Here is a 126,372-nt window from a genome sequence, read left to right on the forward strand (position 1 = left end):
TTTCAGTCAAAGTTGCTCTTCTATCAGCTTGAATCAGTCGGCCCATTCTCCTCTGACCTCTTGCACCAACAAGGCATTTTCGCCCACAGGACTGCCGCATACTGGATGTTTTTCCCTTTGCACACCATTCTTTGTAAACCCTAGAAATGGTTGTGCGTGAAAATCCCAGTAACTGAGCAGATTGTGAAATACTCAGACCGGCCCATCTGGCACCAACAACCATGCCACGCTCAAAATTGCTTAAATCACCTTTCTTTCCCATTCTGACATTCAGTTTGGAGTTCAGGAGATTGTCTTGACCAGGACCACACCCCTAAATGCATTGAAGCAACTGCCATGTGATTGGTTGATTAGATAATTGCATTAACGAGAAATTGAACAGGCGTTCCTAATAATCCCTTAGGTGAGTGTGTATGTGTGTGTGTGTATATATATATATATATATACACTCACCTAAAGGATTATTAGGAACACCTGTTCAATTTCTCATTAATGCAATTATCTAATCCACCAATCACATGGCAGTTGCTTCAATGCATTTAGGGGTGTGGTCATGGTCAAGACAATCTCCTGAACTCCAAACTGAATGTCAGAATGGGAAAGAAAGGTGATTTAAGCAATTTTGAGCGTGGCATGGTTGTTGGTGCCAGACGGGCCAGTCTGAGTATTTCACAATCTGCTAAGTTACTGGGATTTTCACGCACAACCATTTCTAGGGTTTACAAAGAATGGTGTGCAAAGGGAAAAACATCCAGTATGCGGCAGTCCTGTGGGCGAAAATGCCTTGTTGATGCTAGAGGTCAGAGGAGAATGGGCCGACTGATTCAAGCTGATAGAAGAGCAACTTTGACTGAAATAACCACTCGTTACAACCGAGGTATGCAGCAAAGCATTTGTGAAGCCACAACACGCACAACCTTGAGGCGGATGGGCTACAACAGCAGAAGACCCCACCGGGTACCACTCATCTCCACTACAAATAGGAAAAAGAGGCTACAATTTGCACGGGCTCACCAAAATTGGACAGTTGAAGACTGGAAAAATGTTGCCTGGTCTGATGAGTCTCGATTTCTGTTGAGACATTCAAATGGTAGAGTCAGAATTTGGCGTAAACAGAATGAGAACATGGATCCATCATGCCTTGTTACCACTGTGCAGGCTGGTGGTGGTGGTGTAATGGTGTGGGGGATGTTTTCTTGGCACACTTTAGGCCCCTTAGTGCCAATTGGGCATCGTTTAAATGCCACGGCCTACCTGAGCATTGTTTCTGACCATGTCCATCCCTTTATGACCACCATGTACCCATCCTCTGATGGCTACTTCCAGCAGGATAATGCACCATGTCACAAAGCTCGAATAATTTCAAACTGGTTTCTTGAACATGACAATGAGTTCACTGTACTAAAATGGCCCCCACAGTCACCAGATCTCAACCCAATAGAGCATCTTTGGGATGTGGTGGAGTGGGAGCTTCGTGCCCTGGATGTGCATCCCACAAATCTCCATCAACTGCAAGATGCTATCCTATCAATATGGGCCAACATTTCTAAAGAATGCTTTCAGCACCTTGTTGAATCAATGCCACGTAGAATTAAGGCAGTTCTGAAGGCGAAAGGGGGTCGAACACCATATTAGTCTGGTGTTCCTAATAATCCTTTAGGTGAGTGTATATATATATATATATATATATATATATATATATATATATATATATATATATATATATAACGTGAAAAAAATTGGTATTAATTATATTGAATGTTCTTGAGTAATCGATAAAATCAGTTTCCGTGTATGTACAAACATCAATCTGTAATAGTGCAAAATATGTCCAGTTGATATGTCTAGTATGATCATCTGGCAATAGCCTGTAGGTCTGTGTGGTCAGACATAATAAACAGAATTTTTAGGAACATGGCAAATGTTCACATTGCAGCATGGAAGCAGGCTCACTGTTACAACGCTGACCGGGGAAGCAGAGGCGAGGAGACCTAGGATCGGGGGAATGCGGGGTTTAATGAGCAAAAGGAACACAGACGAGCGGTAAAGCAGAATTACAATATAATGACCGGACTGGACAAAGAAACGGAAACGCGGACTAAATACAATTGAGTAATGACAAATTTGACAACAATCAGGAACAGCTGGTAAACACGGGGAATCCACACAGGGTTAACGAGGGGGCGTGGCACACGGAAAGAGCGGACGATCGAGGCATGACACTCACTGGAGTGCTTTGTCACAGATAACTCAATTTCCATTGAATAAGTTGTGATGAATAGTTCTTGTGTTAGTGATAAGCTTCCTTATGGGGTTTTGGTATGCGCATGCGCGGCGGGGGGAGTTCAATAAAGAAAGGCTTGCAGTTCAGAAGCATGGTTGTCCCGCGTGCTTTATGACATGGTGTCAGAAGGGGATTTTGCTTAGTGGATATCGTTAAAATTATCGCTGGACGCCTTTCGTGTGAGGATGCACAAATTCTCGCCGCCAGAAAGTTTCCCGTTTGAACGGCCGAGCGAATGGCCGGAGTGGAGGCAGAGATTCAAGCGCTATAGAGTGGCCACAAAGCTGTCGTTGGAGGATGGCGATGTGCAGGTCAGTGCGCTCATTTACTCCATGGGGAAGGAGGCAGAGAATGTATTCAAGTCATTTGCGTTCGACGATGACGAAGACCAAGATAATTATGAGATCGTGATGCGGAAGTTTAATGAGCACTTCATTCCCCGAAGAAACGTGATATACGAACGTGCGCGATTTCATCAGCGTTGTCAGAGGGAAGGAGAGACAGTGGAGGCGTTCGTGAGGGGACTATACGAGCTCTCTGAACACTGTAATTTTGGTGAACTGAAAGACGAATATATCAGGGACAGAATAGTGATCGGATTGAGAGACAAATCTCTGTCAGAAAAGCTGCAGTTACAGGGAACACTAACACTGGCTAGAGCAATCGAGATGGCACGTAGCCACGAGCTCATTAAGACTCAAAACGCCGAGCAAAAAGAAACTAGATTGGAGGAGGTCAAATTCCCCCACCGAAACCGTGGCAGAGGAAAGAAAAACAATGCGGATGGTCTAAGAAAAGTACAAGGTAATAAAAATGGATGGAGTGAGAGAAGGAAATGCACAAGATGCAACACTTCTCACGGTACTAAAGAATACTGTCCCGCCAAAAAAGCTGAGTGCCGGAAGTGCAAAAAGATTGGCCATTTTGCTGTAGTTTGCCACACTAAAGTAGTTCAGGAAGTAACATCTTATGAAGATGCTGGGTCAGTGATGTTCTTGGGCTCAGTCCAGTGTCAAAGTGCACCTGTTCCACCATGGATGGCTGATGTCATAATTGATGGACAAGTTATCAGTTTTAAAATTGATTCAGGGGCAGATGCTACTGTTATGTCTGAAAAAAGCTACGATAGCCTGAAAAAGAAAATACCACTGAGCAAAACAAACGTCATACTAAACAGTCCAGGAGGAAAGTTGAAGTGCATAGGCCAACTGAAGACAAAAGTAAGTGTGAATAAAAGGCCTTATGTGATTGATGCTTATGTAGTGAGAGGAGCCCACATTGGAAACCTACTCGGACGTAGCACTGCAACCCAAATGGGGCTAATTAAAAGAATAGAGGAAGTAAGGGAGAGCGTGTTTGGCTCATTGGGACTAATGGCATGTGAACCAGTCAAAATAATGCTCAAGAGTACGGCCGAGCCATACAGCATCCATGTAGCTCGCAGAGTACCAATCCCAATGCTTACTAAGGTCAAACAGGAACTGGACAGGATGGAGCGGTTGGGTGTGATCGAAGAGGTCACAGAGCCCACTCCGTGGTGCGCACCAATGGTACTCGTTACCAAAAAAAAATGGAGATATTAGAATATGTGTAGACCTCAAGCGACTTAATGAGGGTGTTATACGTGAAAAGTACGTTCTGCCAACCTTGGATGATATTATCTCTAAGCTGTCAGGGGCTACAGTCTTTTCCAGCTTGGATGCTGCTAGCGGATTCTGGCAGATCCCGTTAGAGGACGATAGTAAAAGGCTGACCACCTTTATAACTCCCTTTAAGAGGTACTGTTTCCGTCGGTTACCTTTTGGGATCACAAGTGCTCCTGAGATTTTTCAAAAACGAATGACTGAGCTGCTTCAGGACGTTCGGGGAGTGTGCTGCTTTATGGACGATGTCCTAGTATATGGCCGTACGCGTGAAGAACATGACCGCAGACTTGCAGAGGTACTCCAGACCATCCAGGCCTCTGGGCTAAAATTAAAGCGGGAAAAATGCATCTTCGGCCAGAAAGAGTTACGCTTTGTAGGACATCGGCTAAGCGAAGAGGGCATCAGCCCAGATCCTGACAAGGTCCGCGCCATTCGGGATCTCAGTAAGCCTCAAAATCAGACTGAATTAAAACGGATACTGGGCATGATCAATTATCTTTGCCGCTACTTACCACACAGTGCTACCGTGCTTCAGCCATTGAATGAGTTGCTAAGAGCTGATGCAGTTTGGAGATGGGACAAGAGTCAGGAGATGGCTTTCGCAGAAGTGAAGGAAATGCTGGCTGCAGCTCCAGCACTGGCGTATTATGATGTGAATAGGCCAACTGTCGTCTCGGCGGATGCAAGTAGTTATGGCATAGGTGGCGCTTTGCTTCAGGAGCATAGTGGCAGGATGCTCCCAGTGGCCTTCTGCTCCCGTACTCTTACAGCAGCAGAGAGGCGCTACGCACAAATAGAAAAGGAGTGTTTAGCGTCCGTGTGGACGTGCGAAAAGTTCTCACGATATCTCTGTGGCCTGGAGACCTTCAAGGTGCTTACTGACCACAAACCTTTGGTCCCTTTGATAAACCAGAAAAATCTTGATGAAGTTCCCCTCCGCTGTCAGCGGCTGCTAATCAGGATGATGCGCTTCAACCCAGTGGCGGTGTATACGCCAGGGAAGTCTTTACTTATAGCTGATACGCTGTCCAGACACCCCTTGACAGAGACTGAGCAGTCAGACCTCGAAGAGGAAGTCGAGGCCTACATAGCTGCCATGGAGGAACATTTGCCGGCTTCACCACAAAAGTTACAGCAGATAGCTCATGCTACAGTCACTGATGAGGAGATGCAAGGCGTGCTCAAATATGTCCAGCAGGGGTGGCCTAAGCATTTCAAAAGGGTGCCCGTCCATTTGCGGGCCTACTTTAGCCAGCAGGGACTTTTGAGTGAGTCCAAAGGTCTTCTCCTACATGGACCTAGAATCGTGATTCCTGCTAAGATGAGAAATGAGGTACTGGATTGTATCCATGAAGGCCACCAAGGGCTTAGTAAGTGTCGTGAGCGGGCACATCTATCTGTGTGGTGGCCAGGCATCAGTGCTGATCTAAAACGCAAAGTGAGTCAATGTCAGACATGTCAGGTTAATAGGCCAACACAATGCAGGGAGCCACTGTTAACGACTGAATTACCACCAGGTCCATGGAGACATCTTGGAGCCGACATCTGTGAAACAAGTGGCTATCACTACCTGGTAGTCGTGGATTATTATTCAAGATTTATAGAAATAGCACATTTGGCAGACATGACAAGTAGGAGAGTGATTTGCCAATTAAAGAGCATGTTCGCACGGTTTGGCATCCCCGAAAAGCTGTGCTCCGACAACGCACGGCAGTTTACATCTGCCGAGTTTAAAACATTTGCTGAACAGTATGGCTTTGTCCATGTGACATCGAGCCCTTATTATCCACAATCAAATGGTGAAGCGGAACGGGCTGTTCAGACAGCTAAAAAGATATTGAAGCTGGATGACCCTTTCCTGGCTCTCCTGGCATACAGAGCAACTCCAGTAGCAACCACAGGCTGCAGTCCATCACAGCTGCTTATGGGTAGGCACCTCAGGACCACTATCCCAACTTTAGCGAGCAACTTGGTCCCTGATTGGCCTAATCTGAAAAATGTGGAAGACAAGGATCGCAAAGCAAAAGAGTCCTACCAGTACTATTTCAATTGACGCCATGGTGCTAAGTCCTTGCCATCATTATGTCCGGGTGACCCAGTGCGAATAAAGCTTGATGGTGAAAAAGAGTGGATCACGGAAGGAATCATCAGTCGTCCGGCTGAACAGCCAAGGTCTTATTACATCACGACTGACCAAGGAGAGATCCGGAGGAACCGTAAACACCTACAAGCCATTCCGAGGCAGATTCAACATGAATGGGATTCACCTGACTGCACGAAGGATGACGGGGAAGAGGATCCGACTGTGGTTCTAAGCGAACCATCTTCTGAGAAGAATAATGGAACTACCTCTCCCAGCGCAGAGGCAACTGCGCCAATTCCCCACACCCCACATGTTTCACCCAAGACCTCACGTAGTGGACGGGTGATTAAGAGACCGTTATGCTACCAGTTATGAATCAATGTGATAGACAATGCCTTTATTGAGCAGTTTCGGTTGCAGTTCTGTTTGTTAGCATACAGCAAGGACTCTTTGGGGTAATGTTTGCACAAGAATGTTTGCACAAGAATGTTTGCATGAGGTTTATGTTTGTGATATTTGCTGTAGGGCAATTTAGTCATTTGTTTTGCATATTTTGTTTGTGGAAGGATTGATAATGAATCTCCGAAAGGGGGAAGATGTGATGAATAGTTCTTGTGTTAGTGATAAGCTTCCTTATGGGGTTTTGGTATGCGCATGCGCGGCGGGGGGAGTTCAATAAAGAAAGGCTTGCAGTTCAGAAGCATGGTTGTCCCGCGTGCTTTATGACATAAGTGTTTATAAAAATGTTTAGGCTAGAATCTGAACTTATTCTATGCTGACTGACAGGGCTAATGTGTGTGTTCATGTGCATTGGGCTTTTTGGGACTAGTGTTATTGTTAGCTATAACAAACAAAGAGATATGAAATAGAAAATAATTTGTGAATTGAAATAAAAATGAAAACTATATTTACCAAAAAACAAGTGATGGAATTTAATCTCGAAAAAGCATCACCACACCACCATTTTTTTTACTTTGTTTAACCACTGCGCCTCCTCTTTTAAAAGTCGTTAAGGCTGCTGAGCTGTCTGTTTCTTCATCGTGACTTCAGTGCTTATCGCTTCCATGATTTACCAAAACAGTAGCATGTGGGGCGCTCTGCTAACCAAATGTAATAAGTATAAGGATACGCAAATTTATACAGATTGCTAATTTTTGGGCATCACAATACGCATCTCATTACTATTTTAGGCAGACAATCTGCTTATTGAATTGTGGGTGAAAATAATGTCCGTATAGTGCCAAAAACCCATCATCCATTATCTAAAGCCCTGCAATGACATACAGTTTCTTGATACCAAAATAAAATTAACAAACGAAATGGTCAAGTTGATTTTTAACTGTCCAATAGGTAGATTAATCCATTGAAAAATAGCTTAACTTAATTTTCTTTAACAAAGTGCCTAACCGCACATTAAACAAAGGCGCACAACAGTGTTCAGATGTTGTGCTATCGGTTGGCTGAAATTTAAACATTTTCTTCAGAGACAGGGTGGTAACGCCGAAAACACGAGCTAAACGCAGCAAACGAAAGGCTACCGGAAATTACTTAGCTGGCTGAACTTTTACCGGAACTACGTCACACCGCTCTGTGCATATAGCCTATTCTTTTTTTTTTTTTATTAACTCAATGCCACAGGAATGTATTACACAATCATGTCAAGTTAACATTAGCTGCTAGAGAAAAAGAAGAAATAAAATAGAAAAAAAAGAAAAGAAAATACATTACATGAATTTCAATAATTTTAGAGCATTACATGTTTTCAGTGCTTTTTTGTTTTTTGTTTGTTCCAGGAGATTTACATACAATTTAAAGTCGTTAAGAAAATGAGAAAAATTTGGTTTACACCGAGCCCACTTTTTCTTATGTATATGGAATTTTCCTAATAAAATAAACAAATGTACAATATGTTATTCTTTACAATTCAATCTTTCATTTTCTGTATAAAAAAGCACATCAAATATACAAATTTCTATCATACATTCCATTTTCCTGTTAATATAGAATTCCATATCTTTCTAAAATACTCGAGTAAATACAATGAAAAAAAATATGCAAAATGGTTTCTTTTTCTTGACCACAAAACTCACAGGTATATGAAATATTAAGCTTAAATCTTTCCAAAATATGCTTGGCAGGATAAATTCTATGAAGTATTTTGTAAGACACTTCCTTAATTTTGTTATTGATACAAAACTTATTTGACAGATTCCATGCTTTAACCCACGAGATATTATCAAATAAAGAAGACCAGAAAAATCTTGCTGCAGGTAAAGACACAGAACGAAGAGCATTCCTTATAATATTATTACTACACTTTTGTTTTAACACGTCAACATTTCCAATGAAAATGTTTCCACAAGGATTAACTATGCTGATTCCTTCTGAAATATAATTTTTTAAAAGTATTGTCACACTTTTTGGAATTGCGTCAATAACAATAGCAAAATCCCTTGGTCTAATTGGTAATTGAAATTTTTGAAGAAATTCAGTATATGACAACAAGTATCCATGAGAATTAAATAACTGTCTTACTAAAAGAATACATTCATTGAACCAAGCATGATAGAATAAAGATTTGTTTTTAAATAATATATCTTTGTTATTCCATATGAAATAGCTGTGGGGTGAAAAATTGTGCTTATACACCAATTGCCATGCTAGCAGGGCTTGTCTGTGAAAACCAGCCAATTTAACAGGAATTTTGTCAACAGAAAAATGACATTTTAACAAAAAATCTATGCCTCCCAGCGTGTTAAATATATAATTAGGAAATACATTCCAAGGACTTTCTCTATTCTTCAAAAACTCTATTAACCATTTAATTTTAAAAGTGTCATTAAGAGTATTATAATCCAAGACCTTCATATAGCCTATTCTTTCGCGCGAAAGGGAAACACACTGACGTCACATATGGGGCACGAGGCTACATTGCGCATGTCATGAACCGTCGAACCGTGTGACGCATGCATGCTCCGAACCGAGACAAGCGAACCGAACAGTTCGGTTTTTTTTCATGAACCGTGCCATCCATAGTTAATATGCCTGCAGTTCTCACTCTGCCAACTGGCAACTCCCTATTCAAGCCCTTTCATATAGTTGGTCATGGACACTATTGGACTTATGAGGAAAGGAGGTAACCACTAGAATTTGTGAATGTATGGTGGTTTCCATGGAGATGTGGTTAGCCACGGATATATCCAGACAACTGATCTATCCATTTGCCTCTCCTCATTCCCTAAACCAAATTCTTCATCCACACACACGCACACACAGGCACACAGGGGAGTAGGAATTGGGGGGTTTCATTCATCCCCCCCCGCCCCCCCAATAAACAGACCTTTGTATTTAAATTATTGTTAAGTGTTTTTATTTTCAGAAGCTTTTTCAGAGACAGCTTCTATCTAAAAATGAAATGAAAAAACAGGTTTTCATCATACATCAAATGGTTTAAACTAGTTTATACAGTACCATATCTATGAGTCAGATATGCATCTTGTTTTTATCGTCTATTTTTAAGGCTTCTACTTCAAACCACAGGCTAAGCCTTCATCTCCACCCACATCATGTAGACATCTCTATTTTTCTCCCCATACCACAGCACAGTCTGTGTGCTTGCGTGTGCTCAGGCCACCACAGCTTACTTCCTTCGCTGCTGGGAACTCAGGCCAGCTGTGAGGGGAAGTCGAGACCCTTCTCCTGTGCGTGCTTCTGCCAGCGCACCCCGTCGTCCTGATGTGTGAGATAGCGGAGGCCCATACGCCTTTCGAACTCTCTCAAGTCACACCACAGCTGGAAGTCCTACAGGAGATATTACAGATTTCAGGATGGAGCCTCTCAGGGTTTGTCAACTGGAAATGCTGGAGAGCAGATTGAGATGATTGCTAATTAATTGAGGCTCAACTCTCGTATAGGTTTACAGGGCAAAGAAGCTCACCTGTAACCAGGAGTGACCTAGGGCTTTTCCCACAGTGAACCTGCGCTTGACGGACACCTGTAGCAGGTTGGTGATGAGGCTGACCGCTGATAAGGGGGAGAGTGGTGTCAGAGGGTGACTACAGTGCTTACCTCCCCTGACCTGGCTGCCAACACCACAACATTGGTGAAAATGGAAACGACAGTCATTGACTTTCAAGTAACAAGTAAGTTTTAAGTATTACCTTTCAAGTTCCGAGTTAAGTCCCAAGTCAAAACAGGCAAATCTCATGTCAAGATAGTCACCAAGTCAAAAAACAAGTCCTAAGCTACAAGTCCTAAACAGTAATACTTTTTTCTAACTTAATGCCACATCAAAGTTATATGCTATATATTATTATAATTATTGTCATTATTATTACAACTATATACTGAATAACTTTGTTGTGGCATGCAGATGCACCAGTCTGACGATGGCCAGCAGTCAGGTCAATTCAAGAAGTTTATTTGTCATATGCACAGTTATACACGTACAACATGCAGTGAAATGTAACCTTGAATCACTCCTGAAACTGTGTGTTGGTTTAAAGAAAAACAGATAACTAAAAACTAAAAATATAATAGCTTATGTTTTTCTTTAAACCAACACACAGTTTAAGTCTAACAAATAGATAAATAACAAATAAGCAATATGTACTTCAGATTAACAATATGTAGTACACATTGTTTATTTGAAGTACATAATGCATATTTGTGATATAACACTAAGACTAGTCACCCACGGGACTTGGCGCAAGCCCTCACCCTCCAGGGAGATGTTTGCCCAGGGTTGTCGGGGAAACATGAAGGAAGCATTGGTAATCTGTTGGCCGATGTCCTCATACTCATTGAAGGGGAAGGTACCACTCAAGCTGACGTACAGCACGACGCCCACCGCCCACATGTCCAACGAGCGGTTGTACCCAAGGCTGCTGATGACCTCAGGGGCCAAGTAGGCTGGTGTACCCACTACTGAGCGGCGGAAAGACTTCTCACCGATGATGCGGGAAAAACCGAAATCACAGAGCTTCACCTGCAAAGGGCCAATGGGAGAGATGCAGGACAAGAGGTGAAGAAAGGAAGAAGCATATCAACTGTGCCCATTGTATTCCAACATATTGGGTGCACAGTGTGTACAGTATCTGTGGTGATTAGCACACACCTGAGGAAAGGGGTCTGCACAAGCCAAAAGGACATTCTCTGGCTTTAGGTCACAGTGAGCAATGTGTTTAAAGTGCAGGTATCGAAGGGCCTCCAGGATCTATTGGGAAGAGGACAGTTAATCATGTAAAATGCTTTCATTAAACAGAGGAGGTTTCAAGAATGTCTTCAATGAATTTGTCTTTTAAAATTTAACAGCAAACACAAGAAGAGATATGTTTATAGTGAAGCATACAGCCGCGGAAAAAATTAAGAGACCATAGCACAATTTTTTGTTTCACTCATTTCTGAATTTATGAGTATGTGGTGTAAACTATACATCTCTGACATTACAAATTCACTTCTGCCCCCTAACTGACTGGTTTCTGGTCGCTCCCAGTGTCTCCTGCTTCACCTTATTCACGTGTACTGCTGAATTAGAAATATTGAACCTGAAAGCAACCTGCTGCTCAGCGTAGCCTGCCAGCTGAACCATGATTAAAGCAGGATTTAAAAATCCAGATTTGTTTAAAAATATAGAGTGGTCTCTTCATTTTTTCCATGGCCGTAAGTTTGTTTTCAGTGTTTGTGGTATGCAAGGGTATAGATTTAAGTATGGACGCTAGGGACACATCCCTATTAGGGAGTACTATATGTGTTTAGGGGTCGGGGTGTTCGGGGCTGATTTTGGCACTACCAGTGTTGCCTCCCTTGCTGGTACTTGTGGTATAGAGCCTCACCTGTGTGACCAGGAAGCGGGTATTGCGTTCTGGGAGTCGGCCATTCTCATTGGACATAATCATTTCCAGCATGTCACCATGCAGCTTCTCCATGACTACAAATACATGCTCTGAGGTTTCAAACATTCCTTCCAGGTGAACCACCCCTGGGTGAGCGAGATTCTAAGCAGACAAACAGGCATGACATGAACACTTTCAAATATCCATCTACCATGTCATCTTTTAACTTACATATATATGTGTAGAAACAAATCCTACTGCCAGACCTGTAGTATAGCCACCTCGTTCCTCAGCTGACTCTCCTGATTTGTTGGAAAGCGGGTCTTGTCGATGACTTTGACAGCCACCGTTCGCCCAGACTGCCTGTGCGCACCTGCACAAAATTTGCACACACATTCACACAGGTTAGGACCAAAGTTACCCAGCAAGGTCGCTGCTCCTTTATGATTCCATTTTAAGTAACTGCCCAGCATACTTATTGCAGAAACAAGCCACACATTGTGCTACAGTGGTGCCTGTGGTTCATGAACGCTTTGGCCTATGAACAATTTGGTTTGCAACCAAAAATTTAGTGAAAAAAATGCATTGGTTCACATACAAAATTTGGTTGACAAACAAATTCCTCGACCAGATTCCTTTTTTTTATACTAGTGTAGTACTGGCGGGGCACATTTCCCAGCATGCCCCACGTGCAATTGTAAATAGAATGACCACAACAGGCAACCAACGAGCACCGAACCCAAATATAGAGACGAGAAACACAAGGTTGTCAGACACCGAACTGCAAGATGCACACACAGTGGAAGATTTACACACGCGAGGATTGGACCAGGTACACACACGACACGGGCAAACTCATACGTGACAATAGAGAAATTAAACCATTAACAACAACAACAATACATGGGCTTTAAGGACTGTATTTCCCTGGCAAGCAAGTCTCCATGTCTCTCTCTGCTCCCGCGATGCATCAGTCCGCCCGTCGGCACACTATATTGTGTTTTTCTTTAAAGTTTTTACTATAAAAACCAGAAAATTTATTTTAAATTATCATTTGGTAGGCTTGTGAATGAATTAATCAAATTTCAATGCTTTCTTATGGGACAAATTGCCTTGGTTTGCATACAGATTGGTTCGGGACCACTTTCCTGGAACGGATTGTGTTCGTGAACCGCAGGCACCACTGTATAAGACTTTATGGCTGGCCTTTGGCCAGGAAAAGTATGTCTCAGGGTCAAGAAGATTGAAGCCCACTATCACTCACCTCCATATACAATACCAAACTGCCCTGAACCCAGCATATCATCTGTGAAGATCTGGTAGTATGCACTGATGTCCTGAAAAGACAAGCACACGTTGTTGTTAACTGTTTTACATCTGATAGACAGTGTATGTTGTTTCTCAGTTCAATTATAACCCACAACACCACCAGCAATTCAATTTTTATAGTCAATTTTAACCACTTACCTCTCTTTGTTCACTCTGACTTCCCAAATCTGTTAGAAGAATAAAGACCAAATCTTAGATATTTTCACAACAGCACAACAGAAACTGGGTACTTTCATGGTGTCGGGATGTTTAGATTAGTCTCTGTGATATGGGAATGCAGGGTTTTCATTGGGGACCTTTCTATGGTTTAGTATTGTGAAGGAATACATGGTTAGTGCCAGACAGAAATGAAAGTCTTTGATTTTGCATCCATTTAGTAATTTGTTGAAGTTATCTAATAGAGAGCAATGCATGCTTTTATATATATTTTTTTTGCTTTATAACATCTGAAAGAAACTGAAATAGAAAAGCATTGTTTAGTTTATGATCCACTGAAGTGTAGAAATATTGAATGACTGACCTATATCCTCCTGAGATCCCACCCATTCATTTATGTCCATTGTAGTGGACATTTTATTTTTGCATCTATCTTTTCACTGATGTTAGGAAACATATTTATTCCTGTTGTACACTAAAGAGGACATGCTGTGGAATTAAAAATAAAAATAAATTTGAAAAAATCTAAATTGTAAGATGTCTTATTTCCTCCAAAGACAAATAATCTAAAATTGAAAGACACTTTTTTCCTTGGGTCTCAGGAGGATATAATGTTTTTTTGATCACTCTGACAAAGCACTACTTTACCCAATAACCCTTGCATGCCTGTGTAACCCAAGCATACATGAATGCACTATGCACACACATACAGTAACAATGCCAGGTCAGGAGTAATTCCCACCTCTAGCAGGATGGCAGACAAAGACACACACAGGTTTGCAAGTATATTTTTGGGGGGACTCTCAATTCATTTCTATGGGGATAACTGTGATCACAACATGATTACCTTAACCCATACCTAACATTAACCATAAATAATCAAGCAAAATACGAGACTTTTGGCATTTTTATTTTTTTGATCGCATTCACAGATCTTTGTGGGGACCAGAAAAATCTGGTTTTTATTACAATATGGGAGACATTTGAACCCCACAAAGTAATCCTAATCCACACGTGCACACACACGCACATTCCCTGTCCCCCACACACATTCCCACCCCCAAACATACACACAACCCCACAAACACACAAAGACAAACAACGATGCTCCTAATAAAGTTGAAAATAAATACTTTTAGGAGTAACATATATTAGTTTTATATATATTTATTGTTATTATTATTATTATTATTATTATTTATTATTATTATTATTATTATTTATTATTATTATTTTTTATTTTATTATTATTGGTCTGATGATAGTTGTTAGTGCATGGGTCATTGCGGAAGTGAATAGAGCTACAAAACATTTATGCCTCTAGAAGTACTTGCGTCCTTTGCATTGCTAGCACAGAACAGCTATGTGATGTTTGCACCCCTAGAAGTACTCACACCCTCTGCAGTGCTGGCACAGGGCAATTAAGGGAACTTCTGAGAGGGCACCGATTTGCCCGCCAATTTCACTGTGGTTGTGGTCTTTCACATTTTGAGTTGCATAATTGGAAAAAATAATAAAGAAAAAAAATGTTTAGCAAAAAGTTTGTATACAACTAAACATAAAGCAATATGTAATTTGCAGTATCAAGCACTCCAAAAAGTTACTGCAAAGATCAGTAAAAAAAAATCTAAATGAAAGACAGTACAATAAAATGTATAACCGTCAATATTCATTCAGCCTCATCATCGTACATGTCTCAGTGCTGGGTCAGGACAGAGAACTTTGTCTGTATCAAAGGACATTTTTCTCTTGATAAGCAATGAGGAAAGAATTCCCTGTTGTGACCCATCTGTACCATGATATCGAAATCCGACTCACCTAGGCACTTGCACTCTCAAACAGCATGTATTCTTTGTTATAGTCAGCCATTGGCTACTTCACACATTTAGAAACACATGTTGTGTGTGGGCTGTGTTTAACTTCTGCAGCCCGTATTTTGTTTTTTACATCAAAGTACACCATGGTGCAAAATGTGATTTGATGAATGAGATTATGTTCAGAGTTTTGTTTAGAGATAAGAAGAATGAGTGGTTGATTAGATAAAAGAATTTTGTTCCGAGAATGGGGTTTAGTGTTTTAGCAATTAAACAACTACTACTAATTAAACAGTTTTTATTAAATTATTAAACAGTTTAATTAGTAGTAGTTGTTTATTTTTAATTATGATATATGATTGTTTTGTTTATTATTATGTCATCCATTGCCGTATAGTATTAAGCAATGAGCAATCTTTATTTCTTCATTATTATGGTTTGCAGATTTCGGCATTGGTGGTAGCAGCTGGCAGGGGATGGCAGTGAGGCTTGCCAAGGGCACCACAGCGGCGTCGCACAGCCCTGGCTGCCTGCCTGCATTTATGCTAAGATGCATATTTGATAAACTGCTCCAGGTAACCAAACCCTCAACATTACTGACCTCCAATGAGGAACCTTATATGATTCACACATATTTAATCTCACCCTCTGGGTCATCTTCATTGAACCATAGTCATAACCATAACTGAACTGCATGTCACATTCCGCTAAATCATCTACATTTCATTTAACAACATCTCACTCACCCATGCAGTCTTGCCCCCTGTGGCCACTTTTATGCACTGGCATCAGTGCTTGTCGAATGACTGCCTCCCAAGCTGGGCTGGCCTTTCCCGCCAGGACACAGTACACCACTGTCCCCGTCACCAGCTCGAAGGAATGGCCACTGTCACATGACGATGGTGGGACGGACAGATGCCCCTCCCCTTGAACCTGCAGCACCTCAGACAGAGGCAGCTCCTAGAAGGTCATTTGAATGTAAGACTATTTTTTAAACATAAAAAAAATCAAGATTCCCAATCAAATCAAAGAACTTTATAAATCACTGAATAAAAATAATTTAAAAAAACAAATCAAAATAAAATAAAATCTGTTTTGAAATGCCTATATTGCACTTTGCTCACATCAAGGCCCCAGACTTCTAAAAAGCTTAACTTATGTTACAGGAAGCCACTTGTCTCCAGACAATAACACACTGGAGATCAAATCTGAGGACATGATCGTTGTGCTGCACCGACGTAAAACTGCATGTGATGTACAAACAACTGTAAATGATCTGCGGACATTGTAGAAGAAGAACAAAATAGGGGAGATTATTCAGATTCCTGTGAGCCAGATATATAATCCATCCATCCCTAAATTCTTTTACAGAAATGATGGAAAAGCTTCTTAAGAGGGCTTTCAAATTAGTTTGACTAGCAGAATGCTGTGACAGTAGAACACGTTTCTTATTTTAGAGCAGGGATCCCAAACGCCACTGAAAAGGCCATGTTAAAAACCGCCAACGAATTTGTGGACTTTATTTATTTAGTCAATAACAGTATGACCCAAATTTTGCAGTTATTTGGTTGAAATCCGTATTATTTGTAAATAATATTTACAAATGTGAATTCTGCAGTATGCATTATTCCTGAAAATTCCCTTTTTAAATAAAACTGAACAGTAATATACAAAAACCTCTCTGAAGTTCACATACGCTTCTATTAGACATTAACCATTGGATCCTTGCTATGAATGAGCAATAGGCTGAGTTTAGTCCTAGGAAACCAAAACAACCAAATCACAACTAGCATGTTATGCAGAATTTTATGCTAACTCACTTGTGGGGGAGGGGCAGGAAGGGGAAATGTGTAGTGCAGGTTCACACAGGACCGACCATCCCTGCTTCCCGAGTAGGGCTGTAACCGTACACGTATTCAGCCTGTGCTATTCAGTTACATCATTCTCGGTTCAAAATGCACAACGAAACATTTCTTGACATGGGTAGAACCTAAATTCACAAGCAGTTTTCCTTATTTCTTTGACTTAAACAGTAATACTTTATTAACCCCTCTGGGCAAATTCTCTTTTTGCCTACCCCAGGTTGCTCTCCATGAGACACAAATACAGGTGAGAGTAAGCTTGGGGGTCACAGCACAGGGTCAGTAGGTAAGGGCCACGGACATGTGACTATTCTGCTGAGGCCAGGACTGGAATGAGCAGCTTTCTGATCACAGGCACAGAGACTTAGCCCACTGAGTCACACACCACCCTGAGCTGGTCACGGCTGGCTACAGTCATGATCAACAGTTTGGTAACATTTTGGCTTCCAAATAAATTAAACCAGCACTGGAGAGAGAGTGTAGTTAATATGACCAAGAAGTCTGTCGGCTTCATTATATCAAAGGCTGATATGTCAACTGGAAGCACATCTGACATGCCATGAGATGACATCACCCAAGTGTCTGTACTACTGCAGTAAGGCAGAAACAGCAAATTATGTGCAAATTAGCATCCCTTAGGTTTTCTGCCTAGAGTAGAAAGAACTACGGCAGGCTGCAGAGCATCCCTGGGCGCTGCTACGGGTGGCTGCCCTTCGCGGACAGCTTGCTCTACAAAGAGCAAGTTGAGGGAGGCGTAAAAACAATTTCCCCACGGGGATCAATAAAGTATCAATTATTAATTATTAATTATTATTATTCCCTCACAGAGCTCCGCACCTATGGAATGGCCTTCCAGCAGATGTGCGAGATTCAGGCTCACTCTCAATATTCTAAGTCTAGACTAAAAATACACTTGTTTAGTTTAGCTTATAGGGACTCTAGTTCTACCTCTAGCTAACTGCTCGCCCCCAGTTAGGCCTACAGTGTGAGGTGCAGAGCTGGGTGGAGATCGATGCCATTGGCTTTGGATGAACTGAAGTGTCAGTGCTGCCACTCTAGCTTCACACTCCCTTGTAGACTTGGTGACATTTCAGGGACTCCCCATGCCTGCCTCTCCCTCCTACTTATCTATCACCTATACCACAGCCTTATCTGCCAGAGCTTACATACTGCACTCACCTATCTGTTTGCACTGCCTCTAGTCTCCCCTACTTTTTCTAATGACACATTTTATTTCCCCTACTCCTCCTGGGCTGTGCTGCCTGGAGACCCCAAATTAGATATCCTGCCTACCCTCCTGACAGTGACGCTTCTACTACCTATAACGTCCTTCCGGCCTGAATCAGACACATCAACGTCAGACACATCGCCTTTGGTTTCCAGCTGTACCTAACTGTGTTTGTTTTTTCAGTTTTAGTAAAAAATAATTTCAAAACAACTTCTGTTTTCCCTTCTGCACCAAAATTGAACCCAAAACCAAGGTTTATACTGAATTGCAATTTTTGTGTACCATTACACCACTGTTCCTGGGCCATTTTTAGCAGGATATCAGAATTATTTCATGCTGCAAACCAGATGTGACCCACAGGGTTTGAGTTTGACATTGTATTTTAGCGGTTTTCAGCAAATTACAAATTAAAATAGCAAATTTGACTGAACCACTTTCAATTTGTATTACAAAATATAAATTAAATCTTACAGTATAGGCAGTACAAGCAAGTACACAACAACAAACCTTGTAGTACTTGGTGCTGTTCTCATTCTGGTATAGAGTGATATTCTTTGTGTCTAGAATCCAGTAATGCCGTTTTCTCTGAAGAAGAATGAGAATTTAAGTCCTTATCATTTTTCATTGTATCGAAGTACATCTACGAAAATGTACTTATATACAATAGTCATTAGCAGTGTATTTCTCAGTGTTATTCTGTTTCAATACCACCAATCAATGTATAGATTTTCTGCTATCATAAATGTGTCAGTGAATTACTGGATTACTGAGCTAGTAAACCATACTATGGTGCCAGTTGGCCATTTAAACCATATTAAAGTATAAATAGAGCAGTAAACTTACACTATGTCAGTAATTCAGTAAAACCCATACTATGGTGTAAGTCAATGAAAACATAACTGTACATCAGTGAAGAAGAATCGGTTTGTCAGTGATCCAGTCAGTCCATATCAATATGTAAGTCAGTGAACTCCCACTAGTGAGGCAGTAAGTCATACCATTGTATCAGTGCTTGTGTAGTGCAACAACCAGCCTTCTCTTAGCACACCGCTGTCTCTGCGCTTTACATGGCGGACAGACTGAACCACTCGCATCAGGGGTATGTTACTGCCGAAGCAGGGGCTGCAAGGAAAGAGGACATGAAGAACAACATGATGCCAGTTTATTTATTGCGTGACTGATCTGGTGCTACCGCATACCCATGTGATATCATCTTCTGTTGATGAAGTACAGTTTCAATAGTCAAGAACTGAACTATGGAGGATGGTGAAAATCCTCTCTTGTCCCACCCAATATATATTTTTTTGTAACTTCAACCACCTTCCCCCTCTTTGGAGAACAATTTTATTTTTAATTTACAGTTAATTTAATACGTTAGGTGAAGTCACTCCAACCCAGCCCTCCCTTGCCAACCCACCATTATAACATATCAAGGATACATCATCCCATGATTCATTGTGTCCCAAGTTCATCCTTGGGAGGCAAGTTATGAGAGCACTCTTGCCAAAACCACAAGTATGTTGTCCTTAGTACTGGGAAACACCCACAGTGTTTGGATGCCTCCCCACATCTACAGGTTCCCTGTCACCCCCCCACCCCCGTTACCTAATTTTGGGCTGGTCCTCCACAGAATCATCAGTCAGATCCGGATTCAGAGAGACCTCAGCATTCTTTACATCCAGAGGTAAACATTTGGATGGATCCACATATATGTCCGTGTCAAACATGTCAAATTTCTCCATGGAATTTGCTTCAGAATCTATATCAAAAAAATTAAACACACAAAACCTGACACAAACCATTGCCAGTTTTCACTTCTGCCCTGCCTGGTAACACTGTATTTATTGTGTTGTAATGCTGTTTATTTTGCATATTGTTAAGATAAAATGAGACAAATATATGGGATTAAAAGTATTGGCACCTTTGCACAACTCACAAATTACCCTTAAAGGTTGAAGATGATAAAACTTGGTTTCCACAATTCTTATTTAACCATTAAAATTACAGGACTTTGCAATTACACTTAACATATCCTTTCATGATGGAAGAAAAATGACACTGGTGAAATTATTGACTTGATTATTAACTCAATACTTGGCATTGCAACCTTTGGAAAAAGTTTTTCCTTTTGCAATGCATGCAATGTCCTTCCTACATCATTTCACTGACAGTTTGAACCACTGTTTTTTTCACACTGTTCCACCTCCCAGATTTGATAGCAGTGGCACCTAATCGAGGTGGGAATCAGAGCCAGTTATATTTTTAGGGGCGGGCGTGCTGCTAGGGGCAGCCAACGATTTTCAGCAGGTGACAAATACCAAGAAATATTATGATTATTATTATCATCATCATCTAACCAGCTCTGTTTGTTCCTTTCCAATGTGTTTGAAGTGGAACATTGCTAACTAATTAAAAATATAGGTAATTAATTTAAAAATCAACAACCTTTTCATTCAGCAGCGCGGCAGTGGAAATGACTTAGCCACACAATCTGAGGGTAGGGGTCTGTATCATGAAGCAAAATTTCTTGCTTATCTTTGAGGCTAAGTAGAGGTAACTCTGACTTATAATGAGATGACATTGGATTATTTAGGCTCACGGATCTGAAATGTGCTTTGACTAATCAAAGTATCTCAAAAATATTGATTATCTTGGATTGCATTCCTACATAGAAATTATATTTCTACAATCAAATCTGGAGATAGCAGCGGAGGCGGCGGAATTTCAGTTTTCAGACGTTTCCACAAGTGTGCAATGGGATTTAGATCTAGCTCAGTGGTCACCAACTGGTGGACTCTGGTCCTCATCCAGACCAAAATACAATTGATTCCAGACCTTGTAATGTACCCCATGGTTGGCACTTTTCTATCGGTGGACCTCGGCTTTATGATTGGCCCTCTGGGAAATTTAGTTGGGGACCTCTGATGTAGATTCATCGCTGGTCATTTCTAAACAGAATTTCCTCTGTAAGCACCATTTCTGGGTACTTTTTGAAGTGCATTTCAAGCCTTTGTCCTACTGGAAGACTCATTATCTTAGAAGGTCTCTGATTGTCAGGATATATTGTTCTCACCACTACAGTCCAGGTTCAATTCTCAGTCAGAACATCCTCACATTACCAAACCTCATCCATGTGTAACTGTAGGAATCGTGTTTGTTTCTTTGATAATATAAGTAGGGTCAGATGTAACAACCCATCCCCACCCACCTCCCTTTAATGTCTCACCTTCCCCATTGGTTGTCCTCCTCTCTCCAGGACAGTCACTGGGGACCTGCGGCTCACATTGGCGATGGCAGTTAAACTTGCAATCTGTGCCAGGGGAATAGGGTTTACCCCAGGAAACAAACACTAAGCATAAACAGTAGAACTGTGCCAAAGTTTTAGGCCATAGAAACTTGCTTAAAACTATTTATCTGGGTTGTAAGTGGATATTAATTCCAAAAACATTCAACATTAGAATATATATAAATATAAAGATGCAGCTGGAACGACAGCATTGTATTCCCAAAACAACCCCATCACCCCTCCCCCCCATCCAATCCTTATTCCTCCCACACCCTTAACCTCTACAATCTCTACAGTCACTGAATGGATCAACTAGAAAATGTAGTATTACCTTTTCATTTTCACTATGACCAACATTTTCCATGACATAACAGTACAAAGATCCATGAAAAACTTTTTGAGTTACTGCCCTAATGGAATCAAATGTCTGATAATGCACTTTTCTATGCTATCACTATGTGGTGCTCCTTCAGTTTTGCTGTGATCTGTCTCACAGTTTAATCAGTTCCAGTCCATTACCCAGACAATGTGTCTGCAAAGTTTGAAAAAGGCCTATCAAATGGTTCAGAAGTAAGTGTGTGCAGCAGCGGACCAGTCCCCAAAATCATATGTATTCCCTATACGGGTAATAAACAGTAATACAATAAAAAGTAACTTCCACAAAAGGTCATTAATATCTAGTTGGATGGATAGATGAACACCGCTTTGGTTCCCATTGCATGTATTCATATAATTTCACCAGCAGCTCCCTTAATATCATAAGGCATTGATTAGACAAAACATGGAATGCTAGTAGTTATGATTAAGAAATACAGCATTATACTGGACGGTGGAGGTTTTGACATGGTAAGCGAATACACTTTGAAAAAAACATAAAATTACAGTTTTACACTGACGTCAGCATAATGTAAATGTAAGGCTTTTGCCCAGTACTGCATAAACAGTTACTAGCAGGCAATAAATTCTGATTTATTCATTAATAATTTTCTTCTGGCATGACTATTCAGGTCATTGCTTTTTATGCACTACTTAGCTGAAGTGTCTAGAATTTATCACTAATCCATACATGGGCCTAACTTGCTTTCGTTGTAGATAAGACAGCAGTAGGATAATACCACTGAGCCTGTGTACACAGGGTTGCTAACTCTCAGGGACCTTTACGCTCATGCAAGAAATCTTACAGCAAATCTGTATTATTCCACTATTAACCTAAAATTAGCTACATCAAATGCATTAGCGTAGGTATCATACCAACTAATTACAAAGTAATAAAACCATGACCATGTTACATACATGTAAAGATTATACAATTCCTTGGTGAGACCTCACCTACAATATTGTGTACAGGTTTGGTCACCATATCTTAAAAAGGACATAGCGCCCTTAGAAAAGGTGCAGCGTAGGGCCACAAGAATGATTCCTGGTCTTAGAGGAATGTCATACGAGGAAAGGTTATTTGAGCTAAATCTGTTCAGCCTCAAGCAAAGGAGATTGAGGGGGGACATGATCCAGGTCTATAAGATTCTAACAGGTTTGGATGCTGTTCAACCGAATAGTTACTTCAGCATTAGTTCAAATACAAGAACTCGTGGCCATACACTGTAGGTGGAAATTAGCGGGAGAACATTTCAAACTGGATTTAAGGAAGCACTTCTTTACACAGTGTGTAGTCAGAGTATGGAATAGTCTTCCTGATAACGTAGTGCAAGCTGAATCCTTGGGTTCCTTTAAATCAGAGCTAGATAAGATTTTAACAACTCTGAGCTATTAGTTAAGTTCTCCCCAAGCGAGCTCGATGGGCCGAATGGCCTCCTCTCGTTTGTATAGTTCTTATGTTCTTATGTTCTTATGTTGTTCTTATCTAATAATAATAATAATAATTTAACCTTTATTGTCCCTCATGGGGAAATTCTTTTTACGCCTCCATCAACTTGCTCTTTGTAGAACAAGCTGTCTGCGAAGGGCAGCCACCAGTTGGGGCGCCCAGCCCAATAATAATCTGTGTGCAGACTTAAGTTTCGGACTAAAAATCTTACTCCAGCCAGCTGGCCAAAGTTGGCAACCATGTGTACATTACATTTATTTAGCAGATGCCTTTATCCAAAGCAACGTACAGTTGCTAATGTGGGGTCAGCCAGTATCCCTGGACCAATTAGGGTTAAGGGCCTTACTCAAGGGCCAAACAGTGAAATCACCACTGAGGGGATTTTAGCTAGTGAGCTTCCCATCACGGCCACATAGTCCTAACACAGTACCAGCACTACTGCTGGCTCACATTATTATCAATATGATGTTCATACATCGATATTAAATGCTGTACCAGAGCACTGTAGGCCCTGACGGAAGAGGCCCTTGAGCATGCGATGGCAGAGCTGGCAGGTGGTGGTCTTGGTGTAGGTGTGAATGTGAAAGGTGTGTGGCACCGGCACACGGCCCTGCTCAGCCTGGCCCCTGCCCAACCACAGAGGCCGCTCCACCCATGAGATGGGCCGCGTCCGGGACTCCGGCTTCGACATGCTGATCTGCAGAGAGAGGGAGAATGGATTGGAGTGCAGAAAAGGCGGCAGTGTGGCCAAAGTGAGGATAGTAAAGGGCTTCCTCCACACCTCCTCCAGGCTCCCCCCAGCCTGTGTGGACAGGGAGGATGTTCTGGGCCGTCTGGGCTGGAAGAGGGACAGGCTGGACCCACAGCGCCGCCTCTCACGGTTGCAGTCTTTGGACAACTTAAGGACACAACGTTTGTGGAAGTCTAGCCCACAAGCTACGAAACATGTAAGGAGAGGGTATATTTAAACAATTAATAATAACAAATAAATAAATTATTCTAAATAAAGAAAGTGATTTCCTACACATTACTACAAAGTTGTAATAAGGATAAGGACGGCTGCGGGGCACACCTTCACACTTGAGGCCTTGTCGTACAAGACCCCACAGCATTTCACCACAGTGGTTACAGAACGTTGGGGTGCGATATGATTGTACAACCAAGATGTGTGAGCTGCGCCTCGTCTCAGACCTGGAAGTGGAGCCTGACAACATAATTGTCTGTCAGTAAAACTTACTGATGCATTTTGCTGGTATGTTGAGACCACAGCACATGTTTAAGTAACATAATAAACCACCAGACACTAAGCTCATACTGTATGACCAGGTAGCAAGAATTCTATATAAAACCCAGGGACAGTGTTTAACATAGGCATGGAGAAATAGATGCTGCGTTTGTGATTTGATGGTGCATCTGCAGATCTGCCATACTGAAGTCAAGATAAGTAAACAAATACAATGTGTATTGAGAGATGCAGACTTCTCTACAAAATCGACTGTAACTCATTTAATTCTGAACTGATTTTTATGGAATTTGGATTGCTATAAATGTGTAGTATTGTATGTATTATATATGTACATGATACTAGTTACTTACTGGAATTAAATTCAGTTACAGGGGGCAGATCTAATCAGCCCTATACCAAAATTTGAACTATTTGAATAGTCATAGCTTCCAATGGGACATGCAAACTCTGGTCTATGATGAATAGGCAACATGAAGTGTAAATGATTTAGAATTTCAGCTTTTGTGAGTTTCTTCAAATATAAAGATTCCTATATCTATTTTGTTGTTAAAAAGGCAGCTGGTTGCTTGTTACTGTATCCATAACTAAATCAATTCATTAATAAAATAAGACTATTTTTGTTCCCCAGATTCCAGTTGGGAGAAGCTTCTGCCATTATGCAATGTCACAAGTATCTGAAATATTTTATTCTCCTCTTCTTTACTTCACTTCAGACACTGACACATATAGTACTACAATACAATATAATATAACACAATACTGCATATTATTATACAGTGGTACCTCGACCCACGAACATTCCTGTTCATGAACAAATCGGGTTACGAACCAGATGTTCAGAAATTTTTTGTACCGGTTCACTAACCGTGTTTCACGCTGCGAACACAAACATCCCCCAAAAGGGTCCATTGAAAGCGCCCCAAAGGACCACCAGAAACACGAAGAAGTGTACATTATGCCCAAGAATGGTTGTGGAATGTATAAAAAAACTTGTTGCTGGTTGTAAGAAGATAGGATAAGAAGATGTCTTAACTAGGGCTGTCAAAATTAATGGGTTAACACGGATTAATCCATCATCATGATTAATCTGATTAAAATTTTTAACGCAATTAACCCATCTGCAGCGCAGAATGACTCAAAATCCCTGAAATGTCTCTGCCAACCCATTTCGGGCAGTTTTGGTGCATTCCATTTGCCCTGGGAACTCGTATTCCGAGTCGGATTCCGAGTATTGAAGCCGGAAGTGATGACATGCGTGCTCCCGTTTCTTGGAGATCCGAGAAATATCTCGGAGCAGCACAGAGAATCCCGAGTTCAGAATCCAAGACGGCTGCACATTTTATTAACAGAAGGGAAAGTTGTAGTTTTATACTGTTTAAGCACTACTTCTCATTTGTGGCTCATTAAATCAATCACACACACTATACCGTCCAACTTATCTGTGGACGTGTTGCTACGGAGTTTTATACATAAAGCACTGATATTACTAACAATGGCAATTAACCGGGCTAGAATTGGAGTTCATGAGCAGGCAGATTATTTGTCGGATTAACGATAGTTTGGGCTAATTGTAAGTAAACGAAAATAAAGACCATTTTAACAGAGGTACCTTAAATACGACAAGTTGTCCGGCTAAGCAAAAAATCTTGCTTTTTGATATGGGTCCTTTGGTATTACACTTCTGTAGCAGATGGAATGCATCCGACTTGTGTTCAAGATGTTCAATAAACATGCATGTTAAGTGCATATATATTCCCTTTTTACTTGAGTCTGCTTGCTCATGCAAAATGAAATGTGATTAATATAGATTAAAAATGAATTATATTTAATCGTGATTAATCTAAATTAATCTACAGCAACCCTGTGATTAATCTGATTAAAAAATTTTATCGTTTGACAGCACTATAGTCTTTACTATATCTCTTCAGAAGTCAAATATCTGAAAATAGAAAAATAGAGAGAGACAGAATGTTCTGTTACACCGGTTCCTTTCAGTGATTGATAAACATGTTTGTGATGGTTTTTCTCAGTCACATATCTATACATAAAATTACAGTACTTCATTAATAACATAAATTATTAAATAACTCCTATTTAAGTGTTATATTCTCCATTCACACATAGTGGCAACTGCGTATTGTTTGTTTACAGTACAAACAAAGAAGTTCATCGCCATACAACGCGTGGCATCACGAAATGTAAATAAAAATTTTAGGCATATGAAAATAATGTACAGTATAATAAAAAAAAAATCACATTTTTGAAATTACTGTATTGTTTTTGACTGTTAGTCTTTTAATGTTAATTGTTTTTTTGGGAGGATGTTTTGTGGTTCTTTTCTGTGTTTTGGCGTTTTTCGAGCGACCAGCCTGCCAACAAGTGTATGCTCAATTGTACTATTTTACTTAATATAGCATTATTTGTGTATAATCAAGGTTATTTTAATTTAAGTCTATATTCTTGATCACAGAAAAACATTTAAAAATTGAAAAAAAATCAGTGTTTCTGAGATTTGAATGAATTATTTGTATTTACATTATTTTAAATGGGAAAAATTGATTCAGGTCGCGAACTTTTCGGGTAATCGAACAAATTAAGTTTGTGAGCCATCCATTCATCCATTATCTCCCGCTTGATTTGAGGTCGGGTCGCTGGGGCAGCAGTCTCAGCAGGGAAACCTAGACTTCCTTCTCCCTGACCACTTCATCCAGCTCCTCCGGGAGAATCCCGAGGCTTTCCCAGGCTAACCAAGAGAAATAGTCTCTCCAGCGTGTCCTGGGTCTTCACCGTGGCCTCCTTCCAGTGGGACATGCCCGGAACACCTCACCAGGGAGGCGTCCAGGAGGCATCCTAATCAGATGCCCGAGCCACCTCATCTGGCTCCTCTCAATGCGGAGGAGCAGCGACTCTACTCAGTCCCTCCTGAATGACCGAGCTCCTCACCCTATCTCTAAGGGAGAGCCCAGCCACCCTGCGGAGGAAACTCATTTCGGCCGCTTGCACTCACAATCTCATTCTTTCGGTCACTATCCACAGCTCGTGGCCATAGGTGAGGGTAGGAACGTAGATCGACTGGTAAATCGAGAGCTTTGCCTTTTGGCTCAGCTCCTTCTTCACCATGACAGACCGATGCAGCGCCCACATCACAAGTGATGCTGCACCAATCCGCCTGTTGATCTCCCGTTCCATCGTTCCCTCACTCGTGAACAAGGCCCCGAGATACTTAAACTCCTCCACTTGGGGGAGGACCCCATCCCCGACCCGGAGAGAGCATTCTACCCTTTTCCGGCTGAGGACCATGGTCTCGGATTTAGAGGTGCTGATTCTCATCCCAGCCGCTTCGCATTCGGTTGCGAACTGTCCCAGTGAGAGCCGAAGGTCCCGGTCCAATGAAGCCAACAGAACCACATCATCTGCAAAAAGCAGAGACCTAATCCTGAGGTCACCAAACCGGACACCCTCACCACCCTGGCTGCACCTAGATAAAAACTATGAACAGAATCGTGACAAAGGGCACCAGTCATACAGGGACCGAACAATCCTTAAAAAGAGGCCCGGCACCCCATACTCCCGGAGCACCCCCCACAGGACTCCCCGAGGGACGGTCGAATGCCTTCTCCAAGTCCACAAAACACATGTAGACTGGTTGGGCAAACTACCCATGAACCCTCCAAAACCCTGCGGAGAGTATAGAGCTGGTCCACTGTTCCATGGCCAGGGTGAAAACCACACTGCTCCTCCTGAATCCGAGGTTCGACAATCCAGTGGACCCTCCTCTCCAGAACCCCCGAATAGACCTTACCAGAGAGGCTGAGGAGTGTGATCCCCCTATAGTTGGAGCACACCCTCCGGTCCCCCTTCTAAGAGGGGGACCACCACCCCGGTCTGCTAGTCCAGAGGCATTGCCCCCGATGTCCACGCGATGCTGCAGATGCCTGTCAACCCGGACAGCCCCACAGCATCCAGCGCCATAAGGATCTCCGAGCGGATCTCATCCACCCCCGGGACCTAGCCACTGAGGAGCTTTTTAACCACCTCAGCGATAGGGGAGTCCACACCCAAGTCCCCAGACTCAGGTTCCTCGTTGGATGGTGTGTCAGTGGGATTGAGGAGGTCTTCGAAGTACTCCCTCCACCGACCCAAAACATCCCGAGTTGAGGTCAGCAGCACCCCATCCCCACCATAATGTTGCACCACTTTCCTGCCCTGAGCTGCCGGATGGTGGACTAGAATCTCCTCGAAGCCGTCTAGAAGTCGTTTTCCATGGCCTCACCAAACTTCTCCCACACCCGAGTTTTTGCCTCAGCGACCACCGAAGCCACATCCCGCTTGGCCTGCCAGTAGCTGTCAGCTGCCTCTGGAGTCCCACAGGCCAAAAAGGCTTCTTGAGCTTGATGGCATCCCTCACCACCAGTGTCCACCAGCGGGTTCGGGGATTGCCGCCGCGACAGGCACCGACCACCTTACGGCCACAGCTCCGGTCAGCCACCTCTACAATGGAGGCGCGGAACATGGCCCATTCGGACTCAATGTCCCCCGCCTCCCCTGGGACATGGGAGAAGTTCTGCCGGAGGTAGGAGTTGAAACTCCTCCTGACAGGGGATTCTGCTAGACGCTCCCAGCAGACCCTCACTATATGCTTGGGCCTGCCAGGCCTGGCCGGCTTCCTCCGCCACCAGCAGAGCCAACCCACCACCAGGTAGTGATCAGTTGACAGCTCCGCCCCTCACTTCACCCGAGTGTCCAAGACATGCGGCCGCAAGTCCGACGGCACGACTACAAAGTCGATCATCGAACTGCGGCCTATGGTGTCCTGGTGCCAAGTGTACATATGGAAACCCTTATGCCTGAACATGTTGTTCATTATGGACAATCCGTGACGAGCACAGAAGTCCAATAACAAAGCACCGCTCGGGTTCAGATCGGGAGGGCTGTTCCTCCCAATCACGCCACTGCAGGTCTCACTGTCATTGCCCACGTGAGCATTGAAGTCCCCCAGCAGAACAAGAGAGTCCCCAGGAGGAGTGCTCTCCAACACCCCTTCCAAGGACTCTAGAAAGGGTGGATATTCTGAACTGCTGCTTGGCGCATAAGCGCAAACAACAGTCAGGATCTGTCCCCCCACCCAAAGGCGAAGGGAGGCTACCCTCTCGTCCACTGCGGTAAACTCCAATGTACAGGCGCCCAGCCAGGGGGCAATAAGTATGCCCTGCTCAGCACCTCTCCCCGCGAGCAACTCCAGAGTGGAAGAGGATCCAACCCCCCTCAAGGAAATTGGTTCCAGAGCCCAAGCCGTGCATTGAGGTGAGCCCGACTTTATCTAGTCGGAACTTCACAACCTCGCGCACCGGCTCAGGCTCTTTCCCCATCAGAGAGGTGACATTCCATGTCCCTAGAGCTAGCTTCTGCAGCCGAGGATCGGACCGCCAAGGTCCCCGCCTTTGTCCACTGCCCAGCTCACATTGCACCCGACCCTTATGGCCCCTCCTATAGGTGGTGAGCCCATTGGAGAAGTTGGTGAGGCAAGATACAATATTACATGTCTATAATCCAGACTTCATGAAAATCAGTTCAGAAGTGAGTTGCAGTTTATTTTGTTGAGAAGTCTGCATCTCTCAATGCACATTGAATTTGACATGGATAAATCAGTTATTTGCCCTTTACACAAGTAAAACATGGGTACATTGGAATGCTTCTCTTTGCCTACCCCATATTGCTCTCTGCCTGGGGGTCAGAGTGCAGGGTCAGCCAATATGCAGCACCCCTGGAGCAGGGTTAAGGGCCTTACCCAAGGGCCCACAGACAAGGCGGCAGGGTTTGAAGCAGCAATCTTCTGATCACAGGCATTGAAACTTAGCCCACTGTGCCATTAAGTCACTACATCTGTCCATTAGTGGATCTTGACTGCTCTGATATGGTGGACCCACAGACGTATAGCGGCGACATACAACAATGGCCAATGCAATATTTACGTTTTCATATCTGTGGTGTTAACCACCACTCGAACCATGCATTTGCATAGGGCCTATAAGGCTTGGGGGCCCCCTGCTGGTAACAAACAGTCACTTCACTGGGGCCCCCTGAAAAGACCACATGACAAACCTGCAGCAGCTTACCAGACAACACAACCTCGATTAGATCTCCATCCTGTATTGTGTCATATTCCCTCAGCCTCTTAAGAAGGTTTTCAGAACTGGGCGCATGCCGGAACAACAGGATATTCTCCCTCTGTTCTATTACTGGACACTTTGGATCCTGTCAGAACACAGAATCAGTTCCTCAGTTTATTATTAAATGGTTCATACGGGGTCCTGTTTATAAAACATACTGCAGAGTGATTTAATTTTAAAGAGTCTTCCTCTGATCTGTTGTTAATTTACGAGGTTACTTTGATTTGAAATGTCTCAAATGAGCTTTATAGTTAGTCTAATAATTGGGTCATTCTCAGTTTACTTTTTTTTCTTCATTTCTTTGAAAGTTTATAAGAACATAAGAACATAAGAACTATACAAACGAGAGGAGGCCATTCGGCCCATCGAGCTCGCTTGGGGAGAACTTAACTAATAGCTCAGAGTTGTTAAAATCTTATCTAGTTCTGATTTAAAGGAACCCAAGGATTCAGCTTGCACTACGTTATCAGGAAGACTATTCCATACTCTGACTACACGCTGTGTAAAGAAGTGCTTCCTTAAATCCAGTTTGAAATGTTCTCCCGCTAATTTCCACCTATGGCCACGAGTTCTTGTATTTGAACTAATGCTGAAGTAACTATTCGGTTGAACAGCATCCAAACCTATTAGAATCTTATAGACCTGGATCATGTCCCCCCTCAGTCTCCTTTGCTTGAGGCTGAACAGATTTAGCTCAAATAACCTTTCCTCGTATGACATTCCTCTAAGACCAGGAATCATTCTTGTGGCCCTACGCTGTACCTTTTCTAAGGCTGCTATGTCCTTTTTAAGATATGGTGACCAAACCTGTACACAATATTCTAGGTGAGGTCTCACCAAGGAATTGTATAATCTTAGCATTACCTCCCTTGACTTAAACTCCACACACCTGGAGATATACCCCAACATCCTATTGGCCTTTTTTATTGCTTCCCCGCACTGGCGAGAATGAGACATGGAAGCATCAACATACACACCAAGGTCTTTCTCATAATCATTATTATATTATTCAGAAAACATCTGTGTCAAGCTTAACTATGTGTAAGCAGACAATTTGTAATTCAACCACAAATTGTGTCCATCCTGCCATAGACAAAAACAACAAAGGTTTTTCAGTTGCATTGTGTTACCAGAAATGCCATTCTCATACAGATATTGCATCCCTTTCTCAACAATAATTCTTTTTTTTTACTCAAAAACCTAAATTTTTTTATTATATTTGTTTCGTTCACGAAATCCACAACAGATGTGCTCTCTGTTCCACACAACAGTGAACAGAAAACATATGCAAATAAAAAAAATCAAAGTATGCTATTTGTCCACATTGTTAATTTAAAAAAAATCTATGATAATGTTTTATTAGGCAAAAGACATTCTTTTTTTATTTTGATAATACATGAGAATAACAGGCTGGACAACAGTATTACAGTGTAAACAAAGCTTGGACTCAGTAACATACTGAATAACAGTAATAACAGACCCCCTGTACTCACATAAAAGAACATAAGAAATTTACAAACGAGAGGAGGCCATTCGGCCCATCAAGCTCATTTGGGGAGAACTTAACTAATTGCTCAGAGTTGTTAAAATCTTATTTAGCTCTGATTTAAAGGAACCCAGGGTTGCACTACACCAGTAGGAAGGCTATTCCATACTCTAAGTACGGCCTTTTTGTGATCAATTTCTCTTGTAGCTGCCACAAAGAATTCACGTAAATTCGTTAAACAGGATCTACCTCTCCTAAATCCATGTTGACTATCCCTCAGAATGTTATTTGAATCCAGGTAATCTACCATTTTCACTTGGATTATAGCTTCCATTATTTTTCCAGGAATGCTAGTTAAACTGATTGGCCAATAGTTTGCTGGATTACTTCTATCCCCTTTTTTGAATATGGGTGTTATATTAGCACGCTTCCAATCAGAAGGTACCACACCCGCAGATAACGATTTCCGGAATATTAAAGTTAAAGATTGGCTAATAATATCCCTCATCTCTTTTAAAACTATAGGTAAGATGCCATCAGGGCCCTGCGATTTATTTATTTTGAGCTTAGCTAGGCTTAGTACCACATTAGCCTCAGTTATACATATATTGATCAAAGAAGACGCTGTATTCGTACTAAATGGTGGTAAGTTACTCATGTTCTCTACTGTGAACACCCGGGTAAAATAGTCATTAAACTCATTTACTATATCAATTTCATTTTCAATTATAAGGTCCTTACTATCCTGCAAATTAGTGATTTCAGCTTTTACAGTTCTTTTAGAGTTAAAATATTGGAAGACACTTTTATTATCATCCTTAGCCTCCAATGCAATTTTTCTTCCTCCCTCTTAGAGAGTCTCATGTTGTTTTTTTAACTCAACCTGTAGACTTAGATACTCCTGCTTAGTTTTGAAATCATTAGTTAATTTCCATTTGTGGAACAGAGCCCTTTTCCTCCTGACTTTTTTCTTAATTTCCTTAGTTGTACCTTGGTTGTAGTTTCCTAGATTTCGTTTTGCTGGAAACAGGTATTAAGTCCTCTTTAACTTGCAACAACAGGAGTAATACAAACATAAATACAGAAATTTAAGTGATAGTGTGAGATCAGTGTGCTGTTAGTGTATTACACTGTCCTTAATAGTGCAGTTACATGGGAAAAGGGCACTGCAATATTGTCACGATGGTTGAGCGGGCGAGCAGGAAATCAAGCTAGATGAGCGGGGTTTATTAAGGGATCCGGGCAAACAGCAAACATCCAACACGACACTACACAATGACCGATCTGGGAGACAGTGGGAGATGCGGACTAATATACACAGGACAAGTCAAAAGGAACAGGAAACAGGTGATGACAATCAGGGATTAACACGAGGTAACGAGGTGGGCGTGGCACACGCGAGGATCGGACGGAGCTGTGTGTTGTTTTTACATGAATTATTTGGTAATTATATGGACATTTTCTTTTAACTTAAAAAAATGCAAGAAAAGGCATGTCCACCCTGTCAGGTAAAGAAGCATGAGAGAGGACAAAGACAAGGTGGACAATGACCAAGGGGACTATAACAGGGTGGAAAATGACAGAGGGAACTATGACAGGGTGGACAATGACAGAGGGGACTCTTACAGGGTGGACAATGAGAGGGGACTCTTACACGGTGGAAGTTGATAGAGGGGACTATAACAGGGTGGACAATGACAGAGGGGACTATGACAGGGTGGACAATGACAGAGGGGACTCTTACAGGGTGGACAATGACAGAGGGGACTATGACAGGGTGGACAATGACAGAGGGGACTCTTACATGGTGGAAATTGATAGAGGGGACTATAACAGGGTGGACAATGACAGAGGGGACAATGACAAGATGGATGTTTTCTTGTGTTTGTTTTTTATAAAGTGAGCATTTCATGAGAATATGATTGACCTACAGTTAGAACGTTAATGATTAGGTGACGTGGTGTTTCAGAAACACATTTTAATATTTATATTACAGTATAACACTCAACTGTATATTTCATAACAACAGCGTGGACATGTTAAGCTTAACCACAGCCAATTATAAGCACAATATAACGAGAATTATGGGGGTGAAAGCATAAATACACAGTGAGCATGCAGGAGTTGCGCTCACTCCATTGAGAGAAGTACACAATGAAGGCTGTGATGTGACTGATGTCAAAGGACAGTCTCATAAAGGACCGGCTACCCCAATACCGTAGGGTGGACAGCAAGAACACACTCAGAATGATTAATATTACAATTAAAAATGGAACTTGGGAAGCAATAAAAAAAAAAGGCCAATAGGATGTTGGGTTACATCTCTAGGTGTGTAGAGTTTAACTCAAGGGAGGTGATGCTAAGATTATACAATTCCTTGGTAAGACCCCACCTAGAATATTGTGTGCAAGTTTGGTCACCATACCTTAAAAAGTATATTGTGTGCTGCCTTGGAAAAGGTTCAATATAGGGCTACAAGAATGATTCCTGGTCTTAGAGGAATGTCTTATGAGGAGAGGTTAGCTGAGCTGAATCTGTTTAGCCTTGAGCAAAGGAGACTAAGGGGGGACATGATCCAGGTATATAAGATTCTAACGGGTCTGGATGCTGTTCAGCCAAATGGCTATTTCAATATTAGTTTAAATATTAGAACTCGTGGCCATAGGTGGAAATTAGCAGGAGTACATTTTAAAATGAGAAAGCACTTCTTTACACAGCGTGTAGTTAGAGTATGGAATAGTCTTCCTGTTAGTGTAATGCAAGCTGAACCCCTGGGTTCCTTTAAATCAGAGCTAGGTAAGATTTTAATAACTCTGAGCTATTAGTTAAGTTCTCCTCAAATGAGCTTGATGGACCGAATGGCCTCCTCTCATTTGTAAATTTAAAGTTAAACTAACATACCAAAAGATTCAAATTTTTGATACTTTGTTCATAATTTAAAGAAAACCTGTGGATATGTGAAAATCCATGACACAAAATGGTATAAGATGTATAAAATGCATATTGCAACAAATATAATCATACCGATATATTCATAACTGTTTAGGAATAATAAATATATATGAATAATAAATATACATAATTATAAAAAAAATTGAAAAAAACAGTGTTTTGCAATATTTGCAGTACATTTGAATCTTATACTGAGAATGACCCAATAATAATTTGAAAAAGTGCAGGCTGCTCTAACGCTGTAAGTTTGAGAATTTCTCCCTAATTGTGATAGTCAATGGCACATAATTAAGATTAAAAGTTTTAAAAGATTAAAATTTGAAACACAAATGCAAAAAGCTCAAATTAGAGTGAGATGCCTGTTGCCTTTAAACTGAAATGGGTGCAGAAAAGAAAAGGAAGAGCATACGATAAGATGAGCAGAAGGCTGAGGGTGAGAATTGTGGTTGGAAATTTAAGAACGGATGTGCAAAACCACCGTTGAGCCAGTACAGCTACACGATGACTAAACAAAGGTCATCTGTTAGAGAAGATGAGAGAAAGCAGAGAGAGAAGCCTGGGGCCCAGGCATGTTTTCATTATGGTTCAGCAGCAAAGCTCAGGTGGAGCAGCTGTTACAAGGATCTGTTCTTTTCTCTTTTAAGCTTCTTTAAAGTACTGCTGTTAAAGTTAAAGGAACCATATATGTTCCATGTATTTAAAAGCACAATTTCACCCTCTTTCCAATTCCAGTTTCATTAATGGTTCTTATAGGGGTAGAAAAATGGATGGCAAACAGAACCTGGCAAACAGAACCTCTATTAGTGAAATTAATATGGTAAATAACATAACATAACAACATAACATAACATAACATAACATAACATAACATAACATTATACAGTAGATGTTCTAAAGTCACTCAAAGAGAAACCTGCATCTTGTGTATTTATCTGAAGGTTTTGCACAGACAGGCATGTGAAAGCAGTTTACACTGGGATTACTTACTCTCTTGGCAATTATCTGGATTGCTAGTTTCCTCATGTCATGAAAGTTGAGCTGAGTTCTGGAAACCCACACTGACTCCCTGAGGAGCCCAATCTGCAGTTGGATCAGTGCTAGGCCCTGGGAAAGCTGAGGGGCAAGAGGAAGCTTGCCCGGTGTGACAGGGGGGTTCACTGACATCACTGACAGAGCGGCTGGAGATACAGGAACACAGAGAGACTGTCAGTGAGCTGGAGAAACGGCATCAGTCACTGTGCAGAGCAATCATTACACAGAAACACAGAGAGACACGCCAGTGAGCTGGAGACACGGCATCAGTCACTGTGCAGAGCCATCATTACACAGGAACGCAGAGAGACATGCCAGTGAGCTGGAGAAACGGCATCAGTCACTGTGCATAGCCGTCATTACACAGGAACACAGAGAGATACGGCATCAGTGACTGTGCAGAGCCGTCATTACACAGGAACGCAGAGAGACACGCCAGTGAGCTGGAGAAACGGCATCAGTCACTGTGCAGAGCAATCATTACACAGAAACACAGAGAGACACGCCAGTGAGCTGGAGACACGGCATCAGTCACTGTGCAGAGCCGTCATTACACAGGAACGCAGAGAGACACGCCAGTGAGCTGGAGACATGGCATCAGTCACTGTGCAGAGCCGTCATTATACAGGAACGCAGAGAGACACGCCAGTGAACTGGAGACACGGCATCAGTCACTGTGCAGAATCGTCATTACAGAGGAACACAGAGAGATACGGCATCAGTCACTGTGCAGAGCCGTCATTGCACAGGAACGCAGAGAGACACGCCAGTGAGCTGGAGACACGGCATCAGTCACTGTGCAGAGCCGTCATTGCACAGGAACGCAGAGAGACACGCCAGTGAGCTGGAGACACGGCATCAGTCACTGTGCAGAATCGTCATTACAGAGGAACGCAGAGAGATACGGCATCAGTGACTGTGCAGAGCCGTCATTACAGAGGAACACAGAGAGACACGCCAGTGAGCTGGAGACACGGCATCAGTCACTGTGCAGAGCTGTCATTACACAGGAACAGGGAGAGACATTTCAGTGAGCTGGAGAAACGGCATCACTAACTGGGCAGAGCTATTGTCTCTCTCTGTTCCTGTGTAACATGTCAGTGAGTTGGAGACATGGCATCTGTCACTGCAGAGGCGTTATTACACAGGAACACAGAGAGACATATCAGTGCACTGGAGACATGACATCAATCACTGGGCAGAGCCGTCGTTACACAGGAACAGAAAGAGACATGTCAGTGAGCTGGAGACAAAGCATCACTCACTGGGCAGAGCCGTCATTACACAAGAAGACAGAGAGACATGTCAGGAGATGGAGACACCACATGTCATTGCTTTATTTATCCATGTGAAGTATGAATGCAAGAGGATAACTTTGGTTTAAGCATTTGGGGGCTTGAGGTCTCCACCTATTTAAGGGTTCGAGGGGGTTGTACTGTCCGGTTTTGATTATCGGGTGGGTTACAACCCCCATAATTTACACCTATGCATAAGCACATCATTTTAAATAATTGCAAGCAAATATATACAAACATGTGTACCCAACAACATTCTAACCAGTTACCGTGGTCAGAATAACTGGGACAAACATTTATATAAAGAAAAGGGTGGTGGTGGGGGGGAGGGGGCCTTCTGCCGCATAAACTAAGTTTCTACAAGCATTGCAAGTGACAGAGTACCAACCACACTAGAACCAAAATAGATAAGGAAGAAAGATTCACAGGCTCACAGCCTAAATAATAAAAATGCAGCATTTTTGCTCATTCAAACAGCAGAACTTCGCAAGTGGTAGTAATTTGTCTGAATAAAATGCCTACCTGTTAGCTCAGAGCCCTCTTGCTCCATTATACATGTGTCTGGTTCAAAACTGTCTTCCATATTTCTTCTGCCCTGCGACTGCTACCAGCACTTGCTGTCGTTTTTGTCTGATGACTACACTCTAGTGCCTGAGAGGAAGCAGCCCTAAAACTCACCACTGAAGTTCTGCTTGGGTTACTGCCCACAGAGTGAAGGCGGATGTGCCTCAGCAAGATCCAGTGCTAGCACTGCAATGCCCATGCTATATTATTTTTATTTTAATTCTTATTATTGTGCTGATGCTGAAGTATTTTACCTGTTTATCAGTAATATGTAGAATACAGACAAAAATTTACGACACACAAGACATTTGAAATCAGTCCCCCAGTTTAGATTTGCAGCACACACACCAAAGCAGACACAGACTACAGTAGAGTTTGAAAAGTATAATTTTATTTAATGAACCTTTATTAAAAGCTCCCCAGGCTGGAACCCTCACTGTAAGATGCAATACAAACACACCCAAGCCAGCCGTCCACTCCCAGGTACCTGGGTCACTGTATCCCAGCCTGAGGGGCTGACAGGTTTGCATGGTCCACAGTGGACAGACACACACACAAATGAGACAGGCTTGCTGAAGGGATCCCACATGGCTGCTCACGCCTGGTCACAGCGTCACATGGACCTCACATGAAAGCAGCAACACAGAGGGTTTGTCGGAATGAGGCATGTGAGGATGAGTGACCAAAGCCATAGACCATGCATCACTCATCTCCTTACAGCAGGGGAAAGCTTCCCCAGCCAAGGCAGACGAAACATCCATCAATGTCTGTCATCCCCTCAACGTCACACTGCTCTGCCCACCACTTCTACCATCCCCCTCCTCTCATGAGTACTGAGCCCCACCTCCGTCAGGCAGACATTCAAACCCATCAAGTGCTTTCCTCAGAGACAATCAGCCCCCCCCCCCCCCCCCCCTTTACAGTAGGTTAGTCCCCCAGCACGTCTTTGTACGCACTATATGGACTAGACAGCAACTGAATCGCACACTACTGAGAAACCACTGACACTCTGTGGAGACAATTAGATAAGAAAAAAAAAGAGACTAAATTTCTTCACAGTTCACCTGAAGGGTTTATACGTGTTCGTAATTACAGAAGTCCAGAAGAACATGACAACCTTCCTATATTTGGCAACTGCAATCCAAGCACTAGCAGCGCAACACCTTAATATCACTGAGGTGCTTACTGGGCTCATGTGGCAATGCCTATGAAAGCAGTTACATGGCACAGCTGCCATGCTGATTGGTCAGCTACTGTTCTGCCTGGAGCTGCCATGCTGATTGGTCAGCTACTGTTCTGCCTGGAGCTGCCATGCTGATTGGCCAGCTACCGTACTGCCTGGAAAGCCTTTACGCTGGTTTCATAACACTCAACGCACTATAATGTATGAGCACTCTAATCCAATGAGAGTACGGTGGATTTCCTCTAAATTATAAATGACAAAAGGAGATGAACATGTAAGCCTTTGTTAGCTAAACTTACAAGGATGGGGTTAATGATGTGAAACATGAAAGACAAGTCCACCCCCCCTCGCAAATTAAAATAAATACATCCCCAGGTTGCTATAGGAGGGCTACAACAAGAAAGCACTACAAATGGCAGCGAGCAGAGCAGGATCTCTCGTCATTTCCCTGACACGCCCACCTATACTGAACCACATCATCTTAGGAACTGGGTTTTGGGTTAAGTGGGTTGGTTTCCAGCAAGCATCAAAGTGAAACTATATTACAGAGAGTTATATGACATGACATGCCTAACATCTATGATGTAAACAAATTCCCTATGCCCTATGTACAAAGGAAAATAATTTATAACGATATATACACACACAGAAATAAGAAGGCAAAAAGTGAAATTCAGCTGTACCATGTTGCTGATTTTGCAATACACACAAATTAAGTGTTTTTCCCTTTAAACTCTTTGATTCTCAAAACAAGCAAATCTTACTTGTAGACATACTTTTTACATACAGTTCTAACGATGATAGTTGCGGAGCTGAGCATGTAGGGAGCATTCTCCATTCATGCCACTACTTAAATACGTTAAGATACATAATGTAACATGTTCCTAGCTAGTGGTATGCTTCTAATATTTGAGGAGTGTCTGCAAAGAATAAAACTGATTTTTTTCTTCCCCCCCCTTTTTTTTTTTTTTTTTTTTTTTACATCAGTTCATACCCCTTGAACCTTGCATCAATTTTCTGGCCAAAGAGCCAGAACTCAAGCCTAAAAGCGGCATGCAGGTTTATACAGCTGCTCTTCAAGGTCATGGTCGTTCTTATATATCTTTGATCATTTCCAGTGTAGTTTACAGAAAGCAGACATCTCCCTGTACTGATCGCACTGTCAAAGCCATGGTCATTTTTTTGTTATATATAAATAAATGAATGTTTTCCTTCAGCAATTTCTTCTTCTTAAATGAGCAGGATTAAGCCACACCTCCATCAAGGGCATTCGTTTTCCTGCCCTGCCCCAACTTTTGTTTTCAACCAATGAGAGAGTTGCGCCTTGACAGGTCCACGTTGCTGGCACTCAGTCCTCTAGATTCTGACAGGCCATTGCTGGGCTGCTGAAGATTAAGAAAGAAAAGACATGTTAGACTGAATCACAGTGTTAACAGCAGGTATGATGGTTTGCTTAAGCACAGCGATTACATAGACAGCAATACATGTCCTTATCCGCACAACCCATCTAAGTCAAAAGCCTAGTTTTGAACCCTTGTTTTAAAAAAGAAACTGTTACATGATGATCCTACAGGAAGGAGGACAGTAGCAAATAGAACAGAGCCAAACAGACAGGGAAAACAAAAGAGTGACCAGATAAATGGAATTTATGACGGACTTATCAGTTAATATCAGTGTTTAAAAACATAAGTAATTATAATTACTTGAGAATTACTTGAGAATATAGTAAAATATGTAACTGATGTAAATTAAATTCAATATTATGAGTTTGAGGATGCACAGTCAAAAGTGTCTTCTGAAAAGCACTTGAAAGAGGTCTAAGATGATCACATGCAGAACTGCACCAACTGGGCTGGGGCTTTGAGATTACACCAGTACCTGGGAGGGGTCCTCTGCGCTCTTATTCAGGAAGTTAAGGGAGCAAGCTCTCTTCATGCTGCGGAAGACACAGATCACCATCTTAGAGTGTACAATAACCGCATTACACACCAGAAGTCAGATTTTTCCAAAAATAAAAAACGCTACCATGTTTCCTGTAAAATAAGCACCCTGCTTTTCTGAATTTTTTTTCTCTTAATTCCAGAAGACAGATTTTTTTTTAATTTGCACAAAAAAACTACACAGAATAAACATTTATGCAATCTACAGAAAACTGCAGAGCTTACATTATATTACAGAGTGCACTTTTTCTGCTCTGGAAACAGAAGAACAGGAGCAGGCACTATGCAGGCTGACTATGCCACCTGCTGGAGACAGGCTGTCATCTCACCCAGGATTGCGTGGCTCCTGGGGGCCGCTGCCCTGCAGCTTCTTCACCAGCATCTCGCTGCTTCTGCGCAGGGCATCCCGGATCTTGCCAAATGAGCCGCTACGGCGCAGGGAGCCGCTTCCATCCTGCAGGACGGTGGCAAATTTTAGCCGAACTTCAGCGGGGATTCAGCAGTATGAACTGGTGAATCACTTGTGAATAAGGCACTCGAGTGTCACAGATCAACTGTGAGATAGTTGGGTTTATTCAAGAAAGCCCAGATAGACTGACCCCGTTCCACTCAGCGTTGTCTTCACCCTCCCCCTCACCACGCAGCCCCCCGGGAGTGTTCAGGCCGTCCCGGCTCTGCCGCCGCTCATCAGCGCCCAGCATGCCATCCTTCAGCAGCTCCACCACTTTGCTCTGGTTAATGGCATCGATGCCCTGAAAATCGTAAAACAAAATCAGAAGCACGACTTGAAACTGAAGGTCCACAAATAGCCGTCTGGTCACCCGACACACAAAATGAATGCTGGCTGAGGCTTATTTCATTTGCATCAAACAACTAAAAGGATTTTCTAATTCAATAAGTGGTGAGTAACAGGTTCCCCTGAAATAACCCAAGCTGGGTGGGCCAATGAGAGATGGAAACGATTAGGCTAGTGATGAAAGAAACAACAAAACAATGGGACAGAAGGAGGCATTTCCAGGACTGGAGAGTGATATATGGGTTTTAGAGGAAGTACAAGACACATTGCTGAATGTATTTTGTGTTTTAGCAATGAAATAACTCGGTACATCATCAGCATGAAGCATTTCCAAGCAAAACCAAACAGCCACACTGCTATCTTTATCCAAAGGGGGGGGGGCTGTGTCAACGCCAATGGATCAGCAAAATGGTACAGTTCTCTGAATTGCTAAAACACATCTCCTAAAATCTCTCCTTTTCTCAAAACACTAATAGAATAGAATAACCACTTTTATTGTCATTCAGAACATACACCGGTTAGTGCACAACAGAATGAAATTTCGTTGCATTGTATGCTCACCATCGGCCTGGCAGTGTGTGTAAAATATATGTATATATGTGTGTGTATATTAGGGATGGCACGGTTCATGAAAAAAAACTGAACCGTTCGGTTTGCTTGTCTCGGTTCGGGGCATGCATGCGTCGCACGGTTCGACGGTTCATGACATGCGCAATGTAGCCTCGTGCCCCGTATGTGACGTCAGTGTGTTTCCCTTTCGCGCGAAAGAATAGGCTATATGCACAGAGCGGTGTGACGTAGTTCCAGTAAAAGTTCAGCCAGCCAAGTAATTTCCGGTAGCCTTTCGTTTGCTGCGTTTAGCTCATGTTTTCGGCGTTACCACCCTGTCTCTGAAGAAAACGTTTAAATTTCAGCCAACCGATAGCACAACATCTGAACACTGCTGTGCGCCTTTGTTGTGTGACTTTATTTAATGTGCGGTTAGGCACTTTGTTAAAGAAAATTAAGTTATCTGTGACAAAGCACTCCAGTGAGTGTCATGCCTCGATCGTTCACTCTTTCCGTGACCCTAAAACCGTGATACAAACCGAACCGTGGGTTTTGTGAACCGTGCCACCCTTAGTGTATATATATATAGAAAATAAGTGAATATTCAATTCAATTCAATTTTATTTATATAGCGCATTATCACAACATTACATTGTCTCAATGCGCTTTACATTTCTGCCTCGTACGTACCCCCCAATGAGTAAGCCAAAGGCTATACATAACAGATATATTAACCGCAGTATAGCAGCAAACCCTGCACTTACCCTGAAATTCAAGCTACACTCACAAAACTATATTATCTTTGCTCAAAAGCAAACACTGCTTTCAGATCGCGCATCAAGCCAGTTGGTACATAAACACTGAGCAGTCATTACACACTACAGCAAAAAACTGAAAACACTCCCAGTCAAAACCGAGAAGTCCGGAGAATCTGTCGGGACCTCCTGCAAACACTTACGGTGCCGTAACACTGGCATATAGAGAAACATTTACTGTGGATGTGGTCTTTTGCATATTGAGCTGCAAAACTGGAAACCACAAGAGTATAGTGAAAACAAACAAAAAAAATGTTATCTACCAAAAATGTTTGCATACATTGCATTATACTAAACTGACATGTAATGTTTGCAGTATTCAGTACTCCAAAAAGGTTACTGTAAAAGACAAAGTAAAAAATCCAAATGAGAGGCATATTACAGTACAATGTTGTGCAACTGCCAAGCCAAAGTCAAGGAAGAATATTCACGCTGCCTCATCATCATGTCAGGACAAAGAACTTTGGCTACATCACAGGAAATGCTCTCCCTTGCTGGGTGATGCGGGAAGAATCATCTGTGTGACCCATTTGTACCTTGACGTCGAAATTTATCTCACCTATGGCACTTGCACTCTCATCTGGCACGTTTTCTATGTTCTAGCCACTCTTTGGCTTCTGCTCATGTTTAGAAACGTGTGAACAGTTTTGAGTCATTGTGTTTAAATGATGACTAATGTGTGCTGGCTTTGCTTAAATTTTGTGACCCGTGTTGTCTATTTCGCATCAAAGTTCACCGTGGTGCAAAATGTGTTTTGATGAATGAGAATGAGTTTTGCAAGAAGGGTGACTCAGATCTGCAAATTGTGTCTAACTAGGTGAGCACTGTTTACAGTTTCGTCAAATGAGTGACTGATTCAATAAATGAGTTTTGGCAATTGGCAGTTTTGTTCAAAGAATGAGGTTTATTGTTTTAGCAATTCAGAAGAACTGTATTATATTTGTACCCCAAAAATGTCACATAAATTGGTGGTACATTGCATTTTAGTTTGGGGTCTTTTTTGTCTTGGAATAAAATTCAAAATTTGCCTGGCTCCAGTTGGTATAGACTATATACAGGCTTAGGCCAGTAACAAATATAATGTAGTTATAATATTAAAACAAAACGTATACAAATATATCTACATTTTAATAAGAACATAAGAACATAAGAACTATACAAACGAGAGGAGGCCATTTGGCCCATCGAGCTCGCTTGGGGAGAACTTAACTAATAGCTCAGAGTAGTGCATGTAGTCTTGATTATATCTTGCGAAGTTTTACACGCACATACACGCACACACACATATACACACACACTTACACTTGAGTATATATAAGAAATGATATAATGCATAAGGTGCATTACAAGATTTGCTAATGCTTGCTTGAAAAATTAGACCATGCAACAATTTATTCTCTGGCAGCTTTTACATGACACCATTTACTAGAGTGCAGGACCAAGAACAAATCATTCAGGTGCCCGACTCGAATAAGCAGTTGTGCTTCTATTGTGAACTCAGAGAATGCAAAAGTAAAACCCATCAAGCTCGAGGTATTTTCTTTTTTTAAATTTTTATATTTTCCATTTTAAATTCTGGTGCCACCAGGTCAGTGAATGCTACTGGTGACTTCAATAACTGCTTCAGGTCAGAGTTCTCTTTTTTCCTCTCTCTCTTTTTTTTTTTTTTTAAAAGAACTGCATATCTGATTGTACTGGAGCAGTATACACATGGAAGCATTGTGTTTAAGCTTTTCCTCCCACAGGTTGGAAACTAGGAAGAAAACCCCTATCCCCGTTTGACAGGGGAACAGGGTCAGTCTCTGCTAGCTGCCAGTCCAGTACGTACCAGCAGCTCAAGGAGAGAAACCACAGCATCACAGCACATCTGACCATTTTAACATTCTATGACAAGTGCAATAAATATTTCACTTATTGCTATTTAGAAAAAATGTCTACTGCACATTTTAGTGTCGAGTTTTTTTTCCACATGTCATTTATGCTCAGTGTTTATTTGGTTAAATCCTATATTTGCATATATCCTCCTGAGACCCAAGGGGAAAAAAAAAAGAGTTCTTCAATTTTAGGTTTTTTGTCTTTGGAGGAAATAAGACATCTTACAATTTAGATTTTTTCAAATATATTTTTATTTCTAATTTCACAGCATGTCCTCTTTAGTGTACAACAGGAACAAATATGTTTCTTTACATCAGTGAAAAGGTAGATGCAAAAACAAAATGTCCACTACAATGGACATAAATGAATGGGTGGGGTCTCAGGAGGATATAATGGAGCTTTAGCTGGGGGGGGAAAGTGGCTCTGAATATAGCTCTGGTACCTGCTTGCGGGACTTGGTTGCACATTCCTCCAGGGTCTTAGCAGCCTCCAGCTTGCCCTGCCGACGATAGAGCGTGCCCAGGCTCTTCAGGGTGTTATTCACTGTGGGACTAACACAGCGAGCAGAAGGCATTCACACAAAGTACACAGCGAGCAGAAGGCATTCACACAAAGTACACAGCGAGCAGAAGGCATTCACACAAAATACACAGGGAGCAGAAGGCATTCACACAAAGTACACAGCGAGCAGAAGGCATTCACACAAAGTACACAGCGAGCAGAAGGCATTCACACAAAATACACAGGGAGCAGAAGGCATTCACACAAAATACACAGGGAGCAGAAGGCATTCACACAAAATACACAGGGAGCAGAAGGCATTCACACAAAATACACAGGGAGCAGAAGGCATTCACACAAAATACACAGCGAGCAGAAGGCATTCACACAAAATACACAGCGAGCAGAAGGCATTCACACAAAATACACAGCGAGCAGAAGGCATTCACACAAAATACACAGGGAGCAGAAGGCATTCACACAAAGTACACAGCGAGCAGAAGGCATTCACACAAAATACACAGCGAGCAGAAGGCATTCACACAAAATACACAGCGAGCAGAAGGCATTCACACAAAATACACAGCGAGCAGAAGGCATTCACACAAAGTACACAGTGAGCAGAAGGCATTCACACAAAATACACAGCGAACAGAAGGCATTCACACAAAATACACAGCGAGCAGAAGGCATTCACACAAAATACACAGCGAGCAGAAGGCATTCACACAAAATACACACTACTGGATTACATCTGGGCAAGATCAGTTTCCACTGGCAATGGCTGTTAAGATTCACAAACAGGCAAACGGCAAGAATCGTTTTCTGCATAGTAAAGAAGATCATTTGTTGTACTTGAAATAAGCAGGAGAGTAACTGGCCTCCTGTGTGAGTTTCAGAGCTCAGCGTCACGCTCACCTGTCCACTTTGCAAGCCTTGTACCAGCCACCATATTCCACATAAATACCAGAGTCCTTGCGTTTGTCCTTCATGAGGGAAAAAAATATAATAAGCAAGAAACGTGAGCAGGAAATATAACTGAGGCAGTATCAGCACTCAGAGAGAATGAGGACTCTGGGTCGGTCACTAAGATGAGACCTAACTGCACATACAGAATCCCAGATCTATTATTAAGACAAATGATACCTTGCTCTGTTCCCTCTCTTCTGCATGCATCCAAATGGGCTTATTGTCATCTGAAAGAAAGTCAACGTGCATTACTGTTTTGTAAACAGACAGCACAACAGAGACAGCACAACAGTCTATAGAACCTTACAGTCCCCCTAGTAACAAGCATCAGCCACATCACTTACTATTGACAGATCCAAACTCCTTCTCATGAGCTCGGGTCAGAATCTCTTTGTAGAGACACTCTGCCTCATTGAACTTCCCCTGCTTAAGGTAGCATGTAGCCTAAAAGGGGAAAAAACAGATGTGATGATACAGGAAATGCAGGAATCCAGTTTCACAGCATATAGCCCCAACAAATGAAATTCACTTAGCTCAACAGAAAAAAAATTAGGATTGATTTTAAAGAAGGAATCTTGCAGATAAATGGGTATTGTCCCTGACAGCAACCATCTGGCCAATTACAACACAAACATGATTAATAACTCCACTGCCCAAGGCTTATTTGGTGTTCATCAATGAGCTTAACCCAGTTATTTGTAATTAAATCATGCCTAACAGGCTGCCCTGGACAGACTGGGACACTGTGCAGGGTACACAGTGCACCCATCTGACCCCTCACCAGGTTGTTCTTTGTCTTGGCCACGTTAGGGTCGTCGGCGCCCAGCTTGGATTCATAGATCTCCAGTGCCCGGCGGTAATAGTACTCCACCTCACCATATTTGCCCTGGTTCTGGCACAACAGAGCCAAGTTGTTCAGCTGCTTTGCCACATCGGGGTGGTACTTCCCGAGAACCTGAAGACACACACACGCAGAAATGAACAATGCTGACTGGGTCTCTTGTCCATTGCTGTCTATTGTTTTATCTCGACAGTAACCCTCAGCCCTACCTTCTCCCGGATCTCCAGAGCCCTTTTGCACAAAGGCTCCGCCTCCTTGTATTTGCCCCTTTTGCCATAGAGCACGGCCAGGTTGTTGAGCGTGGCTGCCACAGCCGGATGGTCCTTGCCCAGCGTCTTCTCCCTGATGGCCAAGGCGTCGTTTAGCAGGTGTGCAGCCTCTTTGTACTTGTTCTGATCCCTGGAACATAAAAAAGATCACAGTTCACTTTTAATACCCCCATATCATTAATTCATGTACAGACTTGGTGACTGAGCTGTTTGTGCTGCTGCTTCACAACCCTAGGGTTACAGGATTCCAACTCCAGCACTGTGTTTACAGCGTATCTGTTCCAAGTAACCTGGTTACCCTGCACAGCCAGGAGACTTGCAATTCAGGTCAATTTTTTTTTAACACGGAGCGCGTCCCATGCATGACCTGCATTGTCATATGCCTTAGGCCACCAGCCAGATTCTCCAAATCACAGTAGTCCCGACAACTTAAGAACAGTATTACAGTACTGACCTATACACCAGGGCCAGGATGTTGAGCATGGTGGCTACATCAGGATGGTCATGGCCAGAGGTCTTCTCTAGGTCCTCCAGCGCCTGCTTGCACAGGGGCACGGCCACCTCGTAGCGCCCCTGGGAGGCGTACTGGATCACCAGGTTGTGGAGGGTACGCAATCGAGCTGGGATTTCATAGCCACCCTGCTGGGCTGCCGCCTCTCCGCTGCGTTGGGCTGCGGATGTGACGGAAAGAGAATATCCTCAAATATTTACAACAGTGCAATAAAAAGATACATCTGTATAAGGTAGGGATGGGGAATTGTTCAACCACACAGCCTTAGAAGGTGGCTGTTAATGGATTCAACAGAGGACAAAGCTCTTTGTCTAAGGGGTCAGGGGAGTATATTTCTACTGAGATGATTCCTGTTCCGAATGAGGTTTAATCAATTGCATTCTTGTCTGTTGGCAAACATTTGGACGTTGGCATTTTTGGACCTTAAAACCCCAACTCATTATTCACCCATTATTCTTGGACCATGTACCATGAAGTAAAATGAAGACTGAACAAGCTACCTGGTCCGTGGTCATCATCATTGGGGAACAGGTCGTCCAGGCTGTCTTTGGAGGTCTCATTGTTCTTCTCATCTGAGGGTGACACATCATCATCGAACTTCTTTATCTGGTTCATGAACTCTAGGTGTTTCTTCTCCTCCTCCAGCTGGGCCACACTCTGCTCGCTCTTCTGCAGTTTGTGCTGGGTTCCTGCCAGCTCATCCCGCAGCCACTGGTTCTCCTGGCACAGCCGACGCACCTGTGCCCGCAGCTTCTGCTTCTCCGACTCCACTGCACTCAAGTGGCTGGACAGAGCAATAATCACCTGCAGAACAGTACAGAAGTGGTGGAGATTAGGCCCACTGGACCAATGACACGCTTCCCATTTCACATCCGTCAGCCCGTCCTTGCAATACCTGCGCCTCACCCAGGCCAAGCTCAATGGCCTCCAGGCTTTTGCGAAGCAGAGTGGACTTCTCCTGGGCTGCTGGTGGATGTCCACAGTCCAGCAGGGAGGTGAGCAGCTGAGCATGCTCCCCACGTAGAGTTTCTAGGCCCTGTATCACAGCCTTGGTGTTAAGGACAATCTCATCCTGCGTGAGACGCTCCAAGGCCTCCTCATGTGGACACACCATAGTGGACATCTCCTAGGTATGACCTCACCTGCTGGGGAAGAGTGAATTATGGATGCGGGTACAGTACAAGCTCTTGGAGTAGATATCACACATCTATTTGATATCCATGTCATACAACTCACACTCGCAATGTCAAAAATATTTTGATGCAGGGATGGGCTGGCCAAAGTGTCATATCACAAGAATTTTGGTTGGAATTATGATTCACCATGTTTTTTTTGTTTACAAACCAACCAAAGTGGAATGTATGTAGTAATGTTAATTAACTATTTAACCACTTAACCAGCAATTCTATCCTTAAACTGCTTGCAGCATAATAATAAACAATAATTTATTAAGGCATGTAAATTATTGTACAAATAAAACTGACTACTTATAGCAAAAGTGCGTTTTAATTTTTAATACTAGTTTCAAAAGGTTTGAGTGCAAATGAAGATTTATTACTTCAGTCAATAACAATAACTGTGCACCACAGTTAAATATAAACAACAGATTAATTTGGTTGGTGCCAACTGTTATATAAACAGTATATTACAGTAGATTGGTCTTTGTTGCATTTCACAAATCTATTTCCACACAAAGCAGAAACAATTCTTCATCATCAGCCATGTTGCACATTGGTAATTCAACAGTGTAGCGAAATTGGTTCATGCATTTATTACCTCCAGGCTCGATTACTGTAATGTCTTATTCTCCAGTTGTCCAAATAGGTCATTAAATAAAATCCAGCTAGTCCAGAATGCAGCAGCCAGAGTCCTCATCAAAACTAAAACATATGATCATATTACCCCAACTTTATCTTCACTACACTGGCTGCCAGTTAGATTTCATGTTGACTACAAAATACTACTCTTAACCTATAAAGCTGTAAATGGTCTTGCACCGCAGTATGTGAGTGACCTCATTTGCAACTACATTCCGAATCGTATGCTTAGATCGCAAGATGCAGGTCTTCTATCCATACCCATAATAAAGAACGTTACTTTCGGAGGAAGAGCATTTGCTCATAAAGCCCCAGAGTTATGGAATAAACTTCCTATTAGTGTTCGGAACTCAGACACAATCTCTGCTTTTAAGTCAAGGCTTAAGACGTACCTCTTTAGCCAGTTTTTTGGATAGTATAATCCCCTTTTCTAAGGTGAATGGGAAATATGGAGGTTCATAGTCATTTGAGATTAAAGGTGAATGGGGGGGATAGGTGCTGTCACCCTGCCACTCTCGCCGATCACTTAAGCTGTTGACGGTAGTTTGGCTTGATACCAAAACCCCTGGAAACCCTCATGTCTGTGTTTCCTTCCAGGTCTCTCTTTTAGCCAGGCTGCCATAGTTACTTCAGTACTGCCGGAGGTTAGGTTAGGTGTAGGGCAATAACTCTTCTCCATCTTCTCTTTTCCGAGCTGATCCCGAGCCGACACTACACCGCTTGAACCCTCACCTGGACTCTTTGGAGATAATTACACGAAACCAACTGGGACTTTAAAACTATATGGACTGAAATGAATGTCAATGTAAATGCAGTTTCATGCCCCCTGGTCACCCAGAGGAGGATGGGGTCCCCTTCCGAGTCTAGGTTCCTCTCAAGGTTTCTTCCTGCTGGAGGGAGTTTTTCCTTGCCACTGTCGCCTCAGGCTTGCTTGGTGGGGTTCTGGCCGGTTAAATGTAAAGTGCTTTGTGACAATGACTGTTGTTAAAAATGCTATATAAATAAAATTGAATTGAATAGCGAACCCATCCATGAACGTGTTTACCACATAATTGATCATATATGCTTTTTTATGTCATTTTCACCTAGTTAGCTAACTGGTTAAAGCAATTAAGTTTTAACTGAAGATCTATACACCAAGTTGAGATCCATTGAGACAGATAATTGACAAATAAGTGAGATATACAGAAGGATGTCATCCACTGGGATGTTATACAGGATACAATTGCTTTGTTTCACATCGGTCTGTTTTTTTTATTGTAGTACTGTTACAGCGTCCAAACATGCAGGCCTCACATGATAGGCTCATGCCGCTTTGTTCTGTCATTATGATAACAGTGCTAAGCAGGTGTTATTTTCCCCATAAGAAATAATGGAAAAAACAATTAATTGGTTCCCGGCCCCAAAAATTATACCGAAATATGTATTTTTTTAGCATTTAAACACAAAATGAACCAGACAAAACAAGAAAATTATATACTGTACTAAACACATCTAAGCACATTTATCAAAACAGTAATTTTTAAAGTAAGAAAATAAATGCATCCAAACAATTTGTAAAAAAACCAAAAAAAAAAAAAAACAATGTGTCATGCCCCGATCGTCCGCGCTTTCCGTGTGCCACGCCCCCTCGTTAACCCCGTGTGTAATCCCCGTGTGATCAGCTGTTTCTGGTTGTTGTCATTAGTCCTCTGTACTTCGTCGGCATTTCAGTTTGTTTCCCCAGTTCGGTCATTGTATTGTCCGTCTGCGTTTTCCCTGCCTTACCTGCAATTAAACCCCGTATTCCCCGATACCCTGACGTCTGCACCTTTGTCTCCGTTCCATCCCCGCTTGGCACAACAATACTAATGGTTTATTATTAATATTAAAATAATGAATAAGAAATCTTTATTTTAAAATGTATTTTATTATATAATAACTACTGTTACTGTCTCTCATTGTCTAAATGTATTTTTACTGTCTAAATATATGTATTCACCTAGTGTAAACATGCACAATGCTATCACAGCGAATGCGAGGCTGAGACGGAAGAGTTACCCTTTGTTTCCGCTGAGAGATGTGCTGCGTGACTCATTTCTCCGCGCGTACAAGTTATCTTAGGTCAGCATTCACAGTTTGACTTCTGAGATTCAGATCGAGTTCTAGGTAATTTTTTTTCGAACTGGTTGGTTCAACTATTAAGAAATTTGAGTTCTAATGAGTTTGAGAACTGAGGTACCACTGTATCTCGATATTATTACATTTTTAAAAAGATTCATGTCAACTGGAAAACAGAAGTGCATCCCTGCCAAACATAATATCACATAAGCTGGGAGAAAAAATGGAACACCTAGAAAAAAGTAAATATGTCTGCAATGTAAACAAAAATTTCAAGAATTTAAAAATTACATTATTCAGCTAAACGCTTAAATTCAAAACGAGACATTAAATAACATTTTTTCTGTGATGAAATTTACAAACTGACTAAATACAGTACCCTTTAAAAAAGTTACATTTATGGAGTTAAATTGAAGTATGGAATTAATTTTGTGTCAAAAGTATAAAACAAGATTTTGAAAAATGCAAGCAAATTAAGTATCAGAATGAAAATTTACATTGCATATATATATATATATACACTCACCTAAAGGATTATTAGGAACACCTGTTCAATTTCTCATTAATGCAATTATCTAATCAACCAATCACATGGCAGTTGCTTCAATGCATTTAGGGGTGTGGTCCTGGTCAAGACAATCTCCTGAACTCCAAACTGAATGTCAGAATGGGAAAGAAAGGTGATTTAAGCAATTTTGAGCGTGGCATGTGGCATGCCAGACGGGCCGGTCTGAGTATTTCACAATCTGCTCAGTTACTGGGATTTTCACGCACAACCATTCCTAGGGTTTACAAAGAATGGTGTGCAAAGGGAAAAACATCCAGTATGCGGCAGTCCTGTGGGCGAAAATGCCTTGTTGATGCTAGAGGTCAGAGGAGAATGGGCCGACTGATTCAAGCTGATAGAAGAGCAACTTTGACTGAAATAACCGAGGTATGCAGCAAAGCATTTGTGAAGCCACAGCACGCACAACCTTGAGGCGGATGGGCTACAACAGCAGAAGACCCCACCGGGTACCACTCATCTCCACTACAAATAGGAAAAAGAGGCTACAATTTGCACAAGCTCACCAAAATTGGACAGTTGAAGACTGGAAAAATGTTGCCTGGTCTGATGAGTCTCTGATGATTTCTGTTGAGACATTCAAATGGTAGAGTCAGAATGTGGCGTAAACAGAATGAGAACATGGATCCATCATGCCTTGTTCCCACTGTGCCGGCTGGTGGTGGTGGTGTAATGGTGTGGGGGATGTTTTCTTGGCACACTTTAGGCCCCTTAGTGCCAATTGGGCATCGTTTAAATGCCACGGCCTACCTGAGCATTGTTTCTGACCATGTCCATCCCTTTATGACCACCATGTACCCATCCTCTGATGGCTACCTCCAGCAGGATAATGCACCATGTCACAAAGCTCGAATCATTTCAAATTGTTTTCTTGAACATGACAATGAGTTCACTGTACTACAATGGCCCCCACAGTCACCAGATCTCAACCCAATAGAGCATCTTTGGGATGTGGTGGAACGGGAGCTTCGTGCCCTGGATGTGCATCCCACAAATCTCCATCAACTGCAAGATGCTATCCTATCAATATGGGCCAACATTTCTAAAGAATGCTTTCAGCACCTTGTTGAATCAATGCCACGTAGAATTAAGGCAGTTCTGAAGGCGAAAGGGGGTCAAACACCGTATTATTATGGTGTTCCTAATAATCCTTTAGGTGAGTGTATATTTAAGTAGCCTATTAGTAGCATCAACATTGTATGTAATCAGTACCTGACTGTCAAATCAAATTAATTCAGTACAATTCAAAAACGTTTTGACATTATTTATTGTCACGTGACATAGAACTTCGGCCAGCTGGCTTTAACATATGTATAAAGTAATGTTATCTGTTATTTAAATAAACTCATTGGTGTGGGAAATGCCGGTTTTACTGCTAAACCACTACCGAAAAGACTACAAACGCTGCGCCGGTTAAAATAAAAGCACCCCGTCAGGTTTTAAATAATAACTAAATGTTTTGGCTGTTGGTCCGGGTCCGTATGGGACAGCTTCTGGGTCCGGACCCGGATCGCGATCCGCCTGTTAGTGACCGCTGATGTAGACTAACGATAATACTTTCTCAAATCATCAATCACAATCGGCCATCATCGTACATAATCTGCCGAAATGGTTTGAAATTATTTTCCGTAGATTTATTCAGTACACACTGGGCGACGAAAACCTTTGAATAAAATTAATTTGGTCACCCGCACATCGATATTTTTGGGTTGTCCGGCGGTTACTCTACGTAATACTACTCTATTACGATAGGCTCCTTCCAGTTTAGCTTGAACAGATTCATTTCCCCAAATATCAATTAAATCCCCACCTTCTCCATCCTTCCACTGACCGTTATCGCAGCTCTCTTCCATTTTTACCTTCTTGCGCTGCCGGTGCAGGCTGATGTCAGCGCATGCGTATAAGCAAAAAGCCACATGAATTCCGATCTGAGCGTTCACATTCAGGTCGCATGGCCACGAATTGGATACGTATCCGATTTAGTACCACATATGAAAGTGGCACAAATCCGATTTGAAAAGATCAGATTTGCGTGTCCACACAGCCCTGAAAAGATCAGAACTGTGTCACATTAAGGCAAAAAATCCGATTTGAGTCACTTCAGCATGGCAGTGTGAACGTAGCCATACACAGTAGAGTCTCGCTTATCCGACATAAACGGGTCTGCAGAACGTCGGATGAGCGAAAATGTCAGATAATGGGAGGTGTTAAGACAAAGCCTATTAAACGTCAAACTATGTTATAATTTTACACATTACGAACCTAATAATCGTGTTTTACAACAAATCAGAAAAAAATAACTTACAGTTACAGAATTGTCTGAAGCTAAATACTGAGTAGTGAGTTGTGACAGTGAGTGAGTGAGGGTGGGGCGAATGACAGACAAATGACGGGCGCGCCGCTGTACAGATGGGTTAACTAGTTAACTGCGGATAGAGTTGGAAGCAACAAAAAATAGACTACGCTCATGCTCGCAACTTGCAGTTCTTGTTGCCGACTGATGCGTTTTTTTGTTTCTTTGTTTTTTCGGTGGGACGTCGGATAATGCGGAATGTCGGATAAGTGAAACTGTAATGTCTCTGTGTGTGTGTGTGTGTGTGTGTGTGTATGTGTGTGTATACACACACACACACACACAGTAGCAAATTAAAAAGTGAAACATATTTGCTAAGTGAAACATATTCGTGGTGAAAGGGACAATTACCCAGTTAACACTAGAACCGCCTGTTTCCCATATCAATGAACGTCAAACTCTAACGCCAAGCAAGACACAAGTCGGCTTTTGTTTGCGCTAATGTAAGTGTTAATAACAGTAGTGAATCTAACAAAGAGCCATAATGGTCCTAACAGAGCGACTGTTCTGTCCTGAAATCCTACAGCTGAAAAGTTTTGAAAACGCAGTATTTTATAAAATGCTGGATAAATGTATGTAGATAGTTGGTGATTTCATGTTCGTCAAAGATTACTTTATACAGTTAAAAAAAGGTAATGTTATTTTTTATAATAAACTCATGTGAAACAAAAAACATACGTTTTCAGGGTTGCCAATTCTCATGCATCTGGTGTGAACACTCAGGCTTTCAAATTCACGCTCACACTAGAAATCTTACAGCAAATATATATTATTCAATTACAAACCTAAAATTGACGACATCAAAAGTGTTGGGGTAGTTTGCAAACCCTACAGACTATTTAGAAGGTAATAAAATGGTTACATACAAGTAAATGCATTTGCATGCGTGTGCAGAATTTTAAAACAAATATGTGAAAACATTACCTATGATACATTTTATGCCTTTTCGAAATAAAACCACCCATACCCATCTTAAAGTGTACTTAATATATTAAAAAATATTTTTTAAATCTACATAAAGGGACATGCTGCTGCTCCTCCCAAAACTTGCAAAAAAGTAACCACGATATAATACCGTCACCCTTCAAAAAGTGAAAAATACCGTGATGATAATTTGAGGTCATATCGCCCACCCCTATTTTATACAATAATATTGTTACATGCTTAACAGGTAATTTGCACAAAGGCCCTAAATAAAAGGAGACACCTTTTATTTGTCGAATGTATAATTCAAAATGTAAAGAAGGCCTTTCCATGTATTCATTATATATAAACTCATTCAATTTACAGAAAATATGCTACAATGTGATATGAAATGACCTATATCACAATATGAGATTTTGGTCATATCTCCCAGCCCTAAGCACTCATTTCATGACAGCTGCATGAAGGAAGGTCCATGACCAAAATCAATTATCAGCACAACAAAACCAGGAGCATTCCTACAATTATCACATTCTTGCATTTCCATGGCTAACTAGCTTATAGCATTGAAGTAGCATTTCAACAATTTATTCTTATGACTAGAGGTCGACCGATATATCGGCCGGCCGATATAACGGGCCGATATTTAGCATTTTTTAATGTATCGGCATCGGCCGATATCCGAGTGCACTACGCCGATTTTCAGACAGGCACGTCTGCGGGCAGCCCGGTGTTATTGTTGCTGTGGAACACGTGACCCATGCTGCCTTGTGCAGGACCACAGCCAGAAGTTTTGGAAGAATCCTGGGATAAAACGGTAAGGCTTAAATTCTGATCTTTCAATGACCTGTTTATTTAAGTAGTTTGCTATGAAATGTTGCTTTAAAAGAAAACGCGAATTACGCTATTGGGAACTGGGGAAATGATAATGAGCCTTCAACCAACTGTAGCTTACAGGTAACATTAAGGATCATTGATTCTAATAGAGTTCGTTTTGTGCGCTTATTGGTGGGCTCACAGACGTTTTTTAATCGTTAAAAATAATTTTAATTGTTAACATTTTAATTATTACCATATCAGCCCGATGTTATCAGTTATGTTTTTTTTTCTTGTGTCGGAGAGTTTCACTCTGTGAGTGTGTGGGGCGGAGCAGGCAGCTCTCAAATACTGCAGCGTGTGTGAGAGTTGCGTTACTCTGCCCTGATCACAGACAGCGCCGTCCTCGGAGACACAGAGCTGCTAAGAACAATGCATGGCGGAGAAAAGTGTTTGTTCGAAAGCGTGGTTACCATTTACTTGAGCTGATGCTGACAATGGTCTTTCTGTGCAACTTTTTTTCATTTGAGACCGGAGATTCAAACAATTTGTCAGACGTCTAGATAAAAAGTGCATGACTTTGCGCAGTTAGTTTCCTCATTAAACATGTCTATCCTTTATACAACGTCACAATCACTAGGGGCTTATGTTGTCCTTGCATACAAGGCTGTGCAATACGACAGTTATTTTATTTTATTTTCCGGGATCACTAGATTCCGATTGTGAATTTGGCTTTAAGCTGTCTGTCTGCTAACAACAGAAACAACATGTTAGTGTACACTACTCATCATACCATGATGCACTTAGTGTTTTTTTTTCTTCAAAATGTATTAGAGTGTAATTGTTTTAATGTGCATGGAATACTGGAATTGTAGAATGAATTGAAGATGAAGGTACTATAATAAAAATTCTAACCTTGCATTTATTCTTCTGTTTTAGTAATTGCTGTCTGATGGCTGAACAAAAATCTAATCCTGTATGGCAGCATTTCACAAAGCCAACACCAGGAAAAGCCAGGTGCAATATCTGCAGCAGACTGGTGAGCTTGGGAGCTGAAGAATGAGTTTGCTGCTAAAGAGATTCTGATGCTGTTATCTTTATTGTTTATAAGTTTAAGTTGTTTATAAGTTGTATTGTGTTTTTGTTATTTAAGTTTATATTTAAATTTACACAAGTCAGTATTCAATAAATGCTAAGTTGAGAAATTTTGTGTATCGTTTATTATTAATGTGACATTTTATCATGCAAATAGAGGGGAAAACGTCCAATTTTCGGCCAAAAAATATCGGCAGCATATATCGGCCATCGGCTGACCCTGACTCCTAAATATCGTCATCGGCATCGGCTATTGAAAAACCCATATCGGTCGACCTCTACTTATGACCATCAATTTAAAGCAGTAAAAGCATAGTTTGGTAAACTATTGGTCCACTTTTTAGAAGAAGAAGAAGAATTAGAAGTAAAAGAAGAATAATTAGAAGAAGAAGAGGAAGAAGCTTTACTGATCCCCATGGGGGAGGTATAACAAGAATTTCCCCAACTTGCACTCTGCAGGTGAGAGCAAGCTGGCCGCCAAGGGCAGTCACCCATTACAACAAGCAGAGAGCTGGGGCTTAAGGGCCTCGCTCAAGGGCCGGCAGATGTGCCGAGGCTGGGCTCAAACCAGCAACCTTCTAATCACAGGCACAGAGGCTGAACCCCCTGAGTCACACGCTTGCTCATCTACCACTAACAAAATTAATTAATTAAAAAATTGCTTCTTCACCAAAGTTAGACACAGAAGCCTTTACAACTAGATTGGGGGGTTGTTGAAATGACAGCATTCCCCAAACAGCCTTGTCACCTACTCCCTTCATCCAAGACCGATGCCTCACACACTCACCAACCTGTATAATTTCTAGAAGTACTAGATGGATCAACTGGAAATGTGAAAATCAATAAATGTGTTTTTCCCTGAATGCTCTGAGTCCTATAGCTCTGAGAAGTAACTCAAACTACACCTATTCATTTATTGCACATTACACCTACACTAAGAAATTCATACCAACTAGCTGGTGGCAAAAAATTCAGCAAACTGGAATGTATGTCTTAATGTCCATGTCTTTAAAGTGTCATTTATATTACTCATATTTAAGTGTCTAAATATTTACATTCTATTTATTTCTCATTTGCACTATGACTAACATTTTCTGTGATATAACAATAAATGTATCAGACAGACTAATATTATAGACCTGTCCTGGAGGTGCCACAGACTATTTCAAATTTTTTTTTGTTTCCATGGGCATCATGTATTTTAATATCATTTGAACAGACGCGTTTGTCCAAAAAGACTTACAGGAGCACTGCAGACAGTATACTAAATCATGCCTTAGTTTAAAACACCCACAAAATACTAAATCAAGGTCATGATCACAGTGCCTGAACCTACAAAACAAATAATGGTTCAAATCTGAACAAATTTTTCAATACGGGGCAATCATGCAATATGTGAGATGAGTGCAAACTCTAATCCTCACATTTCCTGGAAGACTTAATTGCATGACTACACTGATTTGTTCCATCTGCACAATAAAAAAATTATGTTCTTATTGACATAATATATAATGGGATTAGCTACAATCAACAAGAACAATATTTACAAATCATTTTTTTTTTTTTTTTTTTTTTTTTTTTAACTCTTGGCTTTCACTTAGAGCATACCAATTGCTTGCCCACAAAACAAGGAATATTGGCAAACAAGTGCCTGAATATCAGTGTTTACAAGATGGTGGTCAGTGTTTGCTCTCGACTGTCCTCTCCTGGCAGTTCTAATTTTGACGCTTTCTGTCCTTGCACTTGCAATTTGTGCGCATTTTAGGTGTATCTTCTATACAATATTTTTGTGAAGTGTTAAAATCAACCAAAGATCAAATAGAGTAAGTAGAGTAAATAATGACAGATTCATCCTGTCCCAAGAATTAGCCTCTAATCATCTCATCCTTCTCTTTGTTCTCTTCTAAGTGCCACTGCTTCAATTTTGGTGCAATTTGTCTAAATATTTGGATACATCCATAGCTTCTCCCATACACAGTGCCTGCAAAATCTAGCAAAAATCGGCCAAATAATTGTTGAGATTTCATGCTGACAAGATCAAGCGTCTGTGCTGACCTTCTCTTTATCATTATGCATCGCTGCTTCGATTTTGGTGTGATTTGTCGCAAAATTTGATCAAGTCCAGACAAACATTACAACATGCCTGCAAAGGTTGAAAAAGATCGATCAAACACTTTGAGTTACTGTGATAACAGGATTAAATGTCTGAAACTACCATTCTTTGGTATTACTATGCAGTTCTGTTTCAGTTTTAGGAAAAACTCAAAAATTGATCACTTCCATTTTGTCATTATTACAATATGTTTGAAAAGTTTGAAAAAGATTCATAAAATACTTTTAGAGTTACAGTGTTCACAACACCAGCACCCATATAATGTTTTTGTGAAACAGTAAAACGATCCATTAAATACTGTTTGACTTACTACATTCACAAGGTCAAATGTCACCTGCTTTCACCCTTCTTATTCATTATTTTAATAATAAACCATTAATACTTTAATTATAATAATATTGTTGTGCCCAGCAGGGACAGAACGGAGACAAAGGCGCAGACGTCAGGGTATCGGGGAATACGGGGTTTAATTACAGGTAAGGCAGGCAAAACACAGACGGAAAATACAATGACCAGACAGAGGAAACAAACTGAAACGCAGAGGACTAATGACAACAACCAGAAACCGCTGATCACACGGCGATTCCACACGGGATCAACGAGGGGGCGTGGCACACGGAAGGAGCGGACGATTCATGGCAGGACACATTGTTTGGATACATTTATTTTCTTACTTTACAAATTACTGTTTTGCTAAATGTGCTTAGATGTGTTTAGTATAGTATATGCTCTTGTGGTTTTATTCGGTTCATTTTGTGTTTAAGTTCTAAAAAAAACATAGTTAGGTGTAATTTTTTGTAGCCGGGAACCAATTAATTTGTTTTCCATTATTTCTTATGGGGAAAATTCGATCACAACTCGGACTTTTTAGGATTCGATCTGGAGTTCTGAACGGATTAAATTCGAGTTCTGAGTTACCACTGTACAATAAACCACAGATTAAGAATTAGCAGCACATTCTGCCATTACCCAGTTTCTGGGAAATAATCTATGACCGAGAAATTAAAAAAAAACATAGGCCTATACAATGATGCATCACTCATGTTTGTGCCAAAGATTATAAAATCATTACACCATTAACCAGTAAAAAAAAAAAAATGAGATATCATATTAAACTAGGTTTTAGCCTAACAATCAACTAAAAAATAACGTTTGATCCAACACTGCCATATGAATATCAGTTCTAAACTAACGTGGACATCCCGGCAGCTTCAAAGCACTTATGCAGACGCAGATATGACACGGCTAAGTGCGTTGTTTTGGATGCGCAGGAACGCTCGGCCTCTGCATAATTTCAGTACAAACAAGTCTGGATTTTTTAAATTCCTGACACCTTTTCTTGACATCTCAAGGGGATGGTGATTGTGAAACGCGGTTACAATCGGAGTGCGCAACCACACTCACCTAGACAAATGACTTACCTACCTGACCCTCCCCCCTCCCATTTTCTCCTCCCTCCCTCCTTCCTCGCTTTCTGTATTGACTGCAATGCAGCAACACCAAGCCACTCCGCAATTCCCCATCACAGGAGGTTCCCCCGTATGATACAGCAGATCTGTACAGTTACGTTCACTAATTCGATTTTTTGCAACTCGGTCCCCGGATTTACGTTGTATTTTCAATATTAAAATCTTTAGTACCGACAAAAATGACTCGAACAGGTTAACACGCCGCATTGGCGATATTAAGCATCTCCTATTGAAAACATCAATTACTTTATGTATTTGAATATAATGACTAATGAGTAACCGCTATTGAAAAGGAATCACTAAGTACCTTGATCTAAAAAGCCCGTAATGATGAACGCTTCCAGGCCGAGATTCCTTATCTGAAAGGTGCAACACAGACATGTCTGCGGCGCCGGGTAGTAGCAGTGTACTTCATATTACCCTCTAATACCGCATTCACCGCTTGCCCTCAAATGGCAACATTATATTCCCACATGTGCAAATGAAAAAAGAGCAATCGGAACATTAAAAACTATAAATGAGGCTGAGTTATACTGGAGACAGGTGCCCTTGGCGATGTGCATCTGTACCCAAATTATCAACACCGCAATCAGTCCGCGTAATGTCATCTAATGTATCAAACCACTGGCTTCTATAGATAAATATAGAATAATTAATAAATACATATAACTCTACACAATGTTACACGAATATATAGGACATGGTTTCTCACCGTGTCTCCGGCTGTGCAATGTCAGCAGTAGCTGTTTGTTAGACGCTCCTTCGTTCGGGACTCTTATTCCTCCCCGGACTCGCACGCTTCTCTTTGTTTATGTGACGCCTTAACTGCTTTCAAATAATACGCATCACAAAGGATTACAACTGTACAGCGGAACAGGGTTGGAGAGCGGGCGTCTTTTCGGCCCCTCGGCCATGGACCGAGGTTACACTCAGTGAACAGCAGCGATGGGGCTTGCGCGGATCTCCGCTCCGGTACTTTCCATCCCCGCTCATTCGCCGCCGGGCTGTGTTGTAATCCCTCTGACCGTCTGCACGCATGCAACCGGATGTCCACCGATGACAGCCGGAAGCTGGAAAGGCCTGCTTGTGGGTCTTTTTTCCCAGAATTCAATACATTCAGAGTCAGACTAAATTACATCATCAGCACCCATTACCGGCGCCGTTTGCTCCGTGTGTTGTCAGGTCTTTGGGCTATTTTGAAACTACAGTGGTGGGTAATTATTAGGAGGTTGCGGGTTTTGGGGCTACCTTCATGATAATGACTTGCCCATGTGAGAGTAAAAACAAATTAATTATGAATGCAAGTGGCTCCTAATGCTGAGTAATACTGAATCGCTAGCCACCGAAAGTCAGAGAGACGTACACGGAAAGCAGAATGTGCATGTGACGTGATACTCACGCTTTCAGACTCTCACGCAAGCAGTCTTGCGGCAAAAGATTATTCCATTATAAACCTAAAATTAGCTATATCAGAGGCGTTGGGGTAGTTTGCAAACCATACAGAGTATTTACAAAGTAATAAAACTTACATGTAAATGTGTCTGCAGTCTGGATTTGAAAATCTCACTCCAGCCAGCCCAACAAAGTTGACAGCCCTTGGAAAGAAGAGTGCGTCAGTCTACGTGACGTCATTGCGTTTACCTGTGCTTTTAAAATGTTGAGCATTTGAATGTGATTAAAATGCAAAATACTGGTTTATTTCTTTGAGATATACTGTAATATACTGGGATTTCAAATATTGGGCTAGTTCCAGCTTACGTTGAGCGGATTTTAAGCAAACCTTGGGCTGGAGATTTTTGCTGGTCCTGGCAACACTGCGCTCCAGTGACCCGTGACACGGAGCCTGAAGTGCGGCAATAACACGTGTGCGATTTGTTTCGGTCATCCCATTAAATTACTCTTACATCCATAAAAGTACTCTTTAAATAAGGACAAAGGACACTTACAAATAAAGATTGTTTATTAAAATAAAGACAACAGATTTCCACTTTCCACCCTAAACAGCGATTGGCAACTATACGCAAGTAAGACAGAGCTACAAAAAACACAAAGTAAAAAATGTAACTCATGACAAGCATTATTTAAAGGGAAAAGGCATCCCGGCTGAATGATGCGAGAGAAACAACAGAATGTGAGGAATACATTTGCCGCACATCTACAAATGTAAATGTATCCTCTTCGCAAATTTAGTTTTCCAGAATATTTAAACTGAAGTGGGACCCAAGACAACATTCAAAGGTTCAGTAATCGTCTGTTAGGTCCAAGTAAATGAGACCTGTGGTTTGGAGTATGGGCAGGACAACTCACTAACCAAATACTCAGGCAGTCATATGGTTTATCATTGACCCTAACTCCAGGCACCTTGCTGAGCAGCAAGTATTAAATTTAAAATGTAAGCTTTTACTAAATTTAAATTTATTTCACATCTCTACCTGAAGCCACTTACATATTAAGGCTTGTATTTATTACAAAACAAATTACCCCAAATTACCATGAAGCTCTAAGATGAGCAAATAAACTTTTATCCTAATTCCAGCTGCTTATCCTGGTCAGGGTCGCTGGGGGTTGGGGGGTGAAGTTTATCGCAGTGTTGTATTTATTGTCTTAAAGGTGGATAATAGCTGGATTTAACCACCACAGAGAATAGGCCACCATGTGATGACATCAACTTTTCAAAAACAGAAAATTATCTTTTCATTATTATAGCATGTTCATTGCTGTCATTCCATTATCCATAATTCCACTGTGTTATGGGTTTTTTTTTTTGGGGGGGGGGGGCTTACTGTGAGTATAAGGCCTCAGGCAGAGTGTTTCATTCAGAGAGTATGGGTATGCCTGCTTAACCAAGACAACCAACCCTCCCTAGCTCAGGAGAGGAGTACAGCTTGATGTCACTGAAAGGTTGCATTATCAAAATGTAATCCTACCCAAGCATCCCACTATGTTAGAGTCTGCTCCACTGCACACAGCTGCATCAAACTCTGCACCAGCTGCTTTTGGTGACCATTTTTTATCATGCACCTTCCTTGGACCGTGGTGGACAAGGCTATGGCCAAGCCCACAGCATTGATGTACTTCCTCTTATTTGGCACAGGCAAAACACGCACATCACACATCACAGACACACACATGGTTGAAACTCATTTGGTGTCTTTCTGCAGTTACAGAAGAATACTGATCCTAAGTCATTCAATATAACCTCTCATTATAGCACAAACACATGGAAATGCTACTATTTAAAAGTGTTTTGTTCCACCTCATCTCACAAAGGATTGTTAGTTAATTTTTTTTTTTTGCTTTGCATGGAACATGATGTCATGATGCAGAGGTTAAAAAAAAAACTGTCCTACTCCTATCCCCAGAACTCAACAGCTAGAGTCTTCAACTGAAGCAAAAATATAGTGAAATGTACATCTGAAGTTCTCAAGGATGTGTTCCGTTCAGGTAATGAACAGATGAGAACATGGGGTGATGAGAAGCGACCATCACTCCAGTCATTCAACACATTTTCTTTTTAGGATTTGACAGGATCTATTTCACATAAGGCCAGAGTGACTTACTTAAGCTGAATTACTGTCATCTTAGATGTTTTTGTCTTCATCATCATCATCATCATTTCACTCAATGCTGTTTATGTTCCACTAAGATCTCATATTTTCCCTCTTTGCTCATAAAGATTCTTTATCTACTCCATGTTTGACCTGATTCATTAAGAACTGCGCTGTCTGCTGCTCCTGGTTCTAAGTGACCTAAGTGTGATCCCCACTGACTCAAAGACAGGAATTAAAAATTTCTTGGAAACTATTTGCAGACCTGTATAAAATCTTAATACTTAACTCAGCTACACGAAATAAACTGGTGCTTGCTGGAACCCATACTGATTGCTGTGTTATAATTATAGTAATAATACTAAACTCAATGTCTAATTTGTTTATAAATGGTAAATGGGTGAAACTGTATGCATGCTGTGAGACTTTACACATCACAGTGGTCTTCGCTAAACTGTTTATTACAATGGGAATATATATTTAGATTTTAAAACTCTGTTTATCTCTCCATCACTGCCATACAAGTGGTACTCCACTAACACCTTCACCAGAAATAACCAAAACACATACACATACACCCACACACCACCCAAGAAACACTGTTTCACAAACCCTTTTATACAAAGTTGCACCATCTTTCAAAAATGGCCGTCATCCTCAGAAACATTCAGCTTTTAGTTGGTAAGCACCTTTGTTTTCCAGCACTGACTGGTGTTAATGGTTGGTGTCTGGCTGGGGGTAACCTTTTTTTTTCTCTCACTCCAAGGAGTTTTAGTGCTATTGCTAATCTGCCAATCAGCAGACAGCATCTTGAATCCTGGAGTTTAACTTTGACGCTTGTGCAGTCTTCCATGCAATGCTCTTTTTCGCCGCTGATTATTTCTCCTATTACATCTATGCCATCCAAAGAATTAACTGCTCAGTAATTCAGGGAAATCCAGTAACTCAAGAATTAAAAAATGGCAAAATACTAAATCCAGGAGGTTCTTTCTCCCTATAATACTGGAAAAACACCATTATTACAATTTGTGCTTCAGACACACCACATTACCAGTGAAACAGTCACTCCAGCTTGCATCATTTACAAATGCCACACTTCTGTTCTCCAGTCTCATATAGAGCACAAAAACAAAATACCCGCCAACAAAGCAATAAAGGAGAGGCCTGCCCTCCAGGGTCGATTCTGATTGGCTAGTGTGGGCTACAGAGCTCTCAGAGAGAGTGGGGCGTGGGACAATGACACACACTTTGGGAGGCGGACCTTAAGGAGGAGGTTTGCTGTAACCAAACAGTCCCACGGGGAGATATTTGACATGTGTTGGCCATTGAGCAGCGAGCTGAAAGAATTTGACATCGTTCCACTCTACCCCATCGACGGACACTGGAACAGAGAAGAAGAAAGGCCAGACAGTTTTAGATTAATGCCCTTTTGCTTCAGCATAAAAGCAGGTAGACTAGATCAACAGATTAATTTATTTTTAAACTAAGAATAAGAATTGGCAAGAAACATGATCTAAGTCAGGGCTGCCCAGTACTGCTCCTGGAGATCTACCACCTGCCAGAGCTTAAATGCAGCCCTAATTTAACACCCGATAAAGATAACCAGGCCCTTCTGTAGCATCTACACTAGTGGCCAAAATTGTGGAAACACTTCCAGTTTTTAGAGATTGCAGAACTTTATTCCTGTTACTCCAGTTATTTATTTAATTGTCCAATGTATGATATTTCTAAACATTCTTTGATTGTTTATAAACATTACAGAAAGTATCTGCATAGTATTTTTTGAAAAGTAATGCCAAAAATGCTAGGTGTTTCCACGATTCTGGCCTCTAAAGTATGCCTAACCTAAGGTGGCCAACCAGTTGATCATGACAGGCAAAATATGCCAAGGGGGCTCCCCTGGTCAGAGGCAGAATATACCAAGAGGATAACCCCCCCCCCTCCCGACCCAGTCTGACCATAAAGATTTGACTTTTGTCAAAGTCACTCAGATCGCTACACAATTCTTATGCATTCGACTATAAGCAGACTACAAGTATAGAATGTATAATAGACTGTAATCCAGACCTTGACACATACCATTTTTACTAGATATTCAACAATAATCACTTAACAATGGGGTAGTCATAATATTTTGGCTCATCAATGTATATATTTAATTCAGGAACAATTGCTCTGTCTTTTTCTGTTAACCTATCACTGTCACTCCATCCTGTCATATGATATGCCCATGTGACCATAATTCTCCAGGAAACTATACCTTTCAGCATGGTCTGCTGCTGCTTGGCAGAACATATGAGTCTGCTGATGCCTTCGATAACCTGACTCTTAGACTCCATTTCCTTCTCCTTTGGCTTCTTCCCCAGGAATAAGGTGGGAACTATGAAGATATGAGCATTTGCACACACACACTGATGCACACATTAAAAGAACCAATGTAAAGGTTTGGTGAATCAATCTAGGGTAATACAGCAGGCTTGCTATACTATTCATAAAAGAATGTAGTAATGACTAATGAATGGCTGATTGACGGAAGGTATCTGTTATTACGGATAAAGATAAATTTTACATATATCGATAAACGGCGGATAATATGAGTGGACTTCATTGCTGATACTGACACTGTACCAGCCCATCTGTAGATATTGTTCATACTCACCCTTCTTGTTCTTCTCTTTGGTCACAACAGTCATGGACATGGTGTTGACTTGGGCTTGGAGATCGATGGCGCACCCTCCTGGCAGTCTGGTGACTTGCAGTGATCGGAAGGCGCTCTTCAGGGTGTTCTTGCAACCCGCGTCTCGTCGCTCTCCCTCTCGCCGTTTGTCTGCTAACGAGGCCAGCCAATAATCCACCTGCAGTCCTATGGCGTCCACTCCAGGGGACATGCTGGGGCTCCTGGGAAGTGAGGGAGTAGAGGTGACATCACACATGAACAAAGGCAGCCAATGACAAGGCACTTGACTACAGATGTAACAGCACAATCAGCAGCAGTCTGCCTACCCCTGCACAGACAGACCGGCACTCATGGACGGTGAGGAGGGTGGGGTGGCTGTCACATCCTTCATCAGGCCAACAGTGGGGGCATGAGAGGGAGGGGAGGTAGAGGGGACGGCCAAGCTGACAGACAAGCCCTCATCTGTATCTGCAAACAAGAACAGGTGGGTGAAGAAGAATGGAGCTAAACCATTTAAAGTGGAATTACACCAAAATTATGGGTGGTTGAAACAGCCAAAATGTCACATCATGATAGTTTGGGTTAGAATCATGATCCATAATATAGATCACATTTGTTTTTGTTTGTTTACAAACCAATCAAACTGCAATGTACGCAGAAATGTTAATTAACCATTTAACCAATTAACCAGTATTTCTATCCTCACAAGAAACTCTGCTCGTAGCACAATAATAAATAATAATAATAATAATAATAATTGTTATCAAATAATAAAAAGAAACTGACTCATAGCAAAAGTATTTTCTAGTACTGAAGTTCTAAGTACAAATGAACATTTATTACTTTAGTTAATAATTGTACAATTCTAAACTTCTAAACTGAAATTTACAACAAATGCAAACAAATAACAGATAAATAAATTTGGCTGTGTTGGCACTTGTATGAAAAATATCTTCGCAAACTTTGCAAATTAGAGTTAATTGTTCCACAAATCCAAACCATTTCCATACAAATAGAACCTTTTTTGGAATCCATTCTTCCTCATCAGCCATGCTGCACACTCTCATTATTGAATAGTGTAGCTGATCCATCTATATGTTGTTTACTGCATGACACGAGTGCAATATTTTTAGCAGTCCGATGTTATATAAATGTTAAACTGGTTAGAAATGATCAATTACAATTTGAAGATCCAGTCACTAAGCTGGGATCCACTGAGATTTATAACTGACAAAGAAATATGAGATGTTATGCAGGATGAAAATGCTTTGTTTCACATCGGTCTCTTTTTACTGTAGTACTGTTACTGCCTCTGAACACGCAGGTATTGTGTGATAGGCGCGTGCTGCTTTGTTCTATCATTAATGTAATAATGTTAAGCAGAGCACTTGTGACTGGGCATTCGCTGGAAGCTCAGCCTAGCAGCACTTATGCCGACTCCTCAACCACACATAGGCTGGTCAAAATCTGAGAAATCAAAGTCAAAATAAAGTAGTGCTGTATCGCTGAATTCTCACAATAACTCCGAAAACTTATTATGGATATAATTGCAACTTATTGCAAATTATTGTCATATTTCCCATCACAAACTAAAACAATTATTTTGTGCAGCTACAGGGAACCATATTAGAGGAACCATGTAGAGAGAACTTGGATTTTGTTCTCCAGAACTACTTGGATGTCATCAGTAAATATTTCAGATTTGTATTTTAAGTCTGTGGAAAAGAATGGTTATTGAGGATGGTTTATTTTGAAAGAGTACTTTTTACAGCGGTATTTTTATTAAAAAGGAAGGTAAAACGATAATCTAGGTGATAGTTATGCTCAGCTATTGGTGAAAAAGCTACATGATCCAACGATAAGAAAACAAAACATCCATAAGCAATCTTTATATAAGGCCATGTTTACATTTAGCACAGAATTTAAGTGACCTCAAGGTACGTCGATATGAATTATATAAAACGCCCTATACAGCTGAGATACAAGCCTTTGTAAGATGTTGAACATACAGAATACATTTATTTTAATATGACCGTAATATCATATTATCCAAAAACTCCTTACCTGCCATTGACGGTCCAGGTTCAATCAGACCCACTTTCACAACCTGTGTATCATGCAAAAGCCAGTCACTCAAAATGCACATTTCCGACAGCTGTGTGCTGATCCACCATCTCCAGATAATTCAGTCTGAGCACCACCAACATCTTTTAACTGATTTTTTATATCACGTTTTTCTTTTTCAAAGACGGCACTTACCCCGATGAAGGGGATGAACTTCTGATAAGAGTCTTCATCATGCCTGAGAACAGAAGCAGCTCAGTGTAGGTAAGCCAAGAGCTTGAGTTTACTTTACCAGCACAGACACTCACAGCCCAATCTCTCCATCACTACTCCAGCTCACAGACACACAAACACTCACGTCCTGTGCTTGCAGGTTAGCATGGCCTCTGCGATAGGAAGCTGGTGCGTGATTGCAGCTCCACTGATGTACTGGGTAATCCGGCCCACCACATCCAGCAGCTCTGCAGGACACGGGAGGCGAGAGGCAGTCAGGGCGGTTATGTGTGTGAACACACTGCGGAGGGGCTACGGAATGTTTCCAGTGAAAGGCTACCTGTCTGTGGGGGCTCTGAACGGCTGAAGACATCTCTCCAGCTGCTGTCAAGGAAGGCGGAGCTGTAACGACTGTCTAGCGCCCCCAGGTGCTTGGCTACAGGGTGCGATCCTGTGAGGAATTACAGGGACATCAGCTGCAGGTCTGTCTCACAGGCAGCACTGGAATCCAAGAACTGATACTTTATCGATCCACCCTTCTACCCCCCTGTCAGTCGACTGCCCACCCCTCCTGCTCACCCAAGGGCACCACAAGGAATCGCATATGGTTCAGCCAGTCAGATGTCTTGTTGGCCAACTGCGTGACGAAGAAGCACAAAATGGCCCCCAGGTAGCTCTGCCCCCCCACAGCGGCGATCTTCACTGGTCTCGGCACCGACGAGTTGCAGTTACAGCTACAGGGGGGGCAGTGGAGAGAGGAGGTGAGGCCCGACCCATCTGTGACACCGAAACAGAGCGCCAAGCTCATGGTGTGAAGAAACCGTCAGCAAACACTCACAACTTCTGAATGCGTGTCAGGACAGCAGAGAGGACAGCCTGGATCTCGGCAGCTGAGCAGGTGCACACCGTCGGCTGCTTCTGGGCCTGCAGCAGCTCTGCCACGTACTGCAGCCACACATCAAGCGAATCAGCTCCGACCCATCAGGTATATCCCAACACTAATCCACACGCTCTCGCACACATCAGAACTATAGTAATCACATTCACTGTGCAATCCCAGATATTCACTGAGCTGTGAAGACATACACACGCAGGTTTTTAAAGTTCACAGCTGAGCTCTGGACAGTGGTTGGTGTTGAACTCCTCTGAAAGCTGGGATGTGCTGTGAGCCCAGTATTTGTAATTCTATCTGTATTTATTGAGGTAGCAACGTTATTTGTATTTGTATTTAAATAAAATTTAAAATAGGCTTAAAATCCAGCTTTTGTTGTTATTACACTAATTTTATTCTTCTGAACAGACATAATATTAACAAACAAACAAAAACATTATAAATAAAAATTGTTCTCCCTCTCAAATACCAAAAGAAACAACTAAATCTTATTTTACCACTGACTGGGAGATCTGGTGGAAGACAATTTTTACGTTCTGTCCAATAGGACGTTAGGCAACTGGATGCTATGTGAACATCATACACACTATGTACATACCCGTGCGGTATACTTAATTTATACTGTAACTGTACTCTAGTAATGGCCCAAAACAACACTTCATGAACCATTTGCTTTATTTTCTAACTCCACTAGATGGTGCTCTCAGTTCTAAAAAGGGCTCAAAGAATGCACAAAAATAAAGCAAGAGTGCCATGTAGTGGGCTCAAAAAATACGGCAAAGGGTTCATGAAGTATCATTTTGGTTGTGACCAGTGTACTCCCTAAAAAGCAGTGATGCCCAAAACAACGCTTCATGAACCATTTGCTGCTGTACGGAAAGACGTTAAGTGATGCATAAATGTATATATATTCATCAATATCATTATGAATTGAAAGATACAGTCTTGTTATATTATGTGATTTATAAACTGCAAAAATATAACCTAAACAAATATTACCATGTTTCCTCAAAAATAAGCCCTAGCATGATTTTTCAGGATGTTCGTAATATAAGCCCTACTCCAAAAATAAGCCCTAGTTACTATCCCATGGATTGTACAGTAACTAGAATGAGATGTGATTATACGTAAACAGGAAATAATATTAATTTATTTAATATTTGAATACATGTGTTGTATGTGCTGTAGTTTGATGTACATGGGAAAATAAGCACTAATGCGTCTTTTGGAGCAAAAATGAATATAAGACCCTGTCTTATTTTCGGGGAAACATGGTAAGTTTTTATTTTTTTCCCTTTATGTAGCAATGTACTAAGCTTTGCATACATTCAGTCTCTCCCCTCCACTCTCCTATTGTCTTCCTGTCATATCAGCAGAAGCAGGCGGAGCACAAATACCCACCGTCCGAGTTATGAGGAACACCAGCTTTTCTTCTCAAAAACAAATAATTCTTTAAATATTCGTACAAACTAAATATTTGTAAAAGCCCACTATTTTTGCTTCCCGAATACTGTGTTCAGATTCGGCTCTACCTCCATCTCAAATCCACTCTTACCTGGCCCTGCCACTCGCTGCCATTGACTAGGATCAGACTCTCAGGAAGGGCAGCATCTGATAGGAGAATCTGGTTCAGCTGGTCATAAACAGCCTTCCTCAGGATCTGCGGCACACAGGCACAATGCAGTGTCAGCACAGTCAAAACCATATGTGTGGAGTCACTGGGCCAACATTTCACCTGATCTAGTATATCCAAGTCCATGCAGTGAACAAAATGCTGAAAGCTCAGTGCTTCACTAAATGAACAACTTGGCCCTTGAAATGTTAAAAGCAGCCATCAATGTTTCAGTTTGTGGTGACAGATTATGGTTAGGATTGGGGTTAGGTAACCTCTACGGAGAAGAGAAAAATATCATGTCGTAGTAATTCGTGCTCTCGAGTTACTAGTCTGTGCTCTCACGTTAGTAATTCTTGAGTTATTAAATCATGCTCTCTGATTGGTGATTAATATCAGCGAAAGAATTACTAACTTGAGAGCACAAATTACGAACTTGAGTACACAGATTAGTAACTCAAGTGCACAAATTACTACAAGATCATTTTTTCTTCTACCAAGACACCTAAGGGGCTCCGTAAAATTCTATAGTAAAGCAGTTTCTCTCTGAATTTATTCCATCACTTGACATCACAGAAGATTCTGATCAGTCTTAATCCTGATAGATCCAGATCATCTCACTTCTTGTGGTTCAGCTCGAAAACCTCTTGGTTTAAAAACAAATTCAAATGCAGAGAAAATAAGACAGTAGAAAATGATTCCAGATAAACGCTCACTCTAAAGGAGGCAATAGTGGAGGACAGCTGGAGTGACAGGTGACAGTACCTGCGTGCTGTGCCCCAACTCAGGTGAGCGCTCGCTGTCGGAGCTGTTAGCCCGCTCGTTTAGCTTACACAGCTGCCGCTCCTTTGGGGGGGTGTTGCGCTTCTGCCTGGGAGTGTGCCCACCTTCCAACCTGATACAACACAGATACACTCGGAGTCACATACATGCAGAGTGTATGAGTGTGAAACCACGAGTTTGAGTGTACTTGCTGACCATGGGAAAGGGGCAGTCTGAACCTCACTCCTGTTACTCTTTAGTGAGTGTGATTGTACATGCTGACCTTGGAGTGGACCTCCCTCCTGCTGCTTTTCAGTCTGTTTGAGTGAACACATTGACATTGGAGAGGGGACAGTCTGGACTTCACTCCTGTTGGTCTTCAATGAGTGTGAGTGTACACAATGACCTTAAAGAGGGGACAGTCTGAACCTTACTCCTGTTGCACTTTAGTGAATGTGAGTGTACAAGCTGACCTTATAAATTATATAAAATACTTTATTTCTCGTTATGTTATTTTGATCTTGTTGTCCACGCATCCATTGCTATCAATTTTATTCATTTTTATGTCCTTGACGTTATAGGTTAACCGGAAATAACCCAATACTAAGAAGCAGAAAGTTTCTATTTTAGAGAAGTCGGACATACTTCAGTCAATAAATCGATTCCCCGCCCATGCATGAATACTGGGACAAGGACAGTAGTCCGATTAAATTAGCTGTGCATGTAAATGTACTGAGTGAATGTGAGTGTACATGCTGATCTTAGGGAGGGGGCTGTCTGGACCTCGCTCCTGTTGCTCTTCAGTGAGTGTGAGTGTACATGCTGACCTTGGGGAGGGAGCAGTCTGGACCTCGCTCCTGTTGCTCTTCAGTGAGTGTGAGTGTACATGCTGACCTTGGGGAGGGGACAGTCTGGACCTCACTCCGGTTGCTCTTCAGTGAGTTTGAGTGTACACACTGACCTTGGGGAGGGGACAGTCTGGACCTCACTTCTGTTGCTCTTCAGGGGGGTCCTTGGCTTCTCTGGTACTGAGACAGTTATCCCAGACACATCTACCAGCTCCTGGTCGTTTGGCTCCTTTATAGCCAAAAATAGACAAAATGTGACCCAAGAAAATGAGCTAGTCTTGTCATTAGATTATCATACAGTACCAATCTGGGTCTGCCAGGGCATCTTACCAGAATGTCCGTCTCGGACGGAGCGTCATCCAGATTGCGGCTTCTGGAATGCTTCATCTTGTCAAAGGGCAGCTGTTCCCCCTGCTGGATAAACAGACTTTGATCGTCATGGATGTCGCCATTTCACGTCATAACATTCAAAACTTCAGTAAGCTTGTGTGATTCGCAGGCCCATGCTTGGCTCTCACTCACAGGACTGAAGACATCCCTGCCCAGGCTGCCTCTGCTGTTCACGCTGCCGAACTCCGTTTGTGAGCTTGACTGGGACATGCCCTCAAAAAATGGCCTGAGAGAGCACACAGAAACAGCGTACAATGTTTAAAATATGATAGTATCCTTACACAGAGTTTACCTGTCTCTTTGAACCATTTCCTCATTTACAGTTTCTAATTACATTTTTACATCCCTGCCTCCTTTGTGTGTGGGGTGGCATCTGCATTCAGTACTATGCAATGTGACTTACACAGCTGGCTGCGCTCCCAGCATAAACACAGCATAGCATGGACATGCGTCACAACCTGAACTGCTCCAATGCACCAGACGGCTAGAAAGCTACCCTCTCTGAAGCCTTCTCTTATGTCAGCTGCAGGCCTTGCTCTATGGCACTCTCACCAGCAGAGGGCATACTCTTCATGCAAGAATACATTGATCCCCTTCCAAGGCCTTTTTCTGGGTGGCTCCCATTTCTCTCCACAAACTGGCTATGCTATTGTCCACTCTCCCCATTTATTAACAAATGACGTTTCCATTTCATGCTCAGCTGCTCTTGACATATCTCCCCCCCCCCCCCCCCCATCATTCCTGCTCTCCAATCCTGATTTCATGTCCCATCCTTCACACCTGGACTCTGTGTCATTTTCACAGCAAGCTGTCACATTACAGTGCTACCATTTCCAGAATAGGATAGATCGAGGTGTGAACAGTGAATGAATAAAACAGGCAAATGCACAGAGACCCAAAAAAACCAGGACAACATGGCTGAGCGGTGAGAGAATTGCACAAGAGCATTGAGGCCTCTTACTGAAACCGGATTATGACTGCATGATCCGGAAACCAGACAAGAAGCTCCGAGAGTCTCTCCTTGAGTATTCAGACACTTACTCACACTTACTGCCTCAAGGGGAACTTCATACAGTCAGTGTTTCTTTTTATATCAGGGCTTTTCAATAATTAAATTCTGTCAACTGGATAACTGTTGTTCGGTTAAAATGAATGGATTTTCATCACTGTACTAATCGAGCGATGAGCCAAAAAAGCTGATCAAACAGAACCTGGAGCATTTCACTTCCCATGTGCTGTATCTAACATCGCAAACACAATGATCATTTCAGAAATGCTGACCTACAGTATCAGAACAGTATTAAAAAAGAGTCACAAGAGCACTTCATCCAAAGTAATACATTAATAAACAGGAAGAGTCTAATTTATAATTAGTAGCTATATCTTATTATTATTATTATCACAATTTACAACCTTACTATGTAGAGGTAAAAATTGTAATTGGGTATTTTTCCAACATTTTTCATGTACTATTAAAAGAATGACTCATCTTACACCAAACAATTCCCTAATTGTTCTGAGTTGTCAAATGATTGCAAAATATCTCTGCAAATCATACTGGAATTCAGATACTTCTCAAAAAGACCTATTATACCTTGGACTGTTTATGGTCTCTACACACTCTTTCATCTCCCCTTTTCCTATACCTCGATTTCTGTTTGTCTCTCACTTGCTTTGCCCATCTCTCTCCCAAAAAGAGCATCACAGCTCCCAAATCAGCTGGATCCCTTATGAAAGGTGATGACATTTCTGGAGGGAATTGACTGTTCTGAGAAACTTGCCTATGATCACACCATCCAACAAAAAAATCAGACTGACCTTCTCACATGGGGCTTTCAAGGCTGCTCAATTGATATAAATTTTCAGGAGTATGCATTTACTGCTGGCTTCATAAAAACATGTTAAATTTAATGTTTCATACAGATATACTAATAAGTATCTCAAAGCCCAAAAACTACAAACGTAGGCAATGTACACAGGCATGATCTAAACACAAAACCGATGTGCATGCATTTCTGGGAGCGTTTTGTGTTTGCATGTCAATGTGTGTGCAGTTATGGGAGCGTTTTGTGTTTGCATGTCAATGTGTGTGCAGTTATGGGAGCGTTTTGTGTTTGCATGTCAATGTGTGTGCAGTTATGGGAGCATTTTGTGTTTGCATGTCAATGTGTGTGCAGTTATGGGAGCGTTTTGTGTTTGCATGTCAATGTGTGTGCAGTTATGGGAGCATTTTGTGTTTGCATGTCAATGTGTGTGCAGTTATGGGAGCGTTTTGTGTTTGCATGTCAATGTGTGTGCAGTTATGGGAGCGTTTTGTGTTTGCATGTCAATGTGTGTGCAGTTATGGGAGCGTTTTGTGTTTGCATGTCAATGTGTGTGCAGTTATGGGAGCGTTTTGTGTTTGCATGTCAATGTGTGTGCAGTTATGGGAGCGTTTTGTGTTTGCATGTCAATGTGTGTGCAGTTATGGGAGCGTTTTGTGTTTGCATGTCAATGTGTGTGCAGTTATGGGTACCTCAGCTTGGGTTTGGGGGTGCTAAGGATGCTCTCAGTCTCCTCCATCTCAGGGCCGCTGTCACTGGGGTTGTAAAGCTCAAGGCTGTCATAGAGCTCATCTAGGTCCTCCTCCACCTCCTGGATCTGCTCATGGGACACATGCTCCAGTCCAAAACCCACCTGTCCGCACCAACAAACAGAGATTAATACAGAGCAACCAATGCAGAGACAGCCAGAACTTGAATGGAGACATGTCTCTAGGGTGGGACAAAAACAAAACAAGCAGCACACAGGACACCGAGAAACAAGTACCTCATCAGAAACCTTGAACCTTTTCAGCAAGGCAACAAACTTCTGTTTGATATTGGGCTGCTGTTTGAGAACAAACGAAGGTCAGTGGGGTTGAGTTTAGCTTATTTCTGGTTAAGTATAAGGAACCAGGAAAAGGAGAGACTAATTTCTGCAGCATCTCACATTAACACGAGTGATGGCAGCGCTGGATGTAAGCTTCCGCCGAGGTTTCTTCTTCCGAACCTCATCTTCTTCATCATAGAGGTACTGCAGACAAAGAGCACTGAGATTATTACTGACACACAGCCGCGTTTATAGGCCTCAATGTTCTACTTCAATGATCTGTAATCACCTGTCCATGTGAAACCCCAACACCATCAGCACCTCACCTTTCCATGTGAAACCCCAACACCATCAGCACCTCACCTTTCCATGTGAAACCCCAACACTATCAGCACCTCACCTTTCTTGTCTTAGTTCTTATCCTCTATTCTGGTCTCAGCACCAGCCTTCCTTTTGCCATCTTCTCCATCCACCCTCCACTTCATCGACCTTTTCTTTGCCAATCTCCCTCCCCTCTTTATTCTCTCTCTTGTTTTCCTCCCTTTGTCACACCCCTTGCCTCTCTCTTCACTCTTCCTTTCCACTCATTTTTATTTCATTTCATACAGAATGGTAGTATGGCCAAGCAGTCTAAGGCACTCGATTAAGGCTCCAGTCTAAGCAGGGACATAGGTATGAATCCCACCACTGTTGACCTAGAATCAATAAAGTTTATCTAACCTAATTTTTGTCACCTCCTTTCTACTCATCCAGGGCTAGACATAAGGATTTAGGAGGGCACAGCCACTTTGGCCTTGGCTATTCATATTTTTTCTAGGGCACAAGGCCATTAAGCCTGGGCACAAGGCCAAAATCTGGAGTAAATTAGCTAGTGTGCAGTGGTATTGTTTTTTGTGAAGTCATTGACAAATTAAAAATTTTAATTTGAAAAAATGTTTTTTTCATTTACTTAAATTTCATAGGACACCTCGGGCCTTGTGGAGGAATTTTATTTCCATAAAGGATGCATTTTTTTATTTTCAAAAAAGCAGAAACTTTCCAAAAAGGCATTGGGCCAATACTGAGTCACTAATTACCAATTACTGTAATTACCAAGTTTAGACAACCTACGCAATACGACCTTCGATTTGAGACAGAATATATACAGTATATATATTTATAGATATATATATAGCTTTATTTCAAAAAACAAAATCCAACAATAAAGGAGCCGTCAATATTTTTGTATTTGTTTGCTCAGAACACCCGTATTCTTTTAGTGTACATGACAATTGACTTGACGTTCGTTTTTTGCACACTGCACGCTACCAGTCCTATATCCTCCCAGCAGAGCTTGGTACTTCTCTGAGTCAAATCTGCTCTGCCTCGGCAAATGTTTTTTTACAACACCATCTGACACTTACCTGAACGAAGTAGATAATTTGCAATATTTTGCGGCAGTAGCCGCGAGTTCAGCTTGCTTTCTTTTACGTTCTCGATCTTTGCGAGGCATGGTGACAGCATAAGCAGCAGACGACAACTACACGATGATTACCGAAAAGGACACCTATCTGTTATTCGGAAACCGTAGGATGGCTTTTCCAATCAAAAACGTAACCCCCGATGATGCACCATTGTCATTGCTGTGGCTCCATAGTAGGCTGGACGATACATACCGTACCAGCCAATCATGCGACGAACACATGATCGTATTAGTCCAGAATTCATTGCGGTTCATTCAGTAGTTGGGAATTACGAGATGTGCGGGTCGACCTCGTTTCTCGTATCGAAGGTTGGGTTCGGGTTCAGTACAGATGCATCGATTGTTGACGAGGTAAAGTGGACCGTGTCGTGCGCAAGTCTTTTGTGTAATGAACGTTACTTTCGGTAAAAAGGGGGCATACGGCCAGACAAACATTAAAGGCAGGCCAATCTTGGCCGTAAGGTACTTCAATTTTGAGGAGGCGTGCGGCCAATTTTGAAAGGCACGACGGCCATTGGCCGCGGTGCCGCGGCTTATGTCTAGCCCTGCTCATCCTCACTCTCTTTCTGACCCACAGCCCTAACATTTCTCTTTCCCATTTCCCCTCATTCCCTCTGCTGCACACACCTGCCCATGAACAGGGTCATCGCTGCCATCCTGTTCTGATGAGTAACTCTCCTCTTCCTCCTCAGAGTAGTTATCAATGTCTGGAGAGCGATCTGCCGGGAAAGGAGGGAGGGCGATGGTACAGACAGAGAAAGACAGAATACTAATAAAACAACAGACATAGTGATCTTCTCCTAACACATATCAGATGCTCTATTTTGAGCACCTCCATGAGCATATGGATTTAACTGCATAATAATCTCTGTAGTAAAGCATGCCACCTAGACGCACGTCTCATGTTACAAACACATAGGATTATAGTGGAAGGACAGTTATGATGTGCCCTGCAGAGAAGCATTTATTATGGCAGTCTCAATAGAGTGGAGAAGCTCCTGAATTCTGACCTGAGGATCACAGTATTATGGTTAATTCAACACTTGTAACATATTTTAGTCACCACATAAAGAATCTAGTAGTATCAATGGGTTTAGAGGAACTTGAGGGAATTCCTCTGCTCACCAAACAACTTAGTCTTGGGCCCCTCGTAGTTGATGGGCTGACTGGACAGGGACTGAACGCGGATCTCAGCCACCGGGACAGATGCATCTTTCACCTGGCTGTGGAGACCCAGCACCTGAGCTCCCTCACTGGGGTGCTGCATGACCTGCATGTAACATGCTGTCAGAGCCAACTTGGCTTGCCGCATGTCCCACAATCCCCCTCTCCTCCAAGCTCATCCACAGCCCAGGTTCTTCAATTATATCAAGATTAGGGATGTCCAGATCCACTTTTTTGGTCCCCCAATCTGATTCAATCCATTCAATATTTAGATCTGCTGATTCTGAGTCTTGATCCGATCTTCTAATATTTTGCTACATCTTCTTGAAAGGATGGCATTGCAAACATTCCAGGTAGCTGTTGGGCTACTTTGAATTTCCACATGGCTGACATCTCGATAGTTTGTAGTTTCAAGCCATGTGCCTCAGACTTACTTCAGTGTGTAATGGAACCTTACAATCCGCACAACTGATGTAATTAGCTGGACACAGGACACTGGGCATTGGATTGGGCTGTGGCGGCCGATTCCGATCAATATAAAAATGCGGATCTTAAGTACTGGCTTGGGACATCAATGATGAACACATAATAAAATGGAACCAAATCTTAGAAGACATTGCAGACACTTCTCACTTAGCGACCAAGTTCCGTTCGGAATGACTATGTCATTAAGCAAATTGGTTGATAAACGAGGAACCGCCCTTTACCGATATTTCATGAATACTGTACTGATAGTGGGTTTGTTTAGATATTCTTTTAATATATATGTTATAACATTTTCATATATTTATAAATGTTTATACAGTAGTGCACTGTATACTGTAATAAACAGAATAAAGGGAAATCAGCTCAATAAAGCACAATAAAATACAAATTTATAGAAGAAATATGTAGCCTTGGAGATTGTGAATGCTAATTTAATGAATACTGAGTGACTGAAGGAACGAGACTGAGACTGAGAAGGGTGATGCGAGATGAGGGGCAAGATGCTGAGAAGCCACACCATCCTTTCCACAACCAAAGTTCTCATACTGCGTACAATACTGATTGGTCGGAGAGCTGCCGTCTGGGCCATCGTTAGGTAGGTCGATAAGTGAGGAGTGTCTATATGTGATTGGTTAATGGTCACATGGCATGACCCACTTCATGGGGTGACAGGAAAGTCACCATGTCCCCCACCTCAGCCATGTCGATCAAGCCCAGGGCCAGCGTCTTGTAGCCCAGGATGGTCCGGTTCTTGTACCGTTTCCGGCGCTGAAGCATCACCTGGAGCTTGTTGGCATCTCTCTTCAGGAAGTGTGGGTACTGTGGGGGCAGGGACATAAGCAATTCACCATTCAGTAGACTCCAAACAGCAAGTTCATTCTGAAGGTGGAGAAATGTGGCTGTAAATGACATCCATGTTGATGTGTTGTTCTGCCTTAGAGAGATTTCTCACCTGCAGGGAAAAGGTGAGCTGCAGGTCCGTCTCTGTGAGTCCTGCAGAGGCCAACAGTATCTCATTGGAGCGCAGTATTCGCTTGGAGCCCTGAGGGAGAGATGGGAATGAGATGACAGGCCACAAAACATCAGTGTCACTCACTGCACTGCCCAGTGGCCTCCAGAGGACTAGCAGGCACCTGCAGCTTGACGGCGATCACCACAGACGTCAGATCTTTATCCAGCTCCTTGAGCATCACCAGCTTCTTCAGGGTCAGGCTGAATAGTCTGGAAACAAAGGAACTAAGTGAGTATGAGGAAGAGATTAGCTCAGCAGAACATTAAGAAGTCACCAGAGGATGTTTCAGCATAAAATCTTGTAACAGTTCAGGTTGTGTTGCTGGTGGTGATACTGTTAGGATTTTATTAGTGATCAACTTGACATCATTTAACTAGGGCTGTGAATCAATAAAAAATGAATACGTTTTCTGTGACAGATGTGATTAATCGTAATTAAACATTAAAAGTTACAATTATAAATATTTACACACCGAATCCCTAAATGAATGTAAAATTAAGACAAATAACATAACATTTTTTACTCTTACAAACACATTACCGTATCATATAAATTTTCTCAAATTTTTTTAATTACTTTGAAAACAATAGCCAATACTTTGCTTAAACTGCCAATTTCATCTCTGGGTTACTTAATCAGTTTTTACCATTACCATTGATTTCTGCAATAAAACAAAAACATTCATCTAATCCAGGGCAAGAGTTACAGATATGAGAAAAAGAGAAAACTAACCAAAAATGTATATTTCTGCTCAATTTTATCATTCAAATTGTTTATTGCGGGTTATGTGCAGCAAAGTTGAATGATTCAACAACATTTTATCTAGTTTTGTGTTCTTTGATTTTTGCCTACTAGTTTCATCAAATCAGAGCAACAATTGTAATATACCTAAAAGGTTTCACTGCAAAAAAATTAAATACTGTATTTCATTGTAACTTTTTAAAAATTTTAAAGTTTGCGGAATGACCCATACTTTAATATTTTTTAAATGGTTTAACTTAAAATTGTAACATACAGATTAGTCATTTCCAACAAAAATACTACTTGCAAGCAAGTACAAGCTGAATTTCTAAGAACAGAAGCTAGATAACTATGGGCTGATATTTGTGCCACTAGATACTGAATATGAATAGTGTACAGTAAGCCCTCATGCATTCGTGCTTCGTGATTCGCGAATTCACATATCCGTGAAAATTTCATTGGAACCGAACTTATTTGCATCCACGATTTTTTTGCACATCTGAGAAAACCCTACAGAAGTGTTTATGTTTAATTTTCGGAGTAATTTATCTTTTCATGCATTTGCAGTGCAAGTGTAAAACTTAGTTAATGAAGATTCTAATGTGTTTTTGGGGAAAGTTCAAGACATACAATATAAATCAGTTTAAAAATTCCTTTAAAAACGTGGCTTTCTTTAGGTTAAGTTAGGTGTAGGGCAATAACTCTGCTCCATCTTCTCTGTTCCGAGCTGATCCCAAGCCGACACTTCACTGCTTGAACCCTCACCTGGACTCCTTGGAGATAATTACATGAAACCAACTGGGACTTTAAAACTATATGGACTGAAATTAATGTCAATGTAAATGCAGTTTCATGCCCCCTAGTCACCCAGAGGAGGATGGGGTCCCCTTCCAAGTCTAGGTTCCTCTCAAGGTTTCTTCCTGCTAGAGGGAGTCTTTCCTTGCCACTGTCGCCTCAGGCTTACTTGGTGGGGTTGTGGCCGGTTAAATGTAATGTGCTTTGTGACAATGACTGTTGTTAAAAGCACTATATAAATAAAATTTAATTGAATTTCTTATGGAAACATTCCTTTTTATGTAGACACTGTACTGTACCTTTACAAGATGCGAATCCCATTCGCAAAGTTTATTCCCTTTGGAACAGTCATGACCTGTTCGTCCGATCCTCCCGTGTGCCACACCCCCTCATCTACCTCGTGTGGAATCCCCGCCTGATCAGCTGTTTCACGTTACTGTCATTAGTCCAGTGTATTTAAGTCTGCGTTTAAGTTTGTTTCCCCCAGTTCGGTCATTAAGAACATAAGAACATAAGAACATAAGAACTATACAAACGAGAGGAGGCCATTCGGCCCATCGAGCTCGCTTGGGGAGAACTTAACTAATAGCTCAGAGTTGTTAAAATCTTATCTAGCTCTGATTTAAAGGAACCCAAGGATTCAGCTTGCACTACGTTATCAGGAAGACTATTCCATACTCTGACTACACGCTGTGTAAAGAAGTGCTTCCTTAAATCCAGTTTGAAATGTTCTCCCGCTAATTTCCACCTATGGCCACGAGTTCTTGTATTTGAACTAATGCTGAAGTAACTATTCGGTTGAACAGCATCCAAACCTGTTAGAATCTTATAGACCTGGATCATGTCCCCCCTCAGTCTCCTTTGCTTGAGGCTGAACAGATTTAGCTCAAATAACCTTTCCTCGTATGACATTCCTCTAAGACCAGGAATCATTCTTGTGGCCCTACGCTGCACCTTTTCTAAGGCCGCTATGTCCTTTTTAAGATATGGTGACCAAACCTGTACACAATATTCTAGGTGAGGTCTCACCAAGGAATTGTATAATCTTAGCATTACCTCCCTTGACTTAAACTCCACACACCTGGAGATGTACCCCAACATCCTATTGGCCTTTTTTATTGCTTCCCCACACTGGCGAGAATGAGACATGGAAGCATCAACATACACACCAAGGTCTTTCTCATAATCAGCTACCTTTATTTCAGTAGGTCCCATAAAATACCTGTACTTTATATTTCTGCTCCCTACATGGAGTACCTTACATTTGTCTATGTTAAATTTCATCTGCCAGGTGTCAGCCCAGTCACTAATTAAATTAAGATCCCGCTGTAGCTGCTGAGCCGCTAGTTCAGTATCTGCTACACCACCCACCTTGGTGTCATCTGCAAATTTCACCAGTTTACTGTATATATTGGTGTCTATATCATTTATGTAAATTAGGAACAAAAGTGGTCCTAAAATTGAACCCTGCGGTACCCCACTATGAACGCAGGCCCACTGTGACATCGAGCCTCTTATAACTACTCGCTGCTTCCTATCCGTTAACCAGTTATCAATCCAAGTCGCTACAGTTCCTAAAATACCTGTCGCTTTGAGTTTAAGTGAGAGCCTCTTGTGGGGAACAACATCAAAAGCCTTTTGGAAATCTAAATAGATGACATCATAGGCCTTCTTATCATCAACTTCCTGAGTAGCTTCCTCAAAAAACTCCAACAGATTTGTTAAACAGGATCTACCTCTCCTAAATCCATGCTGGCTATCCCTCAAAATGTTATTTGAGTCCAGGTAATCTACCATTTTCTCTTTGATTATAGCCTCCATAACTTTACCAGTTATACAAGTTAGACTGATTGGCCTATAGTTTGACAAATTACTTCTATCCCCTTTTTTGAAAATGGGCGTTATGTTGGCATGCTTCCAATCAGAAGGTACCACACCTTCAGATAAGGATTTTTGAAACAGTAATGTTAAGGGTCGGCAAATAATATCCCTCATCTCTTTTAACACTATAGGTAAGATGCCATCAGGGCCCTGTGATTTATTTATTTTGAGCTTAGCTAGGCTTTGCAAAACATCAGCTTCAGTTATATATATATTAGTTATAGACGATGTTGAATTAGTAATAAGAACTGGTAAGTTACTAGTGTCCTCGACAGTGAATACCCGTGCAAAACTATCATTGAACTCATTTACTATGTCAATGTCGTTTTCAATTATAAGACCCTTACTATCCTGCAGATTAGTAATTTCAGCTTTTAGAGCTCTTTTAGAGTTAAAATACTGGAAGAAACTTTTAACGTCATCCTTAGCCTCCAATGCGATCTTCCTTTCGACATTCCTTTTAGCTGTAAGGTCTGTAAGGTCATTTACAGTTTGCTGCCTGTTCCTCGAGAAGCATTTGCTATAAACACTGAAATGGTTCGTTTACTCATTTTACCTTACTGTGAATGCAAAAGAAAACAGAAGCCAATGCTGTGTTCTATGAATTAGTAGGGGTAACATTAGTATACTGTACTGTAAATGTGCTAGTGTGACAAATATCCGTTAGGCGATACTGTACTCTAATTTACATCAAACATTTGTTTTTTTTAAAGGTAATGTATTAGGCTAACTTTTAAATGAAATTAAAGTGTTATGGGAGCATATTTATGGTTTAAACCATAGAAATAAGCACATATTACCATTTTTAGTGACTACCAAACATCCACAAATCCTCCTCATTCGCGACGGTTCTGGGAACGTAACCTCCCGAATGTCCGAGGGCTTACTGTATATTTCAATCTGCAGTTGTTGCATTAAAAAACAATCTGAATTTATTAGTTTGAATCTGAATTCCAATAACTTGAAACTGCATTTATGCTACCTGGAAAATGTGACGCTCTATACTTACAAATTCACTTCTCCCAATCCAATTTCATTTCTCACAATTCAATTTCAATTTATTGAGACACATAATTCAGATTCAGCTTTTATTGCAACAGTGAGGTTACAGCCAAGGCTGGACACCCTGCAGGAGTGTGTCCAATACTGTTTTACACTAATTTTTATACATTTTCTTATCGTGTAACAATATCTCGTCACTTAAGCATCATCATTTCTTCAACCATTCACCATCGTTGTTTTCTCCCTTGATCCACACCCCTAGCTGATAAGTTTGTCAATCATCTCTTGTACTGTTTGGTCCCTCGGCTGAACATAATGGTGGCATGACCATCTCTAGTTGGTTTTTTGAATACCCAGCCGTGAACTCAGGCGAATCCCTTCCTTCAGTAGCAAACCTTGGCAACTTCAGCTTGTTGTACATTGTCTGGCTAGAGGGTTAATAATATATGTCCTTCAACATAGTGACAAGCTGCAGCACTAATAAAGTACATATTCATATATCAAATGCTAATAAAATAGCTAACAGATACAGAAACTTCTAAGCCAACACAAGGTGCTAATTCATACTTGTTTTTCGTCACATTGTGCACAGCAGTATTTGGTCTGCATTCTCTGAAGGTTACAAAGTCACTATGCACAGTTACATCAGCTTCTTATAGTCCTAATGATTACATTCTCTATGCATTATGAAGTGCTAAATAATATTCCATACTCACATATTAGAAATTAATACTGACGTCTGCCTCATATCGGCGAGATGAATATTTTAAAAGATATTTAGCATAAACACTGCTAGAAAGCCACATGATATGAACAGGGTTGTTTAATAACTTAAACTAAACTAGAAGTAGAATTCATATCCCTAGCCAGTTTTGTATTAGACTACCATATTAACAAACTAGCAGTGCCAGAAATCGTTCATTTAACCAAATATACTACCATACTAACCAGACCTACGGATAATTTCTATGTTATCGCTTGTGTATATAAAGCTTATTCTCATATATATCATAAAGTAATGCTCTTGCAATATCCCGGCACACGCCTCCTCTTTACCCCGACCTGCAGAACTGTCGGAAATGTGGAAATGAGTTGCGTTGTGAACCTGGAGTCGATTACTTTTCCTCAAGGACCCCAATTGTGCGTCTCAACAAACTGAAATTGAATTGTGAAAACTGAAATTGAATTGGGAGAAGTGCATTTGTAAGTATAGAGCGTCACATTTTCCAGGTAGGATAAATGCCGTTTCAAGTTATTGGAATTCAGATTCAAACTAATAAATTCAGATTCAGTTTTCTAATGCAACAACTGCAGATTCAAATATACACTATTCATTTCGTTTCTAGTGGCACAAATATCAGCCCATAGACAACCACCAAAAGGGCACTTATTAACAAAAGATCTTAAGATCTTAAGGCATAGACCGTGAATAAAATAAATACTGCAAATGACTATATTTTTAACATATATTTGCCTTTCTCTGGTATTGTCTTAAAACAGAATAAAACAGGTAGCTGAATGTTTTGATTTTAGCTTTGAATTCTGGGATATGGTGCAACATCACAACCTAAACTGTCACATCACATGGGAACCTCAGGCACTCAGTACAACCATAAGAAGCCGCATGGGCCGTTGAGTAGAATGGCCTGAGCCAAAGACAGGCTCTTATAGGGATTAGTGAGCAAGATGGCCTGAGACAAAGGGTCAGCTCATAGCTTAAACAGTGTGACCCAATGCACTCATCCAGCAAGCATATTTACCTTTTTCCTACTCTGGCACTTTTATTTTCAGTGTCAATGTCACATGTGCCAAATTTGGAAAGGAAGTTCACAAAGAAGTCAAACAAATAGTGTAATTTAACAGCCAAGCAGTTAATCCACTGTATGCATTTCTGCAGTCAGGGTTTCATTCCCACAATAATGGTTATAGTTATGAGTAAGAGTACTCTTTGTCTCAGTCAGGGTGACACTCCCACAATAATGGTTATAGTTATGAGTAAGAGTACTCTTTGTCTCAGTCAGGGTGACACTCCCACAATAATGGTTATAGTTATGAGTAAGAGTACTCTTTGTCTCAGTCAGGGTGACACTCCTACAATAATGGTTATAGTTATGAGTAAGAGTACTCTTTGTCTCAGTCAGGGTGACACTCCTACAATAATGGTTATAGTTATGAGTAAGAGTACTCTGTGGCACAATCAGGGAGACTCTCCCACAATAATGGTTATAGTTATGAGTAAGAGTACTCTTTGTCTCAGTCAGGGTGACACTCCTACAATAATGGTTATAGTTATGAGTAAGAGTACTCTGTGGCACAATCAGGGAGACTCTCCCACAATAATGGTTATAGTTATGAGTAAGAGTACTCTTTGTCTCAGTCAGGGTGACACTCCTACAATAATGGTTATAGTTATGAGTAAGAGTACTCTTTGTCTCAGTCAGGGTGACACTCCTACAATAATGGTTATAGTTATGAGTAAGAGTACTCTTTGTCTCAGTCAGGGTGACACTCCCACAATAATGGTTATAGTTATGAGTAAGAGTACTCTTTGTCTCAGTCAGGGTGACACTCCTACAATAATGGTTATAGTTATGAGTAAGAGTACTCTGTGGCACAATCAGGGAGACTCTCCCACAATAATGGTTATAGTTATGAGTAAGAGTACTCTTTGTCTCAGTCAGGGTGACACTCCTACAATAATGGTTATAGTTATGAGTAAGAGTACTCTTTGTCTCAGTCAGGGTGACACTCCCACAATAATGGTTATAGTTATGAGTAAGAGTACTCTTTGTCTCAGTCAGGGTGACACTCCTACAATAATGGTTATAGTTATGAGTAAGAGTACTCTTTGTCTCAGTCAGGGTGACACTCCTACAATAATGGTTATAGTTATGAGTAAGAGTACTCTGTGGCACAATCAGGGAGACTCTCCCACAATAATGGTTATAGTTATGAGTAAGAGTACTCTTTGTCTCAGTCAGGGTGACACTCCTACAATAATGGTTATAGTTATGAGTAAGAGTACTCTTTGTCTCAGTCAGGGTGACACTCCTACAATAATGGTTATAGTTATGAGTAAGAGTACTCTTTGTCTCAGTCAGGGTGACACTCCCACAATAATGGTTATAGTTATGAGTAAGAGTACTCTTTGTCTCAGTCAGGGTGACACTCCTACAATAATGGTTATAGTTATGAGTAAGAGTACTCTGTGGCACAATCAGGGAGACTCTCCCACAATAATGGTTATAGTTATGAGTAAGAGTACTCTTTGTCTCAGTCAGGGTGACACTCCTACAATAATGGTTATAGTTATGAGTAAGAGTACTCTTTGTCTCAGTCAGGGTGACACTCCTACAATAATGGTTATAGTTATGAGTAAGAGTACTCTTTGTCTCAGTCAGGGTGACACTCCCACAATAATGGTTATAGTTATGAGTAAGAGTACTCTTTGTCTCAGTCAGGGTGACACTCCCACAATAATGGTTATAGTTATGAGTAAGAGTACTCTTTGTCTCAGTCAGGGTGACACTCCTACAATAATGGTTATAGTTATGAGTAAGAGTACTCTGTGGCACAATCAGGGAGACTCTCCCACAATAATGGTTATAGTTATGAGTAAGAGTACTCTTTGTCTCAGTCAGGGTGACACTCCTACAATAATGGTTATAGTTATGAGTAAGAGTACTCTTTGTCTCAGTCAGGGTGACACTCCCACAATAATGGTTATAGTTATGAGTAAGAGTACTCTTTGTCTCAGTCAGGGTGACACTCCTACAATAATGGTTATAGTTATGAGTAAGAGTACTCTGTGGCACAATCAGGGAGACTCTCCCACAATAATGGTTATAGTTATGAGTAAGAGTATTCTGTGTCTCAGTCAGGATGACACTCCCACAGTAATGGTTATAGTTATGAGTAAGAGTACTCTTTGTCTCAGTCAGGGTGACACTCCTACAATAATGGTTATAGTTATGAGTAAGAGTACTCTTTGTCTCAGTCAGGGTGACACTCCTACAATAATGGTTATAGTTATGAGTAAGAGTACTCTGTGTCTCAGTCAGGGTGAAACATCAAGAGGTATTTTAAGTCACATTTGTAATAAAACATATAATACGAAGTCTTTACACTATGTATATGTGATACATTGGCTTGGCGATATATCGTATTACCATACCACCCAAGTCACGTACCAACTTTAAAAATGCTCATAAAAGTTTACCCATTTTAGTACACTGCTTGTTAATAAATCGCAGGGCCCCGATGGCACCTTACCTATAGTTTAAAAAGGGATGAGGGATATTATTAGCCAACCTTTAACTTTAATATTCCAGAAATACTTATCTGCTGGTGTAGTACCTTCTGATGGGAAGCATGCTAATATAACGGCCATATTCAAAAAAGGGGATAGAAGTAATCCAGCAAACTATAGACTAATTATTTTATCTTGTATAACTGAAAACGTAATGGAAGCTATAATCCAAGTGAAAATGGTAAATTACCTGGATTCAAATAACATTCTGAGGGATTGCCAACATGGATTTAGGAGAGGTAGATCCTGTTTAACTAATCTACATGAGTTCTTGGAGGAAGCTATAAGAGAAATTGATCACAAAAAGGCCTATGATGTGATCTATACTTAGATTTCCAGAAGGCCTTTGATGTTGTCCCCCACAAATGGCTCCTGCTTAAGCTCAAAGCTGCAGGGATTTCAGGAACTGTCGCAACTTGGATCGAAAACTGGTTAACAGACAGGAAGCAGTGGGTAATTATTAGAGGCACAATGTCACATTAACAATATTGACATCAATATATACAGTAAACTGGTTAAATTTGCAGATGACACCAAGGTGGGTGGTGTAGCAGATACTGAACTAGCAGCACAGAGGCTACAATGGGCTCTTGATTTAAATAGTGACTGGGCTGATACCTGGCAGATGAAATTTAATGCAGACAAATGTAAGGTACTCCATGTAGGGAGCAGAAATATAAAGTACAGATATTTTATGGCTTCCACTGAAATAAAGGTAGCAGATTATGAGAAAGATCTCGGTGTGTATGTTGATGCTTCCATGTCCCACTCTCGCCAGTGTGGGGAAGCAATAAAAAAGGCCAAAAGGATGTTGGGGTATATCTCTAGGTATGTGGAGTTTAAGTCAAGGGAGGTGATACTAAGATTATACAATTCCTTGGTAAGACCCCACCTAGAACATTGTGTGCAGGTTTGGCCACCATACCTTAAGAAGGACATTGCTGCCTTAGAAAGGGTTCAATGTAGGGCTACAGCAATGATTCCAAATGTTTCACCTGTCATTTGAAGCCCTGGTGATTATTGTACATTTGTGACATAATATCGATGTGATATCACCCAACCCTTATATGTAGCAATGTCAATTAACCAATCAGAAAAAAACTATTTTTAGTTCAAGATCTAGTCACTAAGTTGAGATCCCCTGAGATAGATAATTGACAAAGAAGTGAGACATACAAACAGCATTGAGATGTTATGCAGGCTGAAATTGCTTTGTTTCACATCGTCTGTTTTTTACTGTAGTACTGTTACAACCTCCAAACACGCTGGCATCACTTGACAGGCGCTTGCCTGTTTGTCCTGTCATTATAATAATAGTGTTATAATAGTGCATTTGTAACCGTGCATTCATTGGAAGCTTAGCCTGGCCACACTTATGCACACTTGCTTTGAAGAAAAGCATCCGCTAAATAATAGTAAATGTAAATGTGCTGCACTGCGATTCTTGCAATAACTTTGAAGCATGATACAATTGCAACTGGTCACAATAAATTATCACCACCTCACCCACCATTAGTATGTACATTACGGCAGACAGGAGGCAACAAAATGAAGGGAGGAAAAAGGCAGGATTGTACAGCAGGTGCTTTTTATTCAAGTCATACTTACGTTATACTACAACAGTCGGAGGCAGCAAGCTCCCCACTGCCATAACCGGGAACCTTTGTATCCCTGGTCTGGGGGCGGATACTGGCAATGAAACCATTTTTAAGGGCCGTCACAGTACATAAGAGTCTACACACATAACTTTGCGAGGACCATGATGGCACGCAGAAAAGTGCAGTATGGCTAGACTTAACACATCAGCGTTAACGTTGCAAGGTGATATTATAAGCAAACCACATAAATTCAACCAATCAATGACAAAATTCATTGTCATGTATTTTTATTACTGATTATAATCAAAATTATTGATTAGATGTGGCAGTCCTACTTACAGTTCAGGGAATAAAGCGTGGTCACACTCACAGACTGGAAGAGAGACCTTTGTGGTATATTTAGACCCAAGGGAAAAGCCCAGTGTTGCCACAGTGACAGTAAAAAAGTGGTGCAGAATGGTGGGATTTAAACCTTAAAGCAGCACCGATAGACGGTTAGGTTTCATTTTAAAGCGAAACTTACACTGTATACAGAGAAGGGGTTACAATTCGTGCAAAGAATACATACCTACACATGAGTAAATTTCCAAATAATAATGTTATTCCAGGGTAGATAAAGGTCACACCCAAAGATTACTTAGATTGTCCTGGTTCATTTGAAATTCAGAGAACAGGTCAGAGAGCTGCTTTAAAAAGGAATAACCCCTGGCAGGCAGCTCCGCAGACCCTTGAGGCCCCTTGCTTACCTCAAGCCACATTCTCTTTTCCAAGGGCATTTCCCAATCCATCTCCAACAGCTTTCAACCTTGCACACGCCTCACCAGCCAGCGCATGATTGGTTGGCAGCCCGCCCTACTTCAGCACTCTGCTCCTGCACAGCCAATCACCAGCTACCACAACCACAGCCCTGCCTGCTTCCTTTCCCTCGGGGAATCATCAATAGCCAGACATCCTGCATTATTAGGAAGGCGGTTCACATGCACACTCACACAGAATTCCAGCAGTACATCCAGCACTGGGCCAAGGACTTCAGGACACTAGCTTACTCAATGTATCGTAGTTTATCCTACAGCAAGGTTTAGGGATGATATCCTCCTGCTCAGGAACCGTTAAGCTGTACAGTTATTGAAGTGTATGTCCTACAGTCTGCGCCTGCCTGGTAAACTCAGTCCAGAACATCAGTCCACTCACACAGGCATGACTTCACCAATGAAGTACATTCAGCCATTTAGCTTCCACAACATAAAGCAGTACATTTGAACTTCAGATCATCTTTATAAGTTATAGGTCTGGGTTTTAAATACACTATTATCAGTTCAGAATAAAGCAGATTGTTCATGAAGAAGCTTAATTGAAAACGACATTGATATAGTAAATGAGTTCAATGATAGTTTTGCATGGGTATTCACTGTTGAGGACACTAGTAACTTACCAGTTCTTATTACTAATCCAGCATCGTCTATAACTAATATATATAACTGAAGCTGATGTTTTGCAAAGCCCAGCTAAGCTCAAAAGAAATAAATATCAGGGCCCTGATGGCATCTTACCTATAGTGTTAAAAGAGATGAGGGATATTATTTGCCGACCCTTAACTTTACTGTTTCAAAAATCCTTATCTGAAGGTGTGGTACCTTCTGATTGGAAGCATGCCAACATAACGCCCATTTTCAAAAAAGGGGATAGAAGTAATTTGTCAAACTATAGGCCAATCAGTCTAACTTGTATAACTGGTAAAGTTATAGAGGCTATAATCAAAGAGAAAATGGTAGATTACCTGGACTCAAATAACATTTTCAGGGATAACCAGCATGGATTTAGGAGAGGTAGATCCTGTTTAACAAATCTGTTGGGAGTTTTTTGAGGAAGCTACTCAGGAAGTTGATGATAAGAAGGCCTATGATGTCATCTACTTAGATTTCCAAAAGGCTTTTGATGTTGTCCCCCACAAGAGGCTCTTACTTAAACTCAAAGCGGACAGGTATTTTAGGAACTGTAGCGACCTGGATTGATAACTGGTTAACAGATAGGAAGCAGGGAGTAGTTATAAGAGGCACAATGTCACAGTGGGCCTGCGTTCATAGTGGGGTACTGCAGGGTTCTATTTTAGGACCACTATTGTTCCTAATTTACATAAATGATATAGACACCAATATATACAGTAAACTGGTGAAATTCACAGATGACACCAAGGTGGGTGGTGTAGCAGATACTGAACTAGCGGCTCAGCAGCTACAGCGGGATCTTGATTTAATTAGTGACTGGGCCGATACCTGGCAGATGAAATTTAACATAGACAAATGTAAGGTACTCCATGTAGGGAGCAGAAATATAAAGTACAGGTATTTTATGGGACCTACTGAAATAAAGGTAGCTGATTATGAGAAAGACCTTGGTATGTATGTTGATGCTTCCATGTCTCATTCTCGCCAGTGTGGGGAAGCAATAAAAAAGGCCAAAAGGATGTTGGGGTATATCTCCAGGTGTGTGGAGTTTAAGTCAAGGGAGGTAATGCTAAGATAATACAATTCCTTGGTGGACCTCACCTAGAATATTGTGTGCAGGTTTGGTCACCATATCTTAAAAAGGACATTGCGGCCTTAGAAAAGGTGCAGCGTAGGGCCACAAGAATGATTCCTGGTCTTAGAGGAATGTCATACGAGGAAAGGTTAGTTGAGCTAAATCTGTTCAGCCTCAAGCAAAGGAGACTGAGGGGGGACATGATCCAGGTCTATAAGATTCTAACAGGTTTGGATGCTGTTCAACCGAATAGTTACTTCAGCATTAGTTCAAATACAAGAACTCGTGGCCATAGGTGGAAATTAGCAGGAGAACATTTCAAACTGGATTTGAGGAAGCACTTCTTTACACAGCGTGTAGTCAGAGTATGGAATAGTCTTCCTGATAACGTAGTGCAAGCTGAATCCTTGGGTTCCTTTAAATCAGAGCTAGATAAGATTTTAACAACTCTGAGCTATTAGTTAAGTTCTCCCCAAGTGAGCTTGATGGGCCGAATGGCCTCCTCTCGTTTGTATAGTTTTTATGTTCTTATGAAGATAACACGTTAATAAAAAGCTGATGAAGTTAACTTATTCTATAGAGATTAATCTCTAGAGTTTCCTTATGGAGTAACTTGTGTAGTGACAGAATGAGGCGAGGGGTGCATTGTATACCCATGCACCTAACCCATGCACCTAAACCATGCACCTAACCCATGCACCAAACCCATGCACCTAAACCATGCACCAAACCCATGCACGTAAACCATACACCTAACCTATGCACCTAACCCATGCAATACATAATACAAGTAGGCCGGAAGGTTTTAGGACAGTAACCAAAGCATGACCTCCAAGCCTAGAAAGTCATCAAAAAAGTCCTAGTTCATGGTATGGAAAAAACAGTCAAAAGATCAGCGGACCGGTCTGCAGCTCATGGATGATAATGCAGAAGAATGTACTGTGAAGGAAGGGGCCCTGACAGCAGCAGCGAGAGGGAAGGAGGGGTGCAGCTGCCGGCATGACGACAGTATGAGCTCTTTCTCTAGCACCGGGACTGACATGGATAACCACACCAGTACCACAACTGGGCTCATTGGCAACGGGATGCTAATAGTGTTGTCTCACATACACACAAAAAAACACTCTACTGTTCAAAAGTTTTGGGTGACTTAGAAATGTCCTTGCTTTTGAAAAAAATTGCTTTTGTCCATTAAAACATTACCTGATTGATTAGAAATACTGTGTAGACACTTAATTCTGTAAATGACTATCATAGCTGGAAATGGATGTTTCTAAAAATAGCACAACTCAAAAGTGAGCAGTGTCTAAAATTTAATTTTATTTGAAAATGACAATATCAAAAAAAAAAAGCATTTAAAACATGTTTATTATACATGAAGTTTAGCTAAGTTTAGGAGGGCATTTCAAACTGGTAGCCCTTCATAAGGCTCAGTACCTGTGAAGTAGCTCTCAGTTTCAAAAAGGTTGGTGGCCCCTTCTCTAAATAGTCAGAAACAAAAAACTTTCTTCTGAAACTTGTTAGTCTATTTTTGCCAAGAAACTGAACATCTCGTACAAGGCCGTGTACTACTCCCTTCACAGAGCAGTGCACACTGCATCTAACCATAACAGAAAGAAGAGAGGGAGGCTACAGTGCACACTGCATCTAACCATAACAGAAAGAGGAGAGGGAGACTAAAGTGCACACTGCATCTAACCATAACAGAAATAGGAGAGGGAGGCTACAGTGCACACTGCATCTAACCATAACAGAAAGAGGAGAAGGAGGCTACAGTGCACAACTTAGTAAGAAGATAACTATATTACAGCATGTAGTTTGAGAAACAGAGGCCTCATAGGTCTTCAACTGGCAGCATCATTAAACAGTGCATCTAACCATAACAGAAAGAGGAGAGGGAGGCTACAGTGCACACTGCATCTAACCATAACAGAAAGAGGAGAAGGAGGCTACAGTGCACACTGCATCTAACCATAACAGAAAGAGGAGAAGGAGGCTACAGTGCACAACTTAGTAAGAAGATAACTATATTACAGCATGTAGTTTGAGAAACAGAGGCCTCATAGGTCTTCAACTGGCAGCATCATTAAACAGTATCCTGAAAAGACCAGTCTCAGCATCGCCAGTGAAGAGGCAACTCTGGGATGCTGGTCTTCTAGGCAGAATAGCAAAGAAAAAGCTGTATCTCAGAAAGGCCCCATAAAAGGAAAAGACTGAGATGGGCAAATGAACACAGACACTGGACAGAGGAAGATCTATGGACAGACAAATCTAAGATTGAGGTGTTTGGATCACAAAGAAGAACATTTGTGAGACGCAGATCAAATGAAAAGATGCTGGAGAAGGGCTTGTCTGTCAAGCATGGTGAAGGCAAGGTGATGGTCTGGGGCTACTTTGGTGATGGTAAAGTGGGAGATTTGTACAGGATAAAAGGGATCTTGAAGAAAGATGTCTATCACTCCATTTTGCAACGCCATGCCATACGATACATTATGGACGGCACTTAATTGGAGCCAATTTCATCCTACAAGAGGACAATGTACCAAACACAGCTCCAAACTATGCAAGAACTATTTAGGGAAGAATAAGTCAGCTAGTATTTTGTGTATAATGGAGTGACCAGCACAGTCACCAGATCTCAACTCTATTGAACTCTTATGGGAGCAATCTTGTTGGAGATGCTTCAGGAGACACGGGGTGATATCTCATCAGGTTGCCTCAACAAACTGACATCTAGAATGCCTACGGTGTACAAGGCTGTAATTGCTGCAAAGGCAGCACTCTTTGACGAAAGCAAAGTTTGAAGAACACAATCATTTTCATTTAAAAAATGATTATTTCTACCTTTGTATATGAAAAATATATAAACATATTCACGCCTATGATATATATTTGTACCACAGCACTATCATCATAGCAGGATATCAATGTGCAGGTGTAATCTTTAATTCTGACCAATGTTACCACCGCTCAGAGTAAATATACCCACTTATACCATGGTTACTACACATTTGGGTTGTACGTTTGTACATAAAGACATTGTCACATTAGGGCTGGGCGATGTGTAAAAAAAAAAAAAATATCGATTATCGCCTTTAAAAATATCGTGATATTTGATAATATCGTCTGCCCCGCCCTGTTCTGCCCTGACGCGCCCGTGTTCACATTCGCGCCTAGTTGACGTCAGATTCTTCGCTGTAAAAGTGGATGAGGACGACCTAATATCAAAGAAACGATGTTCATCCTTCATTTGGCAGTATTTTGGTTTTAAACCAGGTGCGAATGGTGAACCTGAAGATCCGACTGAGGCTATCTGCAGGATTTGCAAGAAAAAAGTAAAGGTGAAAGACGCACAGACCACTAATCTCTGCAGCCACATACAAATACATCATCCAGCAGTAGCTGCCACCTTTGAGCCCCACTCTTCAACTGCAACAAAAAGCCGTGAAAAATGTAATCAAACACTGATTACTGCTGCATTCGCTGGTGCAAAGAAGTACGAAAAATCCAGCTTAAAATGGAAACAGTGCACTCTTGCCGTGACGCGGTTTTTGGTTAAAGAGATGATGCCTCTTAGTCTCGTGGACAGGGGAGAATTCCAGGCCATGTTGCACACCTTTGATCATCAATATGAAATTCCCAATCGGAAGTGTTTTTCAAGAACAGCTATTCCAGAGCTGTATAATACACTGAAAACTGAGGTCATGACAAACATTAACAGCGCGGATTATGTCACGTTTACGACAGACATGTGGTCCAGCAGCAATAGGATGACACCTTACATGTCCATTACTGCTCACTACATAGATAAAGACTGGGTTCTTCAATCAAACTGTTTGGGAACCATTTACGTTCCAGAGAGTCACAATGCAGACTATTTAGCAGAAAGTCTGTTGGAAAGCGTAAATGAATGGCGCATCGATGAAGGAAAAATTTCGTGTGTTACCACAGACAACGGCGCTAATATCGTTGCAGCCATACGGCAGTTAAATTGGCAGTGGCTTAACTGCTTTGGGCATAATTTGAATGTAGCCATTACCAATTCACTACAAAAGGAGAAAGCCAGTACAGACCGAGCGTTTGCCGTTTGCCGGGCAATTAACGGGGCGTTCTCGAAGAGCTGGCACAGAAGACGTGAACTCATGAGAGCGCAAGAAGAGCTTAACATCCCTCATCACTCTCTCGTAACGGTAAGCTATAGGCTATCCAGTTTTATATGTTTTGATATATTTTATTCCAACACCAATATCGATAAGTATTTAATAGGCCTGACATAGCCTAACATTTTTACATAACAACCACACTGTTAATGGATACAGTTTGACAGAATACAACATGTAAGTTAGATCTATCTTTAAAAAAAACAAATATAAAACACTATGTTTTATATTTATGTTAAATGACACTCATTTTTAGAAAAAAATACAGCCCGTGATTAATATTGTTTATTTATTAATTGTAGGACTGCCCCACGCGCTGGGGCTCAAAGCTAAAAATGACTGAAAGGATTCTGGAGCAGGCTCCAGCAATACGCCGGGTGTTTGCGGATGACAAAAGCCGGCGTCCACTACCAAACTTAACCTGGCAAGATATTTCAGTCCTGGAGGCAGTAAGCAGCGGGTTAAAGCCTGTAGCAGACTTGACTGACGTTTTGTCAGGAGAGTCTTACGTTACGTTTGGTCTGTCACCCCAGTGCTCGAGCACACACGTCGCACTTTAGCGGAATCAGATGACGACACACAGCTAAGCAGAAAAATTAAGACGGGCATTTTGAAGGAATTAGACTCCAAATATGACAATACCGCAACCCAGAAACTTCTCCGAATCAGCGCTATGCTTGATCCCCGCTACAGAGGTGGCTTTAATTTGGACAAAATGGAGCAAACTAAGAACGAACTCCTTGATGCCATTAATGACTGCCTTCAAAACAAAAATCACGAGAATACTGAAGAAGAACAACCAAGCACGAGCTCTCAAGAAACGCCTTTGAAAAAGAAAAAAATCACATTGAGTGGTCTCCTTGGAAAGGCCAAAAAACCCCCCACAAGCGACGCGGATCGGGCAGCGACTGAGCTTACGGCCTATCTTTTGGAGGATGTAATTCATGGAGAAGAGAATCCACTTGCGTGGTGGAAGAATAACGAACGTCGCTTTCCCCTCATGTCTTGTGCAGTCCGAAAATTCTTGTGTGTGCCTGCAACAAGTAGTCCGTCGGAGAGGGTTTTTAGCACAGCAGGTCAAATTGTCACTCCATTCCGTAACGCTTTAACCCCGGAAAAGGTGAATATGCTGGTTTTCTTGTCCAGAAATCTGCGTTAGATGAACTCCTCAGGCAATGTTTAATAAATGTTAGGTTCAATAGCCGTGTGGAGTTTTTCCGTTTGTTTGTTTTATTCTTAAGCGTTATAACATATAATATGTTATAAATATATTGGGTCTTAAATCGAAAAAATGCATTTTAATTTTTAGTTGTGATTTTCGAACGCAGTTGATTTAATTTCTATTTTTTTTTGGACGCCCACCACTTGTTTTCAAACGGAAGAATTTGTTGAATAGCCTATGGGTTGCTGATAAATGCAGTTTGTCAATAAATTGAATTTGATTTGCTTTTTCTGTGTTTCATTTGCTTAATTATTATAATCCTATTATTTCTGTTCTGCTAGTGCTAATTAATGTTTAATATTTCGAAAGATATTTTAAACTGTAGTCAAAGTATAGGCTACAGTGTTGCTTTTTAATGCGCTTCTCTGCACAATGAAAATAGACACAGCGGCTTCTTATCAACCTTTTAATGATGTGCTTTAAGGTGCATGCACGCATTAAAAACAAAAAAGGTAAGTGAATGATAGGCTTCTACTAGGCTATTAAAATGTATATTTAGCTCCTTCCTCTTTATAGCCTAATTGTTATTTTCCGATATTTTCGATTATCGTGTGGTACTGATTTTCAACACCGACATCGTGATTCTTAGGAGACATCGTCGATATATGATAATATCGTCATATCGCCCAGCCCTATGTCACATTTATTCTCAGACCCCCCCCCCCCCCCTACAAATATTCCTGCCCCGCTATATACACAGCTCAGCATAAGAGATTTAGTGTTGTGCAGCCAATCCCACATAATAAATGACACCCCCCCCCCACACACACACACACTAACCCCCACCCGGACTGTATCACTGTGTACAGCTAGAGGGGTTAACAGCAGTAGGTTAATTATCTGTGGGGACATAACTGTAAAATGTTTGGGAGCCACTGCAATAGACAAGCCATCCAGCACAGCATCAACAGTCTCATTTGTAATGTCTTTGTCTCCATGTGATTCAATCTTTTTCCCCCAAGATAAGCAGTTTTTCTCTCCCTGAGGTTCTACTTTGCTTCCAAGAATGGAAGGGCACTCAATGACGACTCAAGTTACCCAAAATGAGAGAATTTTAATCACCAATATGTATTAACATAGGTGGAATGCTAGGGGTGTGTGATTTGACGACGTCAGATCATGAACGATTAAAATATCTCCACTATCTGAATGAATGATGAATGAATGATATATTTATACAGCACTTTTGAAGACACCAAAAGCACTTTACAGAACCAATAAGGAGCCACTTCAATCACCACTGCTGTGTAGCCCCCCCCCGGATGATGCTAGTGCAGCCATTCTATGCCAGTACAGCAGCTAAGGTGGTGAAGGGGCAGGTGAGACCAACACCTCTTCCCGCAACAACCCAGCTTTCCTACTCGGTCTCCCATCTAAGTACTGGACAGGCCCAGACCTGCTCAGCTTCAGATAGATTACCCAGTCTGAACTGCAGGAGGTATGGCTGCTGCCTTTGCAGAGAGATCATTACTATCACTCTACAGTGCACATTCTATCAGTTGCAGTTCTATGGCTCATAAACGCATCTAAAGTTGCTTTGTCAGCCAAATCCATTTCCACACATCAATAAAGTGGTAACAGTAGGTAGTGCTTTGGGTTTCTTCCTCTCCCTTTTGAGCCTTTGTCCCAACATGCAACACATTCCCTATCTGGCAACTTAGCAGTATAGATGGCATGGAGGAGCTGGTCCCTAAAAAACCATCAACTTTGTTAATATGTAATTCCATTTGGATTTTCCTAAACAGACACAGTTACTTTAGGGTAACTTGCAAAGTAGAGTCTTAAAAACCAACATGATCCTGCCTGAAAAAAAATCATTAGTAGTGGTGTCAATTAATTTAAAAAAATGAATCGGGTTAATTACAATAATAGGCTCCTGATTAATCACAAGTTTAAAATGGTAGCAGGCTACTAGCTTATATTTTTTGGAAGATGAAACAAATACATGTGTGGTCTTGCAAAACAGAAAAACATGACAAAATGGAAAGAGAAATCACTTCTTTAATATAACATCTTAGTTTTGATAGTTGAAACAATTCAGTTGCATGGTACCAAATGTGTAAGTCGCTGATGTAATTATCAGCTATGCTTTCAGGAAACGTATTCTTACTCTTTTTATTTTTTATTTTGCTTTTGAATGCATTTTTGAAGAAAAGTGAACACGTCAGTTGCATCATTTATGTGAAAGATGCAAGTGTTTTTAGTGCAAGTTAATACTTTACGTAAAAAATCTTATTTTCAACAATCCACACTATTCTAAGTTATTTTATGACATGCATTTTGAGAAACATAAGTTAAATTAAAAAAAATGCTTTTAATAGAATACATTTGTATCCTTGCAAAGAAGTCCCATAAAGGTAGTGAAAAACACTAAAAGAACAATTTAGTTACCAGCAATTTGATCAAAATAAGAAAACAGGTTACACTGTATTTTTATCGTACTTCCTCAGAGAAAACTCTTTCACATCACAAAATAAAAGGTTGAAGCTCCTCAGTCAGTATAATACGATTAATCACAAGGGTTAACACGTTAACTTTGATGGCACTAATCCTGATATGATATTTCCACCATATCACCCATCCATGAACACATGCATTATCGAGAAATCGTTAAGTGGTGCCAGCCCGACAGACCACTGGGCAGTTCCTCTATTGTCACAGGTATTTGGTAGATCTAATAGCTACTGACATACATGTGAGGCACGCTAACAGGAGGGAGCCACTGGTATACCCCATTCCCAGCTTTCTCACAGACACACAGTGCCTCTCCTCCTTCACCCTCTCTATTTAAACACATAAACTCAGTCTCTAATTGCTCCCACTGGACGACTCTGAGGCTGCTGATCAGCCTGCAGTCATGTGTCTCCAGATGGTGTCATCCTGCCAGGCAGATGACAATGTATTTCAGCTCCAGCTGAAAACACCAACAACTTCACCCCATTCCTTCACACGACGAGTCACAGAACTCCGTAAACATAAACTGACAAAACCAAGGTAAACCTAAGTTTCTGTTGACAGCAAGACAATCACAACGGCGTTTCATAGCTTTCCACTAATTTAGTGGGCAGCGTGTTTAGTTTAATGTGGCTTAGGTAATATTTCCTAGATGACGGATTCAAGGAGCTACTGAAAGATCAGCTCTTTTCTATAAATAAATGTCTGGTCAATGTTCTGCTTAAGTGCACGTCTCCATACTGAAGCACTCAAAAGCTCTGTGGTGTTAAGGAATATTTTTGGCATATGGCCACTCAAAGCATTTCTATATGGAGATAAAATGTGCCTCTGTGGCAATATCAATAAGTCAGCCTTTTGAGTACTTATCAATCATACTTAAGACCACACAATGAAAATTATACACAACAAATAGCAGAAACTGTGGATAGCTGGCGGTGGGGAGCCCAAACGGACACGGTAGTGCTGTGACCCTGATTCCGGCTCAGCATTACTCACAGTGTCCTTATGCTGTCCCTGAAAGCATGGGTGTCCTACCTGCTCACCAGGCTCAGGAAGGCTAGGATTAGGGACCCAACACGCATGACAAAGTAAGCCTGGATCCACCCCATTAAATTGTAAGCACCAATATTTCAAAATGCCAGAACACTGCTGCTTTTGAAAATACCGTCAACATACCATACACCGTAGTATCACCAGCCCCTGAGCCTGTTCTTGTCACGCTTGCTAGGGCCCCCAACCCTTAACTGCTATGAATTCACTGTGGCCACTAGGGCCACAAACCTTTTTTTGATAATAATCATGTGATTAGACACTCAATCAATTAATTGGACCAAAACAAAGGGTTTAAAGAAAAGTATAAAGTATTTTAAGTCACAAAAGTAACAAACCTTTAGAGATTTCGTATGCTGTATAAAATAAAGTGGCTTAGAAACAAAGACCTGCTATCTGTTCTGTATTTATCTTGCAACTGATTGCACTTTATACCATTATAGCATAGTATATGGTATTTTGACAGTATTTTCAAAACCAACACTATTCCGGTATGTTGAAATCTTGATGATGAAATTTGCACTTGGGGGGGGGGGAACAGTGGCAGTCCAGACTATTTTTGTTGTCAAGATTTCAAAATACTGCAGTATACCATACCATATTAGTGTAACACTGCCCAGGCTTAGTAATAACTTTAAAACTGTTCATAAAAGTTGACCCATTTCAGTACACTGCTTACATTTGTGCTTGTTGCAGTACATCTGCCCTCTGTTGGTCCTGGGGAATGCTACTGTAGTATGTATCCCCCAACCCTAACCGTCTGCGTCCATGGATAACTGTGCACTTCAGTCCGTGTGCACAATGGACTGTAACAGCAAGTGGAACATTTAAGTATTAACCAAGTTTAACACACCAATGTTAATGTTGCTAGGTGGTAGGGATGTTAACCGATGACCGTTTGACCGGTGGTTGACCGTATCAACGTTAACCGGTCAAAGTTGTCGGTAGTCGGTTAAAAAAAAAGTGATATCTAAATTAGGCTATTATAGACAGTGGACTATACGCTACTACAGTTAGCCATCTCATTCCTCATCTTTTTGTGTTAAGTGAACAAATTATCCCTCACACTCAATTTTTCATAACTCGCCTGTTTGTACTTAATAAACCAATAAAAACATTTGGCGCGAGGTCACAGCGTTTGGGTTCGCGCGCTCACAAGGTTTGCGAAAAGTAAAGGCAACAGGCTAAAACACTCGAGGTTAGAGCCAGGGCAGACGACAGGATGAAGCGTGCAAAGAAAAGTAGTGTGTGGGACCATTTCTACCTCAACTAAAGCGGCGTCTCTTCGGAGCTGTCATTTTCTTAAATGAGCCGTGGCAATGTTTCAAATGAGCTTCTAACCTAGACAAACGCCTTTATTTTCAAAGCGATCACCTTGTACCCAAACCATTTGAAACTAAGGAGCCATTTGTCCTACGATTACATACAACAAGCTCTTCGGCGCCGCGTTTGCGGGACTCATGTTTCGCGCTGTAGGGGATTTTAAAAAAGTGACGTGAGTGGCAGTGTGTGTGTGTGTGCGGGAGGCAGAGCGGCAGAGAGATGCGACAGAGTTGCGAAATTGCAGAAATGGCTGTTATTTCAAATAGCGTACCATATTTTAAACTAATCGGTTAACCGGTTTCAACCGGCTACTGAGGCTCGGTGGTCGGTCAAGAAATTTTTTAGTTTTCGCCATCCCTACTAGGTGGTGATGCCATTTACACAGCAAATTGCAAAAAAGCAACCAATCGATGACAAAATTCGTTGTTAACTATTTTTATTACCAGTTATTCTCACCATTATTGATTAGTTGTGGCAGCCCGGGCAGCGACCCTCACACTCTCAAACAGTCACACGCACCTCATCTAACTTTATTCAGGAACACATTCTAAGAGCAAATTCTACCAGGACCAGCTTAATTTCAATCTCCTTTGTATCTTCCCTCCCTCTTTCACTCCTCCGCTCCATTTACTGTCAACACACTTTGTGGTTTGTTTTATCCTGTTTTATCCTGCACATTTAGGAAGGAGAAATGTCTTTGTCAGACCTGACTGTGTTTTACGCGCTAATGTCTGGGCATGCCCTTGCTATGCGTGTCAGAGAGTATCTGTGTTGGAGCAAGAATGCCCACAAATATGCACTTGCATTTTCACAGAAGACAGAGCGGGTATCGGAGGCACCTCAGCACTTGAACATCAATGCAAACTACACAAGCACATAGAACAACGTGCGTTCTTCTGCTCTGATTTGCTATGAAGCCCTGAAATCTAGGGAACATGAGAAACCCACAGAGCCGCTCAACCGCGGTGCTCTGACACAGCCAAAGGCACATCAGGAAAACCTAGAACCCTTTACTGTTTCACTCAAGACTGGAACTGAGAACTTCACTGAGGGGGAAAAAACATTTTAAAACTATTGTTGCTTTTGGAAAATGTAAATTGTGACATAAAGAGTAACATATTTCCTTAGCTTTTCTGCGCAGTTATAAAAGGGGGGATTTTTATCAATTTGTACATGGCTAATTTCCCCAAGATGGTTTCCCCCTTTAACTGACAAAGCTAGAAATCTCTAGCTGTTCCCTGTGAAACTCACACTAAGTGGGCAGTTTATCAGGCACACCTGATAATGGCTAATAGCCTCCTATTCCACCAGCCAATCAGGCAGCTATGGCTGTAACTCAATATGTGCAGCATGCAGACCGGCTCAGGAGTCTCACTTACTGATCGACTGAGTATAAGAAAGGCCAAGACACCTGATCTAAGCAGATTTAAACATGGTGTGATTGTTGGTGCCAGACATGGTGGTTCCAGCATCTCAGAAAGAGCCACCCTCCAGGGAGTTTTATGTAGGGGTTCCCAACCTTTTGATGTTTGCTGACTGGTAATACAGCCGGGGGGGGGGTGCAGTGGATCGATCGGCATTTAAATAAATGTAACTGTTTCCATTTGTTTTTTTCAGATGCAAATAGAATGAGCAAATGTCAGGGGTTATATAAAATTAGAAAAAATATATATTTTTGGACCGGGTTTGGCAACCCCTACACTACAGTGCCTAGAGTTCACAGAGAATGTACAGTGCTGCTATGATGAACAAAACATCCAGTGCACCAGTGCAAAAATAACGGCCCAGCACAACCCTGGGATGCAGAAGAGCTTCTCTGATTCTGCTTCTTTGATTCTGGAGGCAAAATTGGATCCTACCTTTTACTAGCTAGGTGTACCTTAAAAAATCAGTCATTGAGTCACCTAATCTTTTTACATAAGGCCGGCAAACTGAAAAGTTGATGTAACCTATATGCATAAAGCATAGAGAGACCGCGCAGTAGGCAAAAGATATACATGTGTCCTGTAGGATCTAAGCTCAGAGCTGAGTCACTGGTGCTGTCTGTGGCAGCAGGGCACCAGAAGGCAAGAGAGCAGAGAGCAGGAATCTGGCGAAGGGGCGCTGCTCTTCAAGCCTGTCAGAGATAAGTACAAACCAAACCAAGGTAACAGGGAGCACCATCCTCACGTTAGCAACTAAACCCCACGAATGCAGATTGAACAGCCTTTCTGTAGATTAAGAAGTACCTTTTACACTATACAGTACTTACAATACTTACAATACATGTGTGTGCGTGCGTGTGTGTAGAGAGAGACTGAGATAGAGATAGAATCTGCTTTCACTAATCATACCAGCATTACACAGAACATTTCGCATTAAATGCCATGTTATTCACAGAAGGATCATGTTAATTCAGAACAATTCATTTAAAAACCGTGGCATATCAGTACAAGGCCTATGAAAGGTTCCATTCTCAGCATTGTGCGTTTGCTTTCATTCTCGATAGACAGTCGGGTGAGATAGCTGTCTGTAAATAGTCGCTGACCATAAAAGGTAGCTCACAATGCATGTAAAACTAGGAATGGAAGGGCTTCCAATGTCAACAGCTCAAAAGTACATTGGAAGGCAACAAAGTGTCCAAAACTATAACTGTGTCTCTGCTAGATAAATGTTTATTTCATGCCCATGATGTGGCACAAAAAGTTAAAAAAAAAAAAAGAAAAAAACTAAATCCTCACTCACAAAGATTGCCATGAACAGCAAAACTAACATACAGTTCAGTTAATCACGCAACTAAACTCAAACCTAGAGGTGATGTGTGGCTCTGTGGGTAAGGCCTTTGTGCCTATGATCAGAGAGTCATTGGTTCAAATCCCACCGCTTTCATAGTAATATCATCTTTAAGTTCATGAGTGGAAAAACCATATCCCCAATTGCTCCAGAGACACTGTCTAAATACCAGCATTGACCGGATGATAGTGTTGTAGTCAAGACCGTCTAAACCGAGACCAAGACATTGCCGAGACCGGAGGGTATCAAGACCAAGACACTGACGAGACTTGAGGGTACCAAGACCAAGACACACTAAGGCGAGACCAAGACCGAAAACAGACTAGCGCTAGAATCAACATCACATTACTCAGATCAACTGTAGAGAAAAAAGGCATTGCTGTAAAGTGTCATTATATTCAATTATATTGTCCATATGTCTCTCATTTAAAATCTCCCAGATTTGTCATAGTTACGAGGCCTGATTGAAAATAATATTCTCAGCAATCCTCTCCTGTAACCATTTTATCAGACGTCGTCAAGGGAAAGAGATGGGATGTACCAGAAAGATGTTCATATTAAGTCTCTTATACCAGGGACAGAGGCCTCGCATAAGCTATGAATACGGCTATGTAATGATCCTTTGCTTTGAATTGAAGAGAATGAGCCTCCAGATTGACTTGCACCTCCATGACCGTGCTTTCTAATCAATGTAAAATACCTAATTTATTTGAATTATAACTATGCTATAGACTTTGCGGACATTTCATTGCCGACTAAGACCAAGATCGGTCTCGAGAACTACAGCACTACCAGATGAAAGTGTAAAAATTGACCCAAAATGCTTCAGCTTGTCATTTCTCTGTCAGGTCATTCCATGTCAAACCATCACACTTTTGGACCTCATCGTCACGGATTTTAACTAAACTTGGCATGCTAAGTTTCGTCAAAGTCCGTGACGATGAGGTCCAAAAGTGTGATGGTTTGACATGGAATGCCCCAGTCCTGATGTCACATTTAAATAATTTTTAAGAAAACAAAGGATATTTCTACAGCTGTCATGATTATTTGATTAAAATTTGCCTTCTTGATTACTCAGCAATTTGGCAAAAGGAAGACGGCACATGAAGGTCCAAATAAAGAGCGAGAGCCACAGTTGTGTGGAAGCATTTCATATTGAAAGTGCAAGGAAATGCAGACATAGAGAAGGCTTTCAGGTTTTGCAAGGATAGCCATTAATAACTAAGCTGTGTGCCCTTCAGCCTCTTAGAGATGCCAAATCTGGCTTTGTCATTACTCTGCTTTAATCTGTTAAAAGTAAAATTTACTTTCTACAGTCCCAGTATCAAAATAATCACCCACATCATCCTGTATGATATGGTACATGACAACTATACATTGAATTTTCATAAACATATTGTGTGAATTGAGTAAGGCTGAACAATACTAGAAAAAGTACACAGCAATATTTGATTTTTTTTTACGATAATATTGCAATGTTGATAAAACAAACAAAATGGTTTTTTTTCCATTAAAATTCAAAATTAACTATACAGACAAACAAAACTTTTGTTGTACCAACAGATACTAGGCAGAGCCAACAAATCACTTGCTTTTACTCAATATCGTCTCTAAGGAATCCAAAATTCTTCCATACAGAAGAAGACGAATTATTGTTCACTTTTCTCATCCTCACTCAGTTTAAATTTCTCACAAAGGCATCACAAAGGCTGGCTATAAGTGAGTCAATCAGCAAGGACAAGAATGATTATGATTGACTCAGAGAGCACAGGCAGAGCTCATGCTAATACAGTGGAAATATATTTTAGACAGATTTACTACATTAATGGAACCATCAGTAAAACTGCTTGCTTAATTTTCCTGTGACAGAATAAAAATTAAACTCATTGATGGTCTCAACCCAGCTGACTCCCGCAGTCCTTGTGAAGTGAGAATTGCATTTCCGTAACATGCAACGTCGATATTAACATGACACATGGTCTGTGCCTAGCACAGAGAGCGGCACAGTGGATAACGCTGCCACTCTGTGTGTGTGTGTGCTGTTTGCATGTTCTCTCCAGTGTGTTTCCACCAGATCCTCCAGATTTCTCCCACAGCTCACTGGTTCCTGCCTTGCGGCAATTGCATTATATCATGTATAAATTAGGGTCGAGAATCAAATTTAAAAACTAACTAGTTAATCACACAGTTTTCCATGACTGATCATGATTAATCACAGCTAACATTAAAACTTACAATCATAAATATTTACACATTGAATCCCTAAATTAACAAGTGGAGGAGTATTTGAGTCATTGTCACAAGTTCAGTACTGTAACATATCAACATGACATATCACTTTTTAAAATTAGTTTGAAATCAGACTCAAATTATACAGCTTTATTGAACTATAATTGTTGATTTATAATTATTAATTATTGTACTGTATTAAAAAATATTTCTGTGTAATAACTACAACATTAGCAAAGGTAGGTATGGTCTCTCACTGAAGAGCAATGTAACAAACCTCAAGCTAACACAGGGGTGGCCAATCTTATCCGCAAAGGGCTGGTGTGTTTGCAGGTTTTTGGGATAACCTTTAGGTCAGCTGTTCAAACCCAGGTGTGAGGACTCCTCAGGCAATCAGTCCTCTAATTAGTAATATAATTAGGGAGTTGCAGTAAAAAGCCGCTCACACACCAGCCCTTTGCGGATAAGATTGGCCACCCCTGAGCTAACCTCTCATTTCAAACTTAATATCAATTTGCAAACCTGGCATCCCTGCCTGACTGCTCACATTTTGCATTTTTCACTATTTGTGAATAGAATGCAGTTCACCTGAGTGTAGGGATGCACAGTTCTGCGTAAAATGTGAATCATGTGAATTTTTTATTTATTTATTTTTTTAATCAAGATCATATTTTTCTTTCATGATTCTTAAGCAAAATATGTATCTTTATTATTTTCATTATTATTATTTAGCATCACATTTGCATTCTCTATGAAAATGCAACAAACAATACATAGATAGACAATACATCGATTAACATAATAATATTACCAGCTGATATATCAGTATTACAGTTAGCAGCACACCAGCTAAAGACACATGAACTGAAATGCTTTAGTACTTTTAAAACTATGTATGTTTCTTACTTTTACTTGAGTAGTATTTTATTGGATACCTTTTACTTCAGTGAAATTTTGGTGTGGAATCTATACTTTTACTTAAGTATGTACTTCCACCACTGGTCACATAGCTGGTCTCTAATTGGCTGTTAGCAGCAGAAAGGTCAACACTGAACTTTGAGCACAGCATCAAAACGGAAAATCTGAGCAGAACGCATCATTCAAGGTGAGCCAATGCTCAGCCTCCCTTTGACAATAATGGAAGGCTCCGTCTTCTTGATGCTTATCATGTGAAAGGCACCTAAACTCTCGCAATGTTTACAACCAGGACTCTGTTAAAAATCTTTGCTCATACTATTCTCCCATTTGGGTATTCAATCAAAAAAATACATATTATGATTACTCAATTAATCGTCAAATTAATATATATATATATATATATTTTTTAATCAATGCCAATATTTCAACCATTTAACCAAAAACTGGTACATTTCAGCCTCAATATTCTCATAGAACCCTACAAAATACTCACTAAACTAGATACCAAAATAAAGCATGAAAAACAATGTTTTTTCCAAGAGATTCATAGCGAAATCCCACAGTGAAAGGTGGAAACCTGACATTAAAATGAAAGTGAGGTCCCCACTCATCTGGTTGGGGATGCCCCAAGAGCCCTATCGCAAAAACTGTCAAAGATAATAACTTGGAATTTTTGTGTTTTTATTTGGATTCCAAATTAAACAACAAATATTTTCTTGTATGTTGCTGTATCTTTGAAACAGTAAGATGAAGATCACCATATTGGAGTACAAGAATACAAAATGACGCCACTGTATATACATAAACATACATAAACACCGCAGTCTTCTCACAGTCACATGAAACCACTTCCTGACAGGCACAAAAACAGAGATTCATAAACAGAGAGATCATTTGATTGGCATTTGAGGCATTCAGATGAAAACGCAGGCAGACACACGCATACACTAGTTCTTAATTCCTTATGCACAAACATTCCTGTCTACAGGCATACAGGCAAAGCAGAGGCTTCAGCCCTGACCTGCCACCACGGAGCGGCTAGGAGACACTCCCTGCCTGCACTCCCAGTAGCGACAGCTTATCATTCTGCCCCAGACAGCTACATGCATGGGCACGCAAGCAGACTGCGCTCAGAAGGAAAGGACAGACTGAGCCTCTGTCGTAATTCTCCAGAGAGAAACACTTCTCACCCAGGCCTTCAGGCCTTAATGCCCATCAGACTTGTCCAGCAGCATGCATCGGATTGAAGTCACCACAACTCAGTTTGTATTTATCAATGAGCGTTCATGCCAGTCTAATTTTAGTTTGGAAAACACCCCCACAGCCCAATGAGATACACGCCTAAGCGATGCAAAAGAAGTCTGTCACCATGACTTTGTATTACTATGTCGCCCAAACCAAATAAAAAAATACACAAAAGGCAACAAAAAAACGTAGCTCTTGAGAGGCAATGATATGGAGAGATAATAAGACTACAGAAATGTCAGTGAGTGTCAGGCGTTCACCAGGAGGTAGAGCTCAGCGAGTGTCAGGCATTCACCAGGAGGTAGCGCTCAGCGAGTGTCAGGCGTTCACCAGGAGGTAGAGCTCAGCGAGTGTCAGGCGTTCACCAGGAGGTAGCGCTCAGCGAGTGTCAGGCGTTCACCAGGAGGTAGCGCTCAGCGAGTGTCAGGCGTTCACCAGGAGGTAGCGCTCAGCGAGTGTCAGACGTTCACCAGGAGGTAGAGCTCAGCGAATGTCAGGCGTTCACCAGGAGGTAGAGCTCAGCGAGTGTCAGGCGTTCACCAGGAGGTAGAGCTCAGCAAGTGTCAGGCATTCACCAGGAGGTAGCGCTCAGCGAGTGTCAGGCGTTCACCAGGAGGTAGAGCTAAGCGAGTGTCAGGCGTTCACCAGGAGGTAGAGCTAAGCATGCGCCAGAACAGAAGCCGAAAACTCTCTGCACTGTGAAACCTACACACCAGATTTGGCAAATTCAACAGTAAAAAAGTTATTCCCTGTTGTATTACTTCCGCACTAAATTCCAACTAGACTCTTACTCCAGTGTGTCACAATTTTCATCAACAACAACAGCCTGGGAGTTTCAGCAGCTGATTCTAAACCGTGTTTGGGTGAAAAGTATTTACATGGGTTTAGTAAAGCTTTCAAACAACTAAGAATAACCACTCTGGTTTAATATGCCACTGTAAACACTCCAGGCTGGAGAACAGCTGATCCGTAGAGACTGTAGAGAGAATGTATGCAACCTCAGTCACGACCTTCTGAGCATATTGTTGAATCCTAGATGTTCACTAACATGCTGGCTCCACCTTTTCCAAGCTGACTGTGAAATCCAAATCCATTAGAGTATGTTTGTCACATCATCTGTTTCACAGAAGTCAGTAAAAAGCACAATGTCAAATACGCGTCTTCGCTGATTATGACAGATCAATTCCACATCTGACACTCAGTACACCCCGAAAAATTCTCATGACATTTTTATAAAACAGTTTGGCAATTGGCTCTACAGCCTTAGGAAGCCTGAACTCCCCAGCTAACTGACTTTACGAGATCTGATCCAATACTAGTTGCCAACTAAATGTCAATCAAAAAGTACAACAACACACATGCAGACACATAGGAATACCATATAATGGTATACATACTCAAGGACAACAGAATTCTTACAACTCTAATATTGACACTACAGAAATCACCTGCTTCTCCAGAGTTTTTGTTCCAGTCAGAGCAGACAGGTGCCTAATCTTTTGCCATCACATGGTAACTCCTTCAATGTGAATTTCCACTTCATTATTCTAGCAATGAAGAAAATACAGCACCACCCATGTAGCATCACTTATGGTGCAGGATCTGTCCTAATCTGTTGAATTTTGGCCTAGTTACTCTTCTTGCAAAATTGGGCTAATAAAGGAAGTAGAGACCTGAGGGCCTGTACATGAAAGTGCTGACAGACTTACAGCCAGGCCGACATCCAGCTGCTTTTCAAGTCGGCGGCTTAAGTGTCATACCACCCATATACAGGTATACAGTGACATGAAATACAGTGCTGTTTCTAGACCATTTCAACTGGGGGTCCAGACTGGGGTCAGTTGTTCTGTTAGGGGGGCAGATGCATGTGACCACAATGTCCTCCAAGTATTACTTATGTTAAACTGCCAGCATTAACAATCAAAAGACAACTTTGAAAACCGATGTTATTTATGCAATGCTATGCATCCCCATTTTGCAATTGTTACAAATATGTAACTCACTCTGATATTTTGTTTAGACTGTCTTGCTTCCACAAGTTAGATTTTTTTCCTGGTGCTAACTTCGCTTTTCACCAGCAAAAGCAACACGACCACCCGGCGCAGCCGTGTTAAGAGTCCATCAAGAAAATGTGCTTACGTTAGTGTTTTGCCTGTTGTGTGCCAGCACACAAAAATTTAGTCCACGTATATGAATGGAAATAATGATTATAGTAATAATAATAATACATTTATATCAGACCCAAGTAGCATAGGTATTTAGGGGGGGCATGCCTGTTGTCACAGGGGCACTGGCCCCATCCGCCTTGCCTGCCCCCCCCGAACTGCCCCTGATGAAATACTGTTCCCCCAGGATCACGGCATAACACACAAACAGAAAGTGACAAGGGAGGGGGGGGGGGGGGGGGTTCCACAATGCTCAAATTGCAAAACCCAGGACAGGGTGAATCAGGGGGGGTGGTGGACACAAGGGTTAATATACATAGTGCAATGTGTATGTAAACAGCAGCATAAACCAGTGAAATTCATACCCACCCATCCATCCATTTTGTGTACCCACTTGTCCTATACAGGGTCACAGGGGTGCAGAGCCAATCCCGGAAACTATGGGCACAAGGCAGGGAATAACCCACAACAGTGTGCCAACCCATCACAGGGCACACTCACACCCCATCTACACCTACGGACAATTTGGCAATAGTGCTCGCCGCTGAGCAACTATGCCTCCCCCCTGAAAGAGATAACTTTTAAATAAATAAACAGTTTTAAAAAGGCCTACCCACTGTGATACAAAATGATGGCTTCACATTACAGAGAAAGTGACAGAAAGGCACCTTTGGGTTGACAGTATACAGGCATGTTAGATGTAACGGCGTACAGGGAATCACCCAGAATCAGGGTCACCAAAAGTACCATAAGAACTGAGGTAATAACCAAAGACCATTTAAATCAGCATCCCAGTAAGTGAATATGGAATCAGGGACACTGCTAGAGATTTTCGGCTCCATGAAATCATATCATACTGGGCCCTCAACCCGGAGCAATCGTATTATGTTTCTAAACATTGGAACATAATAGGATTGGTGTGGGTTGGGTTTGGGACAGCGCAAAAAAAATACATATGTGACAGCTCGTTATGGTCTAATTCCACATTCCATAGTCTTTTTCTGTACCGTTCGAAAATTTACAGGTGCAATCGGGCAGACGATCGTGTTTCTCCACGCACATTTGCAAACATTTCCATGCAAAGACCTGCACGACTCTTGGCTGCCTGTCACGATGTTAAGTGGCGTATAAAGTGCTCAGAAAGAGTAAAGCTGTAAAGGAAAGTGTTTTATTTTAGAGGCTCCTACCTTGGCACACAGCTTGGAGAAGATCGGTCAACCTCCCAAGTAGCAAAGAGGTTCATCTGCACCGGGCGGCTCGATGAGATGGTTACCGGTTTGGAGGGCTGCATGTGCGGAGACGGAGCACCTCCAGTTCGCGGGAGTCCTCCCCTCTCCGACATACTTGGAGGTAAGACACTTCAAACGGAGTGTCTCTGATCTAGCAACGACGCCAGTCGAAAACGCGATATATCCCCAAAATCGGCAGACCGATACTGACATTCAGGAGCGCCGGTCGGCCCCCTTTTCCAACGGGAAAAGCTGCTGTTTTCTTTCGCTTCCCGAGTGCCCGCTGCTCACAAAGCCCCTGGAGCAACCCTGCTTTTCCGACTTGGTCTGAAATGTTTATCGAAGCAGGAAGCGGAAATTTCTGCGCTGGGCTGTACAGCGACTGACGAGCTGCGCCTCTCATGAAAGGCAGAGAAAGAGAGAGACAGACGCTTAAAGAGCGAAAGAAAGAAAGCAAGGCAGTCAGGCGATGGGGGAGGGGCACCGCAACAAATATAATAATAATAACAATAATAATAATAAAAACAATAATGGTCCATAAGGACTTCGTCCTTTGGACCCTTAATAATAATAATCGTTATTATTGTCGCTATTGTTATAGCTGCAGTAACTTTTATTACTTTTATATTAATGGATATAGTTGTATTGACGTAAACTCACATGGTTGATTACAACTGATGGCACGCATGTATTTTAATAATATTTTCCCCTTAGGTGTAACGCGGTGAAAAGCCATCTGTTTTCACGTTCTAGCTTAATTTTCGGTCCAATATTGGAGCAAAACGATAGGGTGTAAGTGTGGACACTTCGAGATAAGATTCATGGGCGACAAAAAATCAGAAAGCAACCATGCAGCTGCCAAATAACAGCTAGCGTATATCATGTATAGTACATTGAATGGTAATTCAGTTTCTGTGCAAAAAAAGTGCAAAAATGCATGTTAAAATGACAAACGAAAGTTGAACAAATGGAACAACATTCAGGTTCAAGCAATCTGATCACCAGTCAGTTATGAACCTAAATTTAAAAACGTTTATTGCCATATTCATATTTTGTCAGCATACGTGAAGTTTGGTGGCATTGCTGGGTATATTTACATTTATGGTTGCTCCATTACATATTTAACATAATTTGGATATTATTATGTATGATAAGGGCTCTATTTCAATGCAATTTTCAAAACGAAAAGATTCTTTTTTTTACAGTGTAGAATTTGAGACAGGTCAGCTCAATACTTGGCAGAACCATGTAGACCCTTCCCTTTTAAATTAATAATTCAAAATCTTATTAGTTATACGATCTGTGAAAAGGTGCTCAAATAGATACGGATAGAAAAGAAGGCAATGAGTTACATATCCAGCAATCAGACAACCTGAGTCATTTTCCTCATCACCATAAAAATCAGACATAGCCTTAGGACCAGCCTTTTTATCGCCAAGAAGTCTAATTTCAGAGATTGATCTCACCTTCATCGCGTCACACGACCTTGGGGACAATGCGTTTTTACTGCCAGTTTTACACGTTAACGTATCTGACCCAGAGAGAGACACACACACACACACACACACACACACACACACACACAGAGCCGTGATAGAAATTTAAAGAACATATTATAATTGTTAAGGATTCAACTCGACTAGTCGGATTTATGGTAGATAATCCGGTACCAACCAGATGATGATCAGGGTTGTTATGAATCGTAGTTTGCAGAGTAAAATGTGAGTGTATGTTGGGTATATAAAATACACGACCAAGTAATTTATGTAGGTAAGGAAGACTTTACTTACGGCGACTCCTGCCAATATTGCATTCATATAACAACTATAGCAATTATTTATTGCACAGAACAGAAGTGGGGCAGAACGGCTCTTAAATGCATGAATCAGTAGCAGTCATGTTAATTTTATTAATTAGCTTTTTCTCTTTTCGTAATCATATTACATACCATGCATACCTGTATTTATAAATGGTGAATTACAACTTTATTATACTTTCCTTTACTAGCTATTGGTTTTCTGTACCCATTAAAGTCACTTGTTTCTTTCTACTTGGATGATGCCCTTTATTATCTATATGAACAGAATCATTTGTTTCAGAATTACAGCCTTTTATTTATTGCCAATTAGTAGGTCTACCTTTTCATACAAAAGAATTTACTTTAGGGTGTTATGCAGAACAATCAAGGACAATCAACATGAATTATATTTGGTGCTGTCGGAAACAACAGCATTATATTCCATGGACAGCCCTGTCATTTGGTCCGGCCATCTAAGCCGTACTCGTTCCACACCCATCAACTTGTACAATTTCTGTAAGTACTGCATGGATCACCTGGAAATCTAAAAATTAATACAGTAAATGTGTTTTCACCTGAATGCTGTGAGTCCTTGTTGTCATGTAGGTCTGAAAGTACACATTCCACTTATATGACAATTTGCAGGATCTTTTCTTACCAGTTACATGATTACTTTGTATATGTTTTAAAGTCCATGTTTGGAAATGTCATTTATATTATGTATATTGTTTATATCTTTAAATGATGTAGTGCTGGGGAAACCCATAGGGTAGCACGGCATGCTGGACCAGTGCCAGCCATGGTAATAATGTAAATAGCTGGATCCCAGTATGAGACAAAGTTGGTGACCAAAGAAGGCGGGAGCTATTGTGGACTCTGACCGCTCACCGGCCAGTGAGGGCTCTTGGTTTGCCAGTGGCCAGGAGCCGCAGTGCAACCCCAGCTGTGAGTGCAGCTGTCAGAGACAGCAGGCTGAGGCTACTCTGCTCGGCCATGAGGCGTGTCACACCTGGGAGGCCTGGCTGTCTCAGTGAGTCCACAGAGAAGGAGCTGGACAGCTGGAAGTGTGACCATAACTGCCAGAAACAACAGACCGAGGCTGCGAAGGTGGCTCTACTCGGCTGTGAGGAGGCATATCGTGCCTTGGAGGCCCAGCTGGTCCTGGAGCGGCACGAGCTGGACCAGCACCGGGAGCAGAGCGAGCACGATGAGGAGTGGCTGGGTGAGTCACTGGAGCTGGGGTGGCACAGCCTGGAGCGGCTGTGTGGGGCCACCTGATCCAAGCAGCAGGTGGGCTAGCAGGAGGAATAACCCAGTGGTCAGCAGAGGATCTCCAGTGTCTCCTTTGCCGGCAGTCTCCAACAGCTCAGTGCTCGCAAGTGAATTGCTTCCACCATCACCAGAGAAGTGGCACCAGTGGCTGCCACTGGATCTCTGGGACCTATTCCAGAGCTGAGGTAGGGAACTGGTTGTGCTGGTCACCGGTACTGTCAACAATTAACAGTGGGGGGACTTGAGAGCCTGTGGCTGTAAAGGAGTTGCCATTGCCTGGAGCACTTGCAGGACTTTGTGGGGGGGTTCCAAGATGGGTAACTCCAACAGGCAGTACGGCATGCTGGATCAGTGCCAGCTATGTAAATAATATAAATAGTTGTGTGTAAGTAGCATCTATTGTGTTGGTATTATGTTGCAATGTAATGTCTTGTATAGTGATAAATGTTACGTGTTGTAAATAACATGTGTCTGCGTCTACCGTGTGTTGTTAGGGCAGTCGGGATGGCCAGCACAGGGGGCAGACTGTGGCGGGTGTGTGTGAGTTGGTGCTTGATGCCTGTGTTTGGTCCTTTTAAGGGCTCGAAATAAAAGAGCACTCCCTTGTAAACAAAGTTGCCTTGTCTCGTTTCTAATGCAGTAATGCCTGGGTCTGCCAACCACTACAAGAGTTATATTCTATTTATTTCTCTTCTGCACAATGGCCGAAATTTTCTGTGACATTAGAGTAAGGACTGTAACAGATACACCAAAGGTTAGGGTGGCACGTTTTGGGTGGGTGAAATGTTTTTTTGGGGAAATTTCAACCTCTCACCCCCTCATTTGTTTCTCCACTTGTAGGAATTAATGTATACAAAATATCCTCCTGATAGGTTGTCATTTAGGGTCTGCTCAAGGCCACAATGTTTTCACACCAACAGGTACTTGACAGCAGCGGAGGTTTCTTTTACTGAAAAGCGTTTAGTCTTTTCTGCCATTAGATGGCCACTTTGTGTAAATAGGATGAAGTGTACTTGCTTGTAAGCAAGAGTCTTTATCAGGTTGCAAGCTTCTGTCCAATGGTGATGTACTGCCAGTATATCTGCACCGAATGGGAGAAAATGGGACAGTGAAGCATGATGAGGCAATGCAGACCATGAAGGGGGTCCAGGACTTTTGGTAAAAGGCCTGCATTCCCATCCAGCCTTTTCAGCATGCTGTGAAGAAGCTTGACAGTTTGTGGGGAAACGGGAGGCCCTGAAGAACAAAGGGGGAAGGAGTGAAACACCAGTGAAGAGTGAAGAAGAATTCAAGGAGACCATGAATTGACACTAAAAATGATAAAAATCACCGAAGATCATCAAGGCATTCCTGGAGGCGCAGAGTGAGAACGGGGGTGAGGAAGAATGGCAGGTGATGCCATAAAGCTGGAAGAGGTGAAAGCAAAGCAAGAACAGAAGAAACTGAAGAGGACTGAGAAACTGCAGGACAAAGCTGGTTAGTACGACAGTGTCACGCTGGAGGACTCTACCTCTAGCTCTTCTGCCGGAGAAAATGAGAGAGAGGGAACCGCTGCAGCCGCAGATCCCAGCAGAGCGAGGAAGCATATGAGAGGAAGGAAGAACATTCTCAGCCCAGACATCCTTTCAGCTCCGGACTGAACCAAAACCAGTGATTGTTACACGGTACACAATCTGTCTGCTCTGCTCCATGCTTCTGGTCAACGGATTGACAAGTTCAGTTCTCATAGTAATCTCATAGTAATAGTGATTTTAACAGCAGTGTTCTATGTTCTGCTTTTTAACCAGTATTGTAACTGTGAACAGCGTTCTGAGTTTATGTTATCATTGATCAGAAGTCCGTTTTGTTTGCGGATTACATGCTATTATGATCATTAGGAAGGAATTTCAGTTTTATTGAGCGCACCTTAAACATAGTCCAATCTAGCAAAATTTGGTTTATAAAATTTTTTTGTGAAGGGGAGTTGATTAGGAGGGTGAGAGCAGAAGATTTCAAAAGTCAAACAATAAAGGCCACTCTGCTGGTGTTGTATACAGAGGTCTGGAGAGGGGTGTGCCCTGCTAACAATTTTTCGTTCTAGTTCAGAAAAATCATCTCACACCCCTAAGTTTTACAATTACTCACATGTACAAAGATCCATAGCAGATCTGTGTTTACAGGACGGCGGAGCCACAGACTCTGTTTTTGCTCTTGTCTGCCTTCTGCTGGCATTTTCAATTTCGCTGCTCACTGTCTATGCAGTTACTCTTTGTGTACATTTTAGGTATACATTTTCATCCATGCAGTGTTTTTGTGACATGGTAATAAGACCCCTCAAAAATAGGGTAAACAGAGTAATTTTAGTGCGATTTATCTCATATTTTGATCAGATCTAAATGTTCAGCCTTACAACATTTAATCTGATCTATCTTCTACAGCTGCCGTTTCCTTCCTTTGCTGACATACAACACTACTGCTTCATTTTTGAGGCAATGTGTTTGAAAATAACAGCAGTTTCATCCATATAGTGTTTTTCTGAATGAGTGATAGATTCATAAAATACTTTTTGGCATCACATTTACAAAGTCGAATGTCCTCTGCTTTCAGTCTTCCGTTTGTTGCCACTAAGTAGCGTTGCTTCAGTTTTGGGGCAATCCGTCTCAAAATTTAATCGCTTCCAGGCCGGCAACAATAAAATGCCTCCGCAAAGTTTGAAAAAGATCGATCAAGCATTTATTGAGTTTTTCTCTTAATGTCATCAACTGTAAAAACTGGCTTTTTTGTGTACTTTGGAGATAGGCACTAAAACCATATGTTTTCCCAGAAGGCCAGGGAATACAACTATAGTATATAGATAAATAAAATAACTCTAAGTGCTGTAAAAAGTTGTACTTCAGGCAGGGAAGCTGAACCATTGAAAATGCCATCCTTCTGAGCTTCTAAGTGGCCCTTTTTGACAACCTAAGCCACATCACCCCAATCGAGCACCTGTCCCTCGAAAAGTTTGTGCACATCACTTTTATACCATATAATTTCACATTAGACTCTTCATATGGAATACATACTGAATTTCTGCACACTAATATTAAATACTCCACTCAAAAATGCATGCTTGTTAAGATGCTTAGTCTTAGATACAGTTTACTTTATCTGTCATCGCATATTACTGATTTAAAGGCTATATTTCTTTAACCGTCCATCCACAGAGAAGTGAGCCCTGCTTAAATGAGGAGTCTTATCCTTTACTGTTCATGTCATTTGTAAAGAGATTATCATCATGAGCATTAGTGTATGAAGTTTTAAAGCACTGTGTTGCTGTAGTTGTGCTCCACTTTCAGTCTAAGGTGGTCTGCTCTGTCTTGGAAGGGTAGGATATATATAATGGTCTTCATACTTTAAAATATTTCAGCATTCAAATTTCAACAGCTTTTTTTGTAGATCCTCCATTGCAGCTCTACCGAATGCTTGTCTGAAATGCATTTCGTGACTGCTGTATTGTCATTCTTGACGATTGCTCCAAGGAGGCAAAAGCAGTCTAGATACACTGTATGTCTTCACCATTAATAGTAGTTAGCATTCGTGTAAGGGTTTTTCAAGAGTCACTGTCAATGCCAACATTTAGTATTTAATAGTGTGGCTGATGACCAGTATATTGTCCATCCATTCATCCTTTTTCTGTACCTCTTTATCCTCTGCAGGGGTCCTTGTACTAAAATAAAAGCCATCAAGAAATGAGAATGACAGCACTATTATCAGGAGCTGCTCAGCTAATAGTGCCAGCAGTGAAACATAAGCAAAGCCACGTGGCACGCAGATATTCTGCCACTCGTAACCGGAACCGACTCCCTGAGGACCAAATATTGCCTCCTTTAAAACCAAACTCAACACATTTTTGTTCCATTGTGCCTTTGATTAGCACTGTTATTCAATGTTGTTGCTTTTACTTTTACTTTTATTTTAATGTACTGTATTTGTCATTTTGAATTACTGTTACTTTAATTGTCTTTTACTCATTTTTTAAATATTCCGTTTAATGATAGCTTTTAATTGATCTTATTTTATGTAAAGCACTTTGAATTACCTCACTTTTTGAAGATCTGCTATATAAATAAACTCAGCTTGCCTACAATAATGTAACTTTGTTAAACATTAATCTGCTATATCAGGGTTCTTCAAATCTGAACCTCGATTCCAAATCCAGGCCTTGTTTTCAGTTCTCCCAGGTAGTTAGTTTAATAATTACTGATTCTGATTGGTCAGAGGCTTCACACCTGTCTCACAGGACCTCAAGGACCGTGATTTGAATAACCCTGTGCTATATGATTCAACTTTTCAGTTAAGACGTCAATAAAACCAAGCATTACGAATGTTCACCTTGCTCATAATAGGTCAAAATGTCCAGTGAAATAAATTATAAACTCGGCAAGCATAAAGTAAGCCAGCCACTTCAAGATATTAAATAAATTCTATAAAAGTATATACTTCACTGAAGAGCTGATAGTCCCAGATTAAGACCTTCAGAAGTAATGCTTTCTCCATGAATCTCGTAGGTTTTCGATGAACACTATATTACTGGCAATCTGGGATCTCTTCAATGCTGTTGTGAAACTGTGGAAAGACAGTAGGCTTTGTTTTTTTCCCTGTAGTGTATCTGCATTCCTGAATAAGTTTAGCAGTACAGTAATTGTATACTGTATTTGTTTAAATGAAATATCTAAAGTCACCTTTCTTACATTAGTGGCCAGTATAAAGAATAAAAAAGAATGAAGTTCTGCAATCTGTAAAACTTTCCACAGTTTTTGGTGAGTGAGGGTAGGCTGTGAATAGGTGCAGAGAGCCCTGTTTCTCAGCCACTTTTTGGACCATGTAATTATTATTAACACTAAATGTAATAGTATCTGTGTTTTGGCTTAGCCGGAGATTTGGTGAGGTTTGATGAGCTGAGAGAACAGTGGATGCAGATATAAAATGAGTAATAAAGACTCACAGGCTCCCTCCCCATCACCTTTACTCACATGCATATACAGAAAATCCATCCATCCTCCGGCTGCATATCCTGTGGGGTTGTGGGGCTGCCTTGAGCCTATCCCAGGCAGCACAAGCCTAAGTAACACACATACACAATAATACACTTTGGGCAATTTAGAAATGCCAGTTAGACTAACTTCCTGTCTTTGGACTGCAGGGGGAAACAGGGGGGCGCGGAGGAAGCCCATGTCACACTGGGGAAACACGCAAACTGCAGCCACACTGGGCTGAGGTCCTATTTTAACCTCAGCTCTGAAGTGAAGCAGCAGTACTAATCATGCTGAAACACCGTGCTGTGCGTCGTATAGGAATTCCCTTTGAATACCATCTGACACTAACACAGGCTAAACCTTAACCACAGTTTGCATTGTCGTACGTAGTTTGAACGATTTTTTACTGACAGCATAATAGGCTTCTCAGCAGGTACGCAGCCACGTAATAAAATAACGGGTTTTAACCCCCCCCCCCCCCCCCAAGATTCTTTTTATTAGCAATCAGGAACATAGCCAAGTAATAAAACTACAAATCTGAATACATACGTAACATATATGTCTACCGATAATTGTTGACTATACTGGGCCCATTTATACTGCAATAGAATACATGAAAAAACAAAAAAATTAATGATGCAAACATGTCTTGTAGACTATGACTAGCAATGAGTATGGGGAACAATGCACAGCATTTCATTTTCAGATTATGTATTTTTAAATCTACTTATTAGTATTTGTTCTAAGTCCATGCATAGTGCAAAGGGTGGAATAGGAACCATGTGTTCAAGGTCGGATGATAGCATCAAGCCCTAGTCAAGGAATAGCGAGCACTGAAATACCGGAGCAAACCATATATGGAAACACACAGTAGAACGCAGGGATAAAAAGAATTGTAAGAAGAGGCTCGGGGGAGAACTCCTGAGGTATCTCCCCGGGCCCGTGCTGTAAGATACCACAATAAACTGAAGGTTGAAAAGACTTTACGCTGTCCTGAGTCCTACATCGCGAAATTTCCACAACAAATGAAACTGACATGTCCAGTAAAGTGAAATTTTAGTAAAGGACTATAGGAGACACTGCTTGGTTTTCATATTATGCATTTTTATAGATATTTGGTAATAATTGCACTGTCGTTCATTCAGCACCACTGACTGTAAGCAAGCAACAACTATAGAACAGGAAGGGCAGAAACAAACACTGAATTATTCATAAAAATTGCCCATGAAGTAATCTGGAGAACCAAGGGCCTTGAACCAATGTCATCTTACAGCTGAAATCTCCTCTTTAGAAATCAACATTTAACGCACATAAATCAAAAGGGCTCAAAATGCAAAAATTACAGGTGTGCATTTCTGCCTGTTTGTTGGACATATACTTAAAAACATATGGATTCTTTTTGCCGAAATAAATTAGAAATCTGAATTTCAATATAAAGATAATTTCACCACTGTGACAATTGTTTCCACAGTGGTGAAATCATTATAAACTAAAAAATTGAAGAAAAAAAAACATGAATCAATATAACCAATTTTGTTGAATCTGCATTTAAACAAATATTTTGAGTAAATGGCAAAAATACTTAACACCTACATGAATCGTACTGAAGACCTTTTAATGCTATTTAAAGCCTTAATTTTCACTAAATTGATTTAATGGTTTTTTAATAGGCCTACTTTTTTAATAAGCCATAGAAATGCTGTTCGGCAGAGTAACTGAACCCCCTCCCTAACTGTGTATAGAATGCGATTAGTTACAGCCATGGGGTCCTCTGGCTGTTTGTGTGACACGTAGGCCTGTACTCACTGATTTCGCCACTAATTTCTTATGATTTTTCCCGCGCTGAATCATTATTTGTACGCGTAAGCGTGAGATGGGGGAGGGATCATCCCCCTCAATAATATCACATATAATGCCTGGTTTACAAACACAAGCATGATTAATATATCTCATTACATAATTTACATTACATAGTTTTTTTTCTTACAGTCTTTATTTGGAGAACCCCTACCCTTATGGGGCTATTATTGTAGCAAAATTATTTGCAAATGTATATGGAGAGTTGTGTGACTATCTCAATCCGTGTGTGCGTAATCAGATTTGTAAATGTGTAAAAGAATTTGTAAATGCGTACTGAGTTTTTGTATGCATAATGAGATTTGCTTGTGTAGACACATCTGTAAATGCGTGCATAGATCTGTGAATGCAAAAACAAATCTGTAAATGCGTACATAGGTATTAATGGCTAAAAAGTATTTTGCTCAAAGAGCTTGAAATACAGACAAGTCATCAGTTACAACTCAGGCGGACCTTGCAATTGTCTTTTTACTACACTTCTGCCATGGCAGGTCTGCAAATGCGTGGAGATCTGTGTGTGTGTGTGGAGGTTTTGAGGATTTAGGGCTTAGCACTGTCCCACTGCCAAGCTTGTGAGGGCTTAAGTGTTGAACGCTGTCAGGGTATAAACCGAGACGCCTCTCGACACAGATTTTTTTCCCCTCTATACGTCTCCACGTGGTTTTTTTCCCTCAAGACACAGTAAAAAAAAATACACGTTTAAAACATGCATTTTTATTCCACCCGTTTATTGCCATCACCGAGATTCAACAAATCTACTATATTTACTTCTATGGGTCTCTAGAAGACATTCTTGTCACTATTTTATGTGGGTTGGGTTTCTTTACGGAAAGTTAGGATGTGTTTGTGAGAGTGACGGGGGCATCATAGTGGACCCTGAGGTGAGGTCATTTTTCCACAATGAATGGCCTGACACTCATGGCGGAATCTCACAAATTGTGCATAATTTTAATATTTCCACAAATTCTGCATATATAATGTGGGATTTAATTCGCCCTTAAACATTTTGGGGAAGGTGAATAACAGTAAAAGGCAAAGGCTTATATATTGTCACTATAAAAGCAAGTTTGTGAAAAAAACTTTATACAGCACGACTAAAGAATCACCTTATAAGGCGACATGACGCCACACCTCTGAAATGAAACGCGTTTGTACAGAAGTGTCCATGTGTAAAGCTTGGAAGACACCAAAATGATTTTTGATTTGCATGTTTTTTGTGCCCGTGTTGGTAGCAGTCATGTATTCACTCACAAGCTCAGGGC

General features: G+C 41.3%; 3 protein-coding genes across 8 annotated transcripts; all 3 read right to left on the reverse strand.

Annotated features, from left to right (window-relative positions):
- Positions 1 to 9,377: 9,377 nt before the first annotated feature.
- On the reverse strand, positions 9,378 to 38,196 carry prkd4 (protein kinase D4). The gene is made up of 19 exons (XM_023826702.2): positions 38,051 to 38,196; positions 36,189 to 36,379; positions 30,710 to 30,848; positions 24,420 to 24,551; positions 24,129 to 24,283; positions 23,843 to 24,044; positions 21,463 to 21,546; positions 19,842 to 19,995; positions 19,235 to 19,358; positions 18,744 to 18,821; positions 15,893 to 16,106; positions 13,315 to 13,343; positions 13,112 to 13,184; positions 12,114 to 12,220; positions 11,848 to 12,009; positions 11,130 to 11,228; positions 10,733 to 11,000; positions 9,951 to 10,036; positions 9,378 to 9,814 (listed from the first exon to the last, which is right to left on the reverse strand). The coding sequence occupies exons 1-19, from the start codon at positions 38,109 to 38,111 to the stop codon at positions 9,677 to 9,679; spliced, it is 2,496 nt and encodes an 831-aa protein (XP_023682470.1). The 5' UTR covers positions 38,112 to 38,196; the 3' UTR covers positions 9,378 to 9,676.
- A 799-nt stretch (positions 38,197 to 38,995) lies between these two features.
- klc2 (kinesin light chain 2) lies at positions 38,996 to 62,874 on the reverse strand. 5 transcript variants are annotated; one of them, XM_072717155.1, is made up of 15 exons: positions 62,306 to 62,874; positions 53,330 to 53,390; positions 49,237 to 49,483; positions 48,842 to 49,145; positions 48,285 to 48,501; positions 47,771 to 47,960; positions 47,502 to 47,675; positions 47,065 to 47,164; positions 46,898 to 46,947; positions 46,670 to 46,737; positions 45,693 to 45,801; positions 41,815 to 41,967; positions 41,545 to 41,669; positions 41,154 to 41,211; positions 38,996 to 40,660 (listed from the first exon to the last, which is right to left on the reverse strand). In XM_072717155.1, exons 3-15 carry the CDS (start codon positions 49,462 to 49,464, stop codon positions 40,577 to 40,579), a joined length of 1,860 nt encoding a protein of 619 aa, XP_072573256.1. In that variant the 5' UTR covers positions 49,465 to 49,483; positions 53,330 to 53,390; positions 62,306 to 62,874; the 3' UTR covers positions 38,996 to 40,576. The 5 variants fall into 5 exon arrangements, with proteins under 5 accessions (XP_072573256.1, XP_072573257.1, XP_023682474.1 ...); XM_072717156.1 differs by having other exon boundaries at positions 49,237 to 49,486; XM_023826706.2 differs by lacking the exon at positions 53,330 to 53,390 and having other exon boundaries at positions 38,996 to 40,657.
- Positions 62,875 to 63,535: 661 nt separating this feature from the next.
- LOC111851629 (phosphofurin acidic cluster sorting protein 1) lies at positions 63,536 to 115,618 on the reverse strand. 2 transcript variants are annotated; one of them, XM_023826700.2, is made up of 24 exons: positions 115,145 to 115,618; positions 81,695 to 81,782; positions 81,514 to 81,603; positions 81,255 to 81,380; positions 80,037 to 80,181; positions 79,539 to 79,630; positions 77,570 to 77,653; positions 77,408 to 77,467; positions 77,115 to 77,275; positions 74,732 to 74,825; positions 74,540 to 74,620; positions 74,323 to 74,438; positions 73,365 to 73,494; positions 72,543 to 72,647; positions 70,934 to 71,040; positions 70,675 to 70,829; positions 70,436 to 70,546; positions 70,241 to 70,343; positions 70,078 to 70,120; positions 69,883 to 69,925; positions 68,145 to 68,286; positions 67,801 to 68,039; positions 67,402 to 67,521; positions 63,536 to 66,522 (listed from the first exon to the last, which is right to left on the reverse strand). In XM_023826700.2, exons 1-24 carry the CDS (start codon positions 115,297 to 115,299, stop codon positions 66,404 to 66,406), a joined length of 2,709 nt encoding a protein of 902 aa, XP_023682468.2. In that variant the 5' UTR covers positions 115,300 to 115,618; the 3' UTR covers positions 63,536 to 66,403. The 2 variants fall into 2 exon arrangements, with proteins under 2 accessions (XP_023682468.2, XP_023682467.2); XM_023826699.2 differs by having other exon boundaries at positions 74,540 to 74,623; positions 115,145 to 115,617.
- Positions 115,619 to 126,372: the final 10,754 nt, after the last annotated feature.

The sequence above is a fragment of the Paramormyrops kingsleyae genome, chromosome 10, assembly GCF_048594095.1.
Source record: "Paramormyrops kingsleyae isolate MSU_618 chromosome 10, PKINGS_0.4, whole genome shotgun sequence".
NCBI classification, from domain to species: Eukaryota; Metazoa; Chordata; class Actinopteri; order Osteoglossiformes; family Mormyridae; genus Paramormyrops; species Paramormyrops kingsleyae.

Bases quoted from the DNA above. Each gene is read 5' to 3' on its own strand.
- prkd4 (XM_023826702.2), bottom strand. From the start codon at position 38,111: ATGGAAGACAGTTTTGAACCAGACACATGTATAATGGAGCAAGAGGGC. The intron at 13,185-13,314 runs GTAAGTGGTTAA...TTGTCTTTTCAG, and splicing joins GTCAGAGTGAACAAAGAGAG to GACATCAGTGCATACTACCA. The intron at 10,037-10,732 runs GTGAGGGCTTGC...CCCCCTTATCAG, and splicing joins GGCAAACATCTCCCTGGAGG to CGGTCAGCCTCATCACCAAC.
- klc2 (XM_072717155.1), bottom strand. From the start codon at position 49,464: ATGTCCACTATGGTGTGTCCACATGAGGAGGCCTTGGAGCGTCTCACG. The intron at 45,802-46,669 runs GTGAGCGTGACG...TCGCTGTGTTAG, and splicing joins AAGGCTTGCAAAGTGGACAG to TCCCACAGTGAATAACACCC. The intron at 41,212-41,544 runs GTGAGATGACAG...TGTCTTCCGCAG, and splicing joins CAGGAGCCACGCAATCCTGG to CATGAAGAGAGCTTGCTCCC.
- LOC111851629 (XM_023826699.2), bottom strand. From the start codon at position 115,299: ATGTCGGAGAGGGGAGGACTCCCGCGAACTGGAGGTGCTCCGTCTCCG. The intron at 79,631-80,036 runs GTGAGCAGAGGA...CTTTCCCGGCAG, and splicing joins GCCCAAGACTAAGTTGTTTG to ATCGCTCTCCAGACATTGAT. The intron at 72,648-73,364 runs GTACTGTCACCT...TGTGTGCCGCAG, and splicing joins AGTTGGGGCACAGCACGCAG to ATCCTGAGGAAGGCTGTTTA.